At 51.0% G+C, this 121,896-nt stretch overlaps 2 protein-coding genes across 2 annotated transcripts; both read right to left on the bottom strand.

Annotated features, from left to right (window-relative positions):
• Window positions 1-8,710: 8,710 nt before the first annotated feature.
• On the bottom strand, window positions 8,711-15,499 carry SLC29A3 (solute carrier family 29 member 3; the record flags this gene model as incomplete). Its single annotated transcript, XM_082286672.1, has 5 exons — window positions 8,711-9,964; window positions 10,522-10,679; window positions 11,607-11,838; window positions 12,335-12,417; window positions 15,251-15,499. 5 exons carry the CDS (start codon window positions 15,497-15,499, stop codon window positions 9,295-9,297), a joined length of 1,392 nt encoding a protein of 463 aa, XP_082142798.1. The 3' UTR covers window positions 8,711-9,294.
• Window positions 15,500-22,151: 6,652 nt separating this feature from the next.
• Window positions 22,152-71,825, bottom strand: UNC5B (unc-5 netrin receptor B; the record flags this gene model as incomplete). The annotated part of the gene is made up of 17 exons (XM_082286596.1): window positions 22,152-22,317; window positions 23,046-23,230; window positions 23,312-23,476; window positions 23,725-23,874; window positions 24,717-24,950; window positions 25,045-25,213; window positions 25,296-25,383; window positions 25,970-26,362; window positions 26,704-26,898; window positions 27,389-27,421; window positions 28,092-28,256; window positions 28,736-28,903; window positions 29,454-29,634; window positions 30,135-30,238; window positions 31,388-31,531; window positions 34,946-35,167; window positions 71,729-71,825. 17 exons carry the CDS (start codon window positions 71,823-71,825, stop codon window positions 22,152-22,154), a joined length of 2,859 nt encoding a protein of 952 aa, XP_082142722.1.
• Between the last annotated feature and the right edge of the window lie 50,071 nt (window positions 71,826-121,896).

Below are 121,896 nucleotides of genomic sequence, written 5' to 3'. Positions count from 1 at the left end.
TGCTCTCCCCGGGCACCCGGAGTCTCGCTCTCCATGGGCATGGGCTCCTATCTACCGTGCTGCCAAGCCACACTTCCGACCAAACCCTCCTTGCCCTCAATCCTGTGTCCTCCCAGCATTCCTAAGCCTGGCAGGACATTCCTGCCTCCGGTCCAAGACCTCCCCACAAGCAGCTTTTGGGAAAACGGCCAAATGCCACTGCTTCACCCCATTTCTTGCCGTCTTGGAAGCAACAAAGCCATAAAAAGCCACTTGCAGTGACACCAATCCTCTCACCGAGGGGGTGACTCCCTGTCCCTGGATCGGGCAGGGCTTTGTGTCCTGCGCTGCTGCACACACCAGCCTCCCACCACCACATGGGGCCCGTGGAACTGTACCATCGCACCCAACCCCATCACGACCAGCTTTGATTAGAACGCTAAACAAACGCGGTTTGTGCTGCTAAAGCCCACCCTGGAGCCTTGCCTAGGAATCACAGAATCCCAGAATAGTTTGGGTTGGAGAGAACATCAAAAATCATCTCATTCTGTTCCCCTGCCATGGCCAGGAACACCTTCCGCTAGACCAGGATGCTCCAAGCCTCATCCAATTTGGCTTCAAACATTTCCAGGGATGTGAGGACCCTTCCCCTCCACTCACCTCCACTCCCCTCATCCTGGAGCACCCGTAGGCAAATACTCCTGCAAGCATAGGTGGGGGTAATTAAGCCTTTGCCTCCCTTGAGCCGCTCCTTCTAATTATGCCATTAACACAGCTCCCGGGCTGATTGGTTGGAATTGGGCACAGGTCTGCTCCTGGTACTCCCTGGGGATGGGGGGATTCCTCCACCAAACCTGGCTAAGCCTCAAGCACTTCGCACCCCAGAACCAGCCCTGGCACACGTGCAGCTGCTTTGGGCTGAACCCAAAGTCCCTGGCAAACAGGTGAGTGCAATAAGCTCTCTGCAGCTGACTAAGGCACCGGCAGATAATTTCCTCACATCACACCTGGGCTGTGTTAGGTTCCTTAAGGAATTGGCGTTGGTAGCTGGCACTGACCTTGGGGGTCACCAGGAGTACAAAGGGTGCAGGTGTTACCTGTTTGGGGTTCTGAGCACCCCGCTGAGCTGAGCCACCTGCTCTGGGGAGTTTCTCTCTCCCAGGGCCTTCATCCCCTCCTTGCCTTCTTCATCATCACCATGCAGCGTGTACACAGCCAGGATCCTCACACTGTGTTCATCCCAGCAACATCCACAAAGTCAGGGAGCTAATGAGGGGAATAAATGACAGAAAAAGAGAGGAACCAAAGCAAAACCATAGGTGAAGACATGTCTCAGGCCTGGGTGCCTGTACCTGCTCTGGCTTTGCACAGGTGATGTCTCACTTAATGACTCTCCTGATAAATTCAGGTCAGTGTTTCTACTTAAACAGGAGCGTGCCTCTCCTCTGCTAGGTTCCTATGCCTTGGCTTCACACCATGGATTTCTGCTCACATCCTGACTGGTTTGAAGATGTGTCACCTGCTTTACATAAGGCAGTTCTAACAAGGCTGAGTTCCTCCTGGCCTGGGGGTCTGGCTTGGACTCCCAGTCCCACTCCCAGTGGAGTACAGGCTGCAGCCTTTCCCATTGAAGAGGAGAGGGAGGACTGGGAGGATTTCAGTGCCTAGGTTCACAAAACACACAGGAATTCAGTATCTTGTGATCTGTACCTCCCTGTCAAGCCCAGTTTAAATCAGGCAGCGACAGCAATAGCTGTGTGTAGGCTGGACACTGAGCTGATGTTCCCAAGCTCCTGTTTGGAGAAATCCATGGTACTCCAAGACCCAGCCTGTGGGAGATGTGCCTTTTAACAGGTTCAGGGCTGGGGAAAAGAAGGAAATAGAAGAAAGTGATACATTGTGAGCAGAGAGATGCTCCCAGTTGCTACTGGGATCATAATTAACACCAAGCCAAAAGAAGGGAGCTGGAGAGCTGGACTAACCTCCCTGCTATCCCAGCCTTTCTCTACAGACTTATTACTTATCCCGGCCTTTCTCCACAGCGAAACCTGATTTTTTTTTTGAGGCAGATCCCCTCTCTATCCTGTCTGTGAACATAGAGCAGCTCAGCAGAGCCTTTCACAGCCTCCTGGCACCACTCACTCAACCTTGAAATTGTACTGCAGGGCTTCTCCCCCTCTCATTTTCCATCCAGTCACAGAACGTTCCTGCATCCAGCTCTCCCCACACTGTCTCACTCCTCTGCCTGCCTTCCACTGCAAGAGCTGCGATCACCGTTTGTCTCTAAATAGATGAAATATCACATGGAAAGCAGGTAAAACACGGACAAATGCAAAATCCTGCCCAACTCAGATACTGAATTATCTCTGCTTGCCACGGACCACGTTCTGCCGCGGACTCCAGGGTCTGCACAGACATCACTGCCTGACAACCAGCCCATGCAATATTGTGCCATCCGTCATTTCTTCACGCCTCCTTTTCCCCAGGAGTCTCCCACAAGGGTCCCTGGAAGTGCTTCCCCAAAGTACTATCCTTTTTTTTTTTCCCCCCAGTAAATAAAACCTGTGTGAAAATGCAGGGCGGCTTTTATGCTCGGGAAAAAGCAGCCCATGCCCCCTGCTTCCACTTTTCTGGGGGGAAACATGGTGATTTTGTCCCCCCAGACCACAAGCCCCAGGGGAGTGGTGGTATCCTCCCTCTCCCACAGCTTTCTAGCGCCCCATGGTGCTGCGTGGGTTGGGATGGCGGTGTGAGGGAAGCAGCTCCCCACCTGCTACCTTCTCACCCGAGTCACAATTAATTTGTAGAGCCATCTTGGAGTTTTCTTTTCAACCACCTGTGCTGTGGCTGACAGTGAGCCGGCTTTTCCGGTGTGAAATTAATTTCCAGGTCCATTTCACACAGAATTTTAAGGCCAATATTAGGATCACACTGTTTGTTTAGGAATTTATGAGTGAAGGAGGCTGGTGAGAAAGCTGAGCAAAGTTAAGGGATTGCTGGAATTCTCTCTCTGGAGAATAAAAGCACTGAAAGAGCAGCTGGTTTTGTTGTTTGGTTTTTTTTCCCCCCGTTAGAAGTACAGAAGTACTGGGTTTCAAATTGCATCTTTGGAAGGTGATAGTCCCTGTGGAAGCAGCAGGAGGGGCAAAAACTGGGCTCACCTTTGAATACCTAATTCTGTGGGAATTCCTCAGGGATCTTCCAGCTTGTGTTTACAGGTGGGTCCATGCAAGCTACCCCTGGACCAAGCATTCCTGTGGTGGTAACACATGGCAAGAAGGGTCAAGGTGATTTTGGTGAGCCTCAAAAAGCCTTGCCAGGACCTGGCTGAAGCCCTCTGCACTCTGCAGACCCCAAAGCAGCCTGTTTGCAGAATTGTCTCAAGTTGGGGCCAGCAGGGCCCATCCCCTGCTGGGGGCACTGAGAGCACCCTGCAGCCCCAGGCTGGTCTTGTTAGATCCACAATGGGTTGATGAGGGTAAAAAAAACCCTTTGGAGCAACTCTCTTCGCAGCTGGAAGCACTTTTCACTCAGCCCTTGTGATTTCTTACTGCTGGGGAATGTTAGTAAACTGGAGAGGGTTCAGTGACGATCCAGGTGATCTGGATCAAGAGCAGTGGCAGTGACAGGAGACAACTTTGCAACTACCCTGAGTCACTTCATGCCACACATGTGAAGCACCTTTCTCTTAGCTTTGAGCTCTACCTCGCCAGCTTGGTTTTTTTCCTTCCCCTCGGTTTATTCTTTCTTCCTCAGCAAAGGAAAAGGCGCCATCTACAGGCACAGCGAATCCATGAACAGGCACAGAGAATCCACCCCACAGCCCTTCCCATCTCCCCTGTCCCCTGCCATCATACCCTCGGCTGGGCCATCTTCCCTGCAAGGTGGTCTCCAAGCTGCTTGTTCCCTGTTTGGGGTCAGGGAACACCAGAGGGCTGTGCCACGCAGAAGATGGCCTCGCTCCTGGCCAGCCCTGGGGCACACCTGTGTTTGACCTCGCTGGTAACTCAGTGGAGCAGCAAGATAAAAACCCAAGGGAAGGTGACCACTCATCTCCACAGCCTGGGGGGACCAGCAAAGGGGGCACAAAGGAACTTTGGTCACGCTGTTTCCTCAAGGGAATCCTGGAAGGCTCCTGTGCTGCTCACCCAGGGTCACAACTTCCAGCCCCGTGAGGTCTCAGAGTGCCGTCGTGCTCTTCTGCCTTGCTCTGCTCTGCCAGTTGCCTCTCATTAACCCATTTTGATCAGGTTCACACGTTTGTGATTTAAGGAGGTCAGCGAGGAAAATAAGAAACTGTAGGAAGAAGTGCAACTAACAGCGGATAGATAAATTGTCCCCTGTGTGAGTACAGTGGGGTGTCTATAGCAAGGGGGACTCCTGGGCAGTTGGAAGGTGAGTGCAGGGGACCAGTGACGAGCTTGTGGTGCTGTTTAAGGTTCAAGGTTGCCCTCAGGAGAGGAGGAAATCTCTCCCCTTCTCGCCAAGCTAAGGGTGGCAAAAAGAGTGGAATTGAGGCCAGGCAGGTGGGATCGCTCCTCCTAAACAGCTACAAGCCTGGAGCTTGCTCCTGCTTTAAAAACCCTTCTCACCTCCCAGCTCCTGCTTCATATTGAAGGCATTTGTCAGAGCAGACGCTCCATCCTGCGCTGGCAGGTGTTCCAAGCTGTGCAGCAAGGCAGGGTCACAAAACCTGGGATGGAAGAGGAGCTGGCAGGGGGGTCCAGGCAGCCCATCCACCAGCAGGCAGGGATGGCAGAGGGACGGCTCGCTGAGCTCTGCCCAGCCTTCTCCAGGCGCACTGGAATTCACACTCAGGCAGCCCCAGCTCCTGCACTCCCCCGCCCTGGCATGATAAATTAGGAGGAAAAGTTTCTCATCTCAGTTTGTTCTCGCAGCGCTGTCCAACAGAGCACAAGCCTGTCTAATCAGGAGCTACAGTCCTTCACCATCTGTTTGGAGCCTAATTACAAATGCAGAAAAATAATGTGCTTTACAATTGCACCAGTAAATGTTGTAAATGATTTAAATGCATGCATATGTTCCCTGCAGAATTCAGCATGCATCTGCGACTTCTTCTGCTCACATTAGGCACACAAATCAAGGGAAAAAAATACCCAGATCTGACGAACAGCATGTCCCTAGGATGGTGATTTTTATCCCTTTTTTCCCCCTGCTGGAATGGCAAACAGGGCTTTTTTGTAACAATTCATCCAGCAGCGTTTTCTTTGCTTCCATTTTAAAAACTGTTTATCACTGCTGTGTAAATATAGTACAAATTGCTCCATAAAACATGTAAAAGGAGAACAGCAGCCGGGCAAGCCTGCAGCTGGCTGGCAAGGTTTCAAAGCCAAGGTTTGTTTTTTCCTGTGGGGCACCCGTGGAGGGGCAGGTTCAGCTCAGCTCATCTGCTGTGGATGATGGCCCTTCCCAAGCCCCCAGTGACCGCTTGTGTTTCATAGAATCATGGAATGGTTTGGGGTTGGAAGGGGCCTTAAAGACCATCTTGTTCCTGCTGCTCTTTGGCCACCACCAAGGCAATGCTGAAGGATAACGAGGTGGCTTCAGAGGTGCCTCCCGGGGGGTAAAAGCACTGCACCAAAGCCTCTGGAACACAAAGGCTGGTGCCACAGATGGCGAGGTGCCAGCATTCCTACCCTGTGCGGCACTCCACTGAGGGAGGACAGCCTGGACAAGGCTTTGGAGATCAGAGAGAAAGAGAAGTCACTTGCAACTGATGTGGGGTGAGTATTGCTTCACAGCAAAAATTCCCTTTCCTCCTCCAGCATATTTGTTTGTTTCCAAGCCCCCAATACTAACACTGAACCTGGTCCAGCTCTGAAGCAGGGAGGGGGAGCTGGCACCACAGAGCTGAGAGAGGACAAAACCAGCTCAGGCATAAGCTCAGTTGGTCTCCTTTGAGCAGAAGCTGCAGCAGATGCATCCCCTCCACTTTGTGTCCTTTCATCCCTTCCCCTCCTGCTCCTGGCACCCCGCGGCCTTGCTGCTTCTGCTTTGCCAGATCCCAGCTTTCTTTTCCCCTTGGCCAGTAGGATTTAACTCCAAAGGCTGCTGGAAAAGGCAGCATGGGACAGGCACAGCAACCCCTCTGTGCTGGGCTGCTAGGCCCAGCAGGACTGGGACTCTCTGTACCCTGGGTCACAGAGCCAGCAGTGCTGGGCACCACCTCGAGTGCTGGGCACCACACCAGGATTTGTGTGACTCCATTTCACATCATGGGCTCTCCCTCAGGAATTTTGCAATGCCTGCATGGCTCGTTTTACACCCACAGAGGAGAGTGGCCAAGCCCTGAGCAGAGCATGTGGTCCTTCCCATGGCAGCCGGATCAACACCTGCCTTCCTCGGCTGGGAGATGGGAAAACATGCACAGCCCTGCTGGCTGAGAGGAGGGTGGTAGTTACAGAGACAAAATCTGGGAATGCATTTTTAGGAAGGTGAGGAAGACACATGGATGCAGCTCAGCTCCAGCCCTGCCCACAGCCATGGTCTTCCTCTGGACCTCAGGTATCCCAGTTCTGGGAAGCAACTCCCTCTTGTAAGCTCTTGAAGAACTAGAAAAAAGGCAGTATAGTCTCCCAGCTAAATGTGAAGTAGGTTTGATCCCTGCAGTGTTCCTCCTGGCTAGAGCATCCTTCCAGGCCTGTGAACTGGGGTTCATGGCTGCTTTTGTTGTCAAAGATGCATTAATCATAGGATCATGAAATAGTTTGGATTGGAAGGAAATGTGATGATCATCTAGTTCCAAACCCCTGCCATGGGCAGGGACACCAACTCAACCCACACAGGCAGGTAGCAAGGTGTAGCTGCACTTTGGTGCATCCCAGATCCAGCATCCTTCATTCTGCCTTGCCACCAACATTTCCCTCCTCGTCCCACTTTTCCTTACCTTGAACTCCTCAGTATGGCCCACGCTGAGCAGCAGATGTGACTTCTCCCAGGCACTGTAATTACTTCCCTGCCATTAAATGCAATTCCCTATAAATTATCCATCCCCTTTTGCAGGGGGATCACCCACAGCTCATGGCTCAGAGGCCTGGCAGCATCCACCCCCATACCATGGCATTCCCTGCTTTATACCCAGACCTGGTTCTTGCCCAATTTGCATCTGTATTGATTTTTTCCCCTCATTTATTAACCTTCCTTAGCTGAATGCCACCGAAACCAAAGGATAAATCCCCTTTTTGCTCACTCCCCCTGCCACAGGAACACTCTCCACACCTACCTGCATGTCCCCTGCATGGGGATATTCCATCAGAATAACTGTGCTCTCAAAGCAGTGCTCTCAGGGCTCCTTCACCCAGCCCTTGCCAGGGATTTCTCTGAGTTTACAGTCCAAGCTGGGAGAGGAGGATGACCAGAAAGAAAAATGCAAGCTAAAACTGCATGCATCAGTGCATCTCCAAGAGAAATTATTTCAGACACCAGCAGTTGCACAGGATCAAGAATCATCTTTATTAGCAATGGTACCAGATAAGAATTTGGTCTATAAGAGGAAGGAGAGAAGGAGCAGAGATGCAAAGCAGTAAAAAAACAAGCTGAATCTCATAATTCCTTGGATTGGGGTAAAATGCACAAACTGAAGACAGGCCCACTGAAGCCCACAAAGGGACTTTTTGGTTGCCAGCACCAAGTTGGGTTGGGCTTTTTGACCAACTGCTGCATTTTTCCAGCACCAGAGAGGCGATGGGAGCACTGACCCCCATGAGGGGCAGCCAGCATCCTGACCCTCAGCCCCTGGGTGGGCCTTCACCTGGGTCAAGGCAGTCCCTGGCTGAGTGCTGGAGGCCAAAGGGCTCCAAACCCACCAAAGGGACAGGATCAAGAGCCCACATGTTCCATAAAGCTGCTCCTCACTACTGCACACCCAACAAATTTTCCACTTGTGTCTGGATTTTATGTTGAAATAAAAATCAGCTGTAAAGCAAAGCTCGGTGCGTGTATTGCCAAGGGGCCCAAACTAAACACTGGAAAAGATGTAAAAAACCCAAATGTCCACCACACCCAAATGGCACCCCAGGGCAGTGACCACCGTGATCCTGTTGTTCTCCCAGCAAAGCCCCACATCCAGCAGCTCCACCATGACTTGGGCAAGCAGGAGGTGCTGAGAGAGCATCCCAGTAATGGAGCAGCTGCTCTGAACCCAGTCCTAAAGGAATTAATTTCCACAGACAGCATCTCTGAGGCATCACTGCACTGCCAAGCCTCTGCCATTACATCCCTGATTACCAGTTCACCTCTTCAGACCATAAATCCAGCCAATCTTAGAAAATAAATACAGTAATCGGATTTAGTCCAGGCTGTGCTGGCATATGGGAGTCTAAATGACTTTAAAAGCCAGTCCCCTTTGGGTGGGCCATATTTTTGGGTGTCACAGTAGCTCACCCCTCTGAAAACATCTGGAGGCCATATGCTGCCTGTCTATATAAATTAACCAGATTTCTGCTGTGAACCTCACACCATGGCCTCTCTCATACCTCCCCCTGGTTTTCACAGAGCTCTCTGAACACAGACTAAAGACACCTTAAAAACCTCAGGTTAGGACCACTCAGCATTTCACTTTCCTTGGGGATCACACCACAGTCACAGCTCTCAGCTCCTCTCAGCTTGGCCAGGAAATAGTCCCAAACATTAGTGGCACCATGCTAGGAGGTAGATGATTCCTCAATTCAATTTTACATGGAAAAAGTAAAGCAAGCAAAAGTCCAAGTGGAACAGTTTCCCTTTATTTTTCTTTTTGTGGAATGATTGTATGAAATCTGTGCAAAACAGTGCCCTGATTCCTGGGGCAGCTGCTACTCACTCCCTAAGTTGTGTGAAAATGCTCCAGGGCTCAAATCCTTTTTAGTTCAACACCACCATCACAGCTCAGTGAGGGGGGATCCCCCAAAGACCACCCAACCTGAATTCATAACAGTGTGGCAGCAAAACCCAAGGTGCCCCCAAAAGCCCTGGGTTCAGCTTAAAACCACTGGCATAGGTGCAAGGGACAGTATCCCTGTGTCCCTGGTGCTTCCCTGAGCTCCCTGGGGAGGATGAGGCTGTTTTGGTTCCTGCTCCATTAAACTGGGGAGCAAAAATGTCTGACAGAACCTTCCCAAGCACAGGGGATGCCCCTTCCCAGAAGGGAGACTTTCCCTCTGCATCCCCCTGGATGCAACTACCCCCATCCCAAGACAGGCAGCCTGCCTCAAAACCACAGCATACCTGACTCTTTTGGGGAAAAAAAAACCAAACTCTAAATACCCAACAGCAGCACCACAAACCAAGGGCATCCTCCTCCTCTGGTTACCCCTTCTACATGAGGTGCACCACAAAAATAGCACAGGCAGATCCCAGAGCCAGTCCCAGCACGAGGTAAAACGTCATCACCACCCCTGCTGCCTCAGCCAGCTCTTTTGGCACAATTTTGGGGCCATAGACCATGACCAGTGTGCCCAGGTAGCCATTGCTGAGCCCCAGCAGTGCCGTGAAAACCACAGGGTAGATGTCCTGGTTGAACACCACGGTCTGGATATGAGCCCGGGGCTGGTAGTTGCTGAGGATGAAGAGAGGGAGGAAGATGGATCTGAGGAGGACAAGGGCAGGCAGCAGTTTGCTCCTGGGGCCGGGAACCTGGATCCAGGCAGTGACCTGCCTCCCACACCAGTCAGCAAAATTGTATAGGAGGAAACATGTGAGTGGTGTGAAATACTTGGTGCTCCATGGGCTTCCTGAGGACTTGCTGACAGACTCGATGTTGGAGGAGAGGGAAGGGAAGATGATGATAGAGATGAAGAAGACGTAGAAGAGGCAGAAGCCGAGGAGGGCAGTCTTCTGCAGGATGGGACGGAGTGGGGGGATGCCAGCGCTTCTTGTGAGGAAGGAGGAATTCACGGTGCCTCCTGGCACTGCTTCATCCTCCACAGAGCTGTCGGGGGGCACAGAGACCAGAGAGGGGCTCTCCTTCTGTTTGCTCAGGTAATACCTGGAGAAAGAGGGAAGCATGGGGGGAATACAATTGAGATTTGGAGAGAGGGCAGGAGAGAAGTTGGCAACAAAGGGATGCCCACTGGACCCAGCAAGCCCACCACACCTCCAGCTCCCACTTTGTAGAGAGAGATGACCTCTGGAGACCCACCATCCCCTCTCCTCATCTCTCTGCACCCTCGGTGTTCACAGAAGGGACCTACTGCATGCAGGCACATGGAGGCAGGGACTCTGGGGGCTACACACACCAACCAGACCAATGGGTCACACACATCCGAGTGGCAGACACAATATGGAGACACTCCTGGCTGCCTGCCTCCAGATTACGGCTCTCTACTGACTCCGCACATTTTGGGAGCGCTGGCATCAGCAGCCCTGGGAAAGCTTGGCAGAAACTTAGCACATGCCCAGTTTCAGCCTGTGGTTTAGGTGAAAGGGGAAGCCTGGCTGGTGGCGGTGACGGGGCAGGGACCGGCCCAGTGAGCATCCTGTGGATCCCCCCAGCAATCCTGCTGCAAACCCTCTGCGGGACGCCCCTGGCAGACTGGCACACACCTGGAGTACTCCAGCCTGGGGAGGAGCAGGTACACCATGATGCAGATGACGATGAAGATGTCGGCAGTGAGGAAATAGGCCAAGGCGCTGTCGGTGACATCGGCCGCGGCTGCCAGGTCTATCACAGAGGCCACAGCACTGACGGTGCCACCCATGGCCTGGCCTGCATGTGGGAACAGAGATGGGCACAGTGAGGGACAGAGAATGAGAGGAGGAGCCCAGAAGCTCCTCTTCTGACATGCACAGCTCCCCCACGGGACACAGCTCAGGCCCTGCCCCACACGCTCAGCCCCAAACTCTGCTCAGGGTGCAGCTGCACAAACCACCTCCTCTCCATTTCCACACCTCAGGTATTTGTGGGGTTGCACCACAGCCCAGGTGCCATTCTGCATCCCCTTCCAACACAGCACAGCACACACAAGGGTCAGGATGGGACTTGACCTGCTGGGCTTGCAGGTCCCAAGTCCTGCAGAAAAAGTCCAAACCTTTTCCAAAGCCTAAATATGGCTTTCCACCAGCACACATATAATCAACCTCTCTTCTGCACTCCTCCAGATGGGAATCCAAGCCACCAGCAGCAGGAATGCCATCTCAGGGATGTGGTGCTTTTCCTCTCTGAGATAAACTCATTAAAACACTCCTCTCTTGGCCCCAGGAAAAACTTCTCCATCCTGACTTTTCTCCCCCTTTCCTCTTGGTTTGTCAACCATTCCAAAGCATATTTATAATGTTATCAAAGCTCCAGGGAGCTCATCACTCACAGCTCCCAACCTGCCCCTCATCACTCACGGAAATGCTGAACAGAAAGGAGACAAGGCAAAGCTGCAGAACCCTCAGCTGGAAATGGCAGGGCAGGGGGAAGTCATCTCCTTCCCCCCTTCTCCCTGCACCCAGCAACTCTCCAAGGTCAGTTTATGGGTATTTACAGAAACCAAAGCTCATGTGACTGAGCAAGTTTCTCCTTCAGCAACTTCCCTTTATCATTAAGGCAAAGTTAGGCTTCTAAAACAAACCCCAGGTGCAGGAGAGAGAAAACCACAGAGCCGAGCAGGGAAAGTCCAAGAGCCCGATCCCAGTGGGATCACCCAACCTGAGATCAGAGCCTGCAGGTTCCTCATGGGGAAGCAGCTGCTCAGGCCAAAGATGCTGCTGGAAAAGATGGTGGAGGCACTGCTGACCACAGCCACACAGCCGATGGTGAGGGCGAAGAAACACGTCGTCCAGGCAGACGTATCCACCTTCACCAGCACCGTGATCACCAGGAAAACAGCCAGCATGACAAAGAGGGAGGACAGGATCCGGACACTGGCAGGAACCCTAGGGATAAGGGGAAGGAGTCCTGCGTTTCAAACCACAACATGAAGGTCAGACGTGGGAGGACAACAAGTCCTGTGCTGGCAGAAGGGACGAAGAAAATAAAGACGGGGGGACACAAGGAAACAGCGAGGCAAGGGAGAGAGGTAGGGAGCTGGAATCTGGAGATTAGGCACACAAACCCATGCCTGCAAACATGCAGGAGTTTGATGTGGGATTAAGAAAGGTTCAAATGAAGGGATGAGGCTGTTTGAGATTTAAGCCAAGCTTGCAACAAGGTGCAGCTAGTCCATTTCTTAACCCAGTTCAAGTGCTGGTAAAACCAGGGCAAGGTGTTGCTCCTACCTGGATGAGCTTTGCTTTTGTCAACCAGTCCCCTGGTGACAATAAAGGTATTTTTAAGAGGGAAGATTGTTTCCAAGCAATTAACCAAGGAATTAATTAGGAATTTATTTACTCAAGCCAACTGCAGGCATGTGTGGATCAGAACAACACTTACTTGTTGACAAGCAAGAAGTTTCCAATCAGGCACAGCACTGACGGCACGGTGGAAGCAATGGAGATGTAACTCTCAAAATAGTCCTGCCACGGAAAAACAAAACCAAAACGAAGTAAAAAAGGTTGTAGGGGGAACAGCCTATGAATTTCAGGTCCTGAATATGACACAACAGGGAGTTATGGTGTAGGTATCCACCTTGCTGTGTTGTAGCACATGTTGCAAACTGCTCAGGACAATGGGAATTCTGGGATTTGCCTTCCCATAGCCCCAGGCTATTTCAGAAAATCAGGGACATAAATTCAGAAGGAAAAAATAAACAGTGAAGGAAATAGCTGCCATACTGCTGTGCACCATCAAAGCGTGTTTGCTCCCTCTCCTCCCCTCGAGGGGCTTAATCCCATTTTTTTGCTGCAGCAATCTCAGCCAGCAGGTAGGATGATGCTCACAAAGCAGAGATGACCTACATGTCCACCCCTATCATGACAGGTTTTCATTTTCTGCACTTAGCCAGCTACAGAGATGGGGCCACATCATGTCCAAGCAGAAGATGGCACTTGGCAGGTTTTCTCTGCACATTACATTATTTTTTAGTACTTTGCATCATTTTTTATCAGTTTACAAGCACGTTCATCTCTTCTTCCCTAACAGAAGCTTCACTGGAAGCAACAGGAAATCTAATAATCATTCCTAGAGGGTCCAGATAGGCAGAGACTTAAATGCCTGTGCTGATGGCATTGGCTCAGCCAAGCAGGAGGCTCAAAGTTCTGTGGCCACACAATGAATTACAGCAGAAAAGACAAAGCAAAATGCAAACCTGGCAGCTAAAACTCCAACTTATTTACCCATCTACTTAAAACAAACCTCCAAACCATCCTGGGGATACTCAATAAACTTCCAAGTTAATCTTCTTCAGCTTTTGGGGAGGAAAAATGACTTTCTAATGCTTTGCACCAAGCACAAGTGTACTCAAAGTAATCCAGCAGAGATGCTGCATTTTGAGCATCCCAGGGAAATATTCATTCCTTCCCAGCAAATGGGCTCACACCAGCAGTGAGAAGAGAATTGGGCAAGTATTTAAGAGCCCTTGCACCACATTTTTAATGCAGCAGCAGAATGGTGGGTGTCAAATTAAATCCATGCCTGGACCAGTGGAAAATATCAGGTTCCATACTCCTCTCTCCTGCTTGTTAGGTTTTAATCCATCTCCAAAGGCAACTCTTCTCCCTCCATGGGTAATCCCACCCTTCACAGATATGCTTTCATTTTTGGCACTGCAGGATATACCTAGTTCTTCTCCCTTTCTGCTGAGCCCTTAAAATAAACCGCAGAGTAAACCTGACATCTTCTTCCCACATCCAGGTCTAATGGGGGAAGGTGGCATCCCTCAGCCACGGAGCTGAGGCACATAATGGAAGTGTTTAACCCCATATTAACTTCAAACACGCTGCCTTGAAAAAACCCAAACCAGAACAAAGCATTGTGGTGGCAAGTCCAACGCAAGATGCTTTTGCAAAGTAGTTTCTATTCTGCTCCAGCCTGGACTTGGCAGCTGGGCTCCTGCCAGGCTGGAAAAGGAATACAGGTCCATGACAGTGGCTGAAGGCACTGGAGTGTTACCTGGAGCATGAGGCATGAAATTAGCAGCAGTGAAAAGGCTGGAGCCAGGAGCAGACTGTCAGTCAGAGATGCATCCTTCCAGAGTCGAGTTCCATGTGCAGGTAAACCCTCCTGCTGCAGCAGATGGGCAGAAACTGGGCTGAATGGTTTAATGTCGACCATTCTCAACTGCCACAGAAAAGCCATGTAGCTTTTCCTTGGAGAAAGGAAAAAGCATCCCTCCACAGCCACAAAGGAAGAGGAGAAACACCTTTTCAGCAAAGAAATGGCTGATCCCGCCAGGAACACAGCCGTGCAAGGAAACACCTAGTGATACTCTACGTAAACCCAGGTTTTTTCAGGAGGATCAGCATGATGTAGAGGCAGTGAGGAACATGTGGGATGCAGGGAATATGAGAGAACACCACACCATGTGGTGACAGAGCACCTTTCACCCCTCTCTGAGCACATTCCCTAGCACAGAAGGTCTTCAGGCAGTGCAGGAGCTTGGGCACCATCAGTTTAATTCACTTTCTTGCTCTACAGCAGCACACCTGTAGCATCCTGGTATAAGCACTCCCTTTCCTCCCCATCGAAAATGCAGCTGACTTAACAACTATGAAAATTAAAAGAGCTGTGGGTGTACTGGAGTGAGAAATCTGAGGGGAAACGTGGGCGTCACACCTGGCTCTGTGTTTATATAAAAACAAAAAGTGCCCAAACCACCTGAACAAGCTCTGCCACTGGAGGAGGCTGTGATGCAGCCTCATTGCTCCAACACTTTTTCCAGCCACAAAGAAACAAACCCACGGCTTTGTCAGGGAGGCACAGGGAAATAATCCTCCTGTGGCAGGAGCAGCAAGAAAAAGCAGCCTTTCTGGGGAGAGAAAGAGGCCATAAAGGTTGGCTCATCCATCACCCTGTGACAAGCCCCTCACCCCATATGCCACAAGCCAGATGTTGAGCACTGCAAGGAGATACTCATGTCACACCTGCCAGATCATGAAGGACAAAAAAAGAGACCACCACAAAGACACCTTGCACTGGTAGAAACTGCCCTATGAAATGTTAAGCCCTATTTTTTTAGATTCACCTTAAAACTTAGTAGTCCAAATACAGGTAAAAGGCAGACCACAAAATGATTTGAAGCATCTTCCCTGTAGATATTTGTAAATAAATACCAAATAAACCTTTCCCTCTGGTTTGCAGCAGGTGAGACCCTAGAGAATGTTCACTTACCTTCTGGGGAAGTGGAGGGGGAAAAACAGCAAGTTAGGAGGGAAAACAGGTTATTTTTTCTGCCTTGAAAGCAACACTCACCTGCAGGTCTGAGGCTGCCTCCCCCACTGGGCCCGGCTCATCTGAGCAGTTCTGCAGCTTATACCTCCAGTAGTGTTTGGCCGTGATGAAGAAATTCCAGGGCAGGAGGGACCCAATGCCCAGGAGGAAAAATATAAGGTAGGCCCCATGCCAGCGGTCACTTGGCTTCTGCTGGCTGTACCTGCTCCCCACGGGATCCTCCAGCAGGGGCTCCTGGTCTGAGGCAAAGCTGCCAGCTACCGGGTGCATCGTGCTGGAACACTGGGAAAAACAACCGCCCACAAGGATATTGTCACACCAGGGTTCCAAACTGCTGCTCACAAGCTGTGGCTCCCTCCCCCTTTGGCCCTTGCAAATCATGGAATCACGGAACTGTTTGGGTTGGAATGGACCTTGAAGCCCATCTCACTCCAATGCCCCTACCATGGGCAGGGACACCTTTCACTAGACCAAGTGGCTTCAAGTCCTGTCCAACCTGGCCTTGAACACTTCCAGGGATCCAGGGGCAGCCACAGCTTCTCTGGACACCCTGTGGCAGGGCCTCAGCAGCCAAATACTGGAGGAGTGAGCTGAACCAGGGATGGAAAGGCATGGGAAAAGGGACTGAGACTCAGCAGAGTCCACCCATATTTCTGTCCATCATTAATACTTAACCTGCCCCCTTGGACTTGCAGGAGTAAGAAACCTCACTTAGCTCACGGGAGGCTCCAAAAAAACCCAACGGCTGCCAAACCAACAGCGCCGTCGGGCTCTGCAGAACAAGGTGTAAACTCATAGTAACACGGACGGGCTTTCCGAAACGACTTGTAAACTACTGCAACATCACTCGGGCTTGGCGGAGCGGCTCCTAAACCAAACGCGACGTCACCTGGCTGTGTGTAAAATGACTCACAAAGACACACAGCATCACGTGGCGCAGGAAAAGAACTTGGGAACGCCGCAGGAGGCTGGCCAGGGGCACCGGGATCCACCGCAACCGCGCCGGGCTTGGCCGGGAGCCTCGGAGCCGACCCCAAGCAGCGCCGGCCGAACCCCCGCCCAGAGGGGCAGGGCAGAGCGCGGGGGAGGCGGAAATGCCGGAAACCGGGCTTTTTGCAAACAAACCAGGGGATTTCGGGAGCGGGGAGTGTCGCCTCCCTCCCTACAGCCTCCCACTCTATCCATGCGTTCCCCCCATCCGCCCAGCCCGGCCCCACTCGCCCCGACAGCGCAGCACTTACGGGGGTCCCACGCGGCCCCGCCGCCACCGCCTCAGGGCTCCCGGCCCCGCCCCGCCCCGCCGTTAATGGACAGGCCACGCCCGCTCACCGCAGCGCCACGCCCCCAGCGGGCTTGGCCACGCCCCGCAGCAGGAGGCGGGCGGGCCCGGGCTGGCCGCGCCCCCGATGTTGGCCGCGCCCCTCTCGGCGAAGCCTCTTCCTCCCCAAATTCTGCCCCGCTCCGGTGGGATCAGGCCTGCGGCCAGCTCCGGCATCCCCAGCACGGGAAGGGCCTGGAGCTGCTGGAGCGAGTCCAGAGGAGGCCATGGAGCTGCTCTGAGGGCTGGAAACCCCCTGTATGGAGCCAGGCTGGGCGAGCTGGGGGTGTTCACCTGGAGAAGAGAAGGCTCCAGGGAGACCTTCAGAGCCCCTTCCGGTGCCTGAAGAGGCTCCAACAGAGCTGGAGAGGGACTTGGGACAAGGGGATGGAGTGACAGGACAAGAGGAATGGCTTCTCACTGACAGAGAACAGGAATAAATAAGATATTGGGAAGAAATTCTTCCTTGTGAGGGTTGTGGGGCCCTGGCACAGGTTGCCCAGAGAAGCTGTGCCTGCCCCATCCCTGGAAGTGTCCAAGCCCAAGCTGGATGGGTCTCTGAGCACCCTGGTCTGGTGGCAGGTGTCCCTGCCCATGGCACAGGGAAGAAACAAGATGATCCTAAAGGCCCCTTCTAATCCAAATCATTCCATGATTCTATGAAAATCGGTGTTAATCACAGCCTGGCTTATAGCACAGCAGTAATAAAAGCTTTTGCCTGGGCTTGATTTTTTTCAGAAGTCACCAAAACACCACCTCCTGAAGATAGGAGGGTGGGGAATGGGGAGCATCTTCTGCAGGATGAGATACAAGCTCCTCCTTTACTCCCTGTGCTTCCTGCAATGCCCCATCAGGAAGAATTCCACTGTGAAGTCCTCAATTCCCTCCAAACTACACTTTGACACTCACCTTGAGGGCACAGTGTGACTGTAAAGGAAAACATTACCTCTTTCTACACAGGGACATGCACACGTATCCAACCCTTCATCAAAGCAAAATACTCTCCTTTTTTTTTTTGTGGAAGGCCCCAAAATCTAGTCTGGATTTTTTTCACCTGTGGGAGAAACACAGAGGGACCCAGACACCTTCCAGTAGCCCCAGTGCACACACAGCTGGCCACCACCCATCTCCAGCCTCTGAGCCTTGGAGCAGAGCAGGTCAGATGGCCTCGGCCACCCAGATGTCACAACAACCCAAGACACGCTCCAATGTTTTTTCCTCTTTTGTGAGCAAAGCAAGCAGCAGCACGCAACTGACCCATCAGCGATGTGCTGAAATGGAAAGGCTGGAGAGCAGCACATGGATTTCTCTCCAGAGGTTTCTCCTTGGGATTTTCATCCACATTGATATGCCAGGCTGGGAAAGCACCTGAGGAGATGGCACAGCCTATTCGAGTCAGTAACCCATCAGCTCTGAGGGATTCACCTAATATTTCTGACCTGCTGCCATCTATCATGTCAAAAAACCCACTGCTGGAGAAGAGCCTCGGATCACATCAGCACAGGGGACCGTGACAGCCCAGCAGGGGGGACAGAGCCAGGCCACGCTGGGCCAAAGCCATGACAGCCCCTCCTGACAACATTACCCACACTCCAGAGGCCCTCTGCAGCAACACAGCCTCCACAAGGGCTGGGGGCAGGTTTAGGGACACCCCTGTGCTGCTCCTGGGTGTCCTCTCTCATGCAGAATAAATCTGTCAGCTCTTCATGGGACAGCTGCTGTTTTTGAGCCTGTCATGGGGGCTGAGTTCAATATGTCACTGCAGGGATTTGGGGCAGCTGAATTCTAAGGGGAATTAGCAACCTGAGTGTTTCAACAGAACAAGAGGTGAAATTGGGCACCAGCTGGTCAAAGTTATCCATAGATTTGCGCCCTTGGAAAGATGGTTTAGTGCAAAAAGTGCCCAGGGAAAGCAGCATGGGAGGGAGAGGTTATAGGAATTGAGATGCAAAGAAAGGGACAAGCAGGAATAGCTTTAAACTGACAAGAGGGCAGGTTTGTACTGGATATTAGGAAGAAATTCTTCCCTGTGAGGGTGGTGAGGCAAGGGCACAGGTTGCCCAGAGAAGCTGTGGCTGCCCCTGGATCCCTGGAAGTGTTCAACGCCAGGTTGGAGCAACCTGGTCTAATGGAAGGTGTCCCTTTCCATGGCAGGGGGGTGGAAAAAGACTCTATAACATCCCTTCCAAACCAAACCATTCCAGGGCTCTGAAAAGGTTATCCCTTTTGAGAAGGCATCTGCCTCAGCAGCGTGTCCAGAGCTGGAAAGCCCAGCTGGGAGGGTTGGACATATTTGTGTGGCTATGTTATAATCACTGTGGTGGCAGGGCAGCAATTTCCTCCCCCTTTTTCTCACTGGTTACAGAACTCCCACACCTGCCCAGAGCACGGACAATGTTGCCATCACCTGGTGGCAACTGGTCTCCATGAACTGGACGAGGTGAGTGGACCAGGCAGGGACAGTGAGATCCTCAAACCTCCCTGCAAACCCTTCTGGCTTCGTTTCCTTGCTGGGACTGAAGCAGGGGTGCAGCAGAAATCCCCAAGCAGAGGAGGAAGTGAAGTGGGATGCTGGAGAACAGGGATGCCTCACTTGCAGCTGAAGCTCCATGTTCCATTCCCCCCTCCCATATTATCCCTCCCCCATCCTGGTCTTTGCTGGAAGGGGCATTCCTTTCTGTAGGATATCCCTTGGGGAAGGGAATGAACTGCTTGAGAGAGTGGCTTAGCCCACAAGACAGAGCTGTAGCCCTCGTCTCCTGCCTTGTAATCACCCATGCGAGTCCAAAACAAACCATCAATCAATCTCCAGCTCCCTTCCATCAGGGACGCCGAGAGCAACATGTTCCCGCTGGCATACCCATGGCATCGGAGCCAAAAGCAGGTTCAAGGGATGCTCACAGGGATCCCCAGGCTGGTGCTGCTGCCAGACTCCAATCCCTGCAGATGCCTAACACAGCAGGAAGCAGTGAGTGATGAACAGGAGAGGAGCGAGCAGATTGTTTCCTTCTTTTTTTTTTTTTTTTATTAGACTAGGAAATATAATTTATTGCATAAAAATTAATTTGTTACAATAGGAATGCTAAACTTTATTTACAGTTCTTTAGTTTACAGAATAAACAGATGTGGGTTTAGAGGACGCCACCAGGCCCATCCCCTGGATATATAAATATGGAAACATATTTTGGACCAAGAGATGGATGCTGCCAGGACAACATGGACCATGGGGCTGCCTTTGCCAAAATGCCTGGCTGGAGAAACCCCTGGGCGTGGAGGGCTCCTGGGAGCTGGCACCCACAGGAGATGGAAGCAAACCCTGCATCCCCCCTGCCCTGCTCCTGCTGCAGGTTCCCTGGTCAGAAAAACAGGGAGAATCTCCCCAGACCTGCACTTCAGCAAAGCCTGCCCAAAGGAAGGGGAAGATGAATGGGGATGGAGAGAGGCACCCGCGGGCAGGACGGACGGACGGATGGATGGACAGACACACATCTCAGTGCAGTGATCCATAAACCAGAGGATGGGAGCAAGAGAGATTCTGAGGCAACCTGAAAGAGCATCTCATCCCTCAGAGAACACCATGGAACTGAGAAAGGAGCCCTTGAAACCACTGGCAGCTGGATTGATCCATCAAGTCTTAATTGCTCTCCAAATTTGCTTATTCCTCCTTAGCTCAGAGACAGGGTCTCAGAAATGCTCAAATGCAACCTAAAGGATGGATAAGCCCCTTCCCATGTGACACAGGAGCTCACCCAGCAGAAGTTTTCCCATCCAGCACAAGGGGAAAAGATCCCTTCTTTCCCACAGCCTTGAAAACCCAGCAAGAAGTGAACCCCACAAACTCCATGACACAGCAAGGAGCAGCTCTATGCTTTCCATCAGTGCCTCAGGAGCTGCCCAGAGGAATCCTATAATGTCCCAGTAATACTGAAAGCTCCTCCTGAGCTGCCCTGTACACATGAGCCTCCAGGCTCCCTGAGTGCGCTCCAGTGCCCAGCACTTTGTGGGATGACACAGGCATTCCATGACACTGATCCAGGGCTTTGCAGCCCAGAGCAGGACATGCTCCTAATACTTCCACTGATGGAGAATACACAGCCTTGCAGTGTGACCTAGTCTAATCCTGAGCTTACCACCCCCTCTTTTTTTTCTAACAGACAAATTTCTAAGATCCAGCACTCGCTGAGTAACTATTTCTACCTGCAGGCAACCTAATTTTTTTACCTTCATTAAGACACCGTATCTGTGTGAGGAACCTCGTTCCTGGCTACTCCTTGATTACTTTCCGTTCACCCCACAACTTCTCCATCATTACAAAAAGCCTATTACAGGGAAAAACAGGAGCTGCAGTGAGGGATGGAAACCTGATCATTGTTACAATGCTGTCCCTCATGTGAAAATGCTCAGCCTGGCTCACAGCTTGGGGACACCTAGGTATCCCTCCCTGAACCCCTGCTGAAATACTGCATCAAAATTCAGGCAGGAGCACGCAGACCCGAAGTGGAGGTGGTTTGAAGTGGCCACACCCCAGCCTGCCAGCCCCTGCTCTCCCCTGACCCCTCCACATCCGCTCATCACCTCCCTCTGACCCTGAAGCCCAGGTTTGGGGTGCTCACTGCAAAATCCTGCTGAGTTTAAAACATCCCCCCCTTTGGCCTTGAGTCTGGAGGTTGGTGCAGGACTGAAATCTTTGGTTTGTACTCAAGTTACGGAAATGAAGGCGCAGTCATCCTAAAAAGCTCCCCCAAACCATGCCAGGGAAGAATTCATTAAAAATACCCATATCTGGATGCACTCTCCCCACCCTGAACCCTAAATACCAGGCAGCATCCCTCATCCCTCCTTGCACGTGGAGTGGGACCCCTCGTTCCTGCTGCCAGGGAAAGGGGAGTTTGCAAGGACAAAATCCTTGGGAAGGGTCTGAGCTGGCCCTGAAGCAGAGGCCGGAGAGGCACTTCACCCTCCAGACTCCCTGGGGGTCCCAGGACATGTAAACACATTTTGCTCAACTTGGATCACACGCTTTTTCCTACAAAAGCGTGTCCATTGAAATCTCTCTCTCTGCCACTCCGACCACAGCGATGCTCTTGCTCTCACAGACCAAGAAAAAAGATTTATAAATCTGTCTTTTTTTACTTTTTTTTTCTTTTTTTTTTAAAAAGGACACATCCAAAGATCTGGATAATAAATTATTTGCGTTTCCTAAGAAACTTTTTTTTCTTTTTTTTCTTTCTTATTTGCCTCGTTAAGCTGCCTGAAGCCTTTGACAGAAGTTAAGCCTGGATTGTACTCATCTCTTCAACGCAGAAATGCTATTAAAGGAGGAAGAGAACCCAAAAAGAAGAAGGAAAAGGAAAGCCCCCATCCTGACTTGAGAAGCCCTAATTCCCCCCCGTGCCATGAGGAGGAGGAGGAAGAATGCTGTGTAACACTTGAATTGCTTGTAAACGCTAAGGATGGGTCTCTAAGGCTGACAGTGATGCAGGAGAAGCACCGGCCTTGGCCCCTCCCCACTCAGGACAGATGTGCCTCCCCCTGCCATTGGGGGGAGGACCCTTCCTCACCCCCTATTTCATCCTCCTGGCCCCCCAGCCGTGGGGAGCACCATCAGCAGTCCCCCTCTGTGGCCATGACCACCAGCATCTCGCTCTTGCCCATCTCCTCTAAGGCACTGGCCAAGGTGTTGAGATCACCGTCGTCCTGGTGCTCAGCTTCCCACAAGTCCAGGAGCACCCCAGTGGGGCTGGCTTTGGTGGCGAAGTAGTTCAGATACCTGAAAGGGAGAAGCAGAGGAGGGTTGGGCTGCTATGGTGCCCTTTGGAGATGGCAGGAGGGAGGATGCTGGAGCAGCAAACCTGTTTGGAACATGGACTTTGATGGGAATGCCGTAACACAAATGCCAAAGCCCTCGAGAGACCGTCTACAATTTTCAGACAGAGCTGGTATTCATGCAAAAGCAATGTAAGCTTTGCTTTGATGAAATTACCCTTTGCCCTTTGGTCCTGAGGGTGAAACCAGGTGGGAATGGCACAGACATGGTACCAGATAAATAAGGGCCATTCAAAGTGGTAAGAGATGCAGGACTGTGGCACAGATGGATCCCAGAATGGTTTGGGTTGGAAGGGATCTTCAAGATCACCTTGTTCCAACCCCCCTGCCATGGACAGGGACACCTTCCATTATCCCAGGGTGCTCCAAGCCCCTGGAACATTTCCAGGCATGGTGCAGCCACAGCTTCTCTGGGCACCCTGTGCCTGGGCCTGCCCACCCTCACAGGGAAGAATTTCTTCCCAATCTCTCATCTAAACCTCTCCTCTTTTAGTTTAAAATCATATCCAAGGATAGAGATGAATATAACTATGCAGAGCTATATCCCCATTTATGGGTAGCCCTATACAGATGGACACAACCCCACTGGAGGCCTGCAGCTGAGAGGTAGCACAGATTGAAGCCTCCCTGCTGGGTGCACAGGAAGGGAAAGAAAAGCTTGGGGAGACCCACCGGTCCATGGAAAGCTTCTGGGCGAGAAGTCTCCAGTCGTTCCCCCTGGAGTTGGGAGCATCCAGGCTGCTGCAGATCTTCTGCCGGATGGAGAGGGGGATTTTGAAGGCATAAGGTCCCACCTGGGTTGTGGTGGTGGTGGCACCGCTGTGGTGGGAGTGGAGGGTGTCAGAGGAGCTGCCGTGCTGGAAGAGGAAGGACAAGGCGAGATGTTGCTGAAATGTCTGAGCATGCCCTTGCTGTCCCCCCACCTCCCCTCTGCTCACCTCTCCCAGCGTGATGTGGAGCTGGAAGATCTGCCCTTCCCCTTCCACCTGCCGGACGCAGATCTTGCAGGTGAGCTCAGTGGAGGCCTGGCTGTACCTCTCCAGCGTGAAGGTGCAGTGCAAGGCTCGCTGGCTGCCGCTCCAGATGTGGTAGAAGGGGATTTCCTGTGGACCACCAAAGCATGGGCTCAGCGAAGGCTCCAGCAGTGGCTGTGGGAGATCCCACCTCCTCCAGCCACCCCATGAGGGATGACATGGGACAGCAGGGCCTCACAGAGAGCATCCCACCAAAAAGACCAGAAAACCAGGAGACAACTCAGGAGACAAGCCCAGGCACCCGCAGCCCTGTGGTGCCTGGCTGGAGATGGTGCTCCCAGTCTGGAAGCCCAGCTGCCCCCACATGAGCCCCTCACCTGGTACTTGGCCAGCAGTTTGCTCCTCCACAGCGCATGGGGGATGTCGTGGATGGAGAGGCGCAGGTTGTGGTAGCTGTCCTTGAAGGGCAGGGACTTGGGCTCCTCCAGCAGGTACCCTCCCAGTGTCCTCTCCAGCTCCAACACCTCCTGTGGGCAGTGGGACAGGTAGGGTGAGGCTCAGGAAAAGGGCAGGGGCTGCTCCTCTGCCCACCTCCACACCCAAACCCAGGATGTAGTGGGGTGGGGAGAGGAGGTGACAAGAAGAGCCAACAGCAGCCTCAAGCCCATGGAGAACAGCTTTTGCCACTCCAACAGAACTTGCCAACTCAGCTCATATACCAGCCCCATCTAAAACTTGAATTTCCTTGAACTGCCTCCATACTCCTCGGAGAATGCAGAGCTCCAACACAGGGGTCAGGTACTCCCTTGAAGGGTGCCGCTCTCTGTGCTTTTAACACCATCCCTTCATCACACCAGCAGCTTTTAGGAGAAAAAGATAATCCAGGAGCCAGAGCCCTGCCTACATCCCCACCTAGAGGCACCACAGAAATCCCAACGGGATCCACAGGACAAGTCACAGGGAATCAAACAGCCACCACACCGGTGGGTCTGGGTAGCCAAAGCATCCAAACTCCAGCTTCCCGTGATGCACTGGATGTTATCTATGCCACAAAACCCTTCCAAGGCAGGGAGAGACATGGATGCATGTTAAAATAACAGGATCTATAAAAAACCCACCCATTGGCAGCCAAACCTCTCCTGTAATGCCTGCAGGAGGGGTCCCAGCAGAGGAACTACACAACTTCCTCCCTGTTTCCTTTGGAGAGGGCGAGGAAGGACAGGGAAAGCAGTAAACACCTTATTATTCACTGTGGTCACTTTGCAGGCAGTTGCATCAGGTTGTCTGCTCCCCAGGGCCAGGCCATCCTGAGAGGCGTGAGGCAGCATCCTGCTGCCAGCACAAGCAGCTTTGGAATGGGGATATTTACCTTCAGAGCATCTGGTGTGTCCTCCAAGCAGTAGACCTTGAGGCTGTACTCCAGGGAGGTGCAGATGGTGGGGGCAAAGATGGCGAGCTGGAGCCTCTTGATGGCTGACCTGGAGTAGGGCTCTCCCACAAAGACATAGGTGCCAAGCTGGTCCAGCAAAATGTGGCAGGACTTGGCTTCCAGCTGGCAGTAGCAGGGAGTGTTGAGGGTCTCCTCATCCAGGGTCACAACTTCCTACAGGGACACCAAAATTGGAGGTCAGCCCGTCGTTCTAGGGGTTGTGCCCCTCAGGGTCTCTGCTGGCTGCAGGCCTGGGTTCCCACCTTACCTCCCAGTTTCCCTGGTGGGACTGTGTTTTCAGCTGGTAGATCCAATCTGAGGAGCTGATGTCAGCACAGTGGGGAATGGTCAGGACGACAGGGCGGCACAGGAGCAGGCCCGTGGGCCCACAGGTCACCGCCGGGCTCAGAATTGTCTGTGTGCCCTCAGAGGGCAGCCTGGGGAGGGACAGGGGACAAAGGTTGGACAGGAAACTCCATGGCAGCCAACAAGGAGTGGGTGGCCAGCGGGGTGACTTACAGGGTGCTCTCGGCCTTGTTGAGTACCAGGTACATCTCATAGAACTTCCCCTGGGGGATGGCCCCGTGGGGCACCAGCAGGCTCACTCCTGGAACGGCACACACAGGTGTCAGTCACAGACAGAGGGAGGAATGAGGGAGAAACCACTGTCCACCCCAGCCAGCGAGCACAAGGAGAGCAGGGAGCCAGGACAGCACAGAGAGAAACACCTCCAGATCACAGAAACATGGAATGCTTTGGGTTGGAAGGGACCTTAAAGATCACCCAATTCCAGCCCCCCTGCCTTGGGCAGGGACACCTTCCACTATTCCAGGTTGCTCCAAGCCCTGTCCAACCTGGCCTTGAACACTTCCAGGGATCCAGGGGCAGCCACAGCTTCTCTGGGATGTCCCATGGCTTCACCACTTGCAAGGATGAGCCAGGCTCTTTCTTCATTAGGAAGAAAATCTTAATCTTTGTATCTTTTTGCAAGGTGCTGGCCCTGGATCAATGGCAGGGAAAGCCCAAGGCAAGCGCAAGGAGGCTGTGACCTCCAGCCTGAGATGCCTGGCTTGGGAATGGCTTTCTGCCTTCCTTCCCTGAGCCGGCTTTGGGATAACAAAGGGCTGCTCACGAAGGGACAAAAGCAAGACCTTGATGGTTCAGCAGCCAGACAATCCTAGCCTGGGGCTTACCTGTGCCTGGCACGGTGAGCCTTCCCCCCAGGTAGCCAAACGTGCCGCTGGCACTGTAACCATGCTCCCGGGGCAGACTGAGGAGGTGCTGGGAGCCCAGGCCTTTGCTCCGCACGTTGGCAAAGTGGCCGTCCCTGGCGGTGTCCCCTGGGTAGGTGCCAGTGGTGGGGACCCCCCCCAGCAGGTCCGTGCTGTCATGCAGCCCCAGCGAGGAGGAAGCGGTGGAGGAGTTGTACACCTTGATCTTGAGGCTGGGCAAGGGGTCCAGCAGGGGGGAGTTGGTCATGGGGATCTTGTCAGAGGAGTCCTGCAGGGCGTACATGGGGCCGCGGTACACGCCTGCGCTGGCCGTCAGGTCCGGCTGCATCGACGGGTGCAGCAGCTGAGGGTTGTCTGTGGGACCAGGAAACACAGGTGGGATGAAGGGAGCAGTGGAAACAAGGGCATGGAAAAGTACTGCTTGAGTGGAAGACATCCCAGAATGGCTTGGACTGAATGGGACCTTCAAAACCATCTCGTTCCAACCCTCTGCACCATGGGGCACCTTCCACTAGATCAGGCTGCCCTGATTCCTGCCATCAACATCTGACCACTTCCATGGAGCCTTCAGCCTTCAAAAATCAGTATATTCCCTCGGGAAAACAGGACTGGAAGCCCAGTGAGGATCCACCCTCTACTGTGACTTTCTGCCTGAGCTAAGGCTGGTGAGGACCTCCATGGACTGTGGCTCTCACCGTGCCGGGACGTCTTGAAGTTGACAGGGTGGAACCCTCCGGTTAGAGCAGCTGAGGAGTCCGTGATGTCCGTGTCGAAATCCCGGCATCTCCTCCGGTACACCACCACCCCCACAGCCATGAGGATCACGATGAAGACGAAAGTGGCCACCACCAACCCAGCGTAGAGGGCCACGTCGCCAGTGGCCTCCAGCACTGGGAGGGATTAAAGACAGGTGAAAAAAGGAACAGCAGAAATGCACATCAAGACCCACCAGCGCTCCCGAATCCCCCCACTGACTCAGGCATGGACGGAAAGATGTCCCCTGGGCCTGCTGGAAAGGCTGGCAGGAAGATGGAGAGTGTTTTCTAAGAGCAGGAAGTCAAGCACAATGCCAGAGAATGAGATGGAGGCAAAGCCCTCAAACCTTTGGAGGACATCTGGCCACCGCTCGTGCAAACTTCACCTGAGCACCAAGGGTCCCAGAAACACTAGGTTTGTGCAGCTCAGGTTCATGAAGCTGTGAGCAACCCTCACATCCTAACAGAGACAACTCTGAGGAGCACACAGGAGTTTTAGGGTGGGCTTCAGTTGCTCCATCTTCCCACCCTGTCCTTGCCCAGATGCCAGGGAACCCCTAACATGAATTCAACAGAACAAAACCAAAGAAACAAACAAAAAAATGGCCGTGAAATGAGCACTTACAGTGGCTTTTGGGCTCGTTTAGAATTCTTTTATCTGTTAGGAAAAACAAAGTTAGAAAAGAAAAAGGTGAAGGTGATGATGGGGATGAGATGAAACAGAAAGTGGGAGGTAAGCCAGCCCAGGGGTGTGGGAGATCAGCATCATTCCCTGGGGCTTTCCAAAAGCCAGGTAGAAGCACGTGACAAGGACATTCCCGTGCCCAGCCAGTAAAGGGGACAGTGGTGTCACACAGCAGCAGGTGGCAGCATTGGCTGCCTTCAGCATGCCCACTCACAGGAAGCAGCACCATCACCATCACTATGGGTTTATTTCCTCAAAAAACCACCTCCAGAACTCCCAGCGATGACCCAGGGAAGGCGTTTTCACGGTGTGACTGAGAAACCCCTCCTAGTTGTCCCCTCTACCCACAACCGGCTTTATTTCAGCAGAGGCCCCAAACCTGCAGGGAGGGCAGGGGCCTCAATGCCAGCAGCACATTTAGATTCCACCAAAAATCCCCAATATCTCTTTCCTCCAGGTAAGAACTAACTTTGGAAGGGATGAGAACACCTTTTTAAAGACAACTTAAAACACAGGTGGTAGTGGCTACTCCATCATCTTGGAGGCACAGCCAAAAAAGCATGGCCAAACGCTGGAGCACCATGGCCAGTGGCATCTCCTGTGTCATGTCCCCATGCTTGTGGCCACCCTCCCAGGTACTCACTGTGCAGGCAGAGCCCATCGGTGCAGTTTTTGGAGTCCAGCAGCACCCCGCTGCAGTCCTTGCCACCATTGCGGGGGGCCGGAGCCGTGCACTCACGGCTGCGCCAGTGAGTGCACTCGGTGCTGCACGCTGACCACTTGCTCCACTCTGTCCACGCGCCGTCCACTGCGGGCACCGGACACGGGGGCATCAGTAAAACCTTCCCACTTTGGGGAGTGTTATCCCAGCATATCTTAAAGACCATCTTGTTTCAACCCCCTGCCATTGGCAGGGACACCTGCCACCAGACCAGGGTGCTCCAAGCCCTGTTCCACCTGGCCTTGGACACTTCCAGGGAAGGGGCAGCCACAGTTTCTCTGGGCAACCTGTGCCAGGGCCTCACCTCCCTCACAGAGAAGAATTTCTTCCCAATATCCCACCTAATCCTGCCCTCTGTCCATATGAAGCCATTCCCTGTTGTGCTGTCACTCCAGGCCCTTGAAAATAAACTCTCCCTGTTTCTTATAGGCTCCCTTGAGGTACCGGAAGATTGCAATTAGGTCACCTCAGAGCCTTCTCTTGTCCAGACTGAACAATCCCAACAATCCCAACCACAGCCTGGGGTACAGGTAGCGTGCATATGGTGGTTTCTGAACCCTCTGTACCTGGACAAAGAGTGGTGCAGGTGATTTTCTGGAAGGGCTGCCCGTCACAGAAGGAGCCGCCATTCAGTGGAGCAGGGTTGGTGCAGGTCCGGGTGCGCTTCTGCCAGCCCCGGCCACAGCGGTTGTTGCACGGAGACCACTCAGACCAGGTGGACCAGCCACCATTCACTGCAGAGGAGATAGGCAGAGTTAACACTGAAGCCCAATCCATCAGCTAAGCCTTGGGCTGGAGCTAAACCTCGAGTTTTTATATCTTCTGTGACCCCCTGTTACAGCTCAGCCTCATGAAAAGCAAATCACAAGACTCTCTTGTGTCACCCACCCTATGCCCAAGATGCTCGAGAATGCTTTGGTCCTTTCTCCACTTGGCAAATATTTTTATGTCTAGCTCTGAGGAGATCTTTGATTTCATATCAAAGTTAAGCCAAAAAAGCTTTCCAGCTGCTTTGAGAGCCAGAGAAATCCATCTAGATCCAGCCTCCATCCACCCTCCTACCGAACCGAGAATGCTTGGAAATACCTCGACCCCTACAGCTCGAACCTCTCCTTACTGCCTGTGGAAGCCATTAGAGGCTCCTGTTCTGCAGATATTGGTTATCACCTAATTTAATACACTAATTTAATTCACTCCTACCACTCCCAGGAAGTGCCCATATTCCCCCTTGGCTTGGAGACACAGCCAGCACCAAAGGTCCCTTCCCAGAGCACGGGCTGGTACCATAGACAATGACAGCGGCCGTGGTGCTCCGGCGTTTGGCCACGATGTTCTTGGCCATGCAGGTGTAATTAGCAGTGTCCAGCAGCCGGGCCTGCTTGATGATGAGGTTGTGATCGATGGTGATCAGGAAGTTGGTGTCCTGGATGGGATCAATGACATCCTCGTTCCTCAGCCACTCCACCTGGCAGGAAAGGAAGGGATGGGGAATGATAGGGATTACGCCATCACCAAGACCAATGATGTCTTGAGCACCTCAACCACTGACTGGACAACCTTGCCTCTGACTGGATTTATTTCTCCTCAAAAAGGGAGCCAAACCAGGCCTGACTGGGGCACGTTACTGGTGTTTTGGCCAAGGATGAGACACCGTGGCTACCTCCAACACACAGCTCCCAGGGGCTGACAGAGCTGTGGGCAAGGAAAGCTCCACTACCTTGGTAGGGAAACCCATCCATACTGATTTTCCCAGCCCTTGGCTCCCACTGGTGACCGCTCCAATCCAGACAACTCACTGGGTACCTCCTTGTTAGATCTTCCCTCTGAGGGGTTAATGGCACCTCAGGGAAGTGTGGGAGAAGTGGGCTGAGCAGGTGCTGTCCAAAATAAACCATTCTGCTGAATGACAGCTGACAGGAGATGGGATGGGACACCCCACCATGCATTCCTTCAGGAGCTGCTCACCTCGGCCTGTGGGACCCCCTCGGGCGGGCGGCACTGCAGCAGCACCTCGTGCTCCAGTGGGACCTCCTTGCCCAGCGGCTCCTGATCAAAGTTCTTCCGTAGGTCTGGGAGGGGAAGGAAAAGCCAGGGGTTACCAGCCTGCAGCAGGAACAGGGCAGCCTCCAAAACTTTGGTGGGTGCCTCAGCACCAAGCACCCACGAGTCACGAAATCCCTCTGGCATAGACAGCCAGGGCAAAACGTGTCCTGGGAGGAAGGAGCTGAAGAACCATGATTTCCATGAATTTGGGGCAGCACATGGTGCTCAAGGATGATATATTTCCTCCTTCATGTGCTTGCAAGCTTATACCCCATCCTGTCTTTTCCTTTTGGGGCTAAAACTCAGTTTATCCACTGTTTCTTCATCCCTCCCAGCAGAGCCCTCGGGATGTGGGGGACACGGCAGTGTCCTGCTCCAGAGCCTTGGAAGGAGCAGGAGCGTCACTAGATGGTGCTGCAATCCTCTGCTACAACTCCCAGCCCTCTCCACGTGGCTCCCGAACCCTCTGCTCTAAAAAACACCAAGGAAGTGTTCAAGGCCGGGCTCGACAGTGTTTGGAGCAAGCTGGTGTAGAGGAAGGCGTCACTCCCTATGGCATGGGGTTGGAATGTTAAGATCCCTTCCAACCCAAAGCATTCTGGGATTCTATGATTCTCTGATCCTGTGATTTTCCCTGGTCAGACAAAACCCTTCAGCAGTGTAGCCAATCCATCAGTCCTCTCTGTTTTGGATAACACGTTGGATTATTAGCCCTCTAATAGCAAAATCTGTTTGGGGCCGGGGAAGCCTGGCTGTCCTCCTATAGCTCCACCATCTTGTTTGCTAGCTGAGCAAATTCAGGCGGGACCAGCCTGACTAACTTGCCCTTAATCAGGCTGACACCCCCAAACAGCAGCTCGGGGCAGCGACACGTGACAGCAGGGACTCAGAGGACACGGAGTCGCTGATTCAGGCACAGCGTGCAAGGTGCCATCCGCTGGGTTATTAAGGATAATAAAACCCTGGGAAGAGCTGAGCACACTGCTGGGCAATGTGGCATTAACCCTGGTAGTGCCACTGCCCCGGCAGGTGGGGACAGTGACACTCAGAAGCAAAGCTAGAGCTGGGGTGAGGAGAGAAAACCAGGGTCATCCAGCAAAGATGGGTCATCCCAAATTGATCAGAAAGCAGAGAAGGAGTGAGCCCTGGAGATGGGAGCAGCACGGGGCACTTACAGGCAATGCGGACGTAGGCCCTGCGGCTCTTGGTGGTGCCTGCCGAGCTCCAGGCCACGCACTGGCACCAGTAATCCTCCAGGCCAAACAGCTCCTCCACCTGCTGCCGGGACACCTCGATCTGCACCTCCCGCACCAGCAGCCCTGCAAGGGGACAGAGGCATGGCATCAGATGGGCAGGAGCATCCAGGAGCAGGGAAACTGAGGCAGCATCCAAGAGGGGTGGGGGACATGCAACGCTGGAGGAGAGAGGGTTGGAGGCTTCTCATCTGGGGTTGGCACCTCACAAATGAGGGAGGAGGATGGTTTGGGGATGAAGTTAGGGCAATGGATCACATGGAAGTGTCTCTTTTTCCCCCCCAGTCCAGCTGAGCAGGACCAGAATCTCTTCAGTGTTTCTAAAGCCATCATCCTCCTCCACCAGCTCGCTCCCACTTCTCCAACATCCCTGTCCAGACCCCTTCTCACCCACCAGAGTTTGAAGGATGCCTCCCCCAGGTTTTGTTGTGGGGAGAAACTACCCCTGTCTGTGCCACTTGAATACAAATATAACAAGACAAATAAAACCTTAAAGAAATCAGCCTGGCCATGGCAGGGGTGCAATGACAAAGGCGACACCACCATGACCAGGACACGGTCTCCTGGACTGCAGGATGCTGAAGCATCAATGACCATCACCAAGGGCAGGAGGGACTCGGGGCTTACTTTTCCTTATTTTAAGCAATATCTGCCCGTTTGGCTTTTTTTTTTCTGTTTCTATTTTAAAAAGGCCTCAATTTCACAGTGATCGAGAGCTGCACGCTCCCCAGCTGTAATTTTGTTACAGCTCACTCCCCTTGCTGTGAGGAGCAATTACTGTCTCCCTGATACCTTCCTGCGGAAGAGCTGACAAGGAAATACAATTTATTTTGTCACTATTCAAGGGAAAAAAAAATCACAACAAAAAACCCCAAAAGCAAAGGTATTTGGGCTAAGCACTTTTGGGAAACTTAGGGTTTTTAGAAGGACTCAGGATGGAGATGGGGCTCCAACTCATTTTGTCTATCTGGGAAGCTCTGGTGGGAGAAGCATCCTGGAAAGGTGGGGAGCATCCTGTAAATGCCCTGCCTCTGTCCCCCCTGAAAGCAATGACTACCCAAAACTGTAGACCAAACTCATGGCACACAGAAGTGACTTCCTAAGGGCTTCCAGGCACCCAAACAGAGCCACTCATCCTGCCTGGCCCCCCTCACTCAGCTGAATTATCCTCTCTGACTTGGCCTATTTTTGCTTTATTCTGCATGAAATGTTTTGGATCAAGCACAATCAGAGCAGTACTGAGCCAGGCTCATTCAAGACACGTCATCTTAAAAGTCCTTTCTTTTTTTTTTTTTTCCTTCTTCTTAAAGGTCCCTTTTTCCAAAGCATTTAACCAAGGACACTTAAAAACTAACCATGTTAACCTGTGCCTTTGTGCCCAGCTCTCCCCCTTGCCCTTTCCGGCAGCTTTCCCAACCAATGCTGGGTGCTGCAAATGCAGATTTTTTAGCACGTTCAACCACTTTGGTTCCAGCTCCCTCTTCCTTAGGGAGGCTGCCAGGCAGAGATGCCCACACCAGCAGCTTTTACATGCATGGCATCACCTACAGGCACTGTCGGTTCATTCCCTGATAGCAGCAATGCCATCTTTGAAGCATGGATGGAAGGTGCTCTTTCCTTCCCAAATTGTCAGCACAGGTTCTGCATCAGCAGACTGGAATCTGAGAGGGAGATGCTGGACCAAAGTGAATGAGTTCCCACAACAACACGTTGTGCAGATGGATGCCCCATCCCTGGGAGTGTTCCAGGCCAGGCTGGACGGGGCTTGGAGCAACCTCGGCTAGTGGAAGGTGTCCCTGCCCATGGCAGGGGGTTGTACTATACCATCTTTAAGGTCCCTTCCAACCCAATGCATTCCATGGGTCTATGAAATATAGTGGTTCTTTCCACACTGCACATCACTAAGGCATGAAACCCCCTCCTACAGGATGCTCCAGAGAAATGAATCCTAACAGCATTTAGGCAAATTAACAAGGGGGGGATTTCAACCTAGGGCTGGACCACACTGCTCAGATGTTGCCACAAAAGCTGGGAGTCCCTGATCATAGATGGTGGAAAGCTGGGAGGGTGACAGGGCAGCTCCATCGCTCCCTCCTTGTCCTGGTTCCATGATCTTCCCCTAAGCATCCTCCACTGCCGTGTGCGGGGCACACAGACCTCTGGCTCAACCCAGTGTGGCCAGATGCTATAAATAAATTTAAAACCCCTTGGCAAAGGCTGCTCCATCACTGACCAGCACTGACACTGCCCTACAGTGGTGAGGGTTTCAAATCTGGCCTCTGCAAGAGCTGGGAGGTGGAGATGCACCCTGAAAGAGAGAAACAGAGCGTCCCCTGCTCCTGTCAGCCTCCAGAGAAGCAAAGGGCCAGCCTGCCTGACCAGCCTTCCTCTAGAGGAAAAACACCCCAGGAATGGCTAAAGCAGCTTTAGGAGGAAAGACTCAAAAAGCTACAGAGGAAAGAAAGGTTTTACAGAGCAGGTTCAGGGATGCACCCGAGCACAGACTAGCTCACGGCTAGTACACAGTGGAGAGCAAGAGATACCAGGGAAGGGTAAGGCTGTGGGAAAAATCATAGGGACAAGAGAAGATTCTGTCAAAACACTTGTGGCTCCTCCAGGCTGATGAATCCTCTCCTCTAAGCCCAGCCTGCCTTCCAAGGCCAACACCACTGCAGTTCAAAAAGCTGCCTTGGTTTAAAGCCCTCCAGATGCCATGTGCACAGGGATTTGCAGAGGGAAGATCTTACAGGGGCAACGTGACTGTTTTCCTCCACTGCTGATCAGCCACAGGTACCAAAACTGGTGCAGAAAAGATGGGTGCCAAGCTAAAGCACACCAATTTTAGGAAATCTACTGATTACATGATACATCCAACCCCACATCTTGATCTTATTCTTATGCCGGGATGTTCCAAGACAGGGACCTAGCAGCTCTACAGAGCCCAATCCCATGGAGTAAGACCCCCCCCCTAAAACGCCTAAGCCACCTTCTCACCCGCTTCCAGGCAGCCAGAGGCTGACTTATCCTCTGAGATAGGGAAGAAAGAGCTAATTTGCCATCAACAGGCATTTCAAATCCTACCTGCAATTCCTCTCATTACCGATTAAACACTTAATCCCTCTGTGAACCTGCATAAGCTGCCAGCCTTTGCCACCCGTCCTGGCAATGACTCCTACATGTTGATTAGGCATTTTGTAGGAAAGCAGTCCCTTTTTTTATCGGATTTAAACATGCTGCCTTTAAAATCCCTTTTAAGAACCCCAAGTCCTGCACAAGGGTAAGCGCAAAATCAGGCAGAGTGACTTCCCCAAGCTTCTGGGGGGTGTGGTGACCACAGCACCATCATGGTGCTTTCACCAGTGGTCTGGAAAGTCTGCCTGGAGGTGAACCATCAACAGTGCAGATAAGGCAAGAGGGAAAAGGACCTGGAAAGAAGCGAGGGACGGGGAGGCAGAGAGATGCTGGGGTGGCTTTGCTCACCGGTGACCTCATCCAGGCTCTCCTTGGTGACGTGGTCATTCTGGTTGACCCACTCCCCGTTGCACTTGAAGTAGATCTGTGTGGCGGGGTTGGCGCGGCACACGAGCTCCACGGGCTTGTTCTTCACGATGTAGGCATCCTGCGGCTCCAGCAGGAAGTGCGGGAGCGTCTCCGCCGGCGCCGACGGGAAGGAGTCAGGCAGCACATCGCTGTACTCCAGCCCTGCCAGGAGACCCGAGAGGGTTGGAAGGTGCCCTACGTCCCCATCCCCCACCCACCCAGGACTGCCCTGCATACAGTGGTGGCAACAACAGCCCTTGCTGAGGATGTGTGGAAAATCAAAAAGAGGGCTGGAGGCTCCTCAAAAGCCAGCAAAGCAAACCCCTGTAAGGTACAGAGCTGTGGGATCAATCCTGTTTTCACCTGCGTACCCCCATGCATACCCTGAGCCCAAAGCCTGGGTGATCTCACTAGAGGACACCACAAGCGGCAAAGCAAAACAAACCCAGGTCCAGGGATGGTGACAGGGACACAGAGAGGCTCCAAAGGGGCTGATGTCCCCCACCCCAAGCCTCCTCCTCACAGCCCTGAGGAATGCACGGGCATGCTCCAAGCAAAATGCTGGCAGGGCTTGTGCTGGGAATGCTGACCATATCCCCAGCAGTAATCTCAGACATCCACATCTTCACTGGAGCTGCATTTGGGATCTCACCCCCTGCCAACACTTGGATTTCAGCATCACCCAACAGGTGAGCGATCGCTTCCAGCCCAGCCACCTCCAGAGAACATCACCCAAAGGTGCCATCAGGATTCACACTGTCCCAGAAACCAGGGGTCTGTGCCCTGGGGAGCTCCATCTTCCTGCTTGTTTGCTTTCAAAAGCCATCTAAATGCAAAAACAACTGGAGGTGATGTTTGCTCAGGACAGGCCAAGAAAAATCTTGGAAAGGGGTGAGCAACTCAGCGCTCACACAGGAACATTATCCCTTAGGAGTGGGAGGCTCAGGGTGGCTCATTCCCAGCAGCAGCTTGGGAAGATGCTCTGACTGATGCTGAGCATCATCTGTAGGAGACCTGTTTCCAGCCCATTAAGATCAACCCCAAATATCACAGGAGTAATAAAAACCCCCAGACAGGTGTACAGGGATGCTGCTGCTTAACCTGTTGTTCCTGGGAATCTCACTAGCAGCCAGGTCACATCACAAGGCTTTTCTTTACACTCAAAGGAGTTACGAGCTTTTCCTCCTCTCTTCCCCCAGCCAGAGCTGTGATTCTCAACTCCAGGCACTGCAACGTGCAGGAAAACAGTAAATATCCCCAGCCCTGCGATAACATCTCCAGAACTGGCAGGGAAAAGAAAGAAGCCCACTCCCTTCATTACCCTTGGCAAGAAGCAGTGCTGCAAGGAGAGAATCAGAATCCCAAACTGTGAGGAGGAGGAGGAGGAGGAGAAAAAAATATAATCAGATGCATCAAGAAAACAAGATGACCAAGCTGCCTCCTGAGCAAAAATCAGTGAGGAAAAAAAAAAAAATGCACGAGGTCAGTCGTTTAAAATCCATTTAGGAAAATTGACTTTCCATTTCCATTTAACACAGCACTAAGGGAGAGCGGTAGGACATTTGTCATAATCCATTAACTGCTCTTTTGGAAACAATGAATTAAACTCCGGGCTAATTTCTCTCCCTCTCTCTGGCTGGCTTTTCCCCACCTCTCTGCTGCTGGTTATTTCTTCCCCCATCTCATTTGCAGATCTGTAATTTTCCCAGGCCCCATGGCAGGCAGGGGGACAGGGAATCCCAAGGTATGTGACCCTCACCCTGAACAATCCCATGCTGCTCCCTGTGACCACCTCAGGCCACTGGTCCTGCTCTCCTGTCCTGCTGAGCAGCCTTTTACCTGTCACAGCAACAAATATCTCTTTTTCCCCCCCATCTTTTTTTTAAATTTACTACTCAACTTTTCATCCACTGAGTTGTTGTGTTGTTGGTTGTACATTGGTTTTTTTTAAATTTCAGAAACCGCTTCGATGTCACAGATCTAAATTCCCTGGCAAAGGGGGCTGGCAGGAGATAATTGAACTGGCAACAGAGGCAGCCAACAAAACTTAGCTCATGGGCTTGTGTGAAAACCTCCCTGATATGATGCTCCTTGCATCCCTGTGGCAAAGTCAGACCTGAGACTGGCAGCTGGGAATGGGCACAGGTAGCCTAAAGAACCAGTTTTTGGAAGGACCTTCCCTACAGAGGTAACACCCCGAAGTGCACATGACCCTGATCCAAAACCACAGGCTAGGAGGAGAGATCCTTCTCCAACAGCCAACACCAAGGATATGTTTTCTCCAACCTCATCACCACTTTGGTGATGCTAAACAAGACTTTAGGTCATCCAAGAGGATCTGGGAGCCGTGAGGGGATGAGTCATGGCCGGATGGGGATGAAAATGCCAGATTTGTGACTCACTGGGATCATCTGCAGCAGGAAGGGTGATGCTCCAGGCTGTGGTGCAAGCCCCCAGCACAGGGTTTGGGGCTGAGACACTCCTGGTGGTACCAAAAATCCCATCCAGACCCCGCTCCAAGAGGGCATCTGCCCAAATGCTGGGTCTTCAAGGTTCTTCTTCAAGTGGGCACAGTGACGAGGGTGGGGGAATAGGATAGTGTCACCAGCTAGATCCAGCATCTGCTTTTGGTGGCTATAAAAAGCTGCTGTGTTTAAGGCTTGAACCCAAAATACCTGAACCTTTAAAGCAAGGAGCATGCTGGAAAAGTTAAAATCCTGCAAACTCACAACAGCTGAGAGATCTTTTGATTCTGGCCAGGAGAAATCTGGGGCCAAAAAAGCAGCTCTAACAGGAGACAGGGGAAAAGGATGATGGGTTTTTCATGGCAGACTCACAACTGGGGCCATGCCACGGAGCCCCAACCCCACAGATCATGGATCTGTGACTCATGGATGGAAGAAAATCAAGGGGGAGGGTGATTTTTCCATTCAGAAATTATCTGCGAAAAAGCATTTGCAGCTGGGCAGGGCGTTTTCCTCCAGCATGAAACGGTCGCTGGTGTTTAAATGCACTGGGGAAGAATTAAGGCATAGGAACAATGGGGACTTTGGATGAGAAGGGAGGAGAACCATGCTGGGCACATTTATCATAGCCCATCAAGCCAGCCTTTCATCCCCATTCCCAATGCCCGGCCACCCGCTGCATGGGAAACCTCTCACTCCGCCGACACTCATTGGGGGCCCCCAAAAAATCCACACACAGTCGGTGGGGGGGAAACATGGCTGCTTGTGCAGGAACAACTGCTGCTCCTGTCTGCCCTGACTACCCAGTAACAGCTGCAAAATACCCCCCAGGAAAAGGCACTTCCCCAATGGTGCAATCCCATCACCTCCAGAGACCACTTCCCAGCCGAGGTGACACTGTGGCCCGGTGACCACAGGAGCAACAGGCATGGAGATGCTTTTGCATGGGAAAGCAGGAAAGGAGCCCTGCACAGCCAGGATTTCCAGTCCCACAATCACACCAACAATAAAACTACCAGCAGTGACAAACTAATAAATATTTGAGAGCGCGCTCCGCTGCCTGTAATCATCTCCCTGGCAGACGTCTGCAGGGGGTTCCCATCTGCTGGCTTCCCTCCTTCCCACTGGAGGTGGGTGCCTGCTTCCCAGCTCTCTTCTGGGGATTTTTTTGGAAGTCCCAGGCTGTCGCCATCCCACAATCTCACACTACTTGGGGTATGGTGTTCCAGGGTGTCTGGAACTCTTTGTGGGGAGGGAGAGGCAAAGAGGGAGCAGCTCCCAGCTCAACCCACGGGACCAAATCCTGAAGCCTCGAGGATGAGTGTAGAAGGAGCAACAAGAGGAAAAGGGAGGAGGGAAACAGGCACTTCTTTTCCTCTCCCCATCCCTCATTTTAATCGGCTGGGGCTGAGCTGGATTATCCACAGCATCTGCTCCCTGGGGGGTGATTTGCAGATGTTTGCTGCCAGTGTTTGCAACTTGTCAAGATCCACGACCCCACACCCACCTCAAGCCCCAAAAGGGAGCAGCATCAGAGCTGGGATCCAGCCTTAACCCCCTCCTCTATCACCCCAAACACGCGGCACCAGGGATGGCGAACCTGCGAAGCAACTCCCCATGCAGCAATGGCCAAGCAAACCTCCCCAGGAAAGTGTTAAAATCCTCTCTCCTGCAATTGTCATCCCTCCAAATATTTGGAAGATTACAGGAGCATTAGTGGCTTCCCATCACCCATGGCCACCACCATCCCTCCTCCCAGTACCAGGCAGGCAGGGATGCGATGTAAGGATGTAAGGATTAGGCTGGGATGCCTGGGTTTCTCCAGCTATATCTGAGTGGCGGTGGACGCTTAACCCCTTCTGTCTCTGCCTCCCCACATTCCCGCCTGCCTCATGGCAGGCGCTAGCTCCTGGGAAGGCCTGACAGGGAATAGTTAAACCTGCCAGGTGGGTTAAAATCCTCCTGTAGAAATGAAAAAATATGTAACAGCTTATCTCCAGCACCACAGGAGGAGTCATCTGCCTTCCCAATCCCCCTTCCCAATCCCCCAGAAGGGATGAGAATGGCTCTGGCTCTAGAGACAGAGATGGAGGGGATGCTCCAGCCACCAGCTTGGCTCCAGGTGTCTGAAAAGCTGGAGTGGGGCTGTCCCCATCCCAAATCCCTCCTCCTATTGCCTCCAGGGAGAAGGTATTAACAGGCTCATTTAGAGATTAGTGCTGTTGCCATTTAAACTCCAGCAAATTTTGATGCTGGAGCCATGGCATGGCTCACTGCCATTCCAGAATCCCTGGCTGACTGAGGGCATCCCTGCTGCCAGCCCTGGGGGGGCACAAACGCATCCCACCACATTCCAGTCCATCCCTGAGCTCAGGGGGAACCGGCATCACCAGTCCAGGCCTTTCCTATGCCCATGGGCTTCCCATCGTAAACTGCCATTGGGACAGTTCTGTGTCCAGTGGTAACACATACCCAAACCTTCCATCCTAAAGGCAGCCTAAGCATCCTTCCTCCCCCAAACATCATCCTCTCTTCCCCAAGCATCCCCTTCTCACCCCTGCTAAGCCAAATTCAGCCTCCCACACACCCGTGTGGTTCCCCAACACAAAGCCCCATCTCCGAGGAGGTAACAGCAGCATGTGGCATCTTCAGAGGCAAAGTCTCCATGAGATGGAGCAGTGCCATCCCAAGCCACAGCCCACTGCCCCTTCTCTGGGGTTACATCCCATTGGAGACACAGCAAGGAGAAAGGAGGACAACCCAAAATACAGGGTGTAAGTGAGGATGGGTTTGGGAGACTTGAAGCCACTCACATCCAACTCTCTCCCTGCTGCCTTCTCGCACAGAGCCCACAAAATCCTGTGCCTTCGAAAGCCTAGTATCATTCAGACACAAGCTGGGAAGTGCTGATGAAACTGAGATGCAGAGAATGTAACAGGTCCCCAGGGCTGCAGCTGGCTGATGTAACCCCCGGCCTCATTAACTCAGTGTGGCTCATTAACCTCTCCCTCCCAGCATGGGGGAGCCCCAAGCTGCCAGCAGAAGCCACAAAACTGAGTGTGGAACCTTCAGGGATAGCAAGGATAACCAGTGGTACCCAGGGCCTGGGTTCATTTGGGTTCAAAGTGAAAGGGGAAATTTATGGAAAAAGTTCTTCCTTGTGAGTGTGGTGAGACCCTGGAATTGGTTGCCTGGAGAAGCTGTGGCTGCCCCATCCCTGGAAGTGTCAGGCCAGGTTGGATGGGGCTTGGAGCACCCTGGTCTGGTGGGAAGGTGTCCCTGTCCACGGTGGGGGTTGGAAGTCCACAATCTTTAGAGGTCCCTTCCAAGTCAAACCATTCTATGATTCTACCTCAACTCCAGTCTGGAGCAAGGTTGGATTTTGAGCTCAAAAAGAGACGGGGATGACATGCTTGTAGGGTGACCACCCTTGTGCCCCCAATCTTGGTAGCTCAGCAGGGACTGGATCACTGAAACCCCGCACCCAGGGGTGTGCTGGCATGTGCAGAAGATGTTTTCCTACCTCTCTGGACCCCCAGAAACTGAAGCCTATCCCCTCCTGCTCCCACCAGCCAGGAAAGCACCTGGAATCCATATTTGGCCTCTCCATTCTCACCACTCTTTTATTAATAACTAAACCTGGAAAGACCCACTTAACCTTTCCCCCAAGCATCTCTGCCTGATGACCTGGCTCATTTTCTTCCACTGGCTGCCCTCTTCCAGCAGCTTCACAGTCCCTTCCTGCCAAACCTGGCATCATCCAGCTCTGAGCCAGCACAATCCCTCCATCCCATGGCCTCCAGCTCCTCCCAGAGCCCACCCAGCCCGAGAGGGAGGGACAGACAGGCATTTCCCAGCAGCTTAGAAGTCCCTCCTGTCCCTCCTGCCCGGCGACAGGCAAACTTCATAATTAGAGAGCATTCCTCCCCAGCGTGGGTAATGAGGGGGTGCACTCAGCCAGCCCTAATTACACCCCTGGAAAAAAAAAAAAACAGATTCCTCCTCTCCCAGCTAAAGGAAGAGCCTGCAGCTGGCCTCCCTCACTGCGTACCTTTATTAAACCAGGACTGCATGGGGACAGGGAAAGGAATGAAGAAAGCAAAGTCTGTGCTGAGAACAGGGTGGGAAGCAGGAGCTGGGCAGCCCCACGGATGTTTCTGTATGCAACGACCGTATTGATCAAAACCCACCTCACTTATATAAATAAATACAAAAATAAATCAACCTTTTAGCTAAATCCTCAGGTCAGGTTTTTGCAAGGCAGCCTGAGAAGTAAACTAAGGCAGGGTGCCCTTGCATAGGGCATCCAACCACAGCATCCCTACACATCCCACCACAGCATCCCTGTGCATCCCATCTGCAGCATCCTAAGCATCCCACTGCAGCATCCCTGCACAACCCATCACAGGACCTCTGTGCCCCTGCCAGCCACAGCTAAGAGGATCCAACCCAAATGCCAACCATCCCCTGAGGATGAAATCCCCGGAGGAGAAACACCCAGGCTCTGGCAACACCTCCTGTCCTGGGAGCTGGAAAGAGAGAGGTTTATCTTGTTGATTATGCATTACACCAGAGTATTTATGGAGCCACTATTCTTTTGTTTTTCTTTATGATTATGATAATCAAAGGCGAAGCCTCCTGAGAAGTGTAAACAGCTGAGATCCCTTATGGTACAAATCTCTTAATTTTTCATTATATGGATTTACAACACGACACAGGCAGATTGGAGTAAATTGTTCCTTATTTCTGGTTTTAGTGGAGCCGTGAGCTGCGCGAATCCCCGTAAATACCCATGGAAAAGAGAGTGAATCAAAATAAAAAAAAAGAAAGAAAAAATAGGAGGAGGAATTATGTCGCAAATCCCTGTTACACTCTATTGTGCTGGCTTCTTTTGTGCTGTTTTATACATTCCCTTCAGGGAAGCAGTTTTGTTGGAAAACTATCTCCAAATTTCATCTAGTGCTGGTTCTTGTTACGGGCACAGACATTTCCCTTTGTGCTATTTTCACTCCATTGTCACGGTCCTCTTGTCGAGTTTGTTCTTTATTTTTAATGGATATAATAATTATATGAAGTTATTATTTATTTGCTTTGGCCATGAAAGAAAAGCGCCAGCAGCCAAGAAGGCGGTAACGCGCTGTTTATTCACATGTACGGCGTGTGCTGGGTTCCTGTCGTGAAAAGAATAATCATTTCAACAAGAAAAGAGAGAAGGGAAAAGCAAGCAAGGAACAAGCAGGGACTTGTTGCCCTGGTTAATACCAAAAAGTCCAAGGAATTACTAATTATCCTTCAAACTGCAACAAACCAAGTGCAAGCTGCAAGCTCTCCTTGGAAAACACAGAGAAGGAAAAAAAAGGGTCTCCTGTTAACTGAGCACAGCAATCTGGAAAATGCTAACTCTGGGAGAAAGAAAGTTGACGGTTTTGCAGACAGAGAGCGATTTCCCCTTCACCCAAATTACATACATATTTCAAAATGTAAATTCCCCAGTGTTCCCCTTGAGAGTGCAACTTTCAGGCGGCTGTTTTGCAATGGGTGGGTTTTCTCTTTTTCCCTGAACATGAAAATCTGGAGGCGACCGCCCTGGCTTCAGGCATGAGAAGCGATTTTAAAGCAGCAGCAAGCAGGGCTGTGAAACACCCAGTGCTCCCTGGGAAAAGAGGGATGCTCTGCTGCCCACCAGGCATCCCATCTCGGAGCATCCCTCCCTGGGCATACACATCCCACAGGACCATGGGCTGGAGGTGAGCAGGTTTCGCCCTCTGAGCACCCCAATGCCAAACATCGAGGTGGGGACAACCCAGCCAGGCCCTCTAAAAGTGGCTGACAAGGTCTGGTAGTCCTGGGTGGTGGCACTTCTGTCCCAAAATCTAGAGGAGGTGGTTGTGCACATCCCACCCTAAGGAAGCCATTAGCACCCCAAGGTTGTGCACATCCCACCCCAAGGAGGCATTAGCACAAGCCCAACAGGGTAAAGCAAAAAGTTTAGGCAGCTGGCTGCAAAGAAGGGAACAGCAGGGCAAAAGGAACAGAAATCTGGGGGAGTTGTGTTTGGTTTTGGGGATTTTTTCCTCATCCTTTTTGTCTTTCTGTCACCCACTCTCTCCTCCCGCAAGCCCTGGGAAGCCAAAGCCGGCTGGAAGAATGCCCCCTGCCACCTCCAGCCAACCTCTCTGCAGGGCCCTCGCCAGCTGCTGCCCTACTTTTCCCGACGCTTTTCCCACTCTTCTCCCGCAGCTCACTCGGTGGCCGGCATGGGCTGGGAGCATCACCCGCTCTGGTACCCGCGGCAGCCGTGAGCCCCCACTCCTTATGCTGGGGGCTCCCGCCGCCAGAGCCGCCTGCCAGGATCACCTCCCACCCCCCCAGACATGCCAGCTCAGCAGAGGAAGGCGCTGGGAGCAATGCTGCTCTGATTTGAAATCATTTTAATCATGGCATTATTATTATTTAATCATTAAAAAAGCAACAAGAGAAAAGGTCCATTCCATGCCTCAAATTCCCCATTAATTCAACTCAGGGAGGAACATCACCAGAGAGGCTGATTAAGGTCCCTTTATTAAACAGTCTTTAAAGTTGCCCTTAATCTTTCAGATTTGTTGCTACGATAAAAAAAAAAAAACCAACAAAAACAACAACAAAAAAATAACCACCACAAATGGAGGCTGGAAATGCCTTGTTTTTTATTGTCCTTTCTCTGCCCTTTTCTTCCCTTCTCATTTTACTGCAGGGATGAACAGAAGGAAAAATGGGAGGAGGGGGAGAAACAGGGATAGAAAAAGATTTAAGGAAAAAAAATAATCCCTGCTGATGCTGAATGTCAAATATTAAGATTTTTCTCTCTCTCCCCCCTCTTTCAGCAATATCCTTATTAAAGAATAAGCCCCCAAACCATCAGTGAGACTAGCTGAGATGACAAGGCTTCCCCACCCCCTTTTCTGTGTCAGGATTTGATCCCTGAAGCCAAGAGCAGGTAGAATGGAGGGCAGGTACCTCAAGCCCATCATGGCTTCCCCATTGTGGCATATAGAGAGGTGTCCAGGCGGTGGCAAAAGGATTTTAGCAAATACCTTGATTAGTTTTATTCCTTTCCCTCTAAACCCCGCAGCCAGCTGGGCTCCCAGCACCTCACACCTGCTTTTACACAGGAAAGAAAGCTGCGATTGATAAAAGCCATGAGGTTCTGGGGTTGTTCTGGGGGGCGCCTGTTTGTAGTGCCTGCCCTCGCCTGGCATCACTGCCTCGCCATCCAGAGCGGAAGCAAAAACTCCCTGTGCTCCCACAGAAGGAAACCCCTACAAAACACAAAGCCTTTTCCCCTCAGTCTCCCATTTCCACGGAGGTGGGGAGCCTTCAGGAGCTTCCTAGCGTTGTTTGGCACCCTCCTCCCCTCTCTGGCATTTCAATACCATGGGACCCATGTCGCCACAGGTTTCTTCCTTTCTCACTGCTGGGGATTTCCACCTTTTCTTCTCCCACACCACCGAGCTTCTCTTTCCTCCCTTTGTCCTCTGGCACACACATTCCTCCCCTGTGGACCAAAGTTAACTCCCAGGTGGCCTGAACTCCCACGAGCATCCTTCCCATCTCAGCACGGGTACCACTTGGGGCTGGAGGTGCCTGGGCTGGAAATGCCTCAATTTTGGGGGTCTGTGCCACCCTATGTAGGTGGGACTCCACTTGGAAGCACCCCTACTGATGCTGAAACCTGTGTCCAATACACCAGCAAGCCAACATTTGCTCCCACACCTTCCTCTCCCAAGGTATTGATAAAAATTGCCCTTAAAAATATACAATATTGACAAGTAAAATGAAGTTTGGGATGCTGAATTCAGAGATGTTTCAGTGACAAACACACTGAGCATCTCCAAAAGTGGAGCATGGCTCTGATGGATGCAGGACATCCCAGGCACAGCAGTGAAATGACTCCTGCAGGGCTCAGAGGCACCTCCGAGGGATGTGCAGCAAGAGAGAGGGACCAGAGGTGATACAGAAAGGTCTCAGGGAACAGGGGCAAAGGATCACGCATAGTGAACATCATGGAAAAAGCAGGAAAAAAGCCCGGTGCCCCCCAGCCTCGTCCTTTTCTCCTCCCTGTCCCCCAGCGGCCGTATTTCCATAAGCGATTTGCACTAATTGCTTTAACTACGGCCATGCTGCAGGTAATCAGAGTCATTAAGCGACCTCTGCTCCGGGAGGACAGGCGGGGCGGCTGCAGCGCCACGGGCGGAGTGGGGCACAGCTCCCGCATCCCCGGCGTGCCACGGGGATGGAGCTCGGCCCCAATTTACTCCTCCCTGGAGCCCAATCAGTGAATGGCCTCTTTCCTGCCCTGCAGCGGGGAGCCTGGATGCTGCCCGATTCCTGAGCCCCAGCAGGGATGGACCCTAAGGAGTCCTCCTTGGACTGGCTGCTGGCAATACCACGGCACCGTGACTTGTCACTACGACTGCCAGCTAGCCCATGGCTGGAGGGGATTGGGTTGGGTTCAAACCAAACATGTACAAGCACTTGAAAACCCCCAAATCCTCCCCAAACATTTTCTGAATGCAGAAAAAAGGTGTTGCCCCATCCCAGTCCTGGGGCAGGGGGACAGGAGGGAAGAGCCAGCTGTCACGGACCAGGGGACACTGGGCTTTAAGGCTAAGCCCCATGCCTGGATCTGCTTCCCGGCATTCCCAAAGCACCCAGGGATAGCTCTGACGAGGGGCTTAGCCTCAGAAAGCCCCCGAAGCCCTGTGCTGCACATCCCAAATTAACCCTGTCCCTGCTAAGGGAGATGTCTTGTGTTCAGCCAGGCTGGGAGAGCTGTGGCTGTTCAGCCTGCAGAAGGAAAAGCTCCAGGGAGACCTTAGAGCCCCTTCCAGTGCCTAAAGGGGCTCCAAGAGAGCTGGAGAAGGACTTTGGACAAGGGGATGAAGTGCCAGGACACTGCCAGAGGGCAGGGTTAGGTGGGATATTGGGGAGGAATTGTTCCCTGGGAGGGTGGTGAGGCCCTGGCACAGGTTGCCCAGAGAAGCTGTGGCTGCCCCTGGATCACTGGAAGTGTCCGAGGCCAGGCTGGACAGGGCTTGGAGCAACCTGGGATAGTGGAAGGTGTCCCTGCCCACAGCATGGGGCTGGAAAATCCCTCAAAGGTCCGATCCAATACAAACCATTCCATGATTCCATGTTGTCTACCAACATGCAACACATTCAACCCCCTGCAAACATAGCTCAAACTGCAAAAAAAAAAAAAAAAAAAAAAAAAAAAGCTGCTTTGAAACCCAAACACCTCTGTCCCAAGGAGATGGGACCCCCAGACCCCACCACAGGGGTCCCTCTCACACACTTGACCTCCAGGCTGGGAGGTGTAAGAAAACATCCATGCTTCCTGGAAAATGCACTGCAGCCCCCTTCCTGCCTGTCCACAGGGAGCCATTACACTAACAGTGTGTCCATTCAGCCTGATATATAAATTACTAATGTAAATTAATGGATAATTTAAGCCCTTTAGTCCCAAATATTTAAATTATTTAACAGGCAATAAGAGAGAAGGAGAAACAAAAGAGGAAAAGGGGTGTTAACCCCAACAGGCAGAAAAAAACTATAAATGAAGTGTGAGGAGAGCAGAAAGAGCTGAACATACACATTTTAAAGTGAAGCTGCCAGGTTCATTTTGTTTGAGCCAGGCTGGTGTTACAGTGGATGCCCCCAGATCCAGGAGGCAGAGCATCCACCAAACAACCGCACCGAGCAGGACAGATTCTGATCTACACCTTTTCCAGGCGAGGAAATCTCCATGGCTGTGTTTGTAACAGCTCTTAGTTACAGTGATTACCAGAACTTCCTGGCATGCCAAAACAATACTTTTAGATAATTTTTTTCATCCTCCTTACCCCTAAGCTGACAGCATTCCCTTTTGTAGTACCGTTCCTGACTCCTTTTTTAACCTGATTCAAGTACAAACACATTTATTTCAAGTGTTTTCAGGTTTTTTTTTCAGGTGGTCTATGTGACTGTTTCACTCTGCACCCCACTCCCCCCCCCCCCAAACATCCTCAGCAAGGCAAAGTGGTTACAATTCCTCACAAAGGCAATCCAGCAGGATGCTGGATATCATCAGCACAATGAGCTTCCCATCCTCAGATATTCTGGAGAACTCTCCTAACAATACAGCAACAGCAAGGAACAGGTCGGGGCTGAGAAACACAGTGTTTCCTCCTCCAGCCTCCATCCCAAACTGGCCAGGGATATTCCCAGCGCTGCCCTGGGAGCTGGAAGAGGTCATAAGGAAAAATGGTCCGTCGAGAGAAAACGTCATGTGGGAAAAACAGGATTTTAACAAAAGCAGCGTGTGAGTCTGTGTGAGTCTGTGCATGCTCGGGGACGACACCGAGGGCAAGGGGGGGATCGAGACAATAGTGAATAGACTCCAGATTATATCCTGAACTCGCAGCCCCATGGGAACAGGGTTATAAAAACCCTTTTTATTTTGTTTGTAGTCCAAAACAAACAAATACATAAAAAGCTAAATGCGGAGAAGCCAGACAGGAAGTGAGTTACATCTGGGAAACATCTGGCCCCGGCTGTGCCACAAGCCTGGCCGCCGGCACAGCTCCGGGCACCTGCTCCCACAGCTCTCAACCAGGGGAGGTCCTCAGAACCTCTGTTCCAAAAGCGCACTCTTTGGGGAAAACTGTGCTGGGGGAAAGGATGCCCCGAGCAGTGCAGGACACCCTGGCACAGAGCTCTGAGCATCCCCTGAGCATCACAAGAACCCCCGAGAAGGGCTCTGAGCGTTAAGGATGGCCTCAACAGTGCAAGACACCCTGATCCAGGGCTCTGAATATTGCAAGACACCCTCTGAGCATCACAGGACACTCCCAAAAAGGGCTCTGAGCAGCAAAGGATGTCCCAAGCAATGCAAAACATTCTGGGTACAGCTCTGAGCACCCCAGAACATCCTCTGAGCACTGCAAGATGCCCTGAGCATTACAAGAGACCCTGGCACAGGGCTCTGAGCACGTCAGGACACACCCTGAGCACTGCAGAACATCCCTTGAATAGGGATGAGCCCTGAGCACTGCAGAACACCCCCAGAAGGGCTCTGAGCATTAAATATGCCCTGAGCAGTGCAGGATACACTGGTCCAGGACTCTGAGCACCACAGGCCACCCCTGAGAAATGTTCTGAGCAATAAAGGATGCCCTGAGAATTTCAGGACACTCTGGTCCAGGGCTCTGAGCATCACAGGATGAAGGCAGGCTGGCCAGCGGGCACCAGGGCACTCTTTCCCAGCCCTAAGAGATGCCCCCACATCCTTCTCCACAGGAGAGAGGAGGTCCTGACAAGCAGTCAGAGCGGCTGGAGGTATTTTCTTCCTTCTGGTTCTCATCTCCTGCTCTTATTTCTCCAAAAGCCCTGTGAAAGAGTCTCCCAGCACTGCCCCATGCACAGACCTGGGAAGCCTGGGGAGGTTGCAGGGCCTGATGCTTGGGAAGGCTTCAGCCCAGCTGCAAGGGAGGAGAGCTGGCTTGGCAGGATCACCGTCCAGCTCTCCTCACCAGGGAATTCCCCTGTGGCTGCCAGCCCAAGCTGCCAGCCCACATCTTCCCTCTCCACCTGCCCACAGCCAACGGGGTGCTCTGAGGGCAAGAAAAGGGGGATGTGGGAGATTCCACAGAGCTCTTACACAGCAGAAGAAGGTGTAATGAAAAGAGTAGTGACACTCAGGAGTGGTCTGGATCACAGCAGGAATCACTTCTGTCTCCCCCGTGCAACTCCAGCTGCATTCCCAGCCAGGAAATGCAACAGCCACATTCAAACACGTGGAGCAACTCCACTGATCCTTCTCTGCTGCACTGGCTGCACCAAACTCCTGGAAAACCAGCTTCCCTCAGCTCCTTGGACAGGCTGGGATCCCCCCAGTTCACCAGATAACCCCAAAGCACCCTCAGTTCTCCCCAAAACCTCTCCTCAGCATTTCCTCTGCCACTTGCTCTGGCAGAGCCCAGGATTAGCACTTTGGGTATTCCAGCGGGGAGGATTAAAGCTGGTCCAAGGCTGGACCACGCTGGAGAGGGAGCAGCAGCTGGCTGCACAGCATCTGGCGCTGCTGCTCATTTATTCCCCATTGTGTACCCACGGGCAGCAGCACATGGGACTGGTGAGGGCCACCAGTGTCCCACAAGGGCAAGAAAGACAAGGACACATCTTTTGGGGTGTGTTGCAGCCATGCTGGCAGCTGGTCTGAATGTGGAACATCTCCCCTTGGAAGAACCCAGACACAATGTAGGGGACTTGGGGAGAGAAGGGAAACATTTGGGATGAGGATGGGGATGTCAGGGAGAAAAACAGGGAGGAAAGAAAATAATCACAGAATGGTTTGGCTTGGAAGGGACCTTAAAGATCATCTCATTCCAACCCCCTGCCAAGGGCAGGGACACCTTCCACTAAAATATCAGAGGAGGAAGGACGCTGTTTGGAAAAGGAAACAAGCAAGGCACATTAAAGGAAAAAATTATCCAGCAGGCTGGCAAGGTTAAAAAAGCAAAAACACTGGGACACAGGAGGATAGGGAGACCTAATTAAAAAAGCCTCACCCAGAACACGCCACCAGCAAAAAGCATCTGATGTGTCAGGGACAGAGATGTAGGATGCTGCGTGTCCCATCCCATGTCACTGCACACCCTGCAGCAAAGGAACCAGCACCCAAACCCCAAGCCACTGCAGCACTAGGGTGAGCATCTTGCTTTCTCATTTCTGGTCATGTTTGCACCAGCTGATGCCCACCTGTAGCCTTTTTTTGTGCTATTACTTTAAAAACAGCTACATTAGAAAGCTCCAGCAGCAGCAGCAGCAGCTGCCTAGAAGAGTCAGACCCCATTGCAGGAGGTGCTGAGAACATCAACCCTGACCCCATCCCCACAGCTAAATTTGGCCCAGCTCATGGGCACACTGGCTCCTGGAGGTGTCTGAACACATCTAGGCTGTCAGGGCGAGGACGGCGATGCACAGGAACCCACCGGAGCCAGGCAGCCTGTTCCCACCATCCCTCACACGTGCTTTTTCTTTCAAATTCCCAGCCTAAATAAGGCTTTGGGGAGGAAATTAATGAAAAGCAAAGCTGATTACAAAGAACAATACAATGACTCAATCTGTTTCTTTTACCTCAATTGTATAAAGCTTTTACATTTATGAAGGTTTCTCTCAGTACACAATGAAACAGCCCTCTGAGGGAAGCAGTAATGGCCCTGGAGACTTTTGAGCAAGACTGGACAAAACACCACCGGAACAATCCCAAAGGAAGGACCAGATGATATAACAGGTCTTTTGCATCTTTAATTCCTCATCCTTTTCTTTCTCCTCCCATTTCAGGCACAGGGTTTTTAGCTGCTGCTAATTCAATGTTAATGCGGAGCGGCTGCGTTTGCAGCACATGGTGTAAGCAAGAGGAAAAACATCGGGGCCCTAAATGACAACCAGATCACAGGCACGGGGGTCCTCATTCCCAGCATGGAAAATATCCCTCTGGAAGCAAAACAGGCCATAAAATGTTGATATCCTTTCCACACCAGGATGGATTGCTCCTGCACCGACCACCAGCTGCCTGACACTCACGGGTCACAACAGGACCAGCTTTGGATCTCCTCCCTCTCCATCCCCACATCCAGCCTCTTCACCAGTGCATGGGAAGGATCTCCAGAGTTTTTTTGCCTATCCAGAGACACTGGAAAAACCCCACCAGCACAACAAGACCCCCCAAAACAACCTGAGTTTAGTTCAGTCATAATAGCAACCAACTTTCCTGGCTGCTCCTTTGTAGAGCATCTCCCAGGAAAAGGCAACAGGATGCTCTCCCCACCACCTCCTGCTCCTCCCTGCTGGTTGCTGGGTGGTTTGGATCATCTCTAACACCCGACTCAGTGAGCCGCAAGGAGCTGAGCCGAGCTGTTTGTGATGAAATCAATGAGGTGACGCAGAGGCAGGTGTCTGAGCCCCTGCCCCGGTGCCTGGCCCCACCAGGGGACAGTCACCAAGGCTATCACTGCCAGCACAACCCTAAACATACTCGCAGAATCACTTTGGTTGGAAAAGACCTCCAAGACCATCAAGCCCAACCTGTGGCCCACCCTCACCTTGTCAACCAGAGCAGAGCATTGAGTGCCACATCCAGGCGTTCCTTGGACACCTCCAGGGATGCGGGCTCCAGCGCCCCACAGTGCTCAGAGATCACTCGGTGGAGATTTCTCCCAGCTGCGTGTTGTCCTCTTCCTTTCCCCACTGGCTGAGGTACTAGGAAGGCACAGTCTTCCCGAACCACCTACCACATATTCCCTCCCTTTAACATGTCATTTCTCCCCAAAGTTCGGAAGTTCAGGCTGTCTGAGTTCTGCGGATCCGTCAGACGTTCAGACTGTCTGGGCTCTGCAGTAAACTTTGCGCAGACCCATTTCTCCTGTTACCCTAAAGTTTAGGAGTTCAAACTGCCTGGGTTCTGTAACCAAACCCATTAGGCTTGAGGTCGGTACAGGCATTAAGACGCATTTAGAGGACATTAACACCCATTTTTCCTAAAGACTCTCATCCATCGAGTTGTTTGTAAAGAGACCAGCACCCATCTTTCCAGTCGTGCTCCACTGGAGCACCTTCATACCTCGAGGTCCACGTGGAAGACCAAGAATGGATGGGGAGTCTCAAATCTGTGGCAGTGGGATGTTACTCCCCACGTCAGTGGGGTCAGAGCCCCAGCACCCCTATGGACAGTGACCTCCCTCCTGTGACCTCCCTCCAGCCCCAGCACCTAAGTCCAGTCATGACAGGAACAAAAGCCACTCTTAAGAGACACATTTACAACCCTCCAAGAGGGAGCCCGCTGACAGCTTAACGAGCTTTTTGTTTTTCAAGTAGTGGTTTTGTATTTACGACCTGAAAGGGAAAGATGCAAGTAGGCAGGGACGATCAGGGGCTATCTGCTCCTTCTGCTCCTGACCCGCTGCTGTCCAACCCACATCCAAGCTATTCCGGAAAGCTATAAAAAACGATTGCATTTCAGCTTTTTCCCCCCTCCTTTCTCTCTCCCCTCCACTAAAAACAAAAAGCACCTTTTTTTGGTGGTGTTCATTTCTTGTTAATGTTTACCCCAAGGAAAAGCATCAAATATTAATGCAGGAAGCTTCAGAGAGACCACACCGGAAAACAGAGGCCCCATATGTTGTAGAGTATCCCAGTGGATGCAAGATCCCACCAGTATCCCCAAGGCCTGGCTCTTTAATGCCTGGGAAGGAAGGAGGAGGCCAGAAGCTGGGCTTTTACGAGCGCAAGGGATCACATTCCTGGGATATCAGCCCAGAGTTACACTTAGAGGAAAAAAACTTAAGAAAAAAAATCCAAACCCCACCACCCTTCCCCAGGACGCTGCACTGTTATTTATAAGCTTAATAGTGAAAAGAGAGGGCAAAACTCCCTGGTTTTGTTGGGGTATTTTTTATCCCCAGCATTAGCACAGCAGAGAAATGCCTTTGGGCTGCAAGAGCATTCCAGCCACCAGCAGGAAGATAAGGCTCTTCCTTTGCCTCCAGATTCCTTGGCAGAGAGGAGACACATGGGGTTTAACTGCACACAGAGATGCCACAGCCCTGACACAAACATGATAAGAGCTTTTGTCCCGTGGAGGGCTCATCCAGCTGATAAAGACCCTGCCCAGACCTCCTAAAACCCAGAAGGGACCTTTGCTGAAGAGTTGCAAGGGACTGGTGGGGAACATGGAACGCCCAGATGTGCAATGCAACATCTGGTAGGGGAAGTGAGCTGTGTGCCATGGCAGTGTCCCATACAACACAGTGCCTGCTGCTGCACTGCTGCAGGTGACATTGGACACACACATCCCCGCTTCCAGGGAACAAAAGCACTCCCGTGTGCTTGGTGGTGGCACCTTTGTGCCCTAATGCTGGGACTTGGTGATCTAATGGCTTTGCCAACCTGCAGCGCTGTGTTCAGCTCTGCAGCCTCCAGCACAAGAAGGACATGGAGCTGCTGGAGCGAGTCCAGAGGAGGCCATGAAGCTGCTCCAAGGGCTGGAGAGCCTCTGTATGGATCCAGGCTGGAAGAGCTGGGGGTGTTCACCTGGAGAACAGAAGGCTCCAGATGAGACCTCAGAGCCCCTTCCGGTACCAAAAAGGGCTCCAACAGAACTGGAGAGGGACTTGAGACAAGGGTCTGGAGGGCCAGGATAAAGGGGGAATGGCTTCCTACTGACAGAGGGCAGGTTTAGACTGGATATTAGGGAGAAATGCTTCCCTGTAGTGTGGTGAGTCCCTGGCACAGGGTGCCCAGAGAAGCTGTGTCTGCCCCTGGATCCCTGGAAGTGTCCAAGGCCGTGCTGGATGGGGTTGGAGCATGCTGGTCTAGTGGAAGGTGTCCCTACCCAAGGCCTTTAAGCTTTAAGATCCCTTCCAACCCAAATCATTCAGTGATTCTATGAACCCAGCTGCTGAGCTTGGGACGTCTTTCCCTCATTCCCCTCCATCCCCACACAAGCCCAGCTGGGCAGCACTGAGGCCCCAGAAGCCCTGGGTGTACAGGCGCAAAAAAAAAAAAAAAATTGTAAAGAAAGAAAAAACCTTTAAAGTGGGATTGAGCCTAAGCACAGTGGTGCTGCTCAGAGCAGGGCAGCCCCCTCCCCGGTCCCCTTCCCCACTTATCGCTGCCCGGGGCCCTGCCCGGCGCCTGCCGATAATCAGGGAGCGAATTGAAACCCCGGCGCCAGACTGGATCCTTATCTCCTCCCCAGCAGGAATGCGGGATGGGGGCTGCCCCTGCAGCAGCTCCAGGACCAGGAGGAGGGGAAGGAAGAACCCCCTCCTATGGCCCCTGCAGACAGTGAGTAGGAGCTGGGGAGAGCCGGGGAGGATGCGGGGACCTCCGAGGGCTGCGCAGTGCTCGGTGCCCAGCCCCGGCTCCCGGGACGGCCGGAGGGGTCGGAAGCACCCCCCGCCTTGCGCAAGGGCCGGTAATTATCCCCGGGGATAATTACTCTGCTTCATTTCCCCATAAAGGCAAGGCCTGGGTGCGAGGAGCCCGGCTGGGAATGCCTGAGGCATGAGCCGGGGGGACGCGAGGCGACAGCCGGGAGAGCCACCGTCCCACCCTGGCTGGCTGGCAGGCAGCCCTCCCTCCCCCCGAAAAAATGCAGGGTGAGAGCTGCGAACTATTCTCAAAACAGCCCAAGCCCTTTAGGGCTCAGCGTGGGGACCCTCGCTGTCTTTCCCGTGGGAGGGGGAGGAGGACGAGACCCCAGAGCCTTCCTCCCTGGCGAGGAGGGTGGCGGGCTGGGCTCAGCCCCTGGTTCAGGAGCTGCCCGGGGCTGATCTCCATCACCAACAGGACCGACAGGAACTTCCAGCCACCCAACACCAGCGGGGAGAAGGAGAGGAGGTGAGAGCCAAGCTCCTGGCTCTCCTCCCGCCTGCTGCCAGGTGGGACAGGAACCATGGCTCCAGCCTGGCGCTCCCTCAGCTCCCTCCCGGCATGAGGGCTGGATGCTCTTAACACCCAAAAAGAGCTTCAAGTGCTTATTTTCACAATTAGGAACCCAGAACTTTGCCCTCAGTGGCTGGAAAGCATCACAGTAGCACCCACGGTGAATCCGTGCTGTAGGGACACAGCGTCCACAGACAGCAACCCCCCAGCTCCATCCCAGCCGAGGGTTTCATGGGCAGCCACTCAAGGAGGACTCTTGTTGATGCCATCAGTGCCCCAGGGGATTCGCAGCCAATTAAGAGGGTATTTTAAAAAATCATAATAAGGGGCTAATGAAGTTTAGAAGCTGCCGACAGCAGCCATATGCCTCAAATATGCTGGGTACAGTCCGTGCCTAGGTAATGCAACTGCAGGTATCAGCTCGCCTAATTAGCTACCAGAAGAAAGTCTAATTTAAAACAAAGCTCTTATTTTATTTATTTGCTGACAGCAGCAGAGCAATTCCCTCCAGCATGAAGTGAAAGCAAACACACTGCCCTCAAAATAAACCACCACGGGCTTTTTAATTTTATCCTCTAACAAGTGTTCCCTGGTTAGTCTTTGGCAAGGTGGGGGGGGGCGGGGGAGCGGAGAAAAAAACCCCAAACGACAACAAAAACCCAACCTGCACTTCTATTAGCATTACAGAGGACTTGAAAAGACAGCTTCCCACTTGTCATCTCCCTGCCACAAAAAACAGCAACCACTGGGAACTTCTCAGCTGTGGATGACAAACTGCCTTTAATAAAATATCCCTAAGGAAATGTGTTACCCCCTCTGCGATCCTCATTTGGGGGGATGAAGGGGCTCGGCACATCCTCACTGCCATCACCCTGAGATGCGCAGGTTGGTGTCTGGCTCCAGACCATGGTTGAGAGGTGTAGGTCACCCACACAAGCCAAGACTCCTGACCCTTCCCATCCTTTCTCTTTCTTCACCTCTGGATGCATCCAGAAGCAAATGTGGAGAGGGTAAAGGGAAATCCTAGAAGCATGGAGAGAGTGCAAGACCACTGTGATTTTATTTAGCATCTTTATTTATTGAAGTGCTTTAAATAGATGTGGATTGACTCTCCTGGCTCTGGCTATTACAGCTTGAAAGGGGAGCTGCAGACAGCTCTTAGATTAATGCACACGAGGCTACTTCCATGGATGCTCAGCAACCCACTCCGTGTGGGACCTCCTCCTGTCTTCCAGACTTCACCTGGGGCCCCTGCATTCCCCCCCCACCCCCTTGCAAAACACAACGTTCTGGTGCCTCCACCGCTCCACATCCACATAAAACCCTCTTCACCACCACCAGCCTCAATCACCTCCACATCCAAGATTAAGCCACCAGCTCCACCACCCACCCAGTCAAACCTTGTCACCTTCCTCAAATGGTCCAAGCTCATCCAAGTAATCAGGGATTCATTCTTTCCTAGCAGCATGTCCTGCCAACCATTTATGGATCTATGAAAGCAGGAAGAGGCATTGCATGCCTTTATGGACAACACTGGCTGGGCCCTGCATTTTTCTTCCCACTGATTAAAGTAATAATGCTCAGTTAAGCAGTAAGTAAAAAATCACATGATTTTTAGGCAGCTGGGAAAGAGGAAGAAAATCTATTGCAGTGGCTCTGAACAAGTGCTTCCCCAGGGCTTCGAGGCAGAAAACTTATCAGACACTGCTCTGATAACATATTCAGGCTGAACCATTAGTCTTGGGCATATGAAAGGTGTAATAAAAGGTTAACTGCAGACTGAGTGAGCAGGGGGAAATGGGGTTAAAAACCCACAGAGGCCAAAGGCAGGGGGTGGCAGCAGCTCTGGGGCTCGGTGGCATCCCCAGCACACACTCCTGAGGGGAGGATGCTGATAGTGGGCACCCACCTCCTGCCACACAAGTGTCCAGGGACAGTTTGTCTCCTGCCTGTTTAAAGCTGCAGAGAAGTGGGAAAATCAGCATCCATAGCACCATGAGACTGGTGGAAGACTTCCCCAGGGGCAGCATCCTGAATCATCCTCAACAATGTATTTTCTCATTCTGGCCTCATTTGGCTCCCCTGCTATGTCCCAGTCCCAATACACATCTTACAACACCTTTTCCTCCACAAACACAGCTCCTTTTCTTCTGTGTAACTCCAAACCAACCCTTTGTCCCAGGCACAAAGAGCTGTGAGGTTTCTGCTGTGGGTTTCTCTCCGCACCCGTTTCCCATCCGGCTTCTGTGGGAATGCCAGAGCACAAAGCAAACCACCTGTGACCTGTAGCTACTTTTAAAAAATTATCTCCACTGGAATTTTCTCCACACCTTGTGCAATGATAGAGATGACAACACAACCTCAGAGGGGTCCCCTTTTTCCTTAGCAGTCACCTGCTCTCTGATCACCTCTTAAATCCCATATAGATCACCCAACCTGGGGAAGCCAAGCAACACAAAATAAGCTGGAAACAACCCCCATCCCGCTTCCAAACCACCTTAGAAACATCAAGTTAGTTATTCTTGAAGGAAAAAAGATTCAAATCCTTGTTTTTCATGCCTTAGACCCCCTCATACATGGATGAGAAGCTCATGGCATGAGCAAGTAGCAACCACGCAGCTGCTTTTGCAAGTTCCTATTCCAGTGCCTCAGGCTCAGCTTTCCAAGCACACCCCAGGCTCCAGCCAAACTGCCCTCCATTTCTAGGGCTGGTGACCCCCAAACCAACAGCCTACCAGCTCCACTGCTGTCCCTATAGATGCTGAAGGCCACCACCTTCCCCAAAGCTGGCCACAGACAAGGTCCACCCGCAGTCAGGCGCCTGATCCCAGCACCATCCAGCCCAAGCCATTGCTTCCTCCCTCCCTCCCTTCAAGGCTGGTTTTCCAGGCAAAACAAGGATGGGAATTACTCAGGCAGCATGTGACATGACCACCAGAAGGAGGGCATTGCATTACTGGAGCCAAAAATGGATCCTGGTTTCTATTGTCTATTCTTTTGTAGTGATGGGAAGACAGAGCTGCTGCTCTGTAATCAGGCCTCTTCTGGCTGCTTCCCCGCTTTGAGGGCCAACCAGGATAATGCAACGTTGCTTTCATGTGGCAAGAGAAGCTTATAAACAACACTATTACACTGCTACACCGCCGAAATTAAAGCCCTGCTCCGAGCCTCAGTCCCTCCCACAGGCAGCCTGCTTTGCCTCGGACTTAATTTCTTCTCCCAAAGTCTGCAGTACAGGGAACGGACTGAATCTGGTCCTGAATAAGCACTCACGAAATTCAGTGACTCCAAAAATGATGTCCATTACCTATTTCTGAAAAGAAGAGTAATTCCTTCCAGCTCTTGCTAATGTGCTCTCAGCAAACACTCGCTTCTTGTCTCCCTCAGAACAGATCACAATTCACCCCAAAATTGTGAAAGTCTTCTCTTCACTGATGCATCTTTGCAGCTTTATTGTACTTTTTGGTCCAAAGTGATTGAGATTTAACTCCCCCCCCCACCCCATAAAAATTCAGATTCTGAGCTCACCCATACAGATCGAGCCTAAAACCTCCAGAGTGGATTCACTCAGCCAGAAATGATCTCAGCTGTGAAACATCACAAGGAGCAGTCACTTTCTCAGCAGTCTCAAAATAGAGGTTGTTTTTCTTTTTTTTTTAAATTAAAAGGGATGCCATCTCTCTGCATTATCTGGAATAAACATCCTGGTGCTGGAAGAAAGCACACTTCTGCTTTTCTAGCTCCAGGTTCTCATTTCCACCAGTTCCTTGAGAACCTCTTCCTGGTTTTCCAAGCCTTCTCCTGCACTGCATCAAGAGCCTGTCTCTGCAAATAATGTGCTTTAAAACCCAGGGGACTCTGGAATAGGACAAGGACTCATTTCACCACCCAAGTGACCCCAGTCCTTCCTCAGTCTCAGCTCCTCTTGGATTAAAGCATCTCCTGGGCAGCTCAGCTGGGACAAACCAGTGAGGCAAGAGCCAGTTTATTATGGTACTGACCAAGGGACAAATACCAGCCAGATCAAACCCTGGGGACACCCTGAGGACCTGCAGAAGCATTAGAGATGAAACCATCTCTAATGGAAGATGGTCTTCCCCCCCACCATCCTTCCCCTTGGTGCTCCATTTTCAGAGGGGCCAGGAACTGCTGCTCCCCAAAAACATGGAAAGCCAAAGCTGCAGAATAATCCTGGCCCAGAAGTCTACAATAAACCAAACTCCTCCAACCTTTAGACCCCATGGTTGACATAAATGCCCCACATCCAATATGCCAAGTGATTTCTTAGAAGGAAGTTCTAGTTAGAAGGAAGCTTCCCTGCCTCTCCCCGCTTACTCGGGCATGGGATACTCTTCTCCTGCTTCCCCTTCCATCTCAAACATCATTAGCAAAGGATCATTTCCTTCAAATAAAGGTCACCTGCCAACAAGTGCCTTTTGCCATGCCCCGAGAGTGGCCTTCAGCACTTCCCTCACCTTGCCTAAGGTTTTTCCAGCATTTTTTCTTGGTCCTTCATTTATTTCCAGGTACCCCATCTCTGCTCGTACACTGTAGTCCCCTAAGCAGCAGAGCAAAGCCTGTTTGCCTATGGATTTGCTGCTCCAAATACTCCCTCCCACATGGCATTTGTGTTCCCCAATAGTAGGTGGCAAGTGTTATGCTGTTGATGTTTTGGGTTGGTTTTTTTTGAGTGGGATATTAATAGATCCCTCTCACTGGCCGACCAGCCTAGATAAAAACTTTATTGCTGATTTCCTAATCAGGCAGGCACTTAATTACGAGACATCTACTTCTGAGTCAGAGGGGGAGGGATGCAGACATACAAACAGCACGGCAGCTAAGAAAAAAAAGTCTGGATTTTTTTTTTAGGAAATGAAGCTAAAAAGAAATCTACCCTCCCCCCCCCAACAAACAAGCCACAAAAAGAAACAAATAATCCAGGCAGCCCAAAGATAAATCCATGGGGATTTTTGGTGTTTTAGGCACAGGAGCTCCTCTTGGGGCAGAGGACAAGGTAGTCCAGAGGGGCTGGATCCTACAGCTGCTCCCGGGGGGTCACGGCAGTGCCTCCCTCCCCCTGTGTCCCACATACAGCACAGTCCCCATGGGCTGCAAGCAGATGGTTTCCAAGCTGACAGGTTGCAAACAGCTCTGTGGAGCCAGTCAGAGAATCAGATATTGTCTCCGTGCCTTTAGTTTTGGGAACAAAAGATGTCTCCCAGCTAAAAAAGTTTGCTGGGAGAGCTCAGCACTTCTCCTGCTTTTGGGTTTCTTTTTAAAAGCACTTTCAGCCAGTTCAGATTGCTCAGGTCTGATGTCTGTACAACTCTACAAGCTGCCTGCACATAAATTTTTCCACTTCTCCTCTGGCTTTCCTCTGTGTAGCTGGAAAGAGACCACAAGGACAGCCCTGGTGCAGGGCACACCACCCTTGCTTTTCCAGTGAGCTGCAGGCACTCCCTTTCTGGAAAAAATTTCTTCCTTTGACTTCCTATCAAACTTGCAAACACCATGAACTCAGAACAACCCAGAGAAGCTTCTTCCCAGCATCCCTGTTGTTTATTTAGAGGAACCCCAAGGCTTAGAAACAGCCCTGGACCCCAGCCCTAAACACACAGGACAGCAGAGTGCCAGGCAAGGGACCCAAATCATCTTTTAGGGAGGGTTTATTTTATAAAATCTTCCTTCAGTAGGCCACACTGGATCCCCCCCACACCTACCAGGATGCAAAGCCCAGCCAAACTGCAGGATTCCGGCTCCTTTGGCTTCCCTGCTGCTTTTAGCTCTGCAACTCGACCCACAGTGAAACATATGGTTTGCATTCTCCCCCCTAAACTTTCCACAGACTCCTTCCCCCGCCTCCCCGGGGCACACAAACCCGAGCCCTTTTTCTCTTTGAGCGAGGAGTCATGCCAGCAGCCCTTCACATCCCTCTCCAAGAAGGAGATGGGCACAGGCGGAGCGGGAGAGGCTGCAGTAAAACCCCTCGGCCGAGTCAGCTAAGTGGGCTTTGCTGTTTCATGCAGGGGTCATTAACATCCCGGCTGGATCTGCTGAGTCCCCTTCCAGCCAGTCCATAAATACTGAGGAAAACAGAGCCAGTGTGTCATTGGGATGTGGAGATGGAAAGGGAGGGGAGCAGCATGACAAGAACCCACTCTGCAAGGAAAGCTTTTCCTTCCCCAGCCAGCCTGGGACCACTGGGGTCCCACATCCAACCTTGTCCCTCTGCAAAAGCCAGAAACGGCATTCTTTAGGATCCAGGAATGGCAAACAGGTCCAGCAGTGCTCAGAGGATGTTCAGGGTTAAGCAGCAACTTCACCTCCTCTTTTCCCCTCCCTGCGTGCAAAAATCGTATTTTATTTTCCTGTTAGGCAGTTTTCATCTAATTTTCTGCTTCATCCAGCAGCCAGGCTTTTCCCCCTCAAAATGACTACGGCAGCCTAAGCTGGTCTTTGTTCAGCCCAGAAGTCTGATGCAGAGGGAAGCAGCAAGTGGGATTTTTATGGAGCATTACTTTACCTTACCAAAAAGTGAGGCATCACCTTCTCCCAGCCCACGGGGCTGGGTGGAATTAAAAATCCACAAGGGCCCTCATACCCCCTTCTACCCAGTGTCCTCAAAGCACTGCACTGGAGAGGAGAGCTGTGGGATGGATAGATGGATGGATGGACGGACGGACGGAGGGAGGGATGGATGCCTCTGGCCAAAACAGCGTCGGCTGCAATGGAAACCAGAAGCTTTGTGGTCTGCAAGCCCGACTGCCTTCCCAAGGCATGCCAAGCATTGCTGGCACGCCTGCCTGTCCCACACCAGCCTCCTGGCCACATCTGAGGCAAAAACACTCCCCAAATCCTCTGAATTTGTGTATTTTTGGCAGCACAGGACCAGCAAGCCCAACAGCTTCTTGGAGCCCAGCACAGCATGGATTCCTCTTAGCAGGCATTAAAAACCACATTTCAAAAAGAAAAAAAAGTCATCTATTCTTGACTTGTTCCGTGTTTAGGAGTGGTATTACTCAAGGTTTTAGCTGAAAAGAGGAGGCCCTGCAGTAACACGTGGCTTCCCCTACTCCTTGTCCCTCAGGATCCTTCCTTGTCAGCTGCGACCCCATCTGCAAAGCCGGTGCATGGGTTTTTCCATCCCCGGCAGGACCAGCCCCAACATGCCCCAGACTCCTGGGGTTTTGCTATAAACTACAAAGAAACCTGCCCAATTCAGCCCAGTTTGCATAACCAGTTTATCCCAAGCATTTGTTTTAAAACCTCAGCTCTGGTTAGTCAATGTTCAGGCCAAGCAAAACCCAACCCTCTTCCCGGCTTTTGGATCTTGCTTTTCCAGCTTTGGGCACAGCCAGCATTTTTATCTTGGTGTATAAATTTTAGGAACATGAAATATGTGTCTTGATGCCTTGTTTTATATATATACACACACATATATATTACATATATTTTATGTATATCAGGGTATCCAAAGGATCCACAACCCAGGATAAGGATTAGCTACGAGGCTGTAACTCCTGAAATCCAAACCTACTCATTCACCAGTAGCAAACCATTACACATAGACACACGTGGAAAAAAACAAGGGAATGAAAAGGGGGAGGAAAACAGCTTTATAGCCCTTGGCAGCCCACACCCCACCTCATCACACTCAGGATCCCAGTCACCCGAGCAGCTCCGCAGCCAAATCCCCTCTCCTGTAACAAATCCCGTTAGTGCTGATGCTGGAGCACGGAAGGAGGCATTTGCAAGGCTCTGACTGCAGAAAAGCAGCCAAAATTATGCACAAGGGGAATCAGACATCCTGCAGGAAAACCTGCTTCCACAACTGAGTCAGCATCTCCTCCTAAAGACCAGGGGAGGACAGGAGGAACTGCAGGCCTGGGGGATATGCATGGATGGACCCAGCAGGGGACCCCCAAATGCCACCTCTTCTTTCCAGCCCAAAGTGGCCCCAGCAATGAAAATTGAGTCAGGTGTGCACCCAGCAGTGACACCACATCACCAAATGCTTATCCCCAAAACACAGACTGATGGGACTCAGAGGACAACTTACGGAGCAGCACAGAGATGCCACAGCCCCAGGGAGGTGCTGGGAGCGCTGGGAACAGCTTTATCCCAGCCTAATGCAGATTTCCAGCAATACTTGACCCACTCTGTCAAGATGTCCCCCAGCCAGGGCCCAGACAGAAGAAGAGACAGGACATTTAAGCTTCTCCAAGATAAGCTGGAAGAGAAAACCCTTCAATGAACCCCGTCTCCAGCATAGCGACCCAGACCACTGATTACTTTTAATTGCTGTGTAACTGGACCCTGGGAGCCATGCTTTCATTTTAAGCCTGTCTCTACATTTCACATCTGTCAAAGGGGGAAAGAAAAACCTTCAAAAGTAATATTCCAGTGCAGGAACACCGTAGCACCATCCAGCAACTGCCAAACTAGCCGTGGCAGCAGGGAGGCAAAAGTTGCACCCCCAGCCTGTTTGGGATAAACAGGGTAGAAAGATGTGCTGGGATCCCACACCTGGCAGCAGCCATCCCAAAGGAGGCAATGGCCGCAGGCCAGACCACGGCAGACAGCATGGCCACATTGCAGGATCCACCCTCATGACCAGCAGTAATTACTACCTTCACTGGCAGGGCCCTGCAAAGCCCTCAGAGATGCCCCTCCAGGTGAGGGTGGGGATGCTTGTTCAGCTCCACGGATGAAAAGCAAGCAGCAGACCACATTTTTTTTCTTTTTTTTCGGTTGTTTTAAATAGCAACCACTTTCTGCCTGCTGGAAAACACCCTTCCTTCTGTTCTCCAAGCCAACCCAAACAGATGGAGCCAATAACGCAGCCGGGTGATGGCGTAGGATGGTGAGGGCTCATCGGGGGGAGAGCAGCCCCTGCTTATAGACCACCAGAGGGGGAAACAGACCCCCTGAAGATGGCAGGGAGGAAGAGCCTATCAACCCAGTGGAAGAACTTCGGTTCATCCATCTCCATAAAACCCTCCAAAGTCCTGTTATGAATCATGAAAGTTAAAAAACACCTCCAGGATCACTGAGTCCAACCTTTGACTGAACACCACCTTGTTGCAGTGGGATTGTCCTCCATCCCAATTGCTCTCAGTCCCCCAGCTAGCAGTCAGGAAGAATTACAGTTTCCCAGATATCACGTGAGTCCACTGGAGGGTCAGTGAAACAAGGTCTCCACCGTGGTGCCTTCAGCCACTGCTGCGGATGTCCTCATGTGTGCCCCGAACCTCACAGCCTAGAAAGCACTGAGGACACTGCTGACAGCAATGCTGCATCCCAGGCGTGTCCCTTCTCCCACTTAAATCTGTCCCAAGGAATTTATGGGCTCTGCAACCTCCTGCCTAAGGAAAACTCCCACGCTGTACAGTGCAACACAACCCTTTTAACAGCCTCCCGCCTCCGCAAGCCACCCGGCTGGGAAGCCTGGATTTGGCTGGAAATGTCTCGTTCCTCCATCCTGCCACTACCCCAGGAGGTGCAGGTACACCCAGGAGCCCACCCAAAGGTGGGCAGCCCAAACTGCTCCTTTTTTGAATTGTGAAACAGGACCTGTAGAGGCATTTAAATGCTGTTGATGTGGTGAGAAGCGGGCAAGCAGGGGTCACTTCCATGCCAGCGGCAGTTCCCAGGGACAAAAGGAGCTCCTCAAAAGGAAAGACTCACAAAGCAACAGCAGGACAAAGTCTGGGTGCAGAAAACCTTGCTCTCACCTCAACTGTGCCCTCACCTCTCATCATTTAAGAGCCACCATGTCCGTCTCCATAGAGTGCCAACAGGGAGGGATGCCTAGTGGGGAGGAGCATCGTTGTGCCTTCCAGGATGGAGCATTCCCCGTTTCCCATCCTGCAGTCAAGCCCTCTCACGCATGTTTTACCTGCACCTGGACAGTCTTTGGTTTAACATATCAAGGTGTGCTGAAACTCATCCCTAGGACAAGACAAAGCATCCAAAAATGATGTCACATGCAGCAAAATCAATTCCAAGAGTATTTCTCCACCTCTATGGAAGCTTTTTTTCACTCCTCACACCTCTTTCTAGCATTCCATACTACCCACCTGCATGGATCCTCAGCTGATGCCCACAGCATCATTCCCACAGAGCCCCCAAGCCCGCTCATCTGCACTCAGATGTCCTCGTTTCTCCTCCTGCGGTGGCCCCCACTCAGGAGGGAGGCAGATGGATCTAATACGCATTAAACATCTCAAAATGAGATCTTCCACGCTCTTTCAAAGGTAAACAATCCCTCAGCTTTTGCACTTGGCGCAGGCTTGTGAAGGAGGGGAGCCAGGGGGCAGCAAAGGTTATCCATGGGGTCTTTATGGAAACCACACTGGCGGGACCCCCCGGAAGCAGGAGAGATGCCGGGATCTGACTTTTGTGTCTGGCTCCACGAGGGGGTTGTACTGATTAGGCTAACAGCCTGTGTTCACAGCCCTGTGTATTCCAGCTGGGAAGGGATCACTTGTGGCATAAACCAGCCCTTTTCCTCCTCCTTTGTTATTCCCATAAGATGTGGGAATAAACTGGGGAGAGAAGTGAGGGCAGCTGTGCTGTATGTGTATGTACACAGGTGTTACGGACTTGTGGAGCCAAGGGAGACCCCCACAAAAATGCTCCCCAAATCCATACAGGTCTTCTTTCCTGAGGGGACTTGCTTCCCTGGAGAAAGGGACAGCCCAGACCTTGAATTCCAGGAGAGAAAAGCTCTGCTCACTTTTCTTCTTGTATAATCAGGTATATTATTATTCTTAAGTAATAATGTAAGTAATAAGTGTCTCAAATTGCACCCCTCATCTGCCAGGGTATAAAAAACAACAACAAACACCACAACACACCAACACTGCCTTAAACTTACACAGCAAGCAAAGCCAAAGGGGAAAAATAGCTCAAAAACATTGGTTTTTAAGTGCTGGAGGACTATGTCAGCCACATCCACTCAGATCAAGCTATGCATGGCAGACAGTGGGATGCAGCTCCTGAAATATATTTCACTTGGATAAACTCAGTTTCCTCCCAGGAGGAAACTTTGTACCATGATCACAGTCCAATTTTGGGACTCCAGTGCCACTGCCATGTCTGCCATCCCCGTGCTTGTACCCCACGTGGCTTCACAGTCATTCCCAAGGCCTGGGATCTGGTAATTCCTCCTCCCTGCAGCAAGGAATTAGCTGAAAAGGGGATGTTTCCCAGCACCTAAACAAGTGAGAGCTTGGCCATCAATCCCCGGTGGAGAGGGGCTGAAACACGAGGAGAGAAGACACCGAGGCTCCACGGATGCTCCAGCCAGGAAGGCAAGGGAAGGGGCCCAGCAAAGGCCATGGAAAGGTGCAAAGCAGAGTTCACACACAAGACAAACACATTTTTTGCCTCTCAGGCTGTAGGACACCCTGCCTGCTGCTGAGCATTGTGGTGACATGGGGCTTGCTTTGCTTCCATGCTTCTTCCCTTTCCCCACCTGAATTTCTCCATGGAGGAAGACTGGGCTACCTGCAGACACACAGGGTGCCAAACTTGTCACCACTGTTCTTTCATCAGACTTACTGCAAGATACACCTCCAACCATCACGAGTTTAGTTTAAAGCCTACAGCTTCAACATCCCCCCAGTTACACCAGTCAGCAGCACCTGGACCCCAGTTTGGGGAGGAGGCCCAGGCCCCACAAGCCCGGGTGTTCCACTACAAACCTAACCCAGCTACATCACACCTGGGTCTGAGGGAGCCCTCTGAAACAGCGAATAGCCTCCCTAAGAATGGGAGAAGCCACCTAAGGCAGGAGGGAGCAGAGGAGACCCGAGTGGGGCCGGGCCAGGCTGCGGCAGGGAGGGACTCACAGGAGATTAAAGGCAGAGTGCAGGACACGCTGGAGCAAGCCCCGTGCTAAATAATTCCTGCTTCCCTTCTCTTTCCTCGTTTTCCAGCGTGGCTTCACCCAGCCTTTCCCAGCCTGGCTGGCGTTTGATCTCAGGGCTCACTCTGCCTTTCCCTCAGCAGAGGTTCTGAGCTCAGTAAAAACAAAAAAACAGGGAGTTGAGCCCCTTAAACAAAACAAAACAAAACAAACAAACAAAAAAAGCAAATAGCAGAGAGCTGAAAAAAAATCCCCTAAAAGCCAAGCTCAGCAAACATGTGGCTGCTACCAGCCCAGCCCAGCGGTTTGGGACGGGAACGGGCTCCGCAGGAGGAGGAGACGGCAGCTCTTTCCCTCGCCGAGGAGCAGGTCTGGGGCTGCCAGCCCAGCGCATTCCTGTGCCGTGAGTCAGGCCTCCGAAAAACCAGGAGGCTTCAAAAACAATACTCCGTGCAGCCTTTGGGATGCTTTGCTTGCCTTCTGGCCTCCCCGTTTGAGTGCTTTGCTCCCTAACGGGACCAAAAGTGCTTTATCTCAACCCCCAGCTGGGACCCTCAAGAACAACATCACTCTCTGTGCAGGGAGCCCAGCGTGAAGCTGAAAGCAAACCCACACTCCAGAACTGCCTCGACAGTAAAAATCCAAGTGCCAGCCAAGCCTGCAGGGCTGCAGGGACAGGGAGAGGGAGGATTTAGGGAGTGTTAGGGAGGGTGCTGCATCCAGCGAGGGGCCTCCAGGCTCCCACCAAGAGAGGTCCCTGGGAGGGTGGGTGTGAAACCAGACATCAGAGCAGCTCTCTGGGCCTTTCTGCCTCTCCCAAGCCAAAGCTCTGCAATTCCCAGCCCTAGTGCAGACCCACTGTTGGTCGTGCAGGATTTCTTCCAGTGCTCCAGCCTAATGTGAGGAGAGACATCATCAAAAGCTGCTAGTTCACTGCTTCTGGGACACCATGAAGGCTCTGATTTTTGGAGATACAGCTCACACAACACTCCCTTAAGGTTCTGAGCTCTGGCAGAGCCAGGGAAGGATTAACCAAGCTCCCTTCAGCCCAAGGTGAACAGAAGGAAGTCACAGACTGGTTTGGGCTGGAAGGGACCTTAAAGTACATCTCATTCCAGCCCCACTGCCATGGGCAGGGACACCTTCCACTACACCAGGGCCCTATCCAACCTGGCGTCGAACATATCCAGGAGGAATAAGACTCCATGTCACCAGACACAGATTCCCTGCACAGAGCCCAGCATCCCAAGGGCCAGGGCTGTGTCAGCTTGGTGCCATCGTGCTCTGACTCACAGGCAGGGGTGGCTTGCACAATACAACTGATTACAGCAAATTACAGCTTTGAAGATTATGGAAAACCAAAATGGGAGCCAGTGGGCCTTCAAATGCCACAGAGGAGCTGACGGAAACCACTGAACAGCTCAGGCATCCCTCACACCCCTGCTAATCCCCCCTTCCCACAGTGAGACACACGGGTGGGATGGCAGGAGGGGGCAGAGGGAATGGGCTGATGATTTATCTCCCCCTGCTCTCCCCACCCTCCCTCCTCTTGCTCCATCAAATGTTTTCACTTGCATTAGCATCGCTAAAGCTGGGAGGATATAAATGAATAGGAAACAGCAGGAACCTGTGGCTTTATGGCACCAACATCTGCTGTAATGAACTTCACAGACTCCATACAGTCCCTTCTGTCCTCACCTCACAGCATTCCCGGCCTGGCACTGGCCTCCCAGCCAGGCTTTGCCCAGCAAAGCCCAGCTCAGGACTCTCCTAAAACCCCACAGGGCTGCCAGGATGATCCCGCTAGCCACAAACACACTGGGAGAGAGGAAGCCATGGGGATGCCATTGCTAGAAATGGAAGGAAAACAGGTCCTCGCAGCATCTTGTCTTGCTTAACTGACCCAAAATACAGATCTGTTTTTTCTATATTTTTATATATAAATCCTGTTCAGCTAGGACGGGGATGGAAAGGGAACTGGCATCGACAGCACCAAAGGGACCCACGGGACCAAACAGAGATGAAGGATACAGCTGGACACTCCAAGCTCCTTTACAGGGTCAGCTTTTGGTTTCTAAGAAGAAAAATGCAAGCTGGTTTTCCTCCCTGCCCCCCACAACTACCACTTCCAAGAGATTCTGCCCTCTCTAAAGTAGTGTTTTTCCATTTCTCTCCTTTTTTTTCTTGTTTCAGTATGTCACCCTGCTGCGACCATGCACAGAAAGGACCCACTTCTAAGACAGAGAGGGCTCTACAACCAAGCAGCTGAAGGAGAAGGAAACAAAAAACCCCAAGCAGATCCTTACACACACCACTGTCCTCAAGCCTCCACTTCCAAAGGGCAGGATTTGATAGGCAACAGGTCTGGGAGCAGCTTTTCCCCAGCCATCTGCTCACGATGGCAGCAGCAGGCAGGCAGCCTCCTGCCACCCATGTCCTCATGCTGCTGGGGGACAGCAGTGCTGCTATCTCCCCTCCATCCCTCTATCCCTGGGTGTTTTTCTGATGGTGGTAGGACAGAAGGATGGAAGGACGCTCCTTCACCAGGATGGCAGCGTCACACTGTCTGTAAACACCTTTGTCAGCTGAGCCCCCACCTCTAGCATCACCCTCTGTATTTCAGCTGCTCTTCTACAGCCTCTATGCAACGTCGCAGGGAAATACCCTCAAGCAAGCTCCAAGTCCTCACACCAAGTTGTTGTTCTACCCAGAGGAGTACACACAAGAGCAGTATGAAGCCTGGAGAGCAGCCTGGCAGGTAAAGCCCCAGGCTCCGGGAGGGGGGACACGCTGGGAGCTGGGTTCCCCCAGCAGTGGTCCTAGGGATGGATGAGTGGACCAGATGCTTTCTGGGTTTCAAACCTCCATCCAAAACAACACTTCTACCCCCACACTGCAAAACCCAACACAAACAACATGTGCATTCTTTGTTACTAAAAGAGAAATTTGTTTTCTGGGTGATGCCTCTCCCTAAAAACCAGGCAAGGACAGGGAAGGGAGTGGATGATCACCCGGGCTAAGCACCCATCTTGGCTCCCTCCTCTGCATCATCACATGCCATCTCTACACAATTCTTCTGAAGAAACACTAATTATAGCTCTCCAGCTAAAAACTCTATTACACACACACATACATATGCCAGATAAGCAGTGTGCCTTGAGAGAGCACCCCAGACTCAAACTGAGCCAGGTGGGTCAGGTTTAACTTGTTTTCTTTCTTCTTCATTCCCTCCCTCCCTCCTGCCCAGTTTTATTTCAACCCCAGCATGAACTTGGCGCACACAAAAATAAAGAGGACGGAGCCAGGCACCAACACAGTGACATCCCCCCAACTCCCCTCAGCATCCACAGAAAGCTTGGACACTGCTAAACCCTAACCCACAGCAGCCTGGCTAATCCAGCCTTCCCAAACCCCTGGCATCCCATGCCTTGCCAAGCCTCTGGGCCCCTCGCTGCCCATCCCTACAGCACTGCTGCCAGCCAAGCAGGACACCAGTTGCCAGCTCTCAAACCTCTCCCTTCCCACTGAGGGAGAGTTTCTTCTGGCTGGAGGATGCTGCTGCAGCAACGTCCAGGCCCCTGGATAAGTCAATAGTGCCATTCCTGTTTCCCATTTGCTGAAATACACTGGATCTTTGTGTGGCGGAGGCGGAAAAAATATTAATCTAATTAGACTCCCTCCCTCAAAATTCCTCGTCACCTTAATTACGCTTCACAAAAGAAGGCTTGGTTCATTTTCCTAGAAAATCAGCTTGTCAGAAGACACTTTCAACTCCTTAACAAGACCAATCTGTGCTTTGCAACGCGTCCTCAAACCTTCGCCAGGAGCTGAAGGGAGCGAGAGATCCCAAATTCCCACCGGGATGATGACCTTGCCCAACACGGTTATAGTCTCTTCCAGCCTCCAAAAAGCCATGAAACTTTATAGGGCTCCACTTCTGAACTCTACACTCGAGCACATCTTTTTATACCTGGAGAATAAACACGGGCACCTTTGCTTTGCCACTGCTGGAGGATGACAAAGGACAAAGTCCTGAGGTGCTGAGGATGTTCATGAGTTGTGGAGTAGATGTGGTAGATGTGGGGGGGAACATACAGCGGAAAGGCTAAATTTGATCACAGGAGTCCTAACGAGAGAGGGCAGCAGGAGAGATGTGCCTCTGTTTCTTGTCTGTGGCATTACTAACGGAAGGGCTGGATTTAAGTGCATCTCAATCACAAGATTGGGTTGCACACAGGAAACTTTGAACAGCCATAGGAAAATACCACTTGGCTGCCCGGCCATCAATCGCTCAGCTTATAAAAATGCAGATTTAATAATAATCACTACCAAAAAAAAAAAAAAAAAAAAAAAAAAATCCAGGCTGAGTAGTTACTTATTTGACCCACCGGGGAATCACAGCCGGCGCTACTACAAAAAGGGCCGGGTTTGTTTTGCTTTTGCAAAGAAAAATAAATATATATGTACAGAGAGAGAGAAATATAAGGACGCGGCACGGCGAGGCGGGCAGGGAGCGGCGCTGGCAGCTCGCATTCCCTGCAGCATCCCCCCCGGAGCGGAGAGCGCTGCCAGCCCGTATCCCCGCGGAGCATCCCCCCCGGAGCGGGGAGCGCTGCCAGCCCCAACCCACCCGGAACATCATCCCCCCCGGACCAGAGCATCCCCCCGGCGCGGAGGGCGCTGCCAGCCCGCATCCCCCGCGAGCATCATTCTCCCCGGGAGCATCCCCCCGCAACGGCGCGGAGGGGGTCCAGCTCCCCCCCGCCCCGCCAACCCCTCAACCTTTATATTAAAGAAAGAAGAAAAAAAAACACCAACTCGGCGTCCCAAGGCCATGCACCTCAACCGCAGTGAACTTTTGGGGGGGGATGCTGCCCACCCCACAACCCCCTTCACGCCTCAAACTTGTGCCCCCCTTACCTGCGGCGGCCAGCGCCCGGCGAAGCAGCAGCGCGGGGAGGAAGAGGGCGAGAAGGAGGAGGAGGAGGGAGAGGCGGCGGGGGCCGGGCGGCGGCATGGCGGCGGCAGCGGGCTCGGGAGCGGGATCGGAGCGCTGCCCGCCCGCCCGCCTCGCCACACTGCCTGGCTGCCCGGCGCCGAGCGGGGCGGGCCGGGGCGGGGCCGGGGCGGGGCGGGCCCTGCGATGAGCTGCGCCCGGGCTCAGCCGCGCCCCGCCCGCCCCAGCCCGGGATGCGCGGGTCCAGCCCAGCCGGGAGCGGGGTGCGCCTGGGGATGGGGGATCCGCGCCGATCCAGCAGGAGGGGGAGCCCGCTCTGCAGTGGGGGTGAGCGGGCACCAGGGGGAGCCGCGCAACGCGGTCGGAGCCGGGGCCCCCCGCGAAAATACTTTAATGCGTGAAAGCAGCGCGTCCTGCTGCGCTGTTGTCACAGGATCAGGGAATGGGTCGGGTTGGAAGGGACTGAAAGATCATCTCCTTCCATGGTCACCTTCCACCAGACGAGGTTGCTCCAAGCCCCATCCAACCTGGCCTTGGACACTTCCAGGGATGGGACAGCCGCAGCTTCTCTGGGCACCCTGTGCCAGGGCTTCCCCACTCTCACAGGGAAGAATTTCTTTCTCATATCCCCATCTAACCCTGCCCTGTTTCAGTTTGAAGACATTCCCCCTTGTCCTACCCAGTACATGCTCTTCTAAAAAATCTCTCTTCATCTTTCTTGTATCCCTCCTCTCCCCCCAACCCCAAGAATGAACATTAAAATCCAGGCCCCAGGATGTACCTGCAGGAGCATAAAAATAACAGATGCACGTGCACACAAATAACAAAAGAGAGAATTCACATACTGAGGGAGGTATTCTGCAACTGCTTCTTGATATGTGTGGCCTTTTGGTTTTAAAGGGGGCTAATAAAAAGGATGGAGAGTGACTTTTTACTGGGACAGATAGTACAAGGACAGGGGAAATGGTTTTCAGCTGAAAGAGGAGAGATTCAGAGGAGACGTTAGGAGGAATTTTTTCCATGTGAGGGTGGTGAGGCCCTGGGACAGGGTGCCTAGAGAAGCTGTGGCTGCCTTTGGATCTCTGGAAGTGTCCAAGACCAGGCTGGACAGGGCTTGGAGCAGCCTGGGACAGTGGAAGGTGTCCCTGTCCGTAGCAGGGGTTTACAACTAAATTATCTTTAAGGTCTCTTCCAACCCAAACCGTTCCATGATATGCCCACATCTCCCTCCTTGTAAAGAATTGTAAACAAACTCACAGGTTTGCAAGCTTTGGTGGGGCGGCAATTTTCCAACTGGCGAGTCCCCCCTCAGAATGGGTTTAAACCCCACCCTCTCTCCTTGCTCAGTGAAGGAAGGGGGGGCAAAAGGGCTCAGCAGTGTTTTTTGGGGGGAGAGATCCCCAAATTCAGGAAAGCCACATGCTGCTGCAGTGTCTGTGCAATCAGAGTGACAACAAGATCCATCCACTCTTTTCCACTAAAGACGAAGGGGCTGCCATGGCTGTCTAGAAATGGTTAAAATAGCATGGGAACTGCTAACTACTTTTAATTGCTGGCAGCTGCTCAGTTGCTTGGGTTAGGGCAGTGGGGGCGAAGGCGTCCTGGCAGGCAGGCGGTAATTACAGCCTGTGCCTTGCTGCCAGCCCAGTGCAACCCGGGCCGTGGGTTTGGCGCCGGAGTTCTCCAGGCTCAATGAGCTGCTCCAGCCACGGGGTTGCTCTCAGGGCTCAGCCTGCTCGTCGCCTTCAGAGGGGAGTGCAAACCCCGACAGGGTGCAGATGCTGTTGAATGCTGATGTTTGCATGATGTTGCATGCAAACTGTCACCCAAAAATGAAAATCCACCTTTGGGAACCTTCCAGAGACATTGTGAGCTCTTCCTGCTGTCCAGGTTCCTTCTCCCACCCTCTCTCTCAGCCAGAGGTATCCCCAAAAATCAGGAGGTACTCGTAGCATGTTGTTTGGGCCACCTGCACATCACTGGAGATGCAGCTGCCTTGAGTGCTACCTTGAGCATCCCACACTCGGCTGCACTTCAGCCGGTATTTACAGAGCAGTGGGACATACCAGAAAAGGCTGAAGAGCAGAAAAAAAATCTAATTTCCAGTTGCTGTCAAGGGAGCAAGGCTGTAAGGGAAGAGCCTGGCTGGGCAGTGAGGAGAAGGGATGCACCTGATGCAAACCCAGCAGTGCTGGCATTGGGGGTAAGAGCCCTGGGAAAATAAACCAGGAAAAAAAAGGTGTTTTCTAGCTGGATCAGGCCAGATGAGTGGAATTCCAAAGTACCTACTTTGGGAAGCAGAGTGTGCCTCTTTTGTAGAAATGAGTGAGAGCGGGTGGGTTAAACCAGGCAGCATTTAAGCCAGTCTGGTATTCAAAATATGAATTAAAGTGATGCAAATGAAGGGTTCACTTACCCCTATTGCACAATTTGAGAAAAATATGACATGACAAACTATCATTAAGGCAAAGGGCTGTTTTTCCTCCCAGGTGTTTATGTACTACCCCTCATTTTCCCTCTAATGGCCAGGCATGAACATGTCAATCAAATTCCCGGCGAAGCAGGACGGCTCCCAGCAGCTGATCTGAGGTGTGATGAGTTGCACCGGGCTCAGCTGGACTGGCTGGGCCCAGCCCTTGTCATCAGCCCCAGAGGGGCTGGATGAAGCCAAGGGGAAATGGATGGCATGTGGGAAAGGGTCCCTGGCACCTGGAGTAGTTGGCATTCTGCGCCAGGCACAGGGAAGGACTGCTCCCAACTCTGGTATGTAGCAGGACCAGCACATCCAACTGGTGACACACACGGCACCTGAGCAGGGACCTCTCTGGGCTGGAAATTCGGGTCTCTGGCACAGCCAGGAGGAAGGGGGTGCATAAAAGCATAAAAAAAGGTGGCAATCAGATGAATAATAAACAGAGGAAACTCCGAAAGCTCAATGGAGGTGAGACAAAGACTCACTTGTTTGGGATTCGAGGTCACAGCACCCTTCAGCTCTGACTGCACTGTCATGGGAGAGGTGGGTTTCTTTTCCCACCCAAACTTTGAAGGCAGAGCAGACCTTAGGTGGGCTGAAACATCCTCTGTTGATTTCTTTCCTTTCAGACCTTGCTCCTCACTGAATATCTCAGCGATCTGGGATAAGGCTGGGCTTGCTGGCACCAAGATATCAAGGCATCTTTACAGTAAAAAAAAAAAAAATTTCAATTAGTGGGAAGGACTTTTTTTTTTTTTTAAGGTTGTTCTTTTAAGCCCTCAGATGTTATTTGCAGCCACGGTTGGCTGGAAAGGCGGTAGCCAGAGGGGCTTTTTTATTTGGGGGTTCAGAGGTCTTGGAGGCAATTTGCATGGCATTATCCATAGCTGTGCTATCAGGACAAACAGTCCTGCCAACCTAATTAGGCATTAGGAAGGAGAGAGCATCTGAAACCCAGCACACAGGGGGAAAAGAGGGGATACGCAGCAAAGCTCCTAATAACATGGGGTTGAGGCACTGGGAAGGGCTTCCCCAGCATGGAAAAGCCTTCTAGAGAGTTTTGATTTCCCTGGGATGCTGCTGCCCAGATGCCCTGGCATTGCCTCCCCACCAGCTCACCCTGCCACATCTCTTGCTCCACAGAAAGCCACTTTCCTCCTCTTGGAATCCAGCTGGGCTGAAATCCCCCCACTTTTTGTAAAAAGGGGATTTTAATAGGGAATTTGTTGTTACCAGGAGAGTCCTGGCACAAAGTAAACAGTGAGTTAGCAGTGGTTCATTACTTTCCCCTACTACTGACAATTTCCTCACCTGAGAACTTTGGGAGCACCAAAGGAGGCTGCAGAAATTCCTGCTGACAGACCTGCTGCAAGGATGCTGTTACTGCCACAGAGGAGTCCTGGATGCTGCCTGAAAAGGACAGGGAATTTGCATCTCTACACAACTCAGGGAGAGTCAGGGCAAAAAAAGGGTTGGAGGAGGACAGGGCAGGTGGACCAGTGTATTTTGACAGGTAGGTTGTTGCTGAGGGGCACCTGGACGGAGCCAGCACCTACCCTTGGTTTGCTTGGGCCACCTTCCCTGGGCAGGTAGTGATAGGATATGGGGGAACTGTTTGAAACTGAAAGAGGGGAGATTTAGAGAAGATGTTAGGAAAAAATTATTCCCTGGGAGAGGGGTGAGGCCCTGGCACAGGTCGCCCAGAAAAGCTGTGGCTGCCCCATCCCTGGAAGTGTCCAAGGCCAGGTTGGAGGGGCTTGGAGCAACCTGGGATAGTGGAAGGTGTACCTGCCCATGGCAGGGGGTTGGAACAAGCTGATCCTTAAGAGTCCCTTCCAACTCAAACCAGTCCATGATTCTGTGATTCCCTGCTAATTTTCTCCCACGCTGTCTGAGGGTAAAGCATTCAGCACCCTCCCTTCCTTCCCCCACCCCACACTGGGGCTCCCCAGGTCATCCCTTTAAGCTCAGAGCAGGGAGGTAAAGGCAAGACTGTCCTGCCCCTCACCTCCAAACAGGGGTGCACATTCCATGCTTGGGCTGGTAGGGGCTCCTGAAGGAGCTGAGCAAGGCTCAGGAGAAGATGCAGCAACTTCATGGAAGTTGAGGATGGAGAGGACCCCCTTGATTAGCAGGACATCATACATGCCCAGGGAGCCATCCCTGTCAGGGACATGACCAGAGAAGGCAGAACAACCCCAAGATGAAGACCAAGATGACGGAAACACCATTTACATATCCCCAAATCCTCCAGCCCATGGGATACCTGACGTGCAGGGCCTGCACCAGATGTGGGGAACAAGGTGGGATCTCTGAGTCCTGGCTCCCTCCCAGACTGAGTTCATGGGCAAGAAATGGAGAAGAGAGGCAGGATCTCCACAGAGGCACTGGGGAGGGAGCAGGAGTTTGTGGTTCAGTGGCTCCCAAGTCCTTTCTGCTTTGCAGAGCTTTACAAGTGACACTGGCGTGTGATTCGATTAGGGAAAGCGCTTCACTTTCTCCCAACTCCAGAGTCTTCTTGGCTTCAGCTCGAGATGCAATGAAAATCCTGCTGGGCATGGGGAGAGGCAGACACAAATGCTCCCCCTCTCCCTGAGTACTCCTTGGACCCTCATGTCACCTCTCTCCTCCACCTTCGATGGTGCTTCACGGCATCTGTATCCCACAGGAGGAAGGAGAAGAAAGCTGCTCCCCTGGGACCAAGGAAAGCCTGGTTAGGAGACGGTGATTCCCAAGGTGACCATAACCCACATTAAGAATCCTTTCCCTTGTGAGGGGCTGGGCTGGGAGGCTGGGAACAGCTCCACGCGTGCATACAGGGAACAAACAGGAAGGAGCGAGCACCCCAAACCACCAGAAAATGCCTGGGGGGTTTTCATTGAGACCATGGTTTGCTCCAGAGGGAGCTGTTGGCATCTGGACCGGAGTCAGTGGTGCCTCCTGAGCATCTCTCAAACATCTGGAAAAGAAGAGAGTGGGGGAGAAGGGAGACCAACACAGCCATGAAGCAAAGCAGGGACCTTCCCATCTCCATCCACCACATGAAGCAGGGCTGGCAGGGGAGTTGGAAATTGCCAGGAGGGATGAATAAGGGAGAGGAAAAGAAAAGCTACAACAGGACAGTAAAAAAGCCCCAGTGCTGTGGAGCAGGTGCAGAGGCAGTGATAATTCCCCATTTCTTCCAACAGAGGAACTAGGAGTGTCCAAATTGAGTTATTGGGCAGCAGACTTAGGGACAAACAAAAGACGTCGGTTTTTCCACGCCACCCTTGATTAAATTATGGAACTCATTGCCACACAGTGCTATGGAGACCTACAGCCTAAGTGGCCCCCAGAAAGCATTTAGGCAAACTCACGGGGCACACGGGTCTGTCAAGGCCCGTTAAACGTGATGGAACAGCCACCTCAGGGAGTCCCTAAAGCCCAAGGCTGCCGGCAGCACGTGTTGGACAAGGGGCTCAGCAGACAGGCCATGCCTTGCCAGGAATGCTGGACCAGCACAGCCTGGGAGATAAATAGCATCTAATCACCTAAATAAACCATTCCCCAAATCCTCCTGAGGGCAAAGAGAGGTTATTGGGCTCAGAAGTGCCCATGATGATGCTACAGGATAGGCAGAGAGGGGACCCCAGAGTTTCTGTCCGTGACCCAGTGCAGGGATCCTCCAGGATTCCTCACCAGGGATTTTTAGCTGGGGCTGCTCTCACAGCTGACTGGGTGAGACAGGGTGAGCAGGGCTCTGCTATTTCCACAGCTTCAGGCTGAGATGCTCTGGCTCAGGAAGGAAAGAAAGAAAAAACATCCCCTACTCCCTGTGAAGATACCACATTCCAGACCCACCTGCCAAAAGCACGGCCCCTACTCCTCGCTCTCCATCCAGCATGTCAGCTCAATAATTTATCATCCAGGAGGTGCAATAACCATCCATAATTCACAAGCAATAATGTTCTACAAGTCGGAACTGGCAATTTGGCTCTGCGGACCACGCGCCGCCTTCCCAGGGCTGCCTCATGCCACTTCCAAGGACCCGTTTCTTCTTGCTAAAAGGCATGAAAGCAGCAGTCACCTCCAGATGGATACAGCCCTGATGGGCATCCTAGTAACAGCAGGTTATGGAGTAGTGTCCATCTGTCCCTGCTCTTCAGGTTTCTAAGGCCTTCCTCACATGCTGGTGCTAAAATGATGAAGTCTTGGATTTTGGTCTGCAAGGCTGACAAAACCCACAGGTTGTGGGGATCCGTGCTAATGGAGCAATGATGGAGGTGCTTGGGAGGAGCAAGACAAGGTGTGTCAGCAGTGCAGAGAGCTGGCATTCAGCAGCAGCTCATTGCAGCAGTGGTTGGTATTTTTGGTGGCCCTTCCAGCAGTGAAAGGAATCCTGTGCCATGGGAGCGCAGAGCTCCTAGAGCAAGATGAACACTGGTATCTTAACATCTGAGGCTGATAAATGGCTCCAAAGCACAGGATCCAAGTGATGACTTGGGATTGGGAGTGGCAGAAAGGGCTGGGCAGGGCTGCAGTGATGGGTTGCCCTCCAGAAGATAACAGAAGCATCACAGTATCAGCAGGGAAGCGCAGCAGCTCCAGGGAGAGGTGGAAAATGTGAGCCACCGAGTTTTCAGATTAGAAAAACACCTCTTGCTCGGCAAACTCTGTTAGCCAGACATAAAACACAGTGAAGCAGAGCATGCTAGAGCTCCCTCGCTCCTGGGGGAGATGTTTATTAACTCGTCAAAACACAACGGCTGTTGCTGCCAGCAAGAACCTGGAGCAGCAGAAGAAGAAAAAAAAAAAAAAAAAGAGAAGACGAAATATACAAAGGGGAGAAAAAATAAAAATCACATGTGAAAATCATCATTTGCTTCCCTGTACTTGGCTGGGGATGGTCTGTGGAGCATGTCCGAGCCCAGACCATGCAGGGATCCTGGAGCATCCTCCCGGAGAGGCTGGGGAAGAGGCCGTTGCAGCACCCGGCTCCCACTCTCACACTTTTCGCAGGAGCCACTCCCTGACTTTGGTGTAATTGGGCCATTTGGCACACCTGGCCCAACATAAATTACAGCTCCTAAAATAAATAAGGTGAGAGCTGGCAATGAGACACTGAATTAATGCTGGAATAGTGTGGGGCTGCAGTCATTACATCCCAGGGACACTGGAACACGGAAAGGGAGAGCAGCCACCCAGCTGCTACAATTATTTTAATCACATTTGTTTAAGTGCTACAGATCAGGGACTGACTTTCTTCACCAGTTAGTTGCTGTTGCTTTACTTGCCTTGAAAGAGAGACAGAGGATTCATGGGGGAGTGCTATCATTATCCCGGTTTTTGCCAAGAGTATCCCTCTGAAACAAAGCCTTGTTGCTCTGATTAACCCTGATCTTCCTTAAGTTACATGTCAAAGGCAACATTGTCAGTTAATTATTATAAGCCCAAGGGGGTTTGTTGGGGTGACACTGGCCTTGATTCATAGAATCCTACAAGGTTTGGGTTGGAAGGGACCTTAAAGTGTCATTCCAACTTCAGTGCCATGGGCGGGGACACCTTCCACTATCCCAGGGTGCTCCAAGCCCTGTCCAACCTGGCCTTGGACATTTCCAGGGATGGGGCAGCCACAGCTTTTCTGGGCATCCTGTGCCAGGGCCTCCCTCACAGGGAAGAATTTCTTCCCAAAATCCCGTCTAACCCTAGAGTCCCCCCCACAGTGAGGGTGGCCATTACAGACCAGGGTTGTGGTACTTTCCATAGGGTTTTTCCAGCCTCTCCAGCCTCCAGCACTGTCAATATGTACTTTAAAGAACAATTTACACCTAAAAATGCTCTCTTCCTGTGAAAGCACCACTGTGCAAAACAGCAGATGGTGTTTGAACACTGCAAAATGGAAAATATATCTTTAAAAGAGAGATAGCGGAGTTGTCTTGGCGCTATGCGAGTGCCTCAGGGGTCTCGATTTGCAGCTTTCTGCATGGGGGGAAAAAAAAGATGACAAGTACTGTGAAATAATATTGGTGGCAGGAAAATGCTTTTCTTGAGGGGACCTTGGAAATTGTGGCATGGGAACAAACCAAAAGGGCTCTGCAGGAGGGGCTCTGACACTAACAGCCCTCACAGGCCACCATGTGTGCCCAACTGTGGGTGAGACAGGGAGCAGAGAAGGTTTTTTCCTCCCTTTCTCCCCTCACTCATGCTCATCCTGCTTCTTTGGGTGAAATGCTGTTTAAGGAGAGGCAAAGTGGGGTGGAAGAGGTATAAATCACCCTGCTCCCACTTGGGGCTGCTGGGAGGAGTCAGTCCCGTTGGGATGTCAACCCTTCCCAGGTCCCAGCTCCAGGCTGGCATTCCAGGATTGATGTAGCAGAAGGTCCTGCTCCCAGAACCACACACCCAGTGCTACAACAACTGCTTTTGTACATGAAACATCAAAACTACTTAAAAATCCCTCCTCTCGCTCCCCATCCTGGAAGCAAAACCCCGGCGAACTTCCATCCTCCAGGTAATCCTCCTTCCATGCGATAAAAACCTTTTTCTTAGAGGTTTTCTCAATAAAAAAGCTTGAATACTACTAATTTCCAAAATAAACAAGCAAATCTTGGAGCAGCAAATGCAAAGGGCCCCCAAGGCATCTTCTAAATGTCAGGGAAAAGCATCAGCCCTAACGTGTGCCCAGCTATCGCTGCCTGCCCGGCACCGGCTCCAGGCACAGGGGACAACTTCGGGAATTTTGGGTTTGGTGGGAGCAAAGAAACCCCCAAACTTGGGCGCCCTTACAGTTGCTTTGAAGCTCTGCAACAGGAAAAAATACCATAAATTGGGCTCAGCTTCACTCCTAGCAACGACATTTTGACAGCTTCTATTTCGGGTATGGCTTTATTGTTTTCCCCCTGGTCCTCAATTAATGCCTTACCTCAAAATAGCTACGAGCCAGTAGGACTTTTCCACTCACCAGGCTGTGAGCTGCTCTGAGCTTCTCCTGTGGTGCAAATGCTCATGGATTGGACTGGCTATTCCCAGCTTGGCCCCAAACCTCTCTTTGGGATCCCTCGAACAAGGACAACCTCCCTGCTGAAGCCAGGTGCTGATGCTTAAAAGTCTACCTGGAGGAGAAAAACCAGCTCTGCAAACCTGTTCTCCATAGTTCTCAGAGTGCTATGCCCAAGTATGTGAGGTCTGGGAAGTGCATATAGCCAGTGCCCAGGAGAAACACAGGCTGGTAATGCTGTAAGGGATGTAGAGAGGAAGATGGAGCCAGGGCTGATCTTTACATTTTGCACTTGATTTTGGAGGCAGGAAAAGTTTGCCATATGGAGGGCCTTAAGGATATTTGGGTTGGAAGCAGGTGGTCTGTAAGGTCCCTTCCAAGCCAAACCAATTATACGATTCTATGACATTCCTTGTGGTGCTGACTGAGCTGGACAGCCCCATCCGAAGGGATATGCTGAGCCTCGCACAAGGACACCCCACACCCCCTTGGGCTCCCTGCTTCCATTGCCACTGAATAAACTGCTAAACACCCCTCTCAAGGTTATCCAATAGTGGTTAAAGATTTAAGAAAAGCCCTGTAAAATGTATACAGCTCCTCCTGAAAATATTCATCCCCTGGAATCAATGTTTCATCAATCTTCTATCATAGATTACCCCTGACACCAGCTTCAATCATATTGGTGCAGATGGGGAAAAATAGATATGTTCACACAACCAACTGCCTCCAGTAGCCTCTTTTCCCACATAATTTAGTGGCTATCAATTAGCCCATGCAGACGTCCCCTTCCCTCCGGCTGAGCCAGCCATGCTCCCAGCTTCCCTCTGGGAGCGGGTGACATGGGAGTGACTGTGGAGGGCAACCCGGATGGAGCATAGGAGGCCTCTTTGCAGCGAGATGCTGGGCACTCAGCCAGAGCCATCCCAGAGTCCAGGAGCCATTCCAAAGACTCCAGTTTATAACTTACTTACAAGGGCACCTGTGCTCCCACTGCAGGATGTCAGCTGCCCTGTCCCCCCTGACCCAGGACTCCCAGCAACACCATTTTCCACTCAGTAGCCACATTCCTGGGCACATGTACCAGACACCATCTCCCAGCACACTGGCCCCAGCTACCTTTTTTAAAATTCTTTTCCTTTTTAATTCCTGTGAACTGTTTCACCTGTGTTAAGCACTTGCCTGTGCCTCTCCTGGCCCCAGTAAATGACCAACAGGTTGTCCCAACCTGCCCAACTGTTGTCACCCAGCTGCTGTGAAATGAGGGAGGGAAAGAGCTCCTGCTGCAGTCATCTTTTGATTTCAGCATGGCTAATGAAGTTAAAGGAGAGCTTTCCTCTTCCCCTAGCCTGAGCTGGAGAAGCCAGAACATTCTAGCTTTTATCTGATTTGATGTGCAAAAAAACAGAGGGAGAGGGGAAAAAGAAAACCCCCCACAACTCACTGCTGGCTTCTTCTTGCCTTTAATTGAGGATACAAATGCCAGGCTGATTTTTGCTCTCCTTGAAATTCCCTCTGTCAGTACAGGGCTCCCTCTGGTTCAGGACAAAAATTGACTTTGTGTCATGAATGAAGTAATTATTTCCCTCCACAAATGAATATGGCAATTATTTCCCTTTTGGGGAGGGGAGGGATTTGTGTGAGGTTTGAGCTGCTGAGCAGAGCTGAGGTCTCTTCCCAGAGCAGGGATGAGCTTGGGCTTTGCTCACCAGTATTTGCCCCCTTCTCTATCCACCATACAGCCACCTCTTCCCTTTTCCAATACCGTGCTCAGGCTCAGCTGGATCCCCACCAGACACAGGCACTTTGCTGGATCAGGGACTATGCTGAGGGAGGCAATTACCCTCTCCTTCAGATCAGCCCTTACGGCTTGAGCTGAAATCAACTTTCATCCCTCTGTGTTGTTTTCTCCCGCCTCAGGAAAAAAGGACATTCCTTAATGTGCCCATCCTGTATCCCTTCACTGAGGAAGAGCAAGGATAAAATATCACCTGGTATGTGCACAGGGGAATTATTAGAGACATATAGAATCACAGACTGGCCTGCACTGGAAGGGACATGAAAGATCACCTATTCCATCATCCCTGCCATGTGCTGGGATGCCATTCAGGAGGTCGTTCTCCAGCAGCAGGGCTGTATTTGGAGACAGAGGTGTGTCACACATTCACCTTGCAACATCCTGCCTCCTTTTCCCCCTGGATATTCACTCCATGCACATCCATTTCCCAGCTCTGGCAAGGAAGAGCTCACCAGCTCATAAAGTGTTTCTACACCGGCTCTCAAGCATGTTGCAGCTTCTGCAGGTGTTAAAAGCCGCTGTAAAGAGCGACACAAAGAAAGTTATTTGCAGCACATGCTGAGATCTCTGAACCCTGCAAAAACAGGGACAATGCAGCAGCATGTCCTGAGGAGTGATGAACCAGCACTGAACCATTAACTATTTCCAGGAACACAAACCCCAGGCAGTCCTGCAGGAACACACACTTTCCCTGCCAGAGCACATGGGGCACTTGTGTCAGCACTCAGAAACCTTGTCCTTGCATCAAATGTTGGAAGGAGGGATTTCAAGAATCTTCTCCAGAAAATCAGGTCCCTGCTACCATGGCCACACCAATTCCAACAGCACGAGAACAAGAAGGATTGTAAGAGGAAGAAAAGCAGTAACAAATATATTTTTCAAATGCATTTATTGTATGTAAGGCTGTCACCTTACATACAGTTAAGAACATTTCTACAGTGAGGGTGGTGAAACACAGGTGCAGAGGGGTGGAAGATGAACCATCCCTGGAAGTGTCCAAGGCCAGGGTGGATGGGGCTTGGAGCAACCTGGTCTAGTGGAAAGTGTCCCTGCCCATGGCAGGGTAGAATTAGATGATCTTTAAGGTGCCTTCCAATCCAAACCATTCAGTGATTCTATGATTTCCAAGCAGACAAAAAATCCTTTATCAGTTATTTACCTGCACAGAATTACATGTTTATTTTACTGCTGACATTTCACAACCCATCATCATATAAGCCAGCACCAAACCCCATCCCCAGCACTCCCAGGGACACCCCATATCTTCACTCCAGGAGTAAAAACCACAGGACACAAGCAGCGCTCCCAAGCCAGCTGGAAAGTCACTCGAAGGTTGTGCGTGACCTTGAAGGGAGCTGGACATTGCCTTGTTGGCTGCAGCGGCAGGAGCATGAAAATGTATTTCAGCCCTTGGGCAGCCTTCAGTTCTCATTTAAGCTGTTAATCAGAGGGGGAGAGGGAGGAGAGCAGCAGCAGCCTCAGCTTTTTCCCGCGAGCCTGACTGGAAAAGTATGAGTGGCACTGGAAGGCCCTGCAGGACATGGGGGCGGGGGCGGGGCGGGGAGCAGCTCTGCCTTGTGCAAGAAGGAACATTCCCTTATTCTTCTTAGTCCTTTCACGGGTGGAGTTATCCCGGTTTTCTATTGTGTGGTTTGTTTGGTTGCTCGGGTGTGCACAGCAGCTCTGTGGGTCTCTGCTGAGGGTGGCATCACCCTATTGCTCTGCCCGGAAGTTTGGGGCAGCTTTGTGACCAGAGGGATTTTGTGACCCAGTGGACCAACATTAAGGTGCAGCTTCCCCAGAGCATCCTGCCCTCTCTGTGTCATGGCAGTGGGACCTTTCTGCTTTCAGACCTCAGGTCACTATGTCACGGAAGGCATCCACTGTCCCCAACATCCCTGAGGAACAGTGCAGCTCCTGTGGGGACCTGGCACAGGTTGTCCAGAGAAGCTGTGGCTGCCCCTGGATCCCTGGAAGTGTCCAAGGCCAGGCTGGACAGGGCTTAGAGCACCTGGCCTAGTGGGGGATGTCCTGCCCATGGCAGGGAGATGGAACAAGATGATCCTGAAAGTCCCTTCCAACTCAAACCATTCTGGGGTTGTATGACCTTGGACCATGAAGCTGTTAGAAAAGGACAGAGAGGGACACAGGCACAGACTCCTTGTTGGAAGGATGGAGCTACCCAACCAAGAGGACTCATTCAAACACAGGTGGGATGCTCTAGGAGCGTGCAGACAGAATTTGAGCAGAGAAGCCACCGCCCCACTCACCTGCACCACTTCTCCTCCTCCAGCACCACAAGGGTTAAGATGAGTCTAGTACTGTTTGCTTGTCACTTTGTTGCTGATCTAATGACCATCGATAATAGCTGAATAAGAATTGATGGAGAGATGGATTTAATTAACCCCGGTGTCAGCAGCTCGCATTGCTGTCTGTTTGTGTTAATGGAGCAGCTCTGGAAAAAAACTCTCCTGAGCTTTGCGTGGCTCAGCCTGTGGCAAATAAAACACTCCTATTCATCAGCTGCACCCTCCAGGTAAACCCAGGCAGTGCCACATGGCAATTGCTTCCTCCTGTCCCCAAAAGAATAAAATAATCACCTGCTCCGGTGCACACTGAGTCCCAGCTCTGTCCACCACCCCATCTTCACTCCCTATCTCAGCTGCTACTGCCTTGGCCAGTGCAGCCAAGGTCTTGGCAGGGTGGGTGGGAGGTTGGGAGTGCTGATACTGGGAGGCTGGAGGTCTTTATTTAGCAGGGGGATGGTGCTGGGGGTTTGATAAAAGATCAGCACAAAGGCAGCAACCGCTCTGTGTTTCCTAACAGCACAGACGCTGGGGCAGCAATGCAGGCAGAGAGGTTTCCCCAGCCAGCCAGATATCCTCTGGCACCCTCCTCATCCCAAAATCCAGGTATTGCATGTACTCCACTGGGATTTATCCTCTTCTTCTAGGTTTCAAGCCAGTTTGGGAGCCAGCTGCAGGTGAGCAGGCACAGAAGTACAGCCCAGACCGGGGCTGGAAGCTCAGATCAGGCAATCCCAGTCCCAGTCCCACTAAGAAGGCTGGTCCTGCCCACTCCTTGATTGCAGCTGGTAATTAGTGTCTTCCAGCTCCTGAGCTCACTTCAGCCGACCTTCAGGTGCAGCAGATAGCAGCTCATATTGCTCCCCATCCTCTTGGCCCTGGCTTATCAGGAGAATCACAGGGGAAATGCCAGCCTGGAGGAAGGGTAGGTGCATGGCCCTCCTTGCCTGTGGATACCCAATCCCAGTGAGGAATTTCCTGGCAGCTCAGGGAGCAGTGACAGCATCATCCAGCACCCCCAGCCCACCCAGCTTCAGCACCCATTTTCCAGGGCAGTAATCCAAGGGTGCACCCCAGAGCAGCCCCCTCCCTGGGTGTTACCCACTTGGGAGACCTCTCAGGGCAGGCTGGGGGGGGCTTGTCTGACACCCACCGCATTTTCTTCACACTTCCTCTCATTTTCAGCTGTGATTGATTTTCGGGTTCTAACACAGTGTCCAGCCTTGACCCAGGCAGGCAGGTCAGGATCCATCTGGATCCCTGTCTGGCGATGCAATGGGATGGTGCTGGTGCCATCCCTGGCTCGCAGGGCTGCTCCTCGGGGCACTGCAGCCGGAGATTCCCTGTGCTTGCTCTGACAGACCAAGGTATGACTGTCTGAAGGAATAAGCTTCCCAGGGAAACACCTTTCCAGGCTAAAAATATTCCTTCCAGTAAAAACTCCAGCTCCTGCTGCCAGCGCCGTCTCGTGGCTGGCATTTCCAGGTAGGACAGGATGCAGATCTTCCACGATATGAGGGCACTGATAACACCAGTTGTTGGCAAACTTATTTCCTGCCGGGAAACAATGAGGTCAGCTCTTGGCCCCAGCACCTCGTTCAGCAGTTGTAGGCAGCTCCAAGGGAGCAAACGTCTCCGCCAGGATTCCCACGGAAAAGACAGGCGTGGAAAATGGGTGCATGGACAAGTGAGGCAGAGAATATTGCTGGGGAGGTGAAAGCTGATGTCAACAGAGATTAGGGCTCTGTTCCTGCCGTCTGGCTGCAGGATGGAGATAGCATCACCTGCCCACAGAAAGGCGAGTGATTTAATTCAGCAGTGGCTAATCTGGAGTTTCCAAGACCTTCACACAGCTCTCCAAGCATCCCTTGGAGTATTTTGGGTCTGGGTTGGGAGAGCCAGTCCTAGCAAAGCAATGGGACATATATATCTCTCCCTCCCAACCCCAAGACGTTTCTCTTCTCCCATCAAGGAAGAGAAATAGCCAGAATAAGCAAAGCTGGCAGTGGAATGCAGAACTTATCCTGGCCTCCTCAACATGGTCCCTGAAGCAGCAAAATTCATCCTGCCATGGCAGGAATTGGGGAACCTGGGAAGAAGCCCAAGACCAAGCATCATCCCAAGTCCTTCCTAGCCTGGCAGGGCTCCCAGCTGCCAAGCTGAAGGTGAGCTGGAGCTTTTCTCCCCTCAAAAAACCCTCAAAGTATCCCACATTTTCCTCTTTTAGCTTTGTTTTCCCAACAGAACATCAGTGACTGCCCACAGATCCTCTTCATCCCCAGGAAAAGATGGGCAAGGCACAAGCAAGGTCTGTCCAGCTCTGGAATAGCCTGAGCCTTTGGAAACATGCTGATAGAGAGAAACAGGCTTCCTGTTTTGCTCATCCCTGTCCCAGACAGAAAGTACCTGTGCCAAGTACATCTTCAAATCCCTGCCAGTAACCTGCAGTTATGGAATATGTGAGGCTGGGGAAGAGGAAAAAAAAAAATCCAGCAGAATTTAATTTTGAAGACCCAGCCAGTCTTATAGCTTTTTGACTGCTGCAGCAGGTGAGCCAATAATAAAATCAACTGCCCAGAGAGGAAATGAACACTGGGTTTTGTTCCAAAAGGATGAGTTCAGCCAGCATCAGAAAGAAAGGAAAAAAATAATAATCATAGAAAATAAAAGAGTAAGAATTGTTCTGTGACAAATGTATTTTGACAATCCAGCTGAAAGGCCTGACAGAGTTATGAGTGAGGGGGAGGAATTACTGATCTCTGAGTGATCTCACTTGTTTTTCTTGATTCAGCCTGGCCCTGCTAACAATGTGTGTCACTGCCCAGCACTGGGAACATCCTTTGATGAGTGACACGTGGTGCTCCCCACAGCACAGCCTCCTGCATTTTACCTCCCAGCAGCACCAGGGGTGCCCAGGGGGGACCCACCAGGCAGGCTGGATTTTGGAAGGTCACAGGTGGAGGGGCTGGGGTCTCCAGCCACACATCCCAGTGCATTTCTATTTGTGATGAGCCTGGAGTCGCATTTCCTAGTCTTCTTCCTGGCTGAAGCCATGGAATCACAGAATGGCTTGGGTTGGAAGGAGCTTGAAGATCAACTTGTTCCCATGGCAGGGACACCTTCCACTAGACAAGGTTGCTCCAAGTTCCATGCAGCCTGGCCTTGAACACTTCCAAGGATGGGGCAGCCACAGCTCCTCTGGGAATTCAATACCAGTACCTCACCACCCTTACAGGGAACAGTTTCTTCCTAAAATCCCATCTAACCCTGCCCTCTGTCCATGTGAACCATCCTCCCTCATCCTGTCACTCCGTGTCCTTATCCAAAGTCCCTCTCCAGGTCTTTTTAATGCTGTTCTCATTGTTTTCATCCTCACATGCTGAAATGGGGCTCGAGGTCTCTGTTTGCACCCACAATCCTGTGCTGGGTAAAGGGGAGAAGTGTCGGAGGGTGACAGCTGCTGGAATTTGGACTCACAAGATGAAAACAAGAGCCAGTCAGGAGTTTGGGAAATCCTGACATCTCTCTGTGGGGGCTGGTCTGGAATGGAGTTTGTGTGTGTGTAGCAGGTGGGTGTTGCTCACGGGTCTCTAGTGTCCATTACCACCCCTGCTACTTCGCTAAAATCTGCATCTGGACTGGGGACCCCAGGGATTTTAAATGCTCCTTCGCAGTCTGAGCTGTGCAGCTCCTGGAGCAGCTCCTGCAGTGAGCACTTCTCCTGTGGAATCTGAACCCTGGATGGAGCCAGGCTGTAAGAGCCCATTAATTTTAATTGCCTTTAGAGCAGGGCTCAGCACCAAAGTGAGCAAACCTGATGGCATTTTGATGGCATTCTGAGAGGTCCTCTCTGGTTAAAGGACACCTGTGAGAGGCTGCTTCAAGCCAAGCTGTGACCAGGACAAGGGAGAGGGATGCTCCCTGTGACTTTTTCTGAGTCAGCTCAAGTCACCTGCCTCCACTTGCTGCTGCTAATTCACTACCCACAGCAATTTTGAGAATTGGGGATTATCAGCTTCTTATTCAGATTTTCCCCTTCCAATGTGGAAAATATCCATCTTGGAGGGGGTCCTATGGCAGAAGTGGGTCCTACACCAGCTTTCTCCATGGCTCTCCACTGTTTTTAGGACCATTAGGGAGAACTGGAGATCTTCGTGCACCTTCCTGGGATTTGTTTCCTCAGCCTGATTCTGCTGAGACAAACACATTTCTGCTTCCCCACCAAGTGACATATGTCGGGACATGTTTCAGGGTCAACGCAGAGGGCAACCTCCCAGAGAACAATGTGATGCTCCTGAGATAAAAAAAGCTCTTGGAATGAAACCTCCTCAGAGGGACAAGGGCAGCATGAATTTCTCTCAAGGCTTGGGGGATGGCTCAGTGTTTCCAAGAACAGCCACCTTGTGTTTGCACTGACAGCCATTAAAATTGGGGGATGGAGTTCAACCAGTTGAAGGTCATGTTGTCTGGGATGGGAAATGCTCCAGAAATTTACAGTGCTGTATTTTATATTTTTAAGCCTGTTTCTGTGACCGTCTCATGCAGATCTTTCCCACTCAGCTTGACGTCTGTTCCCAGCCTGGCCTTAGGAGAAAGAAACCCATCCATTGAGGCTGTTCTGGATAGATAGGGAGTGCAAAATAAACAGGTCCAGACATTTTCAGTTGTTTCTCATTTTAAGACAGACATTGAGGGGCTGGAGCATGTCCAGAGAAGGAAATGGAGCTGGGGAGGGGGCTGGAGCACAAAGAGTGGCTGATGGAGCTGGAGCCTGGAGAAAAGGAGGCTCAGGGGGGACCTTCTGGCTCTGCACAACTCCCTGACAGGAGGGGGCAGCCAGGTGCGGGTCAGTCTCTGCTCCCAGGTAAAAAACAAGAGGAAATAGCTTCAAGATGTACCACGGGAGGTTTAGATTGGATACTAGGAAAAATTTCATGGAAAGGGTCATCAAGCACTAGCACAGGCTGCCAAGGGAGTGCTGGACTCCCCATCCCTGGAGGGATGTGAAAGTCACATGGATGTGGCACTTGGGGACACAGTTTAGTGGTGGGTTTGGCAGTGTTGGGGGAATGGTTGGACTTGAGAATCTTAAAGGTCCTTTTTTCAATCTAAATGATTCTATGATTCTGCTCTCACTACCCTGCTTTGTGCTGTTGTTGGTCAAATGCAGGGAAAAAGGCAAAAATAAACTTCTGTTTATTCACCCTGGTGGCAGTTCCATGCCAACACCCCATCATTCCTCTCCCTGCTGGTGGGTGGTGTCTGCTTCTGACAACACCAAAGCTGCCCAAGCTCCTCAACAGCTGCGTTTTGCTCCAAGCCTGTGTGTGAGCATCCTAAGGAAGAGCCCAGCCTGGTGCCCAGCTCCCCAAGGGCTGCTGGATGGGAGCATCGACATCCAGCTCCATCGTTCAGTCCCCTGGAGAATAACTGTGTTACAGTGGGGATACTGCAACACCCGTATCAAACAACAAGGCCCATGGAAAAGAAATATATATGGACTGATTCTTGGTAGATGTTTCAGAGAGATGTTTATTTCTCCAACCGCATGGCCGGAGCTCTGCCGAGGAACTGCGGCAATCACGGGACCCGAGGGTCTTTGCCCGCACAGGGGAACACAAAACAACCAATGGGGAGCAAGGCTGACCAGGGAGTAGGGAAACCCCGTGCCTCCCCCCACAGGGCCCCTCTCCCAGGACCACATGGCAGGGGGAAGGGACCCCAACATTTCACCCGTTTATTTTTAACAAAAGGAGATTTGAAATTTAACATTGAAAACAACTAGATAAACATAACAAGAACAGTTTCAAAACAAAACAAGCCACCCTCCTGAGTCTTTAAATGTCCAAACAGATTCTCTGGAACATCTTAAAGCTGACAGAAGGGAGACGGGACTCTCTGGGCAGGCTTTGTGGGGAAACTGAAGCAGGAGAGGGTTTCTTCCATTTGTACCTGTTGGAACTCTAAACAACAATAGTTAATTTCTTCCCTCCCCTTCTTCATCCCCCACTCGGCATTGGAAAGGGATTTTTGGGGAAACAATTGGCAAAGGCATGGTTTTGTGAGGGAAACCATGGGTGAAAAAACGGATTGGGAATACACTGGGGATAATAGGATATAGGGTAAAAGGGAAAGGTGGGATTAGGAAAAGGAGACCGTAGGGACTGTTTATAATGCGGATATTGTATAACATGACTACAATTTTTAGCATATATACTGCCTTTCACAGAAACACCATCAGGCCCAGTGACCTCTGCTGCTTGTAACCCTTTTCTACCTTGCACAATTTTGAACTCTACTACTTCTCCATTTCCTAAGCTTGGGATATATTTTTCAGGGTTATCCTTTTTAATAGCAGTTCTATGAACGAATATGTCTTGCTGGTTGTCACATCTTGTTATAAAACCATAATTTTGTTTAACATTATACCATTTTGCTATTCCTAAAACCTTAGCTACAGTGATTTTTTCCTTTTTCCAAGTGGCTGCTGTTTTCTGTCTCGCTGCGTTTTTGCTTTCTCTTTCACTTTCGCTCGCTCCCGCGTTGCAGCTGCTAGTGCTGCTGGGGCCGTCGGGGCTGCTCGTGCCTGCACGCTCTTCCGGGGGTCGCATTCGGGGCCGCGCGGGCCGGGCCAGGCTGGGCCGCTCAGCTCCCTGCGCGCTGTCTCCTCTGCTCTCAGCTGCGCTGCCGCTGCCTGGTGCTCACCCATATCTGGGCCGGGCCTCTGAGCAGTGGCCCCCCTGCGCCCCGCTCCAGCGCGCGTTTCAGCTGGGCGTGGCTCCGCCGCCAGCCGCCGCCCATGCACCGCTCCTCTCACAGGGCTCGCTCCACCACACGCTGCGCGGGGCCAGGTGGGCACCGCCGGGTTGCGCCGCTCCCACCGTGCCTTGCTCCGCTGCTGACACTGCAGCTCGCCTCGCTCCGCCCGTGCACGGGAATTGCCTCGCTGCTGCTCGCAGAGCGCTCGATCCACGTGGTCTGGGTGGCACAGTCCCTGAGGCACGCTTCCCTTCACCAGGACACAGCTGACATTGCTCAACAGTCTCGGTAATTAAATAATATTCACGAAAATATTCTTCCATCGGCATATATTTTGACTCAGAAATTAACTGTGTCCAAATGGTCTTCCAAAAGTCTTTGGTAAGAATCAAATCCCAAGAAACGCAGAAAAAGTTCTTAAACAACCATGCCAGGAAATGTTTCAGTTCCTTCTGAGCTTGAATTAAGCTAAAATTTACAAATCATTGTTCAAGAATCTTTTCAAGTTTAAGATAAATGTCCATATGCGGCTCTGAGAGCCAAGAGTCTTTCCATGGTTCCTCCATAGTTTAGAGACGGAGCAACAAAACAAAAACAGGAAGAGAAATCTGGAGTTCACTCACAAATCAGTTGCTGTCCTTAGGGATCTGGGATCGTTCTGCCCTCATTATCCACCATTTGTTACAGCGGGGATACTGCAGCATGTGTATCAGACAACGAGGCCAGTGGAAGGAAATATATATGGACTGATTCTTGGTAGATGTTTCAGAGAGATGTTTATTTCTCCAACCGCATGGCCGGAGCTCTGTCGAGGAACTGCTCAATCACAGGACCCGAGGGTCTTTGCCCGCACAGGGGAACACAAAACAACCAATGGGGAACGAGGTTGACCAGGGAGTAGGGAAACCCCGTGCCTCCCCCCACAGGGCCCCTCTCCCAGGACCACATGGCAGGGGGAAGAGACCCCAACATAACTGGAAGTGGTGCTGCCAGGTTTAATCACCCCTCACGCCCCACCAGCCACTTCCTGGGATGCAGACCTTGTTAACATGCAAAATAATGGAAAGATGCAGGTGGGGTTCTGGCTGGTTAACCAGGAGATGCTTCAGTGAGAATTATCCAATTAAATCTCCATTTCTCCCTTGCTTCTCTGGCTTTACCCTCCTCCCATTGTAGTGGCATTATCACCCAAAGCAGTCCTGATTGAGTGCTGGCCACATTAAGCTGTCACTGTGGGCACTGGGGACCCTGCAGGGCTGGCCTGGCTCACTGGGGTGCCACTCTGGGCTGCTGGGAGGCATAGGAAATTAATACTAACCTAAATATATACACCGGCACACAGAAAATAATCTCAGGAGGGGGTAACCAGTGGTTTTCTCCCCTTTTTGAAAGGCCATCCTTTCTCCTTCGCCACCACCTCATAAACAAGCCCAAGTAGGTGCTGGTGCTTTCCTTAAGTGAGGAAGCCAAACCCTGCTCTTGCAAAAAACCAAACCAAACCAAAAACCCAAACAGACAGAAGAAAAACAAAGAAAAAACCCAAAAAAGGCTAATACCTTTCCAGTCCTGTCACCGCCCGGTTGCGCCATGACTTCTGTGTCAGCTCCATATATTTCAAATAACTGCTCGTCTTGCTACTTTTCTCCTGGTGTTTCCAGTGTATTTTTATGGTGGGAATTCTGGTTAAATCAGAACAAAAGAAACAAGAGAATAAGTAATAAAAGAAATCACTTACACCCTGGAGGTAAAACCCAACAAACAAAAAAAAAAACCCCAAAAACTAAAAAAGAAAAAACAAAAACAAAAAAACCAACCAAACCACAGAAACACCCCTACTTTGGATCAAAGATTTTTATTAGAGGTATTCCCTGTTTGCTGACAAAACACAGATCTCAGATGTGAAGGTGAAAAGTTTTAGTAAGTTAACTCTGTTCCCACCCTGCTGCTGATGGAGCAGTGCCTGGTGATGTGCCTGGGCAGCTCTGGGTGCAGGGTGTCCCTCTGTGTCCCTGCCCTGGCACTCAGGAGGCAGGTGCAGCCCATTGAAGGTGCATCCAGAGAGGGGGCTGCAGGTGAAGCAGAGGTAGCACCCACCATCCCTCCTACCCTGTCTGGGTCCTCACCAGGATCTGGGATTGCTGCTGAAGCCCCTTCCATGGAGGAAAGCTGGTGGCCAGGTGGGAGAGGGGCTTCTGTAGCCCCCATCTCCCACAGGCAGGGACCCTGCTCTGCTTGGGCACCCTATGCAAGGGATTTCCTCCCCTCTGTCTGTCTGCATGTGTGATTAACACAGATCCCTCACTGCAGGGGCTGTGAGAGCAGCTAAAATTGATCTCAGTGCTGGAGCACCCCCTCCACCATGCCCTCCCACCTCCCCCAGTGCCAGCACAGCTGTGCTGCTGGGGCCTGCTGGGCTCCAAGAACATCTGATAAGAGCAGCAGAAACTGAAATTGCATCAGCCTCCCCACCAGGGTGATAATTCATTTCAGGGAGGCCACCTGACACCCAGCAAGAGCCTGTTTAGAGTGCCCAGCAGGGCCTGCAGAGGTGGAGATTGCCATCGTGCTGGGTGCTCTGCCCTCCCTGCCACCTCCTGAGCCCCCTGGTCAGGCTGGCACCCCTTTGTCCCATCAGGAAGGCCTGAACCATGTGGGATGCTATTATGTTGTGATAAACCATCCCAGCTGATCACCCCAGTCTCTGCATGGCCTCTTGCCTCCTCTCCATGAGCTTTTGCTCCATGATACTGGCAGTGGATAAGAGGCATCTCCCTCACCCAGCAGTCAGAGCACCCCAAGACCCTTTCCCATCCCTGGTTGCTGCAGGCTGAGCACCCCAGGATCCCATGGTGCCATGAATTATAGGAAGTGGAGCATGCACACTCAGCCAGCCCTGGCAAAGACCTGTGCTTCCAGCACTACTCTGCTCCCAGCAAGCAGCCCCAGATGTGCCTCAGTTGCACAGGGAAAAGGGAGGTGACCAGCAGAAATGCTGCTTCCCAGCCAAGTTTAGCCCTGGCGTGACTTGTTCATCCCATGCAGAAACCTAGAAATGGGCTTATTTTCCTTTGGCCAGCATGTCATGAGGATGAGGCACTTAAGAGAGGTAAGGAGCTTACCCAGGCAGGTAACAAAGCTTTGTTGAAATAGGACTCTCCAACAGCTGGACAGAATGGGGAAATGGGACTTCTGGGGCAGACAGCTCCTCAGTGATCCAGAGCTCAGTCCCACAAGGGATTCCCAGCACCGCTGGGCACAGAGTTTCTCCAGGAAAATAGAATTAAAGACAGCAAACCCAATCCAAGGGCTGGGGAACTGGAAGGAGAAAGCAGGATTTGCAAGTACAGCAGACACCTTCAGTGTATGGTTTTTCCCCCATTCCTGGATTTGGAATGGGAGGAAGGCTGCTCCCCTCCCCTCAGACAGCAAAGTTCTGTTCTTTCTCCACTGCTGTCTTTGGAATTGCCCTTCCAGAGGAACTTTGGCATATTTTTGAATAGGAAATGGGATGATATTCGCTAGATGGACCTCAAAGGGGGGCTCTGCCGTACAGCTTTCCCATCATACAGGGGTGTTTACCTTCCTTCAGGCTCCTCATTTATCTATCCTCTCCAGGTAAGCACTGGAAATGTCATCTCCCCACGCCTGTAATTAAACCCTGTGACTTTTGTCTCAGCATGCACACACACCTAGACACAGCCCCTTTCTCTCCTCTTCAAAAACTACTCAAAACTTTGATTTTGCTCCGAATCAGCCATGCAGATGTGCAGCTGGGTATTGCCATGGCAACAGAGTTTGCCCTCCTGCTCCCCTCTCCGACCCCTTCCCCCAGATGAAGAAAGGGGGAAAAAAAAATTAAAACCAAGCAATTTTAATAATGTCACAAAATGCAGACAGGGATATAAAAATCCATTAAGAGCTGGAGTGGCCCTCGCAATGGGAAGTGCTCCAACTCCTTCCCTTTCTGTTGCTCACTCTCTCTCTCTTCAACCCCCTGAAAGGTAACCTTTAAAACACACTCGACAGCATGGTACTTAAACCTCTGGCATTTACCTTCATTTCACTCTGGCTTTTATTTCTTTCCAGGGGAGGAGGGCTTTTATGTTATAAGGGGACAAGTTGGGTTGTTTTTTTCCTTCCCCTTGGCTTGATTACTTTCCCCTCCTGTGCAGGTGGTTTCTTTTTTTCCCCTCTTGTTTTGCTGTCACCATCATCCAGGCATGCAGCCCCCATGGGTGAAGCAGGAGGGGGAGCCAGCCTAACACCCAAATCCCCCCAGACATCCCAAACTAACAATTTAAAAGCAGGATAAAGGTGAGATGGGTAACTCTGGAGAGGGAACAGTGGCCTGAGGTTCCCGGTGGGTGGCAAGAAATTTGTGATGCTCAAGCCACAGCAGCTTTTGTGGGGCTTTTCCTTTTTACGTTGTCTTGGGGTGACTTGATGTTGTATTCCCTATCGCTGCACTATGCCCAGAAATTAGTATATATGCCTTTCTATGCTTTTAAGCTGAGCCTGAGTGGAGAGAGGACAAAAACCCCCAAGGACACAGACAGAGATAACACACTCTGGTTCTCTGCTCTTTTTTTTTTTTTTTTAAAGAAAGTTGAACTTTGTTTTTCCTGGGATTTCGGATTTTTTCCCTTTTTCTGCTGGACTGCTTCAATATCAGAACACATCGGGAGGACTTTCCACCGAGCACAGAGGGCCTGGCATTGGGCCAAGTCCCAGCTCCAAGGAGGAGGGAGACCAAAGGGAGGACTCTAACATTTTCCCAGGTTTTTCTCCACAGCGAGAGATTTTATTATTTAGCAGTATTATCCTTTTCCCGTGTGTTTGTTAAATAAATAGTTTTTATCTCTTTCACTTTCCTTTGAGGAAAAAGTTTCTTTTTTCCTGAACCTGGTAGGGGAGGTGTAGTTTGTAACCTGCCTTCTCTCAGAGGATATATTTCTAAATTTGGCCAAACTGGCACATAAGTGCACGCATCCCTCAAAGTCCCCTAGAGAAGAAAAACCTCCAAACCCTCCTTAATATTCCTCTCCTCCAGCATCTCTGCTCACAAAGTAATCCTTCCTGCCAAATACCCTTCTTCAATGTGGTCTCACAGAAATGCCCCTTCTCCTTCTCATCCATCTGTAACACAGAGCTTGGATGGGGTTCTGAGCCACTTACAGACCTCACAATCGGGGCCTTCCTTCAGCCTCCCTGTGACAGCCTCCCATTTTTTGGCCCTTTAAGACCAGTTAAGAGCTAGACCTAGGGAGGCATCAAGCAGCAAATGCTTTGGGATGACCTCACTACATACCTATGAAACCTGGTGTGGAGTTTTATGCCTCTTATTGATGGATCTCCACATGTCAGTCACACCAGAGCATGGCATTATCACAGGTTTCTCACTACATTTGCTTTCCCCCCTGCATTAAAGACCCTGCTTCAGGAGTCATGGGATGAGCAGAGCTTCTCATTACAAAATAAAATCTTTTATTTCCCAGGCTGGAAGAGAGCTTGAAAGCATGACCTAATTGTGTTTGGACACCCATGGGCAAAGAAAAGAGCCCAAACCATATCAATAAAAGGAAAGTGGCCAATTTTTGCAAAGCCATTCATTAATTTCAAGTGTGACCCAGGAACAGAGACATGAATTATTACTTCTTTCCAACCCAGAAGCACGGTGATCCCAGGCTCCGTGCCATGTCTTGCACAGCAGAAGTCTTGAGCAGTCCAAGTTCCCAGATGGACATCCCAAATACTTGGGAGCGATGGGGGAAGATCATCCTCCTGCCATAGGTGCACCTGGGGGAGGCAGGAGCATTCTGAGGGTGACAGGGAGATGCAAGAGCTGCTCACTCTTGCCAACATCCCTTCTTCATCCCAGTTGGGTTTTTTGGGGTTTTTTTTGCCTCCCAATTTTTCTGAGACCAAGTTTTTACACCACAAGTCTTTTCTGAGCTGGCACCAGTCAGGTCATGTTGACGCCATGATGATTTTTTGCGTTTTCTTTTATACCCCTGTTATAACTTTTTACAACTTCTGTATTCTTAGTGCTTTTTGCCTACATTCTTACACTTGTTTGTTCAGCTAGGAGACTCAACATTTTAGAAGCTTTGTAGGTAGGGATCAGTGTGCCCCAGACCTCAAGGTCCTCTCCAGAACACATTCTGTAAACTAAGATAGAACCATCCAGGGGAAGGTCCCTTGGGGAAGGAGGCTCATTCAAGGCTCTCATTGGGGAATCTTTGATAGATATGGTAATTAGTATGACCGATAATGTTATACCAGATCTTTTGGGGGTGTGCATTGCGGTGTGCATTTCGGGGCATTCCATCTGGGCATAGTGCACCTAAGGATCCTTAAAATAAATACCATGGTAAAATCCCTTTTTCCCTTCTAACTGTGTTTGACTCTTGATTTTAAGCCCAGGAAAAGGCATCAATGTAAGCAGGAGTTATCAGTGATGCTTCCTCCTGTCCCAATGTCCTGCCAACATCCTCATGGAATAACCCTAAAATCTCCATCTCCTGTGGACCACCATCGAGTATAAAGTCTCAACTCATATTGAACACTTATTCACTACCTTTTCAGTGTGAACTGGACCTGAAGAAGAAGCCAAACATTTGGCTCAATGAGTAGAGCTTGGGGTTTTTTGTGGTTTGTGGTTTTGGTGTTTTGGTTTTTTTTAAGGGGAATTATACTCCAGTCTAGTAAAGACCAAACCTTCATCTTTCCATGGCTCTGGATCAAAAAAAGTCATCACAAAAATAATCTGTGCATCAGCCCAGTGCTCTGAGCAGCTCCAGGTACCAGCTGGTTTACAGGCTACCTCTCTCCCTGGCTCAGGCCCAAATTTTTATGGCAAACAATCAGCACAACAAATGGTCAGAAAGGGAGCAAGGCCTGTGAGCTGATTGCAACAGAATAAAATACCCAGAAACAAGTAAAAAAACCCAGAAAATTGTGCAGATCAGCCACCTCACAGCTGCTACATGGTGGACTCCTTGCAGCTCTGCAGATTGGAGAGGGCAGAGAAGCCTCTGGGAGAATGATATTTCCTTTCACAGTGCTGGATCCAAGGGCTGGGCCATGTCTGGGCTTAACCAAACAAGATGCCATGGGCAGGGACACCTTCCATGATCCCAGGGTGCTCCAAGCCCTGGCCAACCTGGCCTTGGACACTTCCAGGGATGGGGCAGCCACGGCTTCTCTGGGCAGCCTATGACAGATCATCCCCCTTGTTCATTTTTGCCAATCCCTCAGCCAGAGAACAGGGTTTCAGTTGGATTCAGCTGGTACATCTGACCCTCTGGATGAGGAGGGGGTTTTATTTAAAGAAAGGAAACAACAAGTGTAAAGGTAAGAAATTACCTGAGAATTTTGTCTGAGTGTGATGGAATGGGGCTCTGGTGGCACTGAAAAAGAGAGATAACAAGAGAAACTTTGACTCTTCAGAGATTAATCTTTGCAGAGATTAAATTGAAGCCTTCAGGTCTGAGCCATCGATTGCATTTCTTCTTCCCTGACAGTTTTGTGGAAGTACAAATTACAGAGGACATGGAAAGTAAATTTTTTTAGCCATCCAGCAACTGGCTCATTTATTGGCAAAGGATCTCCTTAGAGCCAGCCATGAGAGCCAGGCAGAAGGCTGGGATCTATTGAAATCCCAATGGAACTAGAGGATCTTTAGGGTCCCTTCCATCCCAAACCATTTGGTGATCCTGCGCATTCCATCCAAGGGAAAAGCCAGGAATAGTAGTACCTATCCCACCCTTTCTCCCTCGAGGGGATGGATTTGAGGGTCAGAGTGCTCCTCCTCTCACAGGAGTCTGTTAGTGTTATTTCTGTTATATCAGCAGCAATGACCCTTTCAAGCCTTCCTTCAGAGAAGGAGATAATATCAAATGGGATCAACTAAGATTTAATAAACAAAAAAATCACTTCTAACAGCTTAAACTACCTATTAGGCACAATCCATCCACTTCTGCCTATCCCCTGGAGGTCAAAAATTAGTACAAGGCAGTGGAGAAACACAAACTCCACAAGAACTGTGTAACTGGTGGTAACAAAGCTGAAGGTACATTTGGGATGAGCAGATTGGAAGGGATGTCTTCCCGTGGCTTAGGCCCAGGGGGTGGGGGTTTCAGAGATCAGCTTTCTTTTTTCATTTCCATCATATTTGTCCAGAAGGGCTGGGCAAGCAGAGGAGATGGACAGGATAAGGGAGTCTCCAGTTAATTCCACTTTAAAGCCAATTTCATTTCCTTTCTAATTAGAGCAGCAGGCATGTGTTAACAACTGATTATCTCTCCTGGGCAGTTGTGTGCATTCTTCTTGACTACTTTCTCAATTTTTCCAAGCAAAGCTCTGCTGTGATCGTAACATAAATAAAATGGGAGCAAGGCAGAGCATGAGCACTTTGGAGAATGCTCTGCCAAGAATTAGGAGCAAGGCTTCCTTTTGCATTCCTAAGGGTGAAAAATAGAAGGTGCTCACCATAGGAAAATATAAACTCTTGGAAGCAGAAACCTTAGCAAATTATCATTATTAAGGACTATCGGTAAATAAACCTCTCTGTGACAGACACTCAACCCTCACAGGTCTTCCAGAGCTGCTGAATCTCCTACCTGTGCAACCCACAGTGCTTAGTAGAGCCTCCAAGTACCCACATCCAACACCTCCTACCCACCAGCTCCCAGAGCTGCCAGACCCCTCCACAAGCCTCCTTTCACCTGCCTTGCTGCATCTGTTTATTCCCATGCACCGTCCCCAAGAGCACTGAATCCCACCAGAGTTAAAAGTCATCATCCCTTGCCTCCATATCCCACCATTTCTTTCTTGTTTTTGTGGAATGTGACATGTATCTCCTTGGCCTGCTCCTCCATCTGGGTGCCAGTGCTTTCCTGCTGAAAAGCCCTGCTCGAGGGAAGGGGCAACGATGCTGAAAAATGGGTGCCCAGACCCCCACCCTGATATCCCTGCCTTGGATGGCGGGGAGCAGGGCTTGACAAGGGGCTGGGATCCTCTGGGAAAACTCACCTGCTTCCCAGAGTCTCATGAAATGACATAATTTTTCCCAAAGCCTGTTACTGTTCTTATATTATTATTATTATTATTATTATTATTATTATTATTATTATTATTATTATTATCTGAAATAAATTTGTTCGGGAAAAAAAACCAGTACAGAGCTGAGCTTCCAATCTCCTCCCCAGCCTTGGGCTGCCTGTACCACCAGCAATAGGCTGGGAAGCCCAAAGTCCCTTTTTCCACTCTTCTTCTACACTGGCAGATAACTCCCAGATGTGAGACTTTTCCCTTTTCCATTCCCATTTCTCTTGGCATTGCCTCTCCACTCACCCTAGGGCACACTCCCAGCAGGTGTATTTTTTCAGGAAAAGGATTTTTGGCAAAAAAAAAGGGATGTGCCACTATTGCAGACACTATTGCCAGGATGCTGATTTAAATATTCCCATCTGCTTCATCATGTTACAGTCACTGGATTCCAGACTCCCACACACCTATCCCACAGTAAACACAAGGTCACGCAGAGGGAAGAGCAGGAGAACGAAAAGCAGTGTAAATACCAGCACTCCTGGTCAATTTTTCTTGACTCCCCAAAGTCCTGGGCTGGTGCCTAAATTTCCTGTGCCACATAAAAGCTCATTAAACAGTTTCAGGGGTCATCTTGCTGGCATTTTCCTCGCTCCAAATGGGATGAGACAGCTTAGAGTTAGTAAGTCCAAAAGGACCGCTTGTAAAATAAGATGTTGTCACAATGTGTTGTTAAAATAGCAGGTGAGCTGGCCCATTTGGAGAGCTTAATGGCTCCAAGTTTTGAAAATATCTGTGCTACATTTCCCCTGACAGATCATAAATCTGAGGCAGATATGGATTTTCCCGCCTGGGTGCTGCACCGAGTTCCAGCTCCAACTCTGCAGCCCAGGGGGATCTCCCCGTCTGCTCAAACCCCTTCCGCTTCCCCTCCCACTGCCTTTGCCACTGTGTTTTTGGGGATGGTGGCTGCAGGGATAGGGTTGTGCTAAGGTCATTTTGCTGGAATTATCCCCAGCCCCATCCAGGAGGCATTGCCCTGCTGGCGGATGCTCCTTCTTCCCAAGCCACTCTTCCTTCCCTAGGCTCAAACTCCTGGGAGCTTAGCAAAGCTGCTCCCACCCAGGTTGATTTTTTTTTTTTTTACCTTGTGCTATTTGCAAGAACTTCATGCCCTGCATGAGATTTTCTGACTGACAAGTGAAATTTAGTCAGCAGAGCTTCTATTATTCCCTATTTATTCCTTTGCCAGAGAGTCATGTGGGATGAGAGGCTGGAGAAAGGAAAACATGGGCGCGCATGCACAGCGCAACGGCAGCCAGTAAACCAAACCCAAGTTGAATTATGATCCACAATTTATAAACCATTACATGCAGGGGATTTCAAGTGTATTTATTGCAATCTGACTGTGAGCAGCTCAAAAATCAATTTGGTAAATGTGGAGGGAAAGGGCGGAATTATGAGTATGCCTTTTGTAAGTGCTGTGGGTTATCCTTTCCCTGGTAAATAACTATAAACCCTCTGCTTCTGAAGGGTTTGCCATCAGGGATGGGATTCACCCCAGGGTGGCTAAAACAATGGGATGAACAAGAGGGGAAGGATGCACAGGGCATAATAAATGCAAGGTGACCCACCTAAGTGGATGGAAAAGCCTTGGGATAGGCGTGGGGACACGAGGAGGTGACATGTTGAGGCAGGAATGGATCACTGGGAATGAAACAGTGAGTATGTGTGGACACATCCATGAAAGTGGAGGGGTTTGAGTTTAAGGATGTGGCAGAAACACTGCAGAAATCCCAGCTCCAAGCTGATGCCTCACACATTGTCCCCCTGTGCTTGGCACTGCTGAGGCAACTCAAACCCTCAGTTCAGTTCTGGGCCCTTCCATTCAGGAAGGATACTGAGGGGCTGGAGCATGTCCAGAGAAGGGAACTGAGTTGGGGAAGGGTCTGGAGCACCAGGGGCAGCTGAGGGGGGCTCAGCGTTGGAGAAAAGGAGGCTCAGGTGGGACCTTCTGGCTCTCTGACAGGAGGGTGTAGCCAGGTGGGAGTCAGGCTCTGCTCCTTCCCAACCTAAACAATTCTGTAATTCCATGACCCTAAGCCAGTGGATACAGAAAAACATGGTGGGCCTGACCCCATGCACACTGGACCCGCTGTACCAAACCTGAACTGCTTGAACACCTGAGCGGCTTTAATCCTACGTTAGTCCCTGTCTGGGACTGATTTGGAAAAAGCTTGGCTTTCTCCTGCCTGACCAAGAGCAGCTCAGTGCCAGACTGCTGGGTGGGAAGGGGGGAAATTCCATTTATATACAGGGAAGCAATGGGAGGAGACATCCTCCCCAGTCCTCCCACCTCACTTACTGGTTTGAGAACCACGAGCCCAACTTTGCCAGGAAAGCTCTCGAAAGACACAGGAAAGGTGGTGGCTGCCATGCCTGTGTGGAGAATCAGGGCATCTGCTCCCAAAGGTTGGATGATACCAGCTTTTCCATTTTGGTGATATGCAACCATCTGGTGCACTTCAAGCAGGAGGGTTTCTTCTCCTCCAATTTAAGAAATGGAATGAAAAAGGATGAGATTAAATGAGAAGCAGAGGGGAGTTATACATCTCTTTAATAATGACTTTTTTCCAGGTTTTTTTTCTGTAGTGCTGGGAAGAAAACTTCTATTTTAAAAGACAAACTGGGTTTCTCATATGTTCCCATGATTCCTGATGTTGGCACTTTAAATTAATCACTGCAAAGAAGCCACCACAAAAACAGCGACACCAGAACTGAATATCCGCTGGGCAAATGCTGCAAATGCTGCCTGATGCGTTCATGTTTTAAAAATAAAAAAAAATCATTCTTTCCTTGGCACCTCTCCTCTGGCTCATCTTATGCAAATCACCTCACTAAGGAGAATTTCCCAGGCCGTGACCGAGGTTGGTCAGTGGGGCAGATCGAAGCAGCAAGCTTCCAGGTAATTATTTATGTGCGAACTCAATACAAGGAGATTAAATCTGATCCACGTTCTCTGCCTGGGTCCATTCTCCCTCAGAGTGATGTGTTACACAAAGTTTAATTGCTCAGGGAGGCTCCAAAACCTGGTAATCCCATGCGTCCACTGCTTCCAGGACTCATCCCACTCCACTGACTGCTGGCATGTTTTGGAAGGAGAAGGAAATACCCCTGTGATGTTTGTGACCAGGTGCTGCAAATCTGCACAGTTCACCTATTGAGCAGAATAAGCCCAAGAACAAATTCTGAAGCAGGGAATGGTTTCCAATATCTGGTTTACCTAAGGACATCATGGGTCACAGCAGGTTCAGGAGCAGTTTTCCAGAGGTGAGAGGAGCTCAATTCACTTAGCAAGTTATTTGCATGAAATTATGTGCCAGGCTGTTTTCCTAGCACAGTTTGGTGGTGGAGTTTTATCTGCATGACCCAAAGCCATCCTGGATTCAGCAGGATTTGTCCTTTTCTCCTGGGGTGAATTGAGAGCAGAAATACCAGGATGGGCCTTGCCCATGTGGAGGTGTTTTGGCAGAGCCCATGGCTTGGGGATGCTGTTGGAAGGGGTTAAGTGATTCTTCACTGAGTAATTTAGGTTGGAAAAGCCCTCCAAGATCATCAAGTCCAACCATTCCCTCAGCACTGCCAAATCCAGCACTAACCCATGTCTTCAAGGGCCACATCTATACAGTTAGGGTTAGTGACTCCACCACTTTCCATGGAACAAAGGACTCTAGAATGAGAGATCACTTCCTACAGGATGTCACAGATGCCAAGAGGTTGCCTGAGCTCCAGGAAAGACTGGACAAGATCATGGCTAAGGCTCCCCTCAGATTGTTAAATACACAGAAGAGGTTTTGGTGTCAGGTATCCCCAAGGAAATGTCTGAATTGAGCAGAGAATCACCTTCTCTTGCCCTGCCAAGGGACACTGAGCTGCAACAAACAGGATTTCAGGGAAGAGGAGACCCATAATTTTATCTCCCACCGAAACTCAGAGCAGGGGAGGCTCACCCAAATCAGAATTTGGCTCCCAGGAAACACACCTGTCTCTTGGGATGAATATCCCCATCCCTTGCCTGCTCCTGCCCAGCTGTGCTGCCCAGCACTGCCCGCTGCCCTGAAATTATTTCCTTGGCTTTGGGGACTGCAATTAACTAATTTGCAGGAATTGTTACTCACCATTAGCTTTAAACTACCTGGAAGCTGGGTGAGAAGCTGGCCTTCCCAGCTCCATATCCCCTCCCCTCATTCTGACCTTTCCCAGCACACTGCTTCCCCCCCACCTTGCTTGGGAACAGCTGGGATAACTTTTGGAGGGGGTTTTTTTGCACCCAGACACCCATTTATCTCCCTGATTTGGCTGCCTTGGGTGGTCACCCGAGCCTTGTTTCCCCCTGCTTTACTTACATTTTTCTATCAGCACTGACAGAGACACCCAAGGGAGAAGTTTAGGATTCACAGCTCCCCTTTGCCCTCCCTGTGCTTTCCCTTCTCCCTTCAGAGCGGTTTCAGCTCAGCACCAGGCAGAGAAAAATGTGCCTTGTATAAGCTGTGATGGCTGATGACTGATGACATTTATCTTCCCTCCTGAGGAGGACGGGAGAAGTCACTTCTGGCTGGTTTCACCTGGGCTGTCAGGGCTGGATTTAGCCCGGGGGTGACACATTTTCACAGGCCAGTGCAGTGATGTGCTGCCAAGGCTTTAACCAGGGGCTCCCCAAAATTTAGCCCCACACCTTTTCCTCCCCCCTTAAATGTACAAACATTACCTGTAAGTGCTTGGTGAGGGATACAGGCTGCTGTTTGTCCACTAAAACACTTTCCATTTAACAAAGAAAGCCTGTCCAGACCAATTTTTTTAATCTGCCCCTTCCTGGAAGATGTGACAGCACATAGCTGGGAAGATAGATGGCACACACAGTGTGTAGCACAGCATCCATGGCACAGGACTGGAATGAGAGGACAGGAAAGGAAAGCAAGGCTCAGGGAGAGAGCATTTACTGGGAGGTGCTGGGCTTGCCAAGCAGAGATGTTTGCCAGGTGCCATGAAGGTGCTGCTTCTCCCTTTGGCTGCCCAAAACCAGGCACATGAGTGAAGTGGGTCTTTTCTCAAGTACCTTCAGAGATGCAAGGTCAGGATGCTCTGCTGGAGCAGAAAGTCCCCGGGGAGGGTTTGGACAGTGGAGCATCCCTTGAGGAGAGCAGCACAAGGTCTGCAGCATGGTGTGCCCTGCTTCAGTCCCAGGGGGAGAGCAGCACTTTTCCCGTGTCCCATGGGACTGTGGAAGGCAGTGTAAGCGCTCCCTGCATCCCTTGGCATCTGATAATGGGGGGGGGTTAACAGCCTGCAAGCATCAGGAATAAACTTGATTCCCAAGGACAAGAGGGGAAAGGAGGGGAAAGACAGAGAGGGTCTTTCTGCTCCTTCCAAGCTGTGCTGGAGAAGGGGACAGCAGCACATTCCAAGGTAAAAGTCACATTCCTGGAAGTGTTCAAGTCCAGGCTGGATAGGGCTTGGAGCAACCTGGGATAGTGGAAGGTGTCCCTGCCCATGCCAGTGGATAGAACAAGATGTTCTTAGAAGTCCCTTCCAACTCAAACCATTCTGTGATTCTATAAAAGGATACAAGGAAATTTGACCCTTTAAGGAGGTTTTGACTCCCCCCACCCCACCCTTGTGCTTATCTGCAAATTTCAACAGCATTGCTCTGCACATTTTCCATCTTGGGGATGAAGAGATTTGTGTGGGCTCACAGAGGGATGCAGGGAAGAAAATCTGCTGGGTGTTACTAGGCAGAGAAATCACATCAGACTCCAAGATTCCCTGGAGAGGAAAACAGTTGGAAGTCAGGAGTCAGGACAGCCTTTGTGGTAAGTACAGACATGCTCTTCAGCTGAATGAGAAAACCTTTCTTATGTCTTTACAGGCTTTTCCCTACTGCCAAGTGCAAAGGCATTGGAAATATGCTTTATTAGGGGGGTTGCTAGTAATGTGCTTTGTCACTATAAACTCCCTCCACTGAGTATTTAGATACCTCTGGCCTTCTCTGAAACCTGTTTTCTGGCTGTTTCCCCTGCTCATTTCTGAAAACACTGAAGATTTAAGCCAAGCATAGTCACCAACCTTCTCTGACTGATTTTTCTCGGAGGCTTTCACCAGAATAATTCTCCTCCAGCTTCCCATCAGTGGCTGCAACAGCAGCCACCAGCAGAATTGATCAAGTACTGAGTCACTTTTGAGCCAGCACAGGCACTTAAAAAGAGAAAAAAAGTAAAGTCCTCCATAGAACTATCAATCTAAGTCCAAGAATATCAGGGAAGAAAGGGCTAAAAGCATATGTATTAAATGCAATACAATCTGGCTTTATAGAGAACCCTTTGGAGGTAATTCCAAGCTGCCTTACACAAATTTAAAAATTATCAAAGCTGATACCTCCTCACAAGAGCTAGACCACTCAGAGATAGTTATTTATATCTGTGGTATTAATGCAGTGTCAAAAGGCCCCGTTACAGCTTTTAGAGGTGAAGTTGGTGTAAGAAGCTCTCAGAACTGCCCTTTACCTCCCACATCTTCCCATCCTCCCTCAACTGCATGAGTTTTTCTAGATCTGCAGTTGTGCTAGTAAAAAATTCAGGTGTGAAGGGTAAAACACACCCCTGATGAAAAGGCTCCAAAAAAAATTCCCAATTACCCTTGCTGGGCTCTCAGCACAGGCCCAGGAAGCAGTGAGGGTGACCAACCCCTGGGTAGAGCCAGGGGGAAGGGGCTACCAGGGGATGCTAAACAAGAACTCACCCAAGCTGCCTAAAAGGGGGGGATGCACTCATTCAGGTGTGAGAAATAGGAGGGGCAGCAGCCAACATTTAAATTTTTGGTAGTGGGAGATGCTTGGGTTTGTGGTTTTTTTTTTTTTGTTTTTTTTTGTTTTGTTTTTTTTTTTTTAACAAACAAACAAAAAAGATCAATATTTAATTCAGCTCTAGGGGTAACATACCTTGGAAATGCGATTGGTGAACTATTAAATATTGCCTTTCCATAATTCTGCCAGCTTTTTCTCTGATGCCTGCAGTTTTTCTCCTGTTTCCTTCCTGAAAGCATAACAGTGGTTTTCATGTTTTATTATACAGTGCATATGTTGCCACTTCTGTTCAAACCTCCCAAACAAACGTGTTTCCTCCGGATCACCAGCACTCCAAAAAACAAGGAAATGTCACCTGAGCAGCTGTCACCTCCCCGTGCCCTTTGCTTGGGGTGGGGCTGGTACTTCCAACTCTTTCCCTGGCATCTCCAGGGCTGTTGTTCACACACATTCCAGGCAAGGAAAGGGACATGGAGGTGATGCCCAGCTGCCAAAGGTCCAAGAGGTGGAGGCAAATGCCAGTGCTGGGGCAAGAAAGATCAAATCCTTTGGTTTTGTTCCTCGTTTATGCCTGAGCCAGCATTCATTTCTGTGATTAGTGAAGGGAAATATTACTTGATTGCCTGTGCAATGCCATGGGTTGGTGTTTCCCATGCAGGCAAAAGTGGGTGGCTAACACAGGGAACCCCAGGATACTGGAAAATGGGCAGGGTGAGCTGCTCCCCTGGCTCTGTTACAAAAGAAATAATAATAAAAAAGCCAATAATGGGATTTTGGATTGATGTGGCACTTCCAATTTTCAATGCAAAATATTCAGGGGAAGGCAGCAGTGCTGTTCACTCGCTGAGGTGGCATCAAGCAGTTCAACACAATATCTTCACCAGCCTCTTAAATCTCACATTGCTTCAGCTCTGACAGCAACAGGAATAGCACTTCATTAGACAGGAATTGGGATGGTGCTGACTATGGATTCAGATGGATTCTCTTTACAGGTATTGAGGTCCCTCTTCTTCCTTCAGTTGCCCTTGATTCCACAGCAAACCCTCACCGCCTTCTCTTCACCATGCTTTCCCACAAGGAATAGCAGCCTGGAGCTCTTCTCTGTCCTGGCTGGAGTTTGAAGGTTGTGGCAACCTGTTTACCCATTGGTCTTCCTATCCCACATTGTTCCCCCGCACTGTTCCTTCCTTGCCCTTAGCCCTGGACACTCCCTTGGGTCCTCCCTATTGGTTCCTGTACCCCAACCCCGCCCATGTACCGCCCCATAGCCCCTGACAAAACCCCCCTGCCCCCAGATCACAAGGCCTCTCTGCCTCTAGGGGTTGCTGGGAGAAGATGTAACTATTAAAAGATCTTCTTAAACCCTCATGGGGAGACCCTTCTCGCCTCCTTCGCCATCACTGGTTGTAAGGCTGATAGCTAGCCAGAGCAAAACCACGGAGCCATCCGAAATGGACTACGGGAGGGCAACCATGGTCGCACTGCCCTAAGCACCTCCGCTGAGCTCTCAGGAAAGCTGCAGCCTGCTAAACTAAACCTAGCATTACAACAAATGGCGTCCCAATATGAGGCATCCGAGAAGAGGTGCCCTGGCGAACGTAGTCGCCTTTGGGAAGCCATTTCCCCAACGTGCAGCTAGCGTTTCAGCTAGACGACGGAAGAAACAGCTGGTAGCCTCTTGATAAGAGTCGCACTTTTAAAACGGGGTCGGCTAGACAGTGATGGACCACACAGAGTGCTCTAAGTTGATTCCCCATTCTGGAAAGCCCTGAAGAGGAGCCTGGTAAAAGAGTGGGAGACTCTTTGTGCTGGTAAGCCTCAAAAGGGAGCCGGGAATGGCCTGGTTCAGAGGATCGTTTTTCTTTTTAGTTTAATCCTTTTGCCTCGGTTTGGATGGAGGGTTGGGGGTGAGTTCTTGTCGAGGTGAAGGCGGTCACACCTCATGTGAAGCCCCGGCAAGAAAAAAACCATCCCTAACAAGAGAAGATGCAAGTTCAGTGCCCCCAGTTTGGGAGTTAATTTTAGCAGTGGGGGGGGGGGGGGGGGGGGGGGTCCTTGCACGCGAGATATAAAAAGAACTAACCTTTGTTTTGTTTCACTCAGTCATCTGGAAACAGAAACCTCCAGTCCTCCCCCTCTGACCCTCAGGAGAGATCAAAAAATGTTCTGAACCCTTCCGTGTCTCCCCTGTCCCCTCACCGAGCTAGGGCTGATCACCCCAGCCTGGGAGCTCCCCGTAAACCCTTATCCCGACCCCCCAAAACCCCCGCCGTATTGGCTCTTAAATAGCAGCCAAGATGGCGGCGGCCACCATGTTGCCTTCTCCTTCTTGTACTCGGTTACCTTCCCGCGTGCGTGAAAACACTTGGCCCCTCCTTAACCCCGCCCCCTGCATCGCTCGGTGTGCTGCGTCGGCCCCCTTCCCCCCTCCCAAAATGCAGAGTGCCTTTGTGCCAAGTCCCTGCCCCACAGCAAGGGTGTGTGCCCCCGGCAGCCCCTCCCCGTGTCACCGTGTGTCCCATTCCGGCCACAGGCTCCCCTCCTCCTGAGCCGCGCGGGCTGCCGCGGCAGCCTCTCCCCTCCCGGCAGCAAGTCCCGCCTGTGTTCACGCCCCCCTTCACCGGCAAGCCTGTCCCGTCCCTGTCTCAGCCCCTGCCTCCCCTCCGCCGGTTTCCTCGCTTCCCGAACCCAGAAATGCACGCAGAGCCGGCCCAGCGTGAGAGCCTGTGCCGGCGCCGTCCCGCCAGAGCCGCGCAGCCCGCCGCAGTCCTGCCCTGAGCCGCCCCTGCCCCCCGAGCAGTATCGGCACCGGAGCGGCGGCTGCGCTGGGGAAAAGTCCCGGCCCCGGACCGGACCCGCGGGGGTGAGGCTGGCCCGGGGACCATGCGACCTGGCTTGCCCCAAGGGTATCGGCAGCTCTGTGCACCGCACGGCATAGAAACAGCGCCGCAGCACCCCCCTTCCCTATTCGCCATGCCACCTTGACGAGAAGTGAAAAAAGCAGCAACCAAAAAGAAGCCATCCCAGCAGCCTCAGCAGAAGAAAGCTACAAAAGCAGCTGCTGTGTGAGAACTCAGCCAGCACCCATCTCCAAAGTCAACAACAACCAGCTGCCTCACCATTTTTAATTTAATTATTTTGCATTGTTTTACCATTTTTTCTGTTGTATAAAAATTACACCCTTCCCTTTTCAATTAATAAGAAAAGGGGGAGATGTGGCGATCTGTTTACCCATTGCTTTTCCTGTCCCACATTGTTCCCTCCCCCTTTCTTGCCCTTAGCCCTGGCCACTCCCTTGGGTCCTCCCTATTGGTTCCTGTACCCCAACCCCGCCCATGTACCGCCCCTGAGAAAACCCCCGTGCACCTGGATCACCAGGTCTCTCTGCCTCTGGGGGTCACTGGGACAAGATGTAACTATTAAAAGTCCTCTGAAACCCTCATGGGGAGACCCTTCTCGCCTCCTTCACCATCACTGGTTGTAAGGCTGATAGCTAGCCAGAGCAAAACCGCGGAGCCATCCGAAATGGACTACAGGAGGGCGACTGACCTGGTTGCACTGCCCTAAGCAGCTCCGCTGAGCTCTCAGGGAAAGAGGCAGCTTGCTAAACTAAACCTAGCACTACAACAGAAGGTGATTTTCATTGGCTGACTTTCCAAAGATAGGTGAGCCCCAGAATTGAGGCTGCTTTTCTTCTGTGCAATAACTGACCCACAGCATCCTCCTCTGCATTAGCCAGAGCTACGCTGTAGAAATGGGACCTCTACAACCCACACTCCCCGTTTTGTAACATCCTAAGGCAAGTTTAGTCAGCTCTTTAGGTGGCAGAAGTGTCAGACCTCGGTGTGTTCTCCAACCCAAGATCCTCTGTGGGTGCTGGAGTCCCATCACTCACAGCACAAAAGAAAGGATGTTTGCAGGCAGTTATCAGATCTGGGCTCCTCAGTCATTTCTCAGAGCAGGAAGCACTATTTATTACATCTTTTTTGCTGCTTCTAAACAAAATCAACCATTTCTTGGCATTTCATCAAAGATAAATAGCCTGATCCTGCTTCCATCCATATAAAAGAAAAAATTCCCCTTGGCTTCTTCTGCTGAAAGCATGAAAGCTCAAAGAATATCAGCCGATGGTTTTAAAGTTCTTCCCACCTTTTTCCCCTGTTCTTTCTCTGCCAGGAGACCAGGCTTCAAGTAGAGGCTCCCTTCTGGGGTTAGCCCTCTGTAGCAGGTTCAGTTTGAAAACTGGGCAGAAACACCATTTTAGTGTAGTGGCTTGGTCCAAAATACTCATTACTATTTACCTTCTGTGAGATAAGAATTAGGAGAAAGCAAAGCAGGCACCAAACTTGAAAGAATATAAAGAAGTTTATTAATAGACCTAAAATAAGGAAAAAGAAATAAAATCATACCACACCTTCAGAACACTTCTCCTCCCCCCACCTTCCTCCCTTCTCCCACTGGCAATGTAAAAAAACAACCCTTGAGATGTTCAGTCTGTTTACCACTTCCATAATAACCTTGTTCAGTCAATTTAGGAAGAGGAGTCTCTCTTGCTCATGCTATGGAGAAATTGTCACAACGAGGCAGCTGCTCGGGTTAGTTCTCTGCTTGCATCATGTGAGAGTCCCCCTCCCACAACTTGCAGCTTTTCCCACAACTGCTTTCGAGGGTCCAATCTTGAGCCACTAGGGTACAATTTTAAGGTTGAGCCATTCAGAAATAAAAGTTCTCTTCACTCATCTCTGGGAACATTTCATCTCTAAGAACAGAGGCACTCCTGTCCCTGGGAGCAAAAGGGTCCTCCTCATCTTCATCTCTAGGACTATCTCTGGGAGTATCTAGGAACTGAGATCTTCTTTCCATTTGGAGCAAGAGTCCTCATCGCTTCCATCTCTCCCTGTTGAAACTTCTCATCAAATTTCAGCTGCTTCAGCATTTGCTTATTCCAGCACAGGTGCTTTTGTTTGCAAATACAGGTTGAACGCTCCACCTCCCATGCCTTCATGAAATTATAACAGATACTGATACATCATAGCTTTACAACAGAATTTCAGCTTTAAGCATCTCCTCTTTCTTCTCCCTCAGGTTTTCAGCTCTTCACAGCACTAAAAGGGTTAATCTCACCCAGGCCTTGCAGCTGGAATGTCGCTTATCGCTGTTGGTCACATGATCTTTGCTGGACAGCAGGGCAGCTTCAGCTGAATCTTGGCTGCGCTGGAGAGGGGGAGCCGGGCAGCTCCAGCTGCCCACAGCAGGGCTGTAGGGGAGTTCTGCGGCTGGAACAGGGCCCATCGGCTCCAGGATGGCTGTGGCCCAGCCCGGCCTGGGCTGGGCCCGCTGGCCCCCACATTCCTGTCCCAGCACCGGAGACAGAGCTGGGGGGGGGAGTGGGGGGTTGTCTATGCTTAAGTGTGGATCACAGAGGCAGTCAAATTTTTAAGTGACTTAAAAAGTTATCAGTACTCAAACTAGCCAGTTAATAGGTTCTGTCAGGTCACAGAGGAAGCTGTAAGCACCCCTTTGCAAAAACATCACTTCCAGAACTATGTTTGCTAACCCATGATACCCTCCCTCCCATCTTCCAGTGGATCATCTTTCCCAAACCACTGTGTTCCACTGTCTTGGCCGCAAAGGAGGAAGGAGCTGCTGTGTCTTGCAGCACAGCCCTGAAATATTTAGAGCTTTGTATGCTAAATCCAGAGCCATGGAGTAATGGGAGACAGCCTAATGGAAGGGGGAACGTCATGGCATGAAGGTGCCATGGATGGCACTGCCACCAGAGTGAGGACTGTCACACACAGTGGTTCCATCACGCTTATATAGAAGGTTTTAATTTCAAGATCCATTCATCCTGCACTTTTCAACAACTTCAAAATGACACACACAATAAAACCCCTGTAACCAAACCAGGAGAGAGAGGTGGTGGGGTTTCTTTTCCTTTTTAAAATTTATAAGCATGTGTGTTTAGTGCTCATGGAAATGTCAAATCTGAAGCGGAGGGAACTGGTACATCATCTGTCAAAACTGCAGCTGGCTTCAGCAGCTCAGCATGACATTATCACAGAGCAACACAGGAAGGGGGGAAAACAAACCCGGGAGTGCGCAGCCCAGCACGAACAGGAGAAGGTGAAGGCCTGCCTGCCATATCAGGGGTCATTAGGAATAAAACTGACATTAAACCAGAGAGTTAAATGCACTTTTAAGTTTGCACAAGGGCCATGTTGTCTTAAAGGCAATTTCTGTCCTCACCTTCTGCTACAAAACACCTGTCTGCCTGAGGACACAGAGCTGTGCACACCCTTCTGCATCTCTCAGGTCTGGGGCTCCTCTTATCTCTCTCTTCCTTTAGCCTTCCTTTGGATAGCCAAAATTAGCATCACTGTGGTTCCACCCATGGATCTCAAAGAGCCCCCAGAGCCCTGTTTTCCCCATTTTCAGGGAAAGGGGAGCAGAGAAAAGCAAATGATATGCCTCAGAATCATGTGGTAGACCCCAAAATCATGATGCTCCTTCAGCACAGGCAGTGAGCTTCCAACAGACCCACATTTCTCTCCCTTTTCCCCTCCAAGTCGCCCACAAGCCTTGCTTGGTCCTGTCCCCAGCAGCCTTCTCAGCTGGCTGTGCACCTGGGAACTCCACGTCTCTCCCTGACCTTACCACTTCTCCAAATTTGCTTTCCCTCAATGTTTCCAGGCACTCTGGGGAGCAGGACCTTAGCATTGGTGCCACAAAACGCTGAGCAAATTCCCACTGACAGATTATCAATAGTCAGCATTATTAAAAATTTCCCCAAACTCCAGAGAAAGCCAACCAAGTACTGAGCAAAAGAGTTGATTTTGAGTCACTCCAGTCCCTGTTCCTCTGGTGTTTGAAGAGATGCTTCTACTCAGAGGCAAACGGGGGCCAGGGATGAGTGTCTGTCCTGCCTGGGTTTCATGGCAGATTTTGCCCTGGCAGTGAGCAAAGCTTTCAGCTGGAATGTTTGGAAGAGCAGCAAAGCTTATGGTCAAGAGTAGGTTGGCAAGACTTTAGGTGGAGAGGAAGCAAATATGCCTCTGCTCCACAGGGATGGAGGAACTATCAGCTGTAAATCTGTTCTAATTACAGACAGGTGCCCTCGGGGACACCCACGCTCCTGCAGGGAATGCTGTGTGCCAGAGGTGGATCCTCCCTCACTCTCAGACCGGCATCCAAGAGTCTGCCTTGGCCAAGGAGGGGTGTGTCTGCTGCTGGTTCAGCGATGTCATTTAGACAGATTTAAGGAGTGTATTCGTATCTTCTGGAGCAAGTAATGCTGCCTGATTATGAGGAGGGGAGGGGGGAATGAGGAGCCAAGGCAAAGACAGAGCTGTTTAATGGACCCATTAGAGGGCATTAGCTGACAACGACAGGACACTGCTGGAATTTAAAAGAGACCACAGGCATAGCCAGAGCTTTAGGCTTGGGGTGTGCTGTGCTCTCCATCTGCCATCTGGGCAGTGCTTCCCTGAGATCCCAGCAGCTTGTGCATGGGCTCTCCAGCCTTCCTGGGTGCTGGAGGGGGTGGGAAGCCAGAGGGTGGAAAGGGGATTGTCCCCAAGGTGCATTCCTGGCTCATGGAGATGTGCAGGAGTGGGGGCATTTGGCAACCCCAAAACTTGCCTGCCACATTATCACTGCCTTCTCCTTGCTGATCCCTTGATCATCCCAGGACCCTCCTCCTGACCCCTTGCTGCAGTGCCAAGAAGTGTCAGTGACTCTGGGAAAGTCACTTGAATTGCTCCAGTTTTCCCAGTTAATTCATTACCCACCAGCTCCGACACCCAGTATCCCTCCTCGCTCATGGGTGTTGGAGCAAGGAGAAGGGATAGGGCTGGCAGCACCACTGCGAGCACTGGAATTGCACTTCCCTCCTCTTCAGCCCAGTCAAAGATCATCAGCTCCTGCAAGCAGTGAGGCAGATACACTTAAAGAAATGAATGTAATCCAGTTCACAGCTCTACAAATAGGACCTGGCTGGTGGGGAGGTTGATATTTAAAGACTGCAGAAAAATGGAGACTTGAGTGATCAGGACACATGGGATGGGGAGGGTGGCAAAAGACATCCCCCCCCCCCAAAAAAAAAATAAATTTCTCATGGATCCAGCCTGTATGTGTATTTCAGTCCTGGTTCCTGACAGGAGGAAATTCCCTCTTCCTCTTCTGTGCATTTTCCACAGGCCAGGGCTGATGGAAGACGAGTCAAGGACACCACAGAGCTCCATGCTGCCTGAAAAAGAGCCTACCTTGGCCCAGGGGTAAGGGTAGACAATCCCAGCCAGCCTTGCTTGCTGGGAAACGCAGGAATGGGGTGGATTAATAATTTGGGGCAGATGGATAATTCAGGACAGAAGCCCTTCCTCTGCACCTCAAGGAAGTCACCTCCTTGGTTCAGGATCCCTCACAGGGACCACAGGCAGCAACCTGGATGATGGATACAATCACACCCGGCAATGCATTTCTTTGTTACTTTCTCCCTTTCCTCTTTTCTTTCTCTGTCCTCCCTTCTACATCTTCCAGCCCTCCTGTTGCCCACCAGTTCTTTTTAGCTTGTAATTACAGCTGAAGTGGACAATCTGTCTGTTTATTTTTAGGCTGAAAGCACTTCCAGGCCAGCTGAAATGGGCAGCAGCAATGCAGTGGGGATGATGCTGTTGGGTCCCTGTGTCCCTGCTCAGCAGGGACACCCCACAGGCACTGATGTGAGTGCATATTCAGGGGGGGATGCCCATGAAGAGATTTTTAGAGCATCCTTCACCCACCCCCTGCACATTGTGGAGCAGTGCCAAAGTTGTCCCAAGGCTGGAGTTAATTCCAAAGTGTCTGGAATTGACACCCAGCGGCCCCCTTGGTGCCACTTGGAGAGCAGGAGAGCAAGCCAAATTCCTGTTTCCCAGGTCAGAGGGCCCAGATTTGAGGTGAACAGCCTTCTCATTTCAGATCTAAAGTGACCTCACCCCTTGGTTTTTCCTTCCCCTCCTTTTGCTGATGATTTCATTGACACAAAGTAGCCCAAAAAGACCCAAAAAAGGAGGGAGGAGCCCAAACAGAGCAGGTGCAGAGTCAGAGCAAAGAACTTGTGAAGTACAAGCCCAGCTATTCCATACCCTCATTCGTAAAAGATATTGTTGCCTGCAGGGAGACAGTTTCTGGGTGATTGAATGTAGAACTGTTTGGAACAAATTCAAGAAACCCCAGCGTGCCTTTTGCTTTTAAATATGCTGTTTTCTCTAAGCTGGCGTTCCTCATGGAAGAGTATTGATTAAAGCCAGAAGTTTGCCAGGAAGGTTTCCAAGATGAGACGTGGGGCTCAGTGGTCACCCTGAGCTGGGAGAGGTGGTGACCCCCAGCCTGACCTGCCTCACCTGGAAGCAGACATTTCAACACAGCCTTCTTCAACAAACCTGTCAAGGGCTTTTGGTGGTGCTCCAGCATCAAATGGAGCCTTGGAACCTGATGGCAGAACCTCCAAAAATTGCTGCAAACCCTATTTTGGGAGGGGTTTAGTGGTCCAAAGCTCAGGGCAAGCCTGGTCTTAATTACCTTGATTCTCAGTGCCTTGCACTGGGTTGTCACATGTGCCATAGTACCAAGGCTGTCAGGCAGAGGATTCTCCATGGAATCTGTCTTTATTTTCATTTCAGGACAGGTTGAATTGCTGGGGTATGGACCAACCATTTCCAGTTACGACTACAAATAAGAGACATGATACCTATCCCTACCTAGAGTACAATGGCAACAAAAGCAGGTTATTAGGATAAGTAATATCCATCTAATCCAGTCTGATCTGTGTAGTTATTAGGCCTAGCTAAGTATTGGTATTGATTTTATTACTAATATCACTGCCACAATAGGAAACCAACCACAGATCCGAGTTTTGCATCATTCATAATTTTGCACATTTGTTTGGCCTCAGAACAGATTATTTTTTTTCTCCATTGCTCAAAATCCACATACAGGTTTCCTTTTTGGGTTTTACCTCTTGTTCCTTCATCTTTACCTCTTTCTCACTACATCTTCTGCTTTTTCCTCTCTTGGTTTGCCTCTTGCCCTCTACAAAACAACTTCATGCAGGATCAAACCCAATGCTTACATTTTTCTTAGTCTGAATTCAGCCCAAGAAACTTCCTGCAGTTTATGAGTCAGAAACTACAAGATAGAGCTGCTGGTCATTTTGAGAAATTGCCAGGAATTTGAGGAAGGTGAATCACCCTCAAAGATGGCTAAGAAGGAGAAAAAAAAAAAAAAAAAAAAAAAAAAAAAAAAAGGAGAACCGCTTGTCCTTTTTCTCTTTGCCATTCAGCTCATTTTTTTAACCAGGTTTGAGTAAGGAGCACAACATGGAAATTTTCTTGAATCTCCCCACAGGAAGGAGCTTGGTTCTTGCATTTTCCCACAAGGATGACCTGGGAGATGAACAAACCTGGTGCTGGACAAGCTCCCTCTGTGAAGCCACATGCAGTGAGCTGGGAAGTGCTTCTTCCCATGTGCAGCAACACACAGAACTTGTCTTTGGCTCCCAATGCTCCCAGGGAGTTCAGTTTAACTCCAGGTTAACTGCAGTTCCCTTGCAAAGCTGTCTATCACCTCTCATACCTCTCAGCCTCTTCATTGCTCACTCAAGAAAATAACAGCTCCCACACTCTGAAAAATCCCACATAATTGGTACAGTCTCCACAAAATGCCTCTCAACCAACAGCAGGGCTCTTTGGAGCTCGAAAGGTGGTCCCATCTTTTCAGAAGGGTCATGGGTTGACAATCTTGTTTATTTTCCTCAGTGTCTGTCCAAGGAAAAAAAAAAAAGAAGAAAGCAACACACCAAAAAATATCATCCCGGCTCCTTGAAGTCAAGTCTGGCAGCACCAATTTGGGGCACAGCTGGAGGCAGAAGACAGGTTTCCATCCCACAGCTGAGCAAAAGCCTCTGAATTAGCCTTGACCTTCTGGTGATCGACCAATCCTCAGCTTTCCTTTTTGCCCCACATATTGGTAGGATGAAGGATTCTTGACACTGAACTGCAGAGATCTGGAAAATGTGGAGTCTTTTCCACTCATCCTAAACATCCTCAGCCCTCTCTCCAGTCACATTTGAGCAGAAAATTGCCACATCATCAATTTGGTGTAGATTTAGGTATCCTGAGGACCAAACCTCATTGGTTTTGCTGTTTTACCTCTTGACTCAGCAGCCTCAGCTGGGTCCTCATTAGCATCTCTCCCTCACACAACATATAAATAGCAATACCTAGAGTCACACACACTTAAAAATAAATAGAAAAGGAGCATCAATTCAGCCATGAATACAAAGCTTAAGGATAATGCATCTCATTCCTGTTTGCTACCTCGGGCACCGCGAGCTGACAATCAAAATTCACTGAGCGCCAAAAATATTAGTTTAATATTTGTGTTTGCTCAGCTCCTTCTCATGCCAGCATGACAAACCGCCCTGTGAAGGCATTGCCAGAGGCACTCACACTCCATTCTCTCTCACACTGATTCTGGCACACAGAGGGATCTTTTCAAACCAATAAACACTTTCACTTTTGTCTTTGCTGAAAGGACTGCCTCTGTGGGGTGATGTTTTGCTAGAGGAAATGATTTAAGAGCAGAGATACAGTTGTGATTCAATATGGTTGTGATTCAATATGGTGCTCAGGAATTCCTTGTAAAGTCAAGGGAGACAAATTCTGACATTACCTGAGCCTCATTGAACTTACCATTTTTGGGGTGAGAATCCAGCAACAAAGACTGACACTTTTTCATGTGGCATCTAGTAGCTCCTGTTCTCAGGCGGAACAGCAGCAACACCATCTCGCTCATGTAAGTTACATCTTGACACGTGTGAGAACATGCAGAAAGAAAGGAAGGAGAGAAAAAAAGGAGAGAGATCTTTTCCAGGCCTTCCGTTAGGGTTGGATAAAGAGGATGGAGTTCAGATCAGCAGCAATGTCAGAGCTGGTCCCTTACACCCTTCCCTACTTGGGATGAGTCAACCCTTGACTCAGAATTGGCAAGCTAATCCAGCAGGAAGAAAGACCAACCATGAGGAACAGATTTTCTCTTTGCTTTCCCTCCTCATGACTTTCTCATTGCTGAAAGGATGCCCTGAGCTCACCATGGAATCGTGGAATGGTTTGGGTTGGAAAGGACCTTTAAGATCACCTAGATCCAACCCCTTGCTATAGGCAGGGAACACCTTCTACTATCCCAGGTTTCTCCAAGCCCCCTCCAGCCTGGCTTTGATGTACACCAGAAACTCAGACAAAGAGGAAACCCTCTACAGAAACCCATCTGTGTGCTCAAGCACAGCAGTTTGACCGAGGTACCTTAAGGCATTACAAGGCTCACACCCCATTCCTGCTGCCCTGGGGGCACCCCAGTTTCCCCCAGGTATCACAGATCAGCCCAAAGTCAAGTCGAGTCTCAGGGAGCAGCTCCCTCCTACTGATAACATCCTTCTTTCTGGCCTCAGGAGATGTTTTGGACATGTTTGTTGAGGAGCTGTAGAGAAGAACAATGCTGGCTGTCTTCTCATCAAGGTGGGCTGTGACAAGGCAAAGTCCTGCTTTCACTCCAGCACTGCCCTGAAACACAAGGCTTTGTATTTGCCTGTCAATATCCCAGCTGGATTCTCCTTCTCTATATTTAATTTGAGATCAGTACTGCAGGACCTCTTTTGTTAGCTGGATACTGCATGCACATTGTTATTATTTCTTTCATAAAAATCAATAAAGACTTAGGAACAACAACCACCAATAATAACAGTACATCTCTCTTTGTGTTGGAACTTGCTGAATAACTCAGAAAAGCAGCAGACAACAGTCCAAAGAGAAGATTAAAAAATACGTTGTTTCCAAGTTGGACCTGCTCTTCCTTTGGAAGAGGTTTCCAGCTGCTTAAAATTGCAGCACCATCTCAGCACACAAGAATTCAGTAGCAGAGGCTCAGGATAAGAAATGCACAGAGGATGAGGCACCAGACAGAGCTCCTCCAATCTGGAATACTGGTTGTCTTGCCTGTGAAACACAAGCAAAAACAGTGATGGAAATTTAATGGCGCCACTTTGAAAGCCACAGACAAATCATTCCTACTGAAGTCACTCCCTGGGCACTAACAAAACTCAAGGAGACACACTCCTTGCTGGTTGCCATGCTGCTGTGAAATGAGGAGAGAGGAAGAAAGGTAACATAAGGACGTGGAACTACTGGAGTGAGTCCAGAGGAGGCCATGGAGATGCTGAGAGGGCTGGAATCCCTCTGCTCTGGAGCCAGGCTGAGAGAGCTGGGGGTGCTCACCTGGAGAAGGCTCTGGGGAGAGCTCAGAGCCCCTTCCAGGGCCTAAAGGGGCTCCAGGAGAGCTATAGAGACTTGGGACAAAGGATGGAGTGATGGGGCAAGGGAGAATGGCTTCAGTGTGACAGAGGGCAGAGTTAAATGGGACATTTGGAATAAATTGTTACATGTATGGTGATGAGGCCCTGGCACAGGTTGCCCAGAGCAACTGTGACTACCCCTGGATCCCTGGAGTGTTCACAGCCAGGCTGGACAGGGCTTGGAGCAGCCTGGTCTAGCGGAAGGTGTCCCTGCCCATGGCAGGGGGGTGGAATTAGTTGCTCTTTCAGGTCCCTTCCAACCACAACCATTCCATGATTTTCCTGCCACCCAACTCCAGGGAACAGCTGCGGAAATCACACAGGAGCTCTACAGCTCCCGAATACCATTTAATTAGTCTACATGAGAACTTAAAAAAACTACATGCCTTGAGGCAACACTTTCTCTACTCCCTGTACTATCATGAGCTGTTCCTACAGCTCCAGCTGGAATTCCCATGGACAGACCAGACAGCAGAACCAGTGCCTGGGCTTCACTGGTGGCCACAAAGTCCTGGAAGGACAGAGCCC

The sequence above is a fragment of the Coloeus monedula genome (assembly GCF_965178545.1).
Source record: "Coloeus monedula genome assembly, chromosome: 8".
NCBI classification, from domain to species: domain Eukaryota; kingdom Metazoa; phylum Chordata; class Aves; order Passeriformes; family Corvidae; genus Coloeus; species Coloeus monedula.
The sequence above is the reverse complement of the archived record's forward strand: the minus strand, read 5'-3'. Positions and strand labels throughout refer to the sequence as shown.